The 107796-nt window shown below is 29.8% G+C and overlaps 14 protein-coding genes and 3 long non-coding RNA genes across 26 annotated transcripts; 13 read left to right on the forward strand and 4 right to left on the reverse strand.

Annotated features, from left to right (window-relative positions):
- Positions 1 to 4731: 4731 nt before the first annotated feature.
- LOC145977344 (uncharacterized) lies at positions 4732 to 5952 on the reverse strand. The gene is made up of 3 exons (XR_014440483.1): positions 5531 to 5952; positions 5035 to 5104; positions 4732 to 4801 (listed from the first exon to the last, which is right to left on the reverse strand). It is a non-coding gene; the product is annotated as an uncharacterized LOC145977344 (long non-coding RNA).
- Positions 5953 to 10767: 4815 nt separating this feature from the next.
- Positions 10768 to 20416, forward strand: LOC145977331 (thyrotropin-releasing hormone-degrading ectoenzyme-like). The gene is made up of 12 exons (XM_083109226.1): positions 10768 to 10834; positions 12168 to 12643; positions 13504 to 13956; positions 14952 to 15135; positions 15728 to 15866; positions 16026 to 16107; positions 16780 to 17168; positions 18201 to 18481; positions 18877 to 19061; positions 19241 to 19591; positions 19701 to 19770; positions 20256 to 20416. Exons 2-12 carry the CDS (start codon positions 12189 to 12191, stop codon positions 20394 to 20396), a joined length of 2730 nt encoding a protein of 909 aa, XP_082965352.1. The 5' UTR covers positions 10768 to 10834; positions 12168 to 12188; the 3' UTR covers positions 20397 to 20416.
- Positions 20417 to 21354: 938 nt separating this feature from the next.
- Positions 21355 to 25447, forward strand: LOC145977233 (uncharacterized). Its single transcript, XM_083109037.1, has 9 exons — positions 21355 to 21439; positions 21562 to 21638; positions 22108 to 22458; positions 22830 to 23151; positions 23480 to 23700; positions 23997 to 24149; positions 24471 to 24610; positions 24745 to 25072; positions 25256 to 25447. The coding sequence occupies exons 1-9, from the start codon at positions 21355 to 21357 to the stop codon at positions 25445 to 25447; spliced, it is 1869 nt and encodes a 622-aa protein (XP_082965163.1).
- Positions 25448 to 26624: 1177 nt separating this feature from the next.
- Rbbp5 (retinoblastoma binding protein 5) lies at positions 26625 to 29374 on the forward strand. Its single transcript, XM_083109227.1, has 7 exons — positions 26625 to 26887; positions 27194 to 27219; positions 27302 to 27474; positions 27652 to 27880; positions 27996 to 28451; positions 28547 to 28955; positions 29089 to 29374. Exons 1-7 carry the CDS (start codon positions 26869 to 26871, stop codon positions 29172 to 29174), a joined length of 1398 nt encoding a protein of 465 aa, XP_082965353.1. The 5' UTR covers positions 26625 to 26868; the 3' UTR covers positions 29175 to 29374.
- Positions 29375 to 29923: 549 nt separating this feature from the next.
- Wbl (endoplasmic reticulum protein 29-like protein wbl) lies at positions 29924 to 32686 on the forward strand. Its single transcript, XM_083109231.1, has 3 exons — positions 29924 to 30339; positions 31724 to 32122; positions 32375 to 32686. Exons 1-3 carry the CDS (start codon positions 30229 to 30231, stop codon positions 32612 to 32614), a joined length of 750 nt encoding a protein of 249 aa, XP_082965357.1. The 5' UTR covers positions 29924 to 30228; the 3' UTR covers positions 32615 to 32686.
- LOC145977334 (ran-specific GTPase-activating protein) lies at positions 32464 to 35292 on the reverse strand. Its single transcript, XM_083109230.1, has 4 exons — positions 35089 to 35292; positions 34608 to 34765; positions 34244 to 34530; positions 32464 to 34144 (listed from the first exon to the last, which is right to left on the reverse strand). Exons 1-4 carry the CDS (start codon positions 35101 to 35103, stop codon positions 33807 to 33809), a joined length of 798 nt encoding a protein of 265 aa, XP_082965356.1. The 5' UTR covers positions 35104 to 35292; the 3' UTR covers positions 32464 to 33806.
- Positions 35293 to 35448: 156 nt separating this feature from the next.
- On the forward strand, positions 35449 to 39596 carry LOC145977333 (serine/threonine-protein phosphatase PP1-gamma catalytic subunit B). Its single transcript, XM_083109228.1, has 5 exons — positions 35449 to 35719; positions 36857 to 36988; positions 37080 to 37310; positions 37401 to 37729; positions 37836 to 39596. Exons 1-5 carry the CDS (start codon positions 35665 to 35667, stop codon positions 38073 to 38075), a joined length of 987 nt encoding a protein of 328 aa, XP_082965354.1. The 5' UTR covers positions 35449 to 35664; the 3' UTR covers positions 38076 to 39596.
- Positions 39597 to 41836: 2240 nt separating this feature from the next.
- LOC145977337 (T-box transcription factor TBX10) lies at positions 41837 to 52309 on the forward strand. Of its 3 annotated transcripts, none has more exons than XM_083109235.1 (5): positions 41837 to 43036; positions 44789 to 45120; positions 45662 to 45735; positions 45805 to 45913; positions 50339 to 52309. In XM_083109235.1, exons 1-5 carry the CDS (start codon positions 42895 to 42897, stop codon positions 50882 to 50884), a joined length of 1203 nt encoding a protein of 400 aa, XP_082965361.1. In that variant the 5' UTR covers positions 41837 to 42894; the 3' UTR covers positions 50885 to 52309. The 3 variants fall into 3 exon arrangements, with proteins under 3 accessions (XP_082965361.1, XP_082965359.1, XP_082965360.1); XM_083109233.1 differs by having other exon boundaries at positions 41837 to 42467; positions 42786 to 43036; positions 45662 to 45913; XM_083109234.1 differs by having other exon boundaries at positions 41837 to 42383; positions 42786 to 43036; positions 45662 to 45913.
- Positions 45444 to 58366, reverse strand: LOC145977338 (uncharacterized). Of its 3 annotated transcripts, none has more exons than XR_014440482.1 (6): positions 58235 to 58366; positions 57412 to 57652; positions 56824 to 56875; positions 56320 to 56620; positions 55613 to 56011; positions 45444 to 45864 (listed from the first exon to the last, which is right to left on the reverse strand). It is a non-coding gene; the product is annotated as an uncharacterized LOC145977338 (long non-coding RNA). The 3 variants fall into 3 exon arrangements; XR_014440481.1 differs by having other exon boundaries at positions 57317 to 57652; XR_014440480.1 differs by lacking the exon at positions 45444 to 45864 and adding an exon at positions 54774 to 55197 and having other exon boundaries at positions 56824 to 57652.
- Positions 58367 to 58481: 115 nt separating this feature from the next.
- LOC145977336 (splicing factor ESS-2 homolog) lies at positions 58482 to 61107 on the forward strand. Its single transcript, XM_083109232.1, has 3 exons — positions 58482 to 58897; positions 59018 to 60179; positions 60703 to 61107. The coding sequence occupies exons 1-3, from the start codon at positions 58891 to 58893 to the stop codon at positions 60998 to 61000; spliced, it is 1467 nt and encodes a 488-aa protein (XP_082965358.1). The 5' UTR covers positions 58482 to 58890; the 3' UTR covers positions 61001 to 61107.
- Positions 61108 to 62028: 921 nt separating this feature from the next.
- Positions 62029 to 65504, forward strand: LOC145977081 (uncharacterized). Its single transcript, XM_083108746.1, has 5 exons — positions 62029 to 62143; positions 62861 to 63260; positions 63429 to 63982; positions 64297 to 64678; positions 65113 to 65504. Exons 1-5 carry the CDS (start codon positions 62029 to 62031, stop codon positions 65438 to 65440), a joined length of 1779 nt encoding a protein of 592 aa, XP_082964872.1. The 3' UTR covers positions 65441 to 65504.
- Positions 65505 to 67504: 2000 nt separating this feature from the next.
- Positions 67505 to 89731, reverse strand: LOC145976825 (uncharacterized). 2 transcript variants are annotated; one of them, XR_014440317.1, is made up of 5 exons: positions 89118 to 89503; positions 88566 to 88770; positions 68598 to 68741; positions 68255 to 68435; positions 67505 to 67767 (listed from the first exon to the last, which is right to left on the reverse strand). It is a non-coding gene; the product is annotated as an uncharacterized LOC145976825 (long non-coding RNA). The 2 variants fall into 2 exon arrangements; XR_014440318.1 differs by lacking the exons at positions 67505 to 67767; positions 68255 to 68435; positions 68598 to 68741 and adding exons at positions 84865 to 85318; positions 85520 to 85858 and having other exon boundaries at positions 89118 to 89731.
- On the forward strand, positions 67620 to 68735 carry LOC145976824 (uncharacterized). Its single transcript, XM_083108250.1, has 3 exons — positions 67620 to 67781; positions 68098 to 68426; positions 68609 to 68735. Exons 1-3 carry the CDS (start codon positions 67620 to 67622, stop codon positions 68733 to 68735), a joined length of 618 nt encoding a protein of 205 aa, XP_082964376.1.
- Positions 71541 to 75050, forward strand: LOC145976822 (uncharacterized). The gene is made up of 3 exons (XM_083108248.1): positions 71541 to 71985; positions 72083 to 72187; positions 72713 to 75050. Exons 1-3 carry the CDS (start codon positions 71605 to 71607, stop codon positions 74933 to 74935), a joined length of 2709 nt encoding a protein of 902 aa, XP_082964374.1. The 5' UTR covers positions 71541 to 71604; the 3' UTR covers positions 74936 to 75050.
- On the forward strand, positions 77708 to 80050 carry LOC145977012 (uncharacterized). The gene is made up of 2 exons (XM_083108626.1): positions 77708 to 77867; positions 78389 to 80050. Exons 1-2 carry the CDS (start codon positions 77811 to 77813, stop codon positions 79595 to 79597), a joined length of 1266 nt encoding a protein of 421 aa, XP_082964752.1. The 5' UTR covers positions 77708 to 77810; the 3' UTR covers positions 79598 to 80050.
- Positions 82767 to 84745, forward strand: A4 (apolipophorin-III-like protein). Its single transcript, XM_083108249.1, has 2 exons — positions 82767 to 83092; positions 84295 to 84745. The coding sequence occupies exons 1-2, from the start codon at positions 82820 to 82822 to the stop codon at positions 84598 to 84600; spliced, it is 579 nt and encodes a 192-aa protein (XP_082964375.1). The 5' UTR covers positions 82767 to 82819; the 3' UTR covers positions 84601 to 84745.
- Positions 89732 to 89954: 223 nt separating the features above from the next.
- On the forward strand, positions 89955 to 97272 carry LOC145976793 (uncharacterized). 5 transcript variants are annotated; one of them, XM_083108202.1, is made up of 9 exons: positions 89955 to 90964; positions 91038 to 91146; positions 91309 to 91626; positions 91696 to 91932; positions 92007 to 92325; positions 92781 to 93073; positions 93150 to 93665; positions 93738 to 93962; positions 94237 to 94375. In XM_083108202.1, exons 1-8 carry the CDS (start codon positions 90882 to 90884, stop codon positions 93924 to 93926), a joined length of 2064 nt encoding a protein of 687 aa, XP_082964328.1. In that variant the 5' UTR covers positions 89955 to 90881; the 3' UTR covers positions 93927 to 93962; positions 94237 to 94375. The 5 variants fall into 5 exon arrangements, with proteins under 5 accessions (XP_082964328.1, XP_082964325.1, XP_082964327.1 ...); XM_083108199.1 differs by having other exon boundaries at positions 89956 to 90964; positions 93738 to 93894; positions 94237 to 97272; XM_083108201.1 differs by having other exon boundaries at positions 89956 to 90919; positions 93738 to 93894; positions 94237 to 97272.
- The last annotated feature ends 10524 nt before the right edge of the window (positions 97273 to 107796 follow it).

Below are 107796 nucleotides of genomic sequence, written 5' to 3' on the forward strand. Positions count from 1 at the left end.
TCGCGCGCGATATAATTATTATCATAAATGCGAAGATATTTCGACAGACAATTTGATGTCTATAATGTTTGCCAATATAGTTCTCACTATCCGAGTCATTTGCGAATCTTTATAAGATAAATCGCGATTTGAATTTACGAGAAAACGCGACGAATAAAATAAATCGATAATATTCGGAATATCCGATTGCGACATGTATTAATTTTTATAATATGATAATCGAAGCGCCCTCAATAGACACGAATAAATAAATCTATAATATTCAAAATATACGATTGCGCATAATTCTTATAATATAATTCGACGTCATTTGATACGCGAATGACATACCGGTAATATCCAATAAAAGAGGAGCGATCTTAAAAATGGAGAACGATTAACATCTTGTTTCTCATCAGATTTCGCAAGATCAATCTGCGAAGAAAAGTTAAGTGATCCATTGAACGTCGGGAACTTCACTGTAGGAGGGAACGAATCCCGGATCTTCCGGACTATTCCCAATAGCAATGATTTCAGTAATAAATCAACGACAATTCCCTCGTCATTATCTTCTATTCACGAAATTGATATGCACGTCAGAAAACATGTTCTTTCATTATTAAGAAATATATTTCTTTATTGAAAATTAAATGGATATAACGATTTTTTTTATAGAAATGTGATTACGAACGATTATATTTATAAATAATAAAATCCATGCACCATTGAAGTTTGTGTTAAATGTGCGAACACAATAATTTTGGGGTACCGTTTGCGCGCGCGAGACGAATCGAACCCGATAACAGCAAGATTTAAAAAATTTCAATTCGAATAGTGTGCAAAATAAAATAAATAAAATAATTTTAAATATATAATTAATTCTAGATTAATTTTCTAAATTCTTATTCTTATAATGTTTAAATTAATAATTTTTTTTCTTTTAATCAATATCTTGCTGATATAAGGGTACCCATTCGATTCGTCTCAAAATTTTTAAGTATTCGCACATTTTATGTAACATTCATGTATAATTTCGCGTACATATAATATATAATATTAATAAAAATTATAAAAATATTTTGGATACGTTAATTTGTGCATGTATTTTATTATACATATATATAAAATGGTATATATCTAAAAACTAATATTCTAAAATGGCGATGGATGTCCAATACCTGCAAATAGTTTCTTAAAAGAAACTAAAAACTAATATTAATATCCCCAGTACCTAGAAATAATTAATAATTAATAATAAAATATATTCGTTCGTAATCATTTTTATCAAACAATTAATAAAAACTATTACAATATGAAATTACTTAAAAAATAAAAATTTATACACAACGCTATATCCATATTTAATCTACTATTAAATCTTTCTGGCATTAGACAATAATAATACCAATCCTAATAATGACAGAACATTTTTAACGAGAAGAAAAAAATAGATGCATTTTCTCTCACATCTAAATATATATTATTTAAATTAATTCGACTTTAAAGAAGCGTATGGCGTTCGTCGTTGAATGACTACCGAAATCATTGCTGTCGGAAATTGTCAGGAAAACCTGGGATTAGTTCCAATCTTACAATAAAAATTCCCAATTTTCAACGAGGCACCGAACTAGACGTCGCGAATGGATCTTACAAAAACCGATAAGAAATAATTCTCCATGATGAAAATCGTTTCGACTCCTCGGCGGTACGAGTCACGCAACTTTCATTAACGTTTACCTAACGAAAAAAACAACGATAAGACTCTTATATTACAACGACAATCTCGTCTAAGAACGCGAAAAGAACGAGGGAAAAACACGGTGTTTTCGCAACCGTAATTTATTAATTTATTTATAAATATTTTCCGATACGAAATTCGTAAATACACAAATATAACCGAAGAAACAAATTATTAAATTCATAATAATTAACTCGCGATTCTATAATATCGAAGGTGATCGTTTAATTTTATGAAGCTAATATTTAATCGTTGACTTAACATCGAATCTTCACACTCTTATTCCATATTTCTTTTATTTAATTAGCGCAATATTCAGGAATATTATTTCACGAAAGGGACAGCGATAAGATCCTTTATTAAAATGGCAATTTCGTCTAAGAACGCGAAAAGAACGAAGGAAAAACACGGTGTTTTCGCAACCGTAATTTATTAATTTATTAATGAATATTTTCCGGCACGAAATTCGTAAGTGTACCAATATAATAACTGAAAAAATAAATTATTAAATTCATAATAATTAACGTGCGATTCTATAATATTGAAGGCGATCGTTAAATTTTGTGATGCTAATACTTAATCGCTAACTTAACATCGACTCTTTATACTCTTATTCGATATTTTTTTATTTTTAATTAGCAATATTTAAGAATATTATTTGAGAGGGACGGCAATAAGATCCTTTATTAAAACGGCAATCTCGTCTAAAAACGCGAAAAGAACGCGGAAAGAGCACGGTATTTTCGCTATCATAATTTATTTAATGAATATTCAGTTCCGCGCGATATGGAATTCATAAATAGATAAATCTAACGAAAAGTGTATCATTAAATTTATAATTGAGCCGCGATTCTATAACGAAGACGTTCGTCAAATTTTGTGAAGCTTGTATTTAATCATTAATTTAACATCGTATTTTTACATTTTTACATTTTTTATATTTAATACCGACACGAAAATTAGCAATATTTGTAAAGTTTCTAATCAAATATTTATGAAATTTAAAATATATAAAATTATACATATATATCTAAAATTTATATATAAAAATTTTCCGAATTTATTAATGACTCTTTGATATGGAAATACAAACAGTTACTCTTTTATGATTATTTCAATAAATATATAGAATTAAATATGTTAATTTAATAAATTATTATTATATAATTATTATACGTATACTTTGGATAACTTTTCGTGTAATTTGCATAAGAATGTATTCATGATATTTTTTAAACACTAATAATTATGTACAATTTTCTTAATATTCCTGAAAAAAATAATTTAAATAATTTAGATTTTATTTTTAAAGCATTTTTAAAAATAAATTCAATTTCATTTTTTAAACTGAAATAAAGCCAAATTACAAATTTCTATATATTGTATTAGAGTGCTAACACGGCCATATTTCATATGGTAAAATATAAAACAAGAGCAACCGTTTATAATTGGGCAGAATTTATTCCGGGTATCACAGAATTTAACATAACACTGTCACTCTCGAAAGATGCAATTGTAATTTATATAATTATTGCTTGTATATTTATTTTAATACTATATTTTAATATTTTATAACTGCTTATATTTATTTTTATCTCGTTGCAGTTTATATTTATTTTAATAAATGCCGGCGAAATGAAATAATATGTATATATTAATCTAATCTGTATATGTATCCTGCCCAATTGTAAATGGTTATCCTGACTTTAGTTGTTAGCAGCCTAGTATAATATATAAAATTCTGATAATATAAAAACCTCTGTCCAGATTACCAATAAAGATTGATTGATATTATAATAATATATATAAATAATAAATTTTTATAGTAATACACAATTTATAATAAAATATAAAATTAATATGTGTATAACATTAATCATATTACATTTATCATATTACAAGTTATTTCATTAATGATTTATTTGGCTTTATATTAAGCTTAAAAACAATATCTACAACAAATTCTATAATGGATAAGCTATAAGATATTAGAAATAAGATAAGTGAATAAGATAAATGCGCGTTATAAAAATAAATTAGCATCAGATGTAATTGATAAAATTTTTAGTGTTCTTTTCAATAAATTAGGTAAAATTTATACAAAAATAATCTTTTCTCGATTTTCTTTCTTTATAGTTAAAATACTGCAATATATTTTCGTGATGCATTACATTTCGAACGAATCTATTAAAAATTATTTAATTTAAACTATCCTAGCTCATCCATTTTAAGGCAACGGATTTATCTACAATCTACATCTGCAATCTCTATGGATCCGTTACATTAAAATTAAATAAAAGTTTTTGTCACTCACCGGGCCATTGATGTGCAATAACGGAGTTGTCGTTATCGAAGTTACAGGGTTGTTATTGAAGTTACGGAGTTGTCTTTATCAAAACTATGTTGTCGTTATTGAAACTACGTCTGTAACATGCAAATATAAAATTCATTTATAACACAGCTCAAAATACAATCAATATTTCAAAAAATTATTATTGTGCGGAATTTCATATCCGGTGTGTAAAATAATAAGCAGATATAAACACGTATGGAAAGAATTTATAAAGTTTGAAATTATTTTTTAAATAGAAATTTTTAATATGATTTTTATAAAAATCTTTCTCTTTAATTTTTTCTTTAATTCCTTTACATTATAAGAACGAATTATTGTGCGATTTATAACAATCGATATACAAATAATAAATATTCACCATCAAGTTGCTTCGCCGATGCAAGATGCCTCTCCCAGGCCTCCTCCTCCTCTCACAATAGTTCATTGATCTGTAACATACAAAGAAGATTCCAATTGTAGTTACGGTCAAAAAATTAACATTTCAAAAAATTATTATTATATGTATTTAATTTTATATCCAACGCATATAACAATAAGCAGATAAACAATTTTATAAATGTTGAAAAAGATTCTACTATTATTGTGCGATTTATAACAATCGATATACAAATATTTTATTGTGCGATTTATAACAATCGATATACAAATAATAAATATTCACCATCAAGTTGCTTCGCCGATGCAAGATGCCTCTCCCAGGCCTCCTCCTCCTCTCACAATAGTTCATTGATCTGTAACATACAAAGAAGATTCCAATTGTAGTTACGGTCAAAAAATTAACATTTCAAAAAATTATTATTATATGTATTTAATTTTATATCCAACGCATATAACAATAAGCAGATAAACAATTTTATAAATTTTGAAAAAGATTCTACTATTATTGTGCGATTTATAACAATCGATATACAAATATTTTATTGTGCGATTTATAACAATCGATATACAAATAATAAATATTCACCATCAAGTTGCTTCGCCGATGCAAGATGCCTCTCCCAGGCCTCCTCCTCCTCTTACAATAGTTCATTGATCTGTAACATACAAAGAAGATTCCAATTGTAGTTACGGTCAAAAAATTAACATTTCAAAAAATTATTATTATATGTATTTAATTTTATATCCAACGCATATAACAATAAGCAGATAAACAATTCTATAAATTTTGAAAAAGATTCTACTATTAACTAATAATTTAATATTTCTATTAAGAAGTTTATAATTATAATTCTATTAATAAATTATAATTCTTTTTAATAAGTTTAATGATTTAATAATACTATTAAAAGCTATTCAAAAGTAAAAACTTTTAGATTACAGTTTTCATGTAAAAATTTCTCGCATTTTTTTTCTTGTTTAAGTCATGTAAATAAAAAGTTAAATTACGCGATTAATTACTTAATTTAAATCTCGCGTAGAAATTAATAAATAATTATATATAAGTAATATAATTTATTTACCATAGAGTTGCTTTACCGGTGCCTGATGTCTCTCCCAGACCTCCTCCTTCTCTGATGTTGTTAACGCGCGATACTTTCAACGACACTCCCGCACTCACGAGCGATATTTTTATATCGCTATTTCCGCTATTTTACGCGCGATACTTAACGATGTCCGCACTATTTCGATGCGATTAAAAATTGTATATTTGATCGCGCGTGTATATACTTAATATGTATATACTTTTAACGGCACCCGGTTTCGGTACGAGCGAAAATCCCATTTCACTTTTGAGAATCAGCTTCGAGCCAACCGGTCGGGAATGCAACGATACAACGAGCAAGGACTAGGCCCAAACCGGAAAGAAGACGAAACGATTGACGGAAATAGAGGAAAATGAAGTTCACCAGCTCTTTTTCGCGCATAATTATCCTATCTCATATCGAACCTGGACCCGCTAAGCACGATTTCAGGTGACCCGCACGGATGCTATATCACTAGCGCAGTACACAAGGCTAGTAGACGGTAAAAGAAGAGGATACCCACATTTTTTAAATGCTAACATTCAGCAATTTAGAAAATGGGGAGGCAACCCCTTTTACCGAGCGAAAATCGTGCCTAGGGGAATCCACTCGACTCCTCGACAGGGTTAACACACGCTGGGCGTGTGGCTGTAGACGAGCAAAGAGAAGGGACCCATTAACGACCATTCCGAACAATCGATCGAGTCCTAGACAATTCGGGCCGAATCACTTGACGAAGTAGAGCGTGACCATCACTAAGCCGATCGAGCGCGAAGCTCGAACCCGCGCGCCCATGTACATTTTGTACTGGACATACGTTCTGCGCGGCCGGCATCACCAAGTGCCGCGATGCACAAGGCGCGAGTGTACGTTGCATAGCAACGTGTGCAAACTCGGTGAAACATCCCAGTTAATTGGCATCTGAAGTAGAGACTCGTGACAATAAATGAAATTGGGATTTTATATGAAAAAGTCCAAAAGTTTCGCGAAAACGCGACGACGCGAGAATACTACAACGCGAAAACGCGGTAACGAAGCGCTTGCCGTCCGCGGCACGTTGACGGCACCGACGACGCGAAAGGGTACTTGGCTTCCTCTTCAGGCTCCTTAAGATTTATCATAAATAGAAAAATTTAAGATAAACCTCAAGGCACCATCCAAGTACTAAGCCCTCCCACCGCGACAAGGTGTACCCCATGGGAGGGTTATATTATATATAATTTTATATATAATATAATATATAATTTATTTTGTAACATACTATATAAATTTTAATTCGCAAATATAAACGATAAATAAAAATATAAAAGATAAGAGAAAATCTATTATATAAAGCAATGTTCAAAATAATTGATTTTAAAACTAATTATTGCGCGCAATTAATTTTTACATTTTTACTTTTAAATAGATATATTTTAATGTTATAAATTGCATATTACAAAATAATTTATATTTCGTAGATGTAAACTTTTAAAAATATGATAAATAAAAAAATTTCTATTTTTTTCTATTTTTTCTATATTACAATTTAAAATCACTATTGAATCACAATTAAAGAAATAAAACCAAACGAGAAATATATAAATTTTCAATATATTGTTACATCCGCGGCGGCGACTTCGAGATATCGAAGCGCGTTCAACACAGTGCGCGCGGGCACTCGCGTACCGCGTAAAATAACAAGACACTCTTAACGGAAATTAAGAATTTTAATTAGAAACACAGAATACACAAACAACAAATAATAACAGGGGAAATCTCGCGTTAACGACCCGTAATGTAAAACGCGTCCGGAAGAATAGCTTGACAGCTATCCTTCGACTCAGCTGACCGTCGTTGTTATACAACAATATATACTATTGATAAATAATTTATACATTGTTGCGTCCGCGAAACGATATATATCGAACGCGTGTGACACAATCGATCGACACACGCTTCAGAAAAATTCAGAATAATCGTAAAACGGATCAGAGATAGACGCGCGTCCGCACAGTTTGACAGCTGGGCTCAGACTCTCTGACAGTCGTTGTTTATAACATCTTGACAACGCGCGCGGAAACAATCTTGTTCCGTCGACGTACTTCCCGCCGAAAGAATTCAACGGGTGACGAATACATCCAAGGGGATGGGACGCGGGGACGCAACAATATAATAAATAATTAATGTAATAAATAATTAAAATATTAATGACTTACATCATATCTTATTGATCCATCCATTTCCAAGATCTCCTTTTTTCTTTTGCTTTCTTCGCTTTTTCCTCGTGGCACTTCAATCCTCGTTACACTCGATTGAACTCCTCGTTGCACTTACACTCACTCACGAAAAGTTTCTCGTTGCACTTGCAATTGTCGTTAGAGAAAGAATTTGATAATATATGGAACGTCTCACATCACTACCTCACTGCTCGAGAGCCACTGAGCGAATGATCGTAAGTCAGAAACATTACCGCGGTACTGTTTATATCGCCAAGGTTGACTATGGAAAGGAAGAATTTGATAATATATGAAACGTCACTACTTTATTGTTCAAGGATACTGTGCGAATGATCGTATCATAAACATTATCGCGATACTGTTTATATCGCCAAGGCCGACTTATACTATGTTATTGTTATAATTCGTCGTTGAAATATTCTATGAGTGATTGCCGATTAAGAAAATTTAAAATTGATCGAAATTTATTTAATTTTAATAAGTATCGTTAGAGAAATTATTATAATAAACATTAATAATCGAAAGATCATAACAAAATTAATTCTTTTATCCCCTTTTATGTATCCCCGTTTCAATTTTTATTCGCAATAATTAATGATTGCGATTCGATAAGGATTTATCGTTGCGATACAATTTTATCATAAGTTATCGTTCGTCGTTTATCATAAGTTAATTAATTTCTAATTATTAATAATTATATCAAATTATGTTTCGATATTAATCGTAATCGTGTTTAGAAAAAAATTCGACAATATGCGAAGCGTTTCGCACCACTACTTTATTGCTCGAGTGTCACCGTGCGAATGATAACAAAGCCGTAACATATTAATAATAGCACACTATTGTTTATATTGCCAAAGTCGAATACCGTGTTATTGATAATTCGTTGCCGAAATATTTTACGTACTATAACATATACATGAAAATATTAAATTGTAAAAGTTTTTCAATTTATAGATTAATTAAACGATTATTTATTAAACAATTAATTAACATACAAAGCATATATATATATATATTTCGCATCATTATTTTACTGCTCGAATGTCACCGAGCAAATGATAGCAAAACCATAACATACAAACAATAGCACGCTATTGTTTACGTTGTAAAAGTCGAACATTATGTTATTGATAATTCGTCGAAATATTTTATATATTATAAAATATACACGAGCGGAATATTAAATTATATAAGTATTTTAAATCTTAAAAAATAAAATATATCACACCCTGCCGGAAAATGTAGAAATTCTTAAGAATTCGTAACGCATGTGCGGAGATCACTTCTCTCATGATAAGTCGCGTGAAAGAAAATTTCATGCACAGAATTGCTTTATGTTTAGAAGAAGATGGTGGTTATATTGAACATTTATTATAATTTATTACATGTAAAGATCAAAAATATTTGTCATTATAAGTATATTTTATTATATTTGTTTATTATATGTTTTACTATATTTTTTCAAATTTATTTATTAAATTTACGTTCCCACACAGCACCAAGTCGTCTAAAAGTACTACCTAAACTGGACACTTTTTTGTTATAGACATCTTTTACTGACATCGTTAAGTCGACGGAAAGATAGCTAAAAGTCGTCTCATGACCCGAATTCAGTGACTTTTTAGTCTTGTCCATATGATAACTAAAAGATGACTTGATTCATTCTATATAGATTATCGACACTCGGTAGTAGGAATACTTCAATACACGCAATAAATGCTATTTCTCCCATTTATCCTCCTAATTTCTAATAATCTATTTAATATTCTGAATCCCAACAAGGAATTCAGATTATTAAATAAATTATTTTAAATTCAATTTTTCAGAAATTAAACTGATAAACAGTAATGTCAGGAAAAGGATGCGGCTCACACGCATACAATGATTCTCCGTAGCGCATGTATGTGGCTCTCTCTGATTGATGCGTGCGAGCAGTATCCTCTTTCTGGCATTACTGCTCGTAAAAGGCAAAAATATGCTTCAGATTTTATATTAATTACTAATTCTTTATATACATTTCGTGATAAATATTAAATACGAGATAAGTTAAGAGTGGCTCGCCGCGTAGCGGCAAGCGAAGAAACACGTGCCACATACTATTATATCTTTTTTATGTCATCTTTTTCGACAAAGCGAAAAGATGTCTTTATAGACATCTTTTCGTTTTGTCGAAAAGATAACTTAAAAAAGACATCTTTTCGTTATCTTTTAGTATAATGTGCTGTGTGGGATGTTATATATATATATTATTATTAATTATTTTATAATTATTATATAATTAATTATTAAGAATTACATAATCGTGATGTTTTATTAATAAAAGACGTTGAAATTTTTTAAAGAAATGTAGAGAATAATTTTATATTTTTTTTAAATTTTAAGTTTGAAGAAAAAATAAAAAGATGCCTATATATAATCAAATATAAAATTATGTATGTAATTATACATAGAATATGTAGTATAATTTAATATAATTAATAACATAAAAAGAAACAATAAAATTGCACTATTACATATAACGTGTATCTAAGTTCCATACATAATTATATGTATATTTAAATATAATTTTATATAATTATATTAGTTAATTATATATTAATCATATATGTACTTTTTCTCAGATTATATCACATAATAAAATGAATTAAATAGCGTGCGCATAGCGAAAAGAGCGATTAATTTTTAAGAAATAAAATTACGTTATATATATTATCAATAAATATATATTTTTTTAAATTCTTGAAAAATTTGAAATAAAAATTATTTTAAACTTTAAAGTGGTAGACATTTATTAATAGTTGCGATTATTGACTTCATGATAAGATGTTTTAACTAAGAAAGACGTTTATATGCGGCTATTTATTTATAATAAGGTCAGCTATGTGTATCGTCTTTTAAACACTTTTCAAATATCTTGTGACTCTTCTGTGCTATCTGGGTTAGTTTCGAACGGCCTTTCGAGATAATAAGATACACGTAAATCTATTTTCTATATTAACGATTTGTGAAGTACCAATAAGTTAATTGCAACGATTTGCATTAATTCTTACAAGGATAACACCTTAATAAGCTTCAACAAGTGAGTCATTATTATTAGAACACATATATCTCTTTTCAAAAATGCATCACACGAAAGTAAATCATTGAAATCAAATTGAAATAATATCGAAGTACAAGCATAACGGATATAATTTCATTTCCTTAACATTCTCTTTCATAATCATCTTTATTATTAATATGATTAATCTAATGATCTCTATATTATTAATGTAATGATCTCAATCTATTTTAATATAGATAAATTTCAAAATGTATCATACTTCATTATGTAAAAATTATTTTAACTCCAGAAACTTAAAACTCAAGCAAAGCGATTTAATAATATTAAAAATATTAATATTATAATATTAAGGAAGATGTGTGTGTGTGTGTGTGTGTGTGTGTGTGTGTGTGTGTGTGTGTGTGTGTGTGTACGTATATATATTACACATGTGTAATTTGTATACGTTAAGAATTGTGTCGTATGTACAATGTGTTATATGTATACGTAGAAATATTCAGTAATCTACATTCGTTTTGTTCTATACATTTCATGATAAATGTCTATAATCAATAGCTTTTCTAATTATATTAAGGCAAATATAAAGTGTGTAATAATAATAACGAACAAACATTATAGGCTGCGTTCCGTTTCACGCATATGCGCGCATTTATCTATAGTATACGTTACGCATACTATAAATAAATGCGCGCATATGCGTGAAACGGAACGCAGCCATAATGTATTCAACAAACATAAATTTTACTTTCAATTTGATTCACACACACACAATATATACTCATATATATTCATAAGATAAATTAGATAAATGAAATAAATTTTATTATATAAATAACGGCCGTGATTTGAAGGCATGTGTACAACAAAATAAATAAATATAACTATATCGAGCCATAAAAATAAAAGATCAAAAGGAGCAATAAACCAAGTACATAATATGTGACTTTCAAGGTGTATCAATAACGAATTTAGAACGATTGTGAGGAATATAAGATACAATAAGTTTTTCTGTCCTATGTTTTCTTTCTTTAACTGAAACGTTCTATTACATTTAAATTGATAATTAATTATTAATTTAATTTAAACTTACATTATCTTCCAATTTAAGCATCTTAAAACTTTTTATTTTATCTATAATAAAATAATTTTTTATTAAAAAAGTTTAATTTATATAGGGACAATATAATAAAAGGTGATTTCTGATTCAAATGATACTTATTATGATACACATTTTTTCACTATAAGAAAAATTTTTTGCTAAATTGTTTCTTCTTTCATAGTGAAAAAAATTCAATGTCGTTACACTATGTTCTTTTTATTTATATCTTTTTACAAATAAAATTTTTTACAGATAGATGAAGCAACAATTGACATGGCACGTTCAATATTGTTATTAAATGGTCTATTCACATTCATTATCGTGACGGTTTATTCTGTCGACAAAAATCCAGACGACATATTATACAACATAAAACCGCAGCATTATAATATCAAGATTAAACTACGTAGCGAAGAAAATATTTTCTTCGGTGAATGCGATATTAATATCCAAATTCTTAAAACTATGCAACAAATAATCATGCTTTCAGAAGAATTGGGTTTAATAACGGCAACATTGACTAACTATACTCGATACCTGCCTGATCAGAACAAAACTCGTACACATAAAATATTTAGTCATATATATGATTATGAAAATAATACTGTCAAGCTTTATTTTTATAATGCATTATCACCAGGACATTACATTCTAAATTTAAAATATAGCGGTGCTATATCTATTAAAGGAGGCTTTCAGAAATTTGACGATATAAATGATAATGCAATGTGAGTAATTATTAAAATACATAAATTATTAAATATGTATCGTTATAATATATAAGCATCATTCATTATTAACTTTAATTAACTAATAATTGTTATGAGATGTGCGGATTAATTTTAACTATATAAGACTTATGGCAGTTTCTATCAATGTCGCTCAACTTTAATCTTAGCTTAACTCATTCTTTGTCTTTTTCTAAAGGAACAGTTCTAAAAGAACAAAAGAAAACGAAGAGTGAGTTAAGCTAAGATTAAAATTAAACGACGTTGGTAGAAATAGGCATTAATAAAACACTATTTAAACATATAATTTTCACATATACAAGTTATCAAAATAGATATAATTACACTTACTTCCATGTAATTGTATACTTTTTTCATATAATATCATTTAATTATATGTTTTATTGTAAAATTTTTAAATATAAAAAATTAGAGATTTAGAGACATATTAATCAAATAAGAATTTTGAATATTAAAAGATAATACTATTGCATTTGTTGCATATTCTAAACTTTGCTCTGATATTATAAAAATATTTTTTTATATTATTCATATAACTTCCAATGTTTCTTTATACATTACAAAAATATAGTTATGTACATAAAAATGTAGTTAAAACATATATAATAATAATAATAATATAATAAAAAAATATGCGAACTAAATTTATTTTTTAAATATTATTATATTCCAAGAGAAATTGCACATCTGTGCAAACGTACATTTTTCAGCCTTTACATTTTATACTTCTACATATGCTATTATAATAGAAAATTTTTTTAGTATTATTTTTTGAATATTTTTTCGTCAAAATTTTTGTTATTTTTCGTTATTTAATACTAATCATTTAAATGCTTTAGATGGTTGTCCGCAACATATTTCCAGCCAGCATGGGCTCGACGAATCTTTCCATGTTGGCCGTTATCAGAGTCCACGTTCAATATTTCTGTACAACATTCTCAAGAATATAGAGTTTTGTCAAACATGCTGATACAAACAGTGGTTAAAAATAAAGATAACATGCAATGGACACATTTCAACAATAGCATTTTTGCAAAATCTTCTTATAAAATAACAATTTTTGTAACTAATTTCGTTCCCAATTTTATTGATAAATACGATAGTGTCAACATGTGGTGCAGAAAAGAATCAATAACTTCCCTGCAATTTGCACTGACAATTGTTAGAAATACTACGTTATACTTGAGAAACGAATGGAAGCACTTGCAATCTCAAACAGTAAATTATATCGTAATTCCGAATTTTCAAAAGCAAGACGATAGTGTAATGAATTTGAAAAGCATGATTTCTAAGTAAGTATATGCCGAAAAATATTTTAATTTATTGAAACAAAAAATATAGTATTTCACATTTAATATTGCAGGATTTACAGATATGCATGTTTTTGTGTACCTAAATTGAATTACTTAAAAATATGTATGTAAATATAATCCTATTTAATAATCCTATTGAAGAGATCAATGTTTATTTTTAATATTTAGTATTTAAAAGAATGCATATATTTTTATACTTTAAATATCAGGAAATAATAATAATACATAATGATAATAATTTATATAATATATCACATTTCTTATTATTTATATGCATTGAAGAGGATTTGTTCAATTAGATAAAATATGAGAATTATTGCAATGTATAAAATATTGTTTTCTTCTGAAAATAATTAAATTAACACATGCATTAAATTAAAGTCGTTAAAATTATTTTACAATATATAATATACATATTTCATATTCATTTTGCTCACATACACAATAATCTTACAACCATATTTTTACAAACAGATAATTGATTTAACAAAAAGATTATATATACATATATATATATATACATGTGTATGTGTGTGTGTGATTCCATTTAAAAAATTATATATAAATAATTCCACTTAAAAAATTAAAAATTCATATAAGAATATATAAGATATATCTTTTCCTTATTATAGCAATATATTTATATGTAATTTTAAAACGGAATCTATTATAACCTGTTAAAATATAATCTATTATAAATAGTATAAAATAATTTTTACATTAAAAAGAGTTATTTGTGTTTTTATTAAAGTTGAATTTCTTATTCATACTTATTGAAGATAAAAATTCTTCTATCTAACAATGTATTTGATGATATACGCACATACATTCTGTATAACATCCGAATTAATGTTACATTATTAAAATATAATTAATGTATTACATTAAACTTTCCTGTACGGCCTGTATGTGTATCTATATGTTTAGATAAAGATTTTTTGTACATAATTTTATTTTTTACAAATGATGTTTAGTGAAGCAGATATTATGTATAATGAGGAAAGAGACAATATTGGGACCAAATATAATGTAATATATTCAGTAGGAAATCAAGTAATACGAGAATGGCTCGGGAGTTTAGATAATCCATTTTACTGGCCTAATTCATCGTTGAGCGAAGGTTTTAATATGTTCTTTGCAACGCATTTCCTTAATCAGGTTGTTTTACCCGTTACATTTACACAATTAATTCATGAAATAGTCGTTGAAGTATTTACAGATATATAAAATATATCTGTATATATAATATATATATATATATATATATATATATATATATATACATATATATTATGTATATAATAAAGTATATATTCTTGTATATTTGTAAATTCTTATTATTCAATTTAAATCAGAATGATTGATTTTTTCAAATTTATATATCTAATAAGAAGAAACAAAGAGAATATCAGTCAAAAAAGTGCTCATGCATACACACACAACACACACAACACACACATACGCACGCACGCACGCACGCACACACGCGCGCGCGCGCGCACACACACACACACGCACACACATATATTTAAATAAAAATAATTTTGAAAGATTTTTTAACAATACATTTTAAATAATTTTAAATATGTTTAATTTGAAACTATTGCATGTTATTTTAAAAAAATACTTTATTATATATTTTAATTATATCATTAGAAAGAATAAGACTTCATTTAACAGTGTTGATATAGCAAATGCATTTTCTTTCAATTGAATATTTATTTAATCATATCAAAATTTTCTTTTCTAGACTTTTCCAAATTTCCGGATAAGAGATTTGTTCGTAGTTCAAATTCAACATGAGTGCCTTCAATTTGATGTTGATAATAATATGTTGCCTCGTACTCACCGAGCAAATGTTTCGGTTGAATTTGTTAATCACATGAGAAGTATGATTGATTAAGCATAATTAAATTATTATATATAAATTCTTATACTAATGTGTAATAAAAAAATGAAAACTAAAGAAATTTATTACATTTTAACGGACTAAAATTAAAATTTTTTTATCAATTGTATTTAATAGAAGTTGTAATAAATTATTCTAGCACCTGTTATATTGCGCATGTTACATCATGCATTTGGTGAAAAGACGTTTTGGAAGAGTATTCATACATATTTAGACACAAAGTGAGTAAGATATAAGAATATAATAATTATATATAGAGTTAATTACATAAAAAAAGATAACAAAAGATTGAATGTTTCAAAATGTTTCTTTCATTTTACTTTGTTAATCTTTCATTTTTTATTTATTTTCCAAACATTAATTTTAAGCCCATTTTTTTCAGCTTTTCTTCTACTTCTTTTACTCTTTTATTTCTTTCCTTTTTTATGATGGCTTCTACGAAAAGTATTTCTCAGAATCATTTACATTTTTGACTATCGCTTTCATTAAATGTTAGATTTTTAATTTTATTTAAATGTTTATTTTTCATTTATGTTAATTTTTTTATTTTTATTATTTTTACTTTTGTTTTGTCTCGTTCGATCTCTGACTAAAATCTTTATTTTTGTTCTTTATCTCCTATCTTATCACTTCTCTTACTTTCTTCATTCTTTTTTTCAACACATTTTTAAATATATTTAAAATCATATTTCTCTTTCTCTTCCGAGTGATATAATAAAAATGAAACATAAGTTTATAGTTTATAATATATAGTTAATATATAGTTTATATAATATATAGTTTATAATATATAGTTTATAATAAAAATGAAACATAAGTTTATAGTTTTATATTTTTTAATTCTATTTCTTATAGTTACCGGTAACGTTAAATTTTGTAAATTTTGTGTTTAGGAAGTATGATTACGATAGTTTTTGGAAAACTTTAGAAGATGCTTACGTTAAAGAGAATCCAACATCTGATGGTATAAATGAAATACTATATCCTTGGATAAAGCAAAAAGGATATGTGTTTAATGCATTCCGAGATCATAAATATGAGAATAATAAAATTGTATTTTCGAGTCACATAAATATATCGGTAAATCATCTCGATATACTGGATGAGAATGTATGGATACCTATGTCTTATGTCACACAGACATATCCCAATTTTAATCGAACTGCGCCAATTCTTTGGTTCGTTCCGCCAAAGAAGCCGATCAAATTGCCGCAAAAGTACAGTGCACAGTTTCTATCTTATAGAGAAGATGGTTGGATTATGTATAACATACAACAAATTGGTAAATCTTGATCAATAAATATATCATATACTTATGTGTGTACGTGTGTGTGCTTATTTTACATAGTTAATTAATTAAATTTTAATATAGTTACCTAGCAAACATGATGACATCTAAAGATATCTTAATAACGTTTTAATACATCATTAATATGTCAATAAGATGTCATCATGTTTGCTGGATAATTAGTTAATAAATTTTAATTAAGGTTTTGTATATATTACTTCACATTACTATATATATACTATTTTAATAATACAAGACATCTCACGTTATATAAATGTCTACATAAACGTATGGATATGGATAATACTATAAAATAATTTAATATATATACAATACTGTCTTTAATTTACAATACAATATTTTGTGTGTGTGTGTGTGAATAAAATATTTCACTCCACATATTACTATCTAAGATAACTATTATGTTAAGTATTATTATTCAATATTGCATAAAATATAAAAAAATCATATTTTTTTTTCAAGAAAAATTCTTTTCTTGAATTGTTGAATTTTCAACAATAATAATTTTCTGACAAAATGGACGAAAATTATTTTCAAATGTACATACGAATTAATTTATCTTATTTATGAAAACAACTTATTAATTAACTGAGTTATAATTAAACTATTTATTATCAATTAATCTTTTTAATTAACATAATAATATATGATAGATAATTTTTGTAATAATACGTAATATGTATAATATCCTTTTAAATACATTTAATTTCTACTACAAAAGATATCACGAAATTTCTTCCAATTATGCATTCATAGAAAAACATAAAATTGAAAGTGAAAAATATGTACAATAGTAAAACGTAAAATAGTAAAACGATTACATATGATAAAATCTTGTTTGTACAATATATATAATTTAGTTATTATTTATAATCAGAACTAATTTTTAAGTTACAAAACTTTTAAATAAAATTTCTCCTTTGCCAAACTTTTCTTTCACTCTTTTCTCTCTCTCATTCTCTAATTTAATAATACATAAAATCTATTTATTATATATATATATAGCATATTGTCGCGTCAACTACGATGATATGAATTGGCAAAAAATTGCTGAATATCTGAATAGCGAAGAATATTGGAAAATACATGTTCTGAATCGCGCTCAAGTTATCGATGATACGTTTCATTTTCTACTAGTGCATAAATTAAAATCTGATATATTCTGGCAACTTACTAGATACTTATCACATGAGAGAGATTTCATAGCATGGTATCCTATGCTCAAAGCTATTAAATACATGTCAAGTATCTTTCCATTTCAAGAAATTGGGGTTATTCATATTAAGGTAAATAATGACAGTTTTATTAATAAAAATATGTTATTACATTAAATTTTAGATTTTTGATGTCGGCTCTCAAATATAAATAAACTTGTGTGATATTAATATTCGGGTAATATACGCAATTACATCCGCGATAGGCTCTTATTACCCGAATATTAATATCACACAATGTTATTACATTGTTGTATAAAACAAATAAATACTTTAATTATATGTCGCACAAAAACTGAAAATATATGTCACTGAAGAAATTATGCTTTCTTATATAATCTCATTTAGATCAAAAATAGGAATTATAAAGAAACAAAATGTCTCTTATTTTTTAGATTTTAAATATTAAACGTTATAAAGTGTGATACCTAAATCAATTACAATTTATTATATTTAATGATTTTTAGAGAATATTACAGAGTATACTGAGTAAGCTCATGTGGAAAATAGATTACGAAGAAAAATCCATGGACGATGATTTTACTAAAGCTTTAAGAGAAGAAGCCCAACAATTGATATGCATGCTTGGAGAGTTGGAGTGCCTAGAAACGGCTAATAGTCTGTTAAAATCTCATCTCCGGCTATCTACAGAGTACATAAACATTTTTATATAATAACGTTATTTTATAAATATATTCTTTTCTTGCAAAAGTAAAGATATGTGATATATTATAAGAAAAAAAGAGATATATGTGTGTGAATTATTCGATCAAGATATAAAACTACAAACTTATAATCTTCTATAGTAATTTTTTTTTCTCAATATCGTAGACTTTTGCCACGAAGGAAGAAATGGACATATTGTTATGGTTTGGTTAAAACAGCCAATACTATTTTGTTTGAAATACTGAACAAAACAAAAGAAGATAATGATAAAATTTTGTATCTTCTAACTTGTCCAAATCATCTAGTTGAGCTAAACAAATATATATCAGCACTTTATACGGGAGATAAACTTTATAATATTTCGAAACAGGATATATATGACAATAAATTACATGAAATTCCCGGAAAAGTAACTCAAATCTTATTGAGGCATTTCCACTTTATTGTTACGAATAATACAAAGAGTTATGAAACGTCCAAGCATTTATTAAATGATTTTCAATATATAAAACCCAGGTATATACATATATATAATATCATGTATATTTTTCTTTATATATACACTGTTTGTAATAACATACATGTGGAAATCTAATGTATACGTGTTATTATTTTATTTTCATAGTCTAATCAATATACCTGCAGCATTACTCATTCTTATTAATAATATACATTCTGTGGAACTACTTAATGAGGTAAATTTTACGAACTTATATCCTTACTTGTTGAGATTATCTAATTTCATATGATATGTCATATATACATATATTGCATGTTATTATAATTATGAAAAATCTAATGCAACATAATTTCTCGTTTTTTTTTATGAAAACGAGAAATTATGTCGCATTAGATTCTCATAGTGCAAAATAAACTATTTACTGATAAATATCAAAATATAATTTATTATGGATAAATTAGTTTATGAATAGTATTCTGAAGAAAGAAAGCAGAACATTAAACTACGTTAAGCATGACTTAATTATTCAGAAGGAATAATCGCATAAGATATATTTTATCAATAGAAATATATTCTCTTATTATTAAACTTATTATTATTTGTATATATGATATATATGCACTATCTTATTTTAATTATGTGAGAAATTATGTCGTATCAGATTTTTATGATGAAAAAATAAGTTTTTTTTATTAAATGTTAAAAACTCTCTCTGTTTAGAAATATTTCAATTATCAACACTTAATGGACTATAAAATTTATATACAGGCTAAAATAATAGTACGTAAGTTTCAACTTAACCATCACATGCTCTTAATTAATAAAGTTAAACCAACTAATGAAACTTATGCAAAATTTTAACACATATGTACGCATATTAGTTATATTATATCTATATATATTAACAATTATATCTATATTAATAATTATATTATATTTATGTAAACAATTTATTAAGTTACAATCTTTTATATTATTATTTTTAATTTATTATTTTTAATTATGTATAGTCGATAATGTAATTATAGTTAACAATACTTCTATATACTTTATATTCCATTGTTAAAAATCAGATATGAAACAGACAAATGTAATTACTGCGATCAATTTATTCTTTCGTTTATTGTGATTTCGTAAATTATTGTATCACATATTGATAGATTTTAAAATTTACGATCAAACATGAAATGATTTGATTTACAATCAAATTGGTGGTATTTGAAAGAGAGAACTCTACATATTTTTCGCGATTGTTATCTGAAAGTTTTATCAGTAAAAATTATCGTAAGTATCTCTCGTAAAGCTTCGGACACATATATGTAACATATTTTATACATATTAGATATTACTATAAATGAATTGCATTAATAGCAATATTTTCCGACGAATTAGTAGACAAATTTTTTGCGAACTCCACGCTTAGATTGTAAATTCAAAAAAATAAATGAATGAATAAAAACATTGTGCTTCTAAATAACATGTTTTGAATTATTAAGAGCAATATTTTTGCTTTAAATTGCATATTTGCATATAATTTTACGTAATTATAGATCCTTCCAGTTCCAAAATATGATTAGTCAAAAGATGATGAAACGATTTTCATAGTCATTATTGCCTATAGAGGTTTTCTACAAGGGTTTACCCGTTTAATCGATACAGTATACAATATCACTTGGCAACGCGCCTCAGTTACGAGCCGTTAAATTTTAATATATTTTCATTTCAATAGTAAATATTTATTATTATTGTTGTTATAATATTCGATTGTGTATTATTATATTGTTTATTATACGGTGAACAAAAGAAATTAAAGAAGAAAATGAAGAAGACAGAAAAATCATCGAATGATCCTCATCGAGAATTCTTGGACATGGACTCGGATGAAGAAGAGTTTGGTCGACAAGGTTCTTTTTCCTGAACTCAATTTTTTAGATTTTTTGGCATGTTCACTAAATCGATGAATTAATTAATCATAAAAAAAATAAGAAATTAATCGCATACATATCTGTACTTTGCGATGTTTTAGAAAGTCCGGAAACCGAAGAGGAACTTCTTTCTGAACCAGTTAAGCCAGTCTTTGATGAACAGGATTTGAATAACTTGGTCTGTTACTTTTTTGAATTTATTAAGTGTTTTAATATTTTTTTGTGATTTAAACATAAATATAAATTTTAATATATCTAAATATATAACAATACTAAATATACAACAATTGTCGTTGTATTTTACTAAAAATATATTCCAAAATTTGTTTTATAACGTATGTAATATCCTTTGTTACTTTTAAATTTAATTTTTTAGTAATATATATATTTATATTCTTAAAAGATTAGATTTTCCAATTATTTTAAATTTACAATTTACATAAATTAAATTTACAATTAACATTTAAATTAAATAATAAATTAGATGTATTTCTTTTTTGCAATGTTTCTTGATTTACACAAAACATTTAAAAAATTGATAAAAATTAAATTTTAAAGTTTATTTATAATTAAATTCTTCTCATAAATGCTTATATTGTAGTGCTTTATTAATATTATATTCAACACAATATATATATATATTCTAGGTGCAATATGTAAAAGATCTTACGATATTTCCTTCGATTAAGGAATCCGATTGGAAAGATTGTTATACAGTTGTGCGCGAGTACTTCGAGAATCCAGTTTACGCATTATTAAGTATATATTTCGAGATGGATACGTTAAGAGCAGGCTTAAGTGTTCCAGAAGATGATCAAAGTGAATTTATGTATTTTTTGAGGACACCGTGGCATGTGTTCACCGTAGATAATTTTCACGCTACAGTCATCTACGGCAGTCTTAATCGTAATACGATGATGTGCGTGTTGAAAACGATGGAAAATATATATGCACCTATTGCACTCAATAGCGGCGAATGGCCAGAGAGTATCCTTTTACATATTATTTAATCCGATTATTATAATCGGAATTTGAAAATATCAATTTCGGTCATTTTAATTCTTTTAGGAAACTCGTACAATCCAATAAATAGTAAATAACACTAATATAATGAATAATAGTAATAGTAATAATAAAAAATTGTATAATAAGAAATTAATTGTTGAATTTAATGTTTTTAAATTTAACAATTAATTTTTTATTATACAAAAATTTAAATTTAATTATTATTATATATGAAATTATTAATTCTTTAAATTATTTGTAAACATACAGATCGTACTTTAAAATTATTTAATTGGTTGTTTCAATTAACGTTAATTCAAATAAAGCAACAAAAGTTTCTTTTTTAACAAATACAGTTATCAGAAATAATTTATTCTTCAATTTGCATAATTTTCTAATGGGTTTAACGGAATGGATTTACAAACCATTGGGTTTGACTAAGCTTTATGTCCCGCAAGAAATTCTACCTGATGTCACACTACCGCCGAGAAACGAAAAGTCGGATTTATCCGAGAAAGATGGACAATATATTTTTAATGAATTGCGAGAATCAGAAAAGGCACAGATAGATAGATTTGAAAGGATTGTACGATATTGGATCAAACAGATACGAGAAGCATTAACGAATATAACGAGTATAACTAGAGGAATCATTTTCGATGAGTTGCAACATTGGACAGCAATATGTTAGTTTATAAATATATATACATATATATAAATAAATAAATATGTGTGTGTGTGTGTGTGTGTGTGTGTGTGTGTGTGTGTGTGTGTGTGTGTATATGATGTATTGTTACATTTTACATACATTTTATATATTATTAAATCGTAAACGATTAATTGTTATTTTGAAAATTTTTAAGAAATTAGAAAAATAAAATTATTTCTATTTCAAACCTCTATCTCATGAAAGAGTCATTTTGTATTGTTCTCTTTCTTATTAAATATTATAAATTTGAAGTTTACTTGTTAAAATAACTCTCTGAGATAAGATCTAAAATGTTTTATTCACAGATTTTAATCTGTGCTGTTTGCATAATCAGCTCTTGAGTGAGGAAATTCAATCAATATTACGTCTGTTGGAGAATGTTCATTCGCCGAGCGTGGACTCTTTTCAACTTTTGACACTACAGCTTCATGAAAGATTAGAACAAGCTGGATCCAATGTGACATATTTAAATATCTTATCGGATGCCTGTAACGATTTGAAATGCCCGATTGAGATCGAAGAGCCTGTAACAAAAATATTGCTTTTGATACTGTTTATCTGGACGGAATCTCCGTTTTATAACATATCGTATGATTTTTTAGTGTATCACTTAATTATTTAATATTATTAGATATATTGTTAAAATATTTAGAATTATATTTAGACTACATTTAGACTATTAATTATTTCATTAGAAAATATCGTAATGTCTAATAATTATTAATTGAATTAGAAGAGAAATCTCTCTCTATATATCGTAATATATATAAAAAAATTGATCGATGAAAAAGAATTATATTTATATATAGGCACAACATACAGATACTTTGTGAAGCTATAAGCGCTCAAATAGTACAACAATGTAAAAATTATATCGATTTACAAGCAATATTAGAAGGCGAAGTGAAAAATGGAATAAATATACTTCAGAAATGTATCTCTTGTTGCGAAACATACAGAATCGTATACAATAAAGTATGCAAACTTTTAGTAAACAATTAGTATGTGTTAATGACCAATTCTATCAAGAGCTTCCAAATTTTTAATTATCAAAAATTGGAAATAGAGTATGAATTATATTTTTCCGCAATATTAGAATTGAAATTATCAATTAAATGCGAAATGCTTTAAAAGCTTAATACTATTTCAGAATTAGCTAAAATCAAAAGACTTGTTTAAAGAGAACTTTTGTAAATTTAATGGATTCTAAATTGTGGAAAGTTGATAAAATTGGTCATATAATTCTTGTAAATTTTTGTTAATAATTTATTTGTCATTTCGTAAAAATCGAAACAGGTCACGAGCATAACTGCGCACATTGAATCAAATAAGGATTGGCAAATGAATGAACAATTAGTATTTAAACGTATCGACACTTTCACTCAAAGATGTTATGATATCATTGAGATATGCAATGCTTTAATCGTATTTGGAAGGTAGGACATAAAAAATAGAGCATTCCATATATATATTACTAGTAAATCATAAATATCTTCAAAGAATATAAATAGTTTAATATATGTATACATATATGAATATAAATGTTAATATGTATAAATAATTTTTGTAGGTGTAATAAAGTGGGAATGATTGGTGGTACAAAGGGTACTGAACACGAAGAATATTGTCGCCGAATAGAGAATTTATTTTACGAAAATCTCGAGGAAATCAAACTAGTTCGCGATAACATTTTGGATGTTACGAATTCCACATGGCTAAAAAATATGCAAAAATTTAGAGAATCCGTGAAAGAATTGGAAAATATGATTGTAAATCTGATCGATAGAATATTTGAAGAAGTCCAAACAATCGAGGAGGGTATCGAAGCTATTTATGCTTTGCAACGCTTTAAATATAGAGAATCCTTGCGAGATACATTATCAACAAAATGGGTACAGGTGAGAAAAAACTTTCTCATATAAGAAAAAATAAAAATGCAAAACTTTTTTCTATTCTACAATTCTACAAAATTCAAATAAATATATAATAATATAATAAATATTTAATATATAAATAATAATAATGAAACATATAATGCAATTATAATATATTTAATGAATTAACACAGGTGCATTTTCTAGGTATGGAAGATATTTGGTAAAGAAATCGAAAGTTGCAACAATAGCATAACTTTAGGTGACGTGTATCATCCATTGCTTCAACATCACTCGGAAAACACAATTACACTGTGCATTAGTAAATATTTAGAACGATTATTCCACATGATGATCGATGCGTCTGACTGGATAGGAGAATGTGCAGCTCAAAAGTAAAAATCGATCTATAATCTGACATTTTTTAAATATCTTTTAAGTATTTTTTATATATTTTAAACATTTGTCTATATATTTAAAGCATTTTCTTTGTTTTAAGATTTTTTTTCATAATTTTCATTCTTATTTTATATTAATGACACATACATGAAATGAAAATGTTAAAATGCATATTTCTTTTCATTCGCTTTTTACTCTACTTTCGTCACGTAGCAAATTAAATATAATAATTTAAGAAAACAGTGGAAAAGGGAACATTTTAATTATTAAGAAATTTAAAAGTAATACGAAAATTCGACTGTGTATATATCTCATTTAGATTATAAAACTATTTACAATTCTTATGGTACAATTTTATGAAATGCAATATTGGAAAATAGAATTACCAGAACATTTTATCATCAATTATATAATAATAGAATTACTAAAACTAGAATTATTCATTTTATCATCAAAATTATATAATAATATTAGTTATTAAAAAATGTATATATTGTATGTATTTTTCAGGTATATATTGGAGCAATATAAGAAAGTAAAAAGTTCCATTGATAATAAGCTACAGCATAATTTAAACTAAAAAAATAATTACTGTTATTATATAAATATATTATTTAAAAAGAAAAAAATTTATATATATATATACTGAATGTTTTAGAAATATATCATAAAGTAATAATATGTGAAAGATATCAGAAATCTTTATTATACATTCTAAGATTGTATTATCATAAATTAAATTAGTATATTATATAATTATACGTATTATATGTTTATATACTGTTATTATATATATATATATGTATATATATATATATATATATATATATATATATATATATATATATATAGTAGTATATATATATATATATATATATATATATACTGTGATTATTTCTAGAGAAAAATATTAAAATAGCAAAATTCTGTTTATAGAAATATATATTACAAAAATAATAATAAAAAAGTTCATCAATTAAAATTGATGATATACGAAGAATACATTTTGTCAATTTATAGCTTATTAAGATTTATGTAAATTAAGTTAATAAATTACAAATTATAATTATAGTATAGTAAATTGTATAGTAAATATTTATATATAGACCGCATTCCAGTGGTTCCATATTCATTGCCAGTACTGAAAATCTATAATTTACGTCACGTACACTATAGATTTTCAGTACTGCGACCAAAGAGAAGACTGAGAAGTGACGACTTATGACTCGTGACACTTCTGTCTTCTCTAGTCTTCTCTCTGCTGGCAATATCAGTGAATATCGAAATACGACTATAGTATCATGAGTATCATCAGGAAGGTATTATTGAAGAGAAAAAAAAATAAGGATTCCGACTTTCCGACATTCTAAGTGTAGAAAGTGCAGTAATCATAGTAAACACGTAAATTTGATATTGTCAAAATGAATTTAGAACTATTAGGTAAATATTAAAGTTATTAAATTAAGTGGTTTTCTCGTAAAATACATGTGATAAATAATATATAATGTAATCAAACTATTATAGAGTTCACAATTATGTATGCAGTTAATTGCAAATATCTGGGAAACGATAAAGTTTCATTTGCAATATTGTATTTTTCATTCTTCTCAATATAAATTTTATTTGTACTTTTTAGCAAAAATAAAGACACAATAAAGCTTTAAATTTCATAGTATAGATTATACTTTTAGTAGATTATACTTTTAGTATAGGTTATAATATACTTTAACATTTATATTTTCACAGAATCATTTGGACAAAACTATCCAGAGGTATGAGTATATCACCTTAATTTTACTTTTATCAGTGAAATGATGAGTAATATTAAAGTATTTTTAATAATTATTTTTTTAGGAATTTGATGGCACGTTAGATTGTATATCTCTTGCTGTGACATGTACATTTAATAAGAGAGGTACACTACTTGCTGTCGGATGCAACGATGGAAGAATTGTAATCTGGGATTTTTTAACTCGTGGTATAGCTAAGATTATTAGTGCTCATGTACATCCTGTTTGTTCATTGAGGTAAGTTATATATAGTATATGAAAGGATAGAACAATTTTGTGTATATAAAATGATTGAGATTATTACTTGTGAAAATGTATGAAAATTTATTAATAAAAAAATAATTGGGTTCAAAGAAAACAAAGAAATTGAATATTTTGAGAGAAATTAAATATTAAATTTATTACATTTTTTAGTTGGTCTAGAAATGGTCATAAGTTGTTAAGTGCTTCTACAGATAATAATGTATGCATATGGGATGTTCTATCAGGAGAATGTGATCAAAAATACAGATTTCCTTCTCCAATACTGAAAGTACAATTTCATCCAAGAAATCTTAACAAATTTCTGGTATGCCCAATGCGCCATGCTGCTGTTATGGTTGATGTTGAAGGAACACATAGAGTTATACCACTTGATGAAGATGTATGTACAATATGATATGCATATATATTGTTCAATCTTAATATATCCTAATAATTCTTTTCTCAACACATATAGTTGAAAATTAAAATAACATTGATAAAAATATTAATTTCAGAGTGATTTAAACATAGTAGCATCATTTGATAGACGCGGGGATTATGTATACACAGGAAATGCTCGTGGTAGAGTCTTAGTTTTAGATGCTGAAACATTAAATGTGAAAGCTTCTTACAAAATAACACAGGGTACAGCTAGTAATACAGCAGTGAAGAGTATAGAATTTGCACGACGAGGCTCCTGTTTTTTAGTTAATACATCTGATAGAGTAATACGTGTATATGATAGTACTGAAATATTAGCATGTGGCAAGGATGGTGAACCTGAACCAATTCAAAAATTGCAAGATCTTGTAAATAAAACAATGTGGAAAAAATGTTGTTTTTCGGGTGATGGAGAATATGTGTGTGCTGGATCGGCGAGACAACATGCATTGTATGTATGGGAGAAAAGTATTGGAAATTTGGTGAAAATTTTACATGGAACTAAGGGCGAGCTTTTACTCGATGTAGTGGTAAGAAATTGAATTTACCTTTATTCTTTTTTGAGTCTTTAACTAAAATGTGATACAATAAATGTTCATAATGTGCCATTCTTTCTGTATAATAGTGGCATCCAGTGAGACCAATAATTGCATCCATATCATCAGGTGTAGTTTCTATTTGGGCACAAAACCAAGTGGAGAATTGGTCTGCATTTGCACCAGATTTCAAGGAATTGGATGAAAATGTTGAATATGAAGAAAGAGAAAGTGAATTTGATTTAAGTGATGAAGATAAGTCTGTGGTACAGGGAGAAGAGGCTCAGGATGAAGAAATAGATGTTGATGTTGCATCAATTGATAGAGTTGCTGCATTTTGCAGCTCTGATGAGGAAACTGAAGACATTGGTTCCCTTCAATTTTTACCTATATCTCCAGATGTCGAAGATTCTGAAGATAATCAAGCGACACCACACGAAGTACCAATAAAGAAACATCGTTCGCACGATATAGATTTACAGGGGGCACCAATTGATGGTAAGATATCGCTGATGTAAAATAATTATATTTAGAAGCAATCGTGAATAGTAATTTAATTTTATACTAATATTTAATACTAATATTCAACTACTAATACAATTTACTAATATAAAATTGACATAATTTACAGAAATTCATCCTTTGCTAAATAAAGGGAAGGATAAACCAACCACAAAGAAGGGAAGGCCAAGATTAGAACACAAAAAAGGAAAATGATTTAATATATAATAAGATGTATTGAAAGAGAGAAAGAGAGAGAAGAGAGACAACAAAACTTGAATATTTATAGTAAATAGTATATAGAAAACTATCTCTTTTGACAAATTAAAAAATTGTATAACAAATGTGAAATTGATTATAAATGAATGAATGAATGAATATGTGTGCAAATATAATTTGTATAATTTTTACAATAATTTTATGCATTACATATTACTTTCTCACAAAATGATAAAGTTATAAGTTATAAATAATTTTATCTTAGCTTACGTTTATTTAGAAAAATATATTATTTTGAAACATTATTTTAACAATATTTTTTTCTTGAATTTTTGAGAAATTTGATATATTTAAGTACATAATACTGGAGTAAGATATTTGTTTGGTCATCAATTCATAAGATGGGGAGGGCACTATGAAAAAAAAAGTAAAGGATAAATTTCCCCTATTCTAAAATTATCAGGCTCAAATATTTTCTGTATTCTAGGATCTCTCCTTTTGCGATTTCTTTTACTTATTTATATTAAAACTTATTCTACTAGTACATGCATAGAATAAAAATGTCGTAAGTTCTGTCATGTATTAATTTTTTTCTCACTCATGGTTGTCATGTAATCACGTGGCGAATGCAAGAAAACAATATAGAGGAGAAGCAAATTGTGAGGGAAAACAGCTGATTGAGAATAGAGAAAAATTTAGATTAGAGAATCTTAGAATATAGAGAAAGTCGACTGTATATGTTTTTGTCGGATCTTCTACTCTACTTGATTTACTCCTCTTTGATAAGCGCATGCAGGTAGATAATTAGACGAATTCGATCAGACGCGTTAACCGGGACCGGTACGCGACCGGTCATTGAACGGTTAACGTCGTCGCTGTGTTTTCCGCTTGCGTATTACGTGCGCGCGTTTCGCAAGTGTCATTTACAGCTGTGCGGACTGCGGAGAGGACAGTGCCGTTCGTTTCGGCAAAGTCGAAGGAACAGAGTAGTTAATCGACTGACTTCGAGCAGACACGTGAAGTCGCACGAACACCAAAATTCTCTCGGATCATGATTCGATCGAGCCTCGTGTTTATGCTCGTCATCGTCATCGCTTCACATGTTACTACCGGTGAAGATTGTAAGGGATGCGTGCCTTTGGACTCCTACTCGTTCGACAAGGTATGGAAAAAAAGCGTGGGAAGCACGATCGATAATTTTCGATGCCAAATAGTATAAATCGAGATTCGCCAGATTCTTTTAATTTAAAAACAATACGCAAAAATATACTAGATTAACATTTGTAAAATATATTTTATTTTTATTATACGAGCTGTTTATATCTGGTATGTAAAGCAAGGAAATTTTGTCTGTCAATGAAATTTGACTTAATTATGTTAATATAGTTGCGGAAACTACTTTTAATTTTATAAAATTCTGACATATAATTTTATCAAAAGAGAGAAAAATAGAAATATGTATGTATCTGTATTTTCTTTACAATTTTAAAGTGATGGAGATGAAATATTCGATCGATTTTTACTGCCTTAGCTTTAAAGTTACTATAGTTACGAGTAATCAGCCACGTTGGCAAGTTTCGTACTCTTTGATTCATAAATGTTATTTATTCATAGTAAATTGATTTATTCTATTAGAACAAATCGATTGAGACACGTTTCTTTGAAAAAATAGAATTTATATAGTTGTAATTAATTGTAAATACACAATTATACTCACGAATATATCACAGATATAATAAAGGAGCTAAAATTTTTCGGAAATAAGTTCAAGAATAAATTCAATTTATTTTATAGTTTTAAAACGAAATAATTTCATTAAATTAATTTTAATGAAGGCGCGTTAATTATTTTTTTAAATAAAACTTATATTTTTTAGCTAGGTGTATAGCTAAAAGTATGCTAAAAGTTTAATGAAATAATATAAGACAGAACATATAAAAAATTGATGTGTATATGATATCTTATTTAAATAATCGCTTGAAATGTTTATAATAGCGATGTTTTCATAGTTCAAAAGGCACTTTAATCCAACGACCATTGACTATTTAATTTATTTGATTTGATTAAAATCGATGAAAAAATTAACTTCTTCAAAATACAATATGATACAAATTTCAATAAAAATAGTTTCTATAGAACAATATGTTCATAATAATCGCTAAAATCGTGACTGACATTTGTATAACTATTAAAGCAAGAATAGGTGATAATGCTATCGTTGCATTTTTATGTGCATTTTTAAATGTACTATAAATATATTGGATATAGGAAGATATAATTCGATTATAAAAAAAAGAGAAAAGAAAAATATACATATAGCCAAATACATTGATGTCCACATTCAAAAGTATATCTCCAAAAAATATATAAATAGTCTTTCTCTTCGCAAGCGTGAAACAGTTTAACGGTTTCAATTATTAGCACTTGTTCGCAACTTTCTTAATACTTAGGGATTACTTAATACTTAGAAATACTTAAGGATTTTACAATTAAAGGTGTTCTCTGGAAATCTTTTATAGAAAACTTCTTTTTTTTTATCACCACAGGTGATCCCTAAATTCAAGGCAGTACTTGTTAAATTCGACGTTGCGTTTCCGTATGGTGGCAAGCACGAACAATACGCGACAGTAGCAGCCGATACCAAGGATTCGCAGGACCTCCTGATAGCTACAGTAGGAGTCAAGGACTTTGGCAATAAGGACAATTCGGATCTAGCGCAACGTTATAATATCAAGAAGGAGGACTTCCCAGTAGTCTTATTATTCATTCAAGGTAAATCGGGACCGATCAGATTTACCCCCGAGAGGGATTCCGATTTCACCGGTGAATACCTGAAGCGATTTGTCAGATCCAAGTCGAGAGTATATCTAGGCCTACCAGGATGCGTGGAACGGTTAGATAAGTTAGCTGAGGAATTCAAAGCCGCGAACGAAAAGGAGAGACAGGTAATTTAATTGTTAACAAAATGAGAAAGATATACTCTATTGAAATATTAGATGAATAGAACATCATTTTTCAAGAAGCAAAAATTTGGAAATAATTGTTTTAAATCAAGATCGGAGTAATTATAGATATTAAAAAGTATTCTTTTGTGTTTTATATTTTTTAATTTTTTTTGTATGTACCTATATTTATAAATTTAATATAAAACAATAGGACAAACAACAAGAGGATGTTTCATTTTTTTTTTTTTTTAGGAAATATTAAAGAAAGCAAGGATCTTTGAAGAGACTCTGCCAGAAGAGCAACGGGAAGCTGCAAAGATTTACGTAAAGACTATGGAGAAAATCTTGGAACGGGGAGATATATTTGTACAAACAGAAGAAACGCGAGTACAGGGGCTTCTTTATAGAGGAAAATTATCCAATCAAAAGAAACGTACGATGGAAGAAAGACGAAATATCTTACAATCTTTTTCAGCAAGGGATGAACTGTAGAAAACTATAATCAAATTTATTATTAATTATCCAAATGTCATTTAATAATTGAGTTTTAATTCGAATATCGATTATTTGCTTTTTTAATGGCTTCCTTAATACGTTTCACCAAATTATATATAAATGTCAATTGGAATACACATATTTGGATATTATTCAAAATATCACAATATTGTTTCATTCCTTACTGAACTTTTCTGTGATGAAGCATTTCTTAATTATACTTTATGCAATATGTAAAAGACTATTTGCTATTTATACAATTGGTTATTTGTTGTGCCTGCTTTGTTCTTTTATACAGATTCAAAATATAAATATAAGACAAACTAGGCGATAAATATTAAAAACAGGTTTTTTACATCCAGGAATATACCTATCTATCAAATTATTAAGTATTTAAGTAAATATAATAATTTGACTTCTCTGTTATATGTAAAAAAAAAACAGGAAAAATTAATATTTATTGACAAATATTACTTTCCAAAAAGAAAATATACTATTATCAGAAATTATAAATTAGATATTATGTCGTAAAATACACAACAAATTGACCAATTTTATATTATTATGTGATATACTTGCAATTCTTTCAACATATAACTTGATATTGTTGATGTGTAAGACAGACATGATATGCAATCATTAACTATTAATATAAAAATGTGATATAATGCATAAATCATCTTCCTGAATTAAAGAATAAATAAAATTTGGAAGATTTTCTGTTGATACAATTGTCGTTGTATTTATTAATTTTCTGTTCCTCCAACAGTTGACACACACACATTCTTTCATATACACTCTTTCCAGTACAAATGCAATTTTGTATTGATTTACTCTCAGTTTAAAAAAATCACAGATAATATGTAACATTCGTATAAATACAGTTTTATCGCGTAACTTGGAAATTTATTCAGTTTTTCTATAACATTGCTAAAAAATGTATCTATATATTTATCGATGCTTAAATAATAAAACTTTAATGGCATGTGATATGCACGTCTGTGTGCATAAAATCGGAATGTGATATTTGATAATAAAAACTCCTGTTATCTGTGTCTCTGAATACACACGCACACACACACACACACACACACATATATATATATATATATATATATATATATATATATATATATATATATTATGTATGTATGTATATATGTGTATATATGCATATATATGTAATTCATTACTTTTTCTCACCTTCATCTTTTACTTTTAACTTTGTTATTTCGTTGATTATTGTCTCCTCATTTGTTGTTACTACATCTTCCTTTTCTGCTGATGGTGTCTGTACTTTCTCAATTTCTCTTTGCTTAGAAATCACAGCAGATTCTCCAGTCTGTTTAAACAACTTTCCCTGGTCTTCGTTATCAGTGCTTTCATCATAACTTACATCACTGCTGGATTCACTATTGCTTTCAACATTTTGCTTCTGTTCTGGATTGTTTTTGCCGGCATATATCTCACACTCAGATCCTACAATCTTTTTAGCTTTTTCAAACGCTTCTTTAAACATTGACGCATCTAGAAAATAAATAAAATAATATGTGAATATATTTTTTTATTTATCATGTATTGTATTTTATAGAAACAAGATTTTTAATGCATTTATTCAAAATTTACTTTCGACATTCGCAAAACGTATTGCGAGTAATTCCGGTTTAAGTTGTTCATCTGCAAAATCAGCAAGTACACTCCAAACCCATGCCCTATCACTACCACAATTTGGTTTCAGTTCCATCCATGGAGTTACAAAATGATTAGCACAAATTTTAAGGGTTTTGTCTCTGCGCATAACTACTCTAACTGTGTTTTTTGTTTTGTGTCTTAACAATTTGACTTCTCCTGTGCCACGCTCCTTCCATTCTGCTGGAATATTCGATGTATCATAACGATATAATTTTGCTCGTCTGGGGGTAAAAAAATATTACATGTATATTATTCTGTAAATCTATTATATAAATATTCTTATAATTATTTAACTTACAGTTTTAACATCTCTGTCTCATCTTCTTCATTGCTGGACACTTCTATTAAAGGTAAAGAAACTATAGGTTCAAAATGTACATCATTTTCGACGTTCTCTTCATCATTGTCCTGAGTCTCGCAGTTGGCACCTTTCACATCAATATGATCGCCGTTAAGCTTAAAAAAAGAAAACAAAAAACAAAAAACTATTTTGAAAAATTACAAAATACAAGATTTAGAATATAAAGCAAGATAAACGTATATCTAAATATGCATGGAAGTTGAAAGCAAAATAAAACAGACCGAGCTATTAAAAAAAAGATGTTTCCGCCTTTTGTACTTTATCTCGAAAGAATGACGCAAACACATAACCTATCGCTCTTGTGATGTAATCTCAATCGGTAATAAATCAATCGAAATCGCAAAGTATTAATTTAATTAAATAAAGAAAAAAAAAATAAAAGAGGGAAGAAAATTTCCTCAAAATACAGTATAAGTACCACGTTCTCCGGCATCTCTTATCGGCGTTGGCCAGAAAATTACAGATTACAGAAGCTGACAATCCTCACAATTTACACCAGCGATAGTTTTGCGATGTATAAAAAAATCGTTGATCCCAAACTTCTCTCTCGTGAGATTTTTCCACGCGTGCGTAGTGCGTAGGGATCCTCTTCTATCCGGAATCACCGGGTGCGTACGATCATCTCGTTAGATTGGCAGCGCCGAATGGTACGCGTATCGCGTCGTTCGAGAAAGAAGGAAGAAAGAGAAAAAAAAAAGAACCACGGTTAGTGCGCATGCTCGAGTGATCGAGAAGCGGACGAGCGAGTTCTCGGCGTGGCTACGAAAGCAGTAGGAGGGAGGGACGGCGGAAGGGAAGGAAGAGAAAGAGGCGGAAGGGAGTGGAGTGCGCGGTTATCCGGGCGGCCATTGCGAGGTACCTTGTACGTTAAAGTCGCGAGCGCGATCCCGAGTGTCGTGCGACACGCAAGCGAAGAAATCCAGGCGGATCGACTGTCATCCTCGTGATAAGGTGCTCCGTGTGAGGCCCGGGACGCGCACTAGACTCCGGCCCGATGGCTGAGACCGACAAGTTGAACATCGACAACATCATAGCTCGGCTCTTGGAAGGTAAAACTGGTCGATGCGCTCTACTACAGCAAGCAAGAGAAAAAGGGGGGGATGGCGACGCATCGCGGCTAACGTCGTTGGCTTGGCTCGCTTTCGTATGTTGCGTCTCGTATGTCGTCATCCTCGCGATCCTCCTCGCTACGCTCCCTCGGCGATGCCACGACATCGCCCGCGATCCGATCTTTCCCTCGAAAGGGCACGAAAACGCCGCCCTGAATTACAGTCTTGTTACCCCTTGTCGTTACGCAATGTCCTCGAGACCGATGATCGCTTCTCAATAGATTCGCGTCCTCGCGTTAGTTTGTTTACGTAAAAAATGCGCGGTTGACAACCGCATATACATCTAACTTTCGCCGTGACTCTGGGCGAGGTCCATCTCTCCGTGATAAAGTCCTGTTGTTGCATATCGGGTCTCTACTTTGCTTTCACATCGATGACTGAACGAAGATTATTCATTTTATTTATGAGTACATTGAACTATCTGATGCCTAAACTGTTTCGTACCCTGGAAAATAAGGGAAAGAATATATTGAGTTGATGAGGCAAGTGTCTTTGCTGACAAAATTCTCATTTATATAATGACTTATGAGTAGCTCATCAATTTAAATGTTCAGTTGTATGGGAAGATTCTTTGCAACTTTATATGAAACATAGATTGACTATGATTTATTATTGTCAATCAGTTTATGATCAATTGTTTCATATTTTACAAAATGCTTGAAATATTTATTTCTTCTTTATATATATTTGAAGTTTTAATGGTGCTGAGAATGATAGCGAATTAATTATTATAATGGGTGTATTTAGCACAGTGTTGCTCATTGAACATTTATGATTGGTATAGTTTTAAAATTTTGAATAGATGTTATAATGTATATCAATCACCAACAGCTGCTTACTGAGCAATTGTACAAAATACACCTAATGTTTTGCACATGTGAATATGCATAATATTGATTTATTCTATGTTCTAGATTTCTTTTATTAGAAAAGTTGAGTAATTATATAGTAATCATATATTGAAAGATGTATAGAAAATATGTATTATAGGAATAATACAATTCACGATATACAATTGTAATATGTTTATAAATACTATTGTCATCAAACTATTATCTTTTCATATTTTTTTTCTAGTACGAGGAGCAAGACCAGGCAAAAATGTTCAGTTGACAGAAGTTGAGATTAGAGGATTATGTCTCAAGTCACGTGAGATCTTTCTATCACAACCCATTCTTTTAGAACTTGAAGCACCATTGAAGATATGTGGTAAGCAAATGTTATAAGTAAAAAAAAAGTTATTTTAATTCAAGCGAAAAAAATGTGTTTAATAATATTGATATAAAATTTTTTTTGCAAGGTGATATTCATGGGCAATACTACGATTTGTTGCGATTATTTGAATACGGTGGTTTTCCTCCCGAGAGCAACTATCTTTTTTTAGGAGACTATGTTGATAGAGGGAAACAATCTTTAGAAACTATTTGTCTCCTTCTTGCCTATAAAATCAAATATCCAGAAAATTTTTTTTTGTTGAGAGGAAATCATGAATGTGCATCCATCAATAGGATATATGGATTTTATGATGAGTGTAATTATTTCTTATGAATATGAAATATCTTCATAATCTTTTTTATATATTGTTCACTTGCCTATCTCTATAAATATAATTATATTTTAGGTAAACGTCGTTACAACATTAAACTATGGAAAACGTTCACCGATTGCTTCAATTGCCTGCCAGTTGCCGCGATAGTAGATGAAAAGATATTTTGCTGTCATGGAGGCCTGAGTCCAGATTTGCAGAGCATGGAGCAAATCAGACGTATCATGAGACCAACAGATGTACCTGATCAAGGATTGCTCTGTGATTTATTATGGTCTGATCCTGATAAAGACACTATGGGTTGGGGCGAAAACGATCGTGGTGTATCGTTCACATTTGGCGCAGAAGTCGTTGCCAAATTTTTACACAAACATGACTTTGATCTTATATGTCGTGCACATCAGGTAAAAATATTTTAAATATATAAATATATATTTTGATATATTCTTTTTATAATTTTGTAAAATTTGATATAATGCATTCACACAAAATCTAAATATTATTGCTCAGGTGGTGGAAGATGGTTATGAATTCTTTGCTAAACGGCAATTGGTGACATTATTCTCAGCTCCGAATTATTGCGGCGAATTTGACAATGCAGGTGCCATGATGTCAGTAGACGAAACTCTCATGTGCAGTTTTCAGATTTTAAAACCAGCCGATAAGAGAAAATTCACTTACGGTGGTTTGAATGCGGGACGGCCAGTGACACCACCGCGAGGCGCAAATAACAAAAATAAGAAGAAGTGAAATCCTTAGACTTGTCTTTTCAAATGGGATGCTTAGGATTTTGCAATTGCTATTCCCCGACCCACCATCTATTAAGACGTTACGTCCTTGTAAGAAAGAGTGAGAGAGAGAGAGAAAGAGTGAGCGAGAGGGAAAGAGAGAAGAATTATAATAATAATTATTATTATTATAATTATATTATTATTATTATTATTATTATTATTATTATTTTCAATTGACTATGAAGCCTGCAGAAATAGTAGTAATAATGAATCGGGACACAGTTATCAGAAAATCCGGAGAGGCGTTGCTTTTCACAGAGTTTGTCGAAAGTAGTAAATGATAGAGTATGTTTGTAGCTAAATGTGTTACTGTATAAAACAAAATTGTAGAAAACCTGATCTATCAACGATAAGATTAAAAAAGATTGTGTGCAAGATTGCCAATAACATTCTTAACAATTGCAAGGTTGAAAAATAAGCAAAATGGCACCAAAACTCACCACAATTCGTTCTTCACATTATCTCAATAATTAATCTCATATTATCTTGGGGTTCATTTTTCATTCATTCATCAGTGTTATCAGCATTAATTTGCCAAGAAGACCTCTTTCAATCATTTCGCGCTGTGACAAAAATCGACGTGATAATTATATTGCAAAGTCATATACATATATGCTGCTCTCACTTCATTTCATTATGTAAGTACGCTGTTAATGAAAATATCGATATACAAGTAATAACTAGAGCGATTGCCTAGACTTAATTCTTTAAAATATAATAGGTATTTATATAGCTCGATACTTCTGTAAGTTGCACAAATTTGTAAACGACTTCTATTACATCATACGTACTTTTATAAATATACATTTATATATGAATTGTGAAATACAGAAAGAAATAGATGGACGGAGAGAGAGAAAGAGAGACAAAGAAATAAGTTTCGCTTTAAAAACAAGTGTCAAAAACGTTTAATGAACTTCTAATGTATACATTATTGTCTTATGACGAAAATAAGTACTTGTATTGCGATTATTATGGCAGCAAGGCTTCTCTGGATTAATTAATATCAACGACACTATACAATATCTGTAAACGCGAGAGGATTAATCGTATGATTAATAAACACACGCGAGAGCGCACATTGGTATCACTTTATGATAGGCGTTTAATTATGAAATAATACGGAAACAAAGAAACGTGTTTTTTTTTTACGATCGTGAGTTTTCCATCTCTCGATCAAGACAGTCCTGTATGAATCGAATCATTACTATTGTTAACATTATCCATCCTCCTCGCTTTCCACACATTCATTTTATTTAGTTTCCCTACATGCATCTCTATCTTCAGCATTTCCATTAGCCAATGCACAGAGTACAGATTCATCCTCGATAATATAAAAAAAAAGAAAATACGATATCTACGTAAAAAAATCACGACGTGAGGATCTTATGGGATCTTGAGTCCGATCATGTTTAGCCTCCTCTCTTCATACATGTACACACATTAATTTCTTTTTATAAATAAAATTCACATAAAAGCATCCGTCATCTCTTCAATCGATACATACATATATATATCCATCATTCCGGTTGGCAATTTCCAATATGAGAGTTCATCCAGTCTATTTCTAAAGTGAATAAAGCGAATAGAACGTGATATATCTCAATTTTGTCTCGTGAATATCTCGTATGTATGTAAAATGTATAAGAAAAATGCGCGATATAGGCACTATATATGATACTTAGAATAACGTGAACGTCCGTAACGCATTCATAGTCTTCATATCTATGTAAATATCTGCTCATCTAAAAAACACATTTATTCGAAGTTTTTTCTCATTAATCGTATTGTATTTAGATAGATATACATGATCGTTCCGGCGGCTGTAATTTTATCTGCGTCGTATTAAGAGAGATACATATATGTGTACAAGAGGGCTAAGCCGATAACACCAATTATCATCTCGTCTTATTAAGCTCCTTGCGACGCACGTTCACTATCGCTCGTAATCTTCGAAAATTTAAATACAGTATGAACAATATTAATACGATTAAGTCTTGAATTAAATTTTTCATTTGTTGATAGGATCATCAATAAGTAAAAGATCTATTTTAGTTGTATCTTTGCGTTTAAAATATAATAAGTATATATTTTAAAGCAAAAGAAAAGAAAGTAGAACTTAGATGTAGACAGCACAATTAAAACAAACAAAAAATTATACATTGATTTATGATCAATAACGTATCAATCACTATCTTCTTCACATAACTTTCTGATATATTCAAAGCATAGATTAATTAAGAATCTTTCTTATACAAAGATTATTATAGATATAAATTACAAATATAGTCAAAATTATAATGAGATAGCCAAGAAAATATTTATATCATTTATTTTTTTTGAGTAATTGATAGGTTTATATTCATTTCTTCTCTCTTTTTCCTAACAATTCCATTAACATTATTGATAATTGATAATTAATAATTATATATATAATATTAATAATTGAAAATTTATTAATTACTGAAAGAGAAAGAAAGAGAATGGGATATTGATATGCGCCGCAGGAAGCCAAAGTACGCTCTAAAAACGCTTTTATTGGAAAGCTGTTATTTTTTTTCTTACTAAGTGAGATATTTCTTTAAGAGCGATGCGAAGCGATGGTAAAAATAAAATATCGCGAAAAAAATAATAGTGCATCAATAGCAATCTAAAAGTAAATTAATCGAACTCGCAAAAACCGTGAAAGAGATACCAAGAAGCATGAAAGAAGTGCGTTAAAATAAGAAAGAGTAAAGAATACTTATCTATGAAAAGTAGATGAATTAAAAGGAGTAATTAATAGAAATCCTTTCATAAAAAAATGAAACTTATGATTTTTTAAATCAAGGAGTCTCATAAAAATTGTTAGAGTTTGAAAATTATAATCTTTTTAAAGATTATATTTTTATTTCTATTTCATGTATTATAATATCGGAATAATATGATTATCGATATAAGTAAATAATCTTGCCAATGATATAATCCATCGATTTTTGAAAGCAAAGAATATAATTTATGCAAAATTCTGATTTATTTTAATTCGCTTATTTCACACATTTAAGGCTTTAATTTATTGCGATGCTCAAAATTCCATCAAGATTTTTCTCATAAAAATAAAAAAAATACAAGTGTTTTTTGCGCGCACGCCATCAATCGGTCAATCTAAAAAAAGTTTTACGATGAAAAGAAAGAGTGATTCCTTACACGCGCGTAAGAAATTTTACATCTTCGAATAGTGTATATATATGCGAATTTATCAAACATATATTGAATATATTAACGAAATTTGAGAATCTTATGAATGTGTCAGAATGAAATAAGTGTAAGTATAGTGAACCTAAGTGAAGTTAATTATACTCCATTCGGCACTATATATATATAATATGTACGTATAATATAATTATATTATTAAATAACTCTGTGAAAGGAAATGCTGTGATTGAATTGAAAGACTTAAAATCTTAACTTAATCCTTATATCTCCTCTCTCTTTCTCTCCTTTCTTTATTCCACGAATATAATTTATTTTCTTCAATATGTATAATTCGTACTTTAATAACGTTAAGTAAACTTTAAATTAAAAATTACTTAAACTTTAAAATTATTAATCTTCCAAAGATTTTCAGAGTTGAATTTTTAAAAATTAAAACCTTTACGCGTTTTTAACTTATCTTTTTATATAGAGTTTTTTTTCGCGATTGTATTATCATGCACATAATGAATTATTTTGTATATGGAATATATTTTGTATATAGGGTTGAAGGATGTATTCCCGGGCGGCAAGATGAAAAGGTCCATTCCTGAGTCCATTGCACCTACCCCTAACATTTCTGGCTCACCAAGACTCCGCCTTCCGACATCAAAGTAGAAGACAGAGGATCCATGCAGCATCCCATCGCCGATCAGCGTGGGTGCTCGTGTAGGAGGATCCTCAGAAAAGCCCTCCTTTCTTCCGCGTGCCTCCTTATGTTGTTCTCTCTCTTTCTTCTTCAGAACGGATCCGCTAAAGAGAAACTGAGAGAAAGAGAGAGAGAGAGAGAACGTTCTTTACTTTGAGAGAGAATAATGTCTCGATGATAAGTCGCGGGGTAGTAGCCACGAGCGAGTTCTTTCTGATTCATCCGGGATCCGTGCGGCTTTGAGCGTCCTTGTCAGCGTCCGGACACCGAGGTGAGGACAAGTCCTGTTGACGGCAGAGAACAGCCTCTCGACGATGTCGGAGCTCGTCGGGTACTCGGTCAGAATCGGGACACTGCTGAAACCACGGTCGGATCTTCTTTCAATAGGTAGTCGCGAGAGATGCTGAAGAAATCGCTCGTTTCACGTTACGTTGTCGACGACATTAATGAAGAGAGAGAAAGAGAGAGGAAGTGAGAAAGAGAGACGACTAGAAATTTTCCCGATGAAAACGCTATCTTGTAAAGCGCGAGTTGAGATAATAATTAATGAACGATTAGTGCACGCGATTATCGATTATGACACATAGTTATGTACATATAATTATTCGGATAATTTTCAGAGAGTGCGTGTTTTCTCAGTTAAAGGTGTATTGAACGTGTGTATCTTTGAATGAAAATTTATTGATGAATTAACGATGACGATGATGGAAATAATTCATTAGTGCGCAAAGTGTTGTTTTTCCGCAAACTTTTAATTAAGTTCAAAATGTCAACGAATTGTGATTACAGTGCAGACCAAATTGAAAATTTCATTACATGGATTACGAATCCACACGTGGATTGTGCGTATCTTTTATCGCAACAATTGGTATAATAATAATTGATATTGTCAACGAAGATGCAACCGCAACACGAACAACGACGCGAAATTACTGCTGATTGCTGTTACCAGCAATGGCAGACGCATCATCATCATCATCATCACCATCACCAGCATCCACATTTGTCTGCTATACCATCACCGATGCAACAAATGGAAGGTAAACCACACACAACACACGATACATACAGAACCAATAAGAACCAGACGCGAATTTACATCGTAATTAATCTATTTAATATAAACATAAATTAAAATAACGAAACGATCTTACTGAATGTTTCCCTTTTAAGATCATCTTTATAATAGCGAAATTCTGTTTAATGTTTGCGTTTTTATATTATATATTTTCAAAGCCATTTTCGCGTGATTAGTTTAGGTGGAATTTTAATCAACTTTTAATAAACTATATAGTATTTATATTTCAAAACCGGACTTTAGGACTTCTTAATTAAATATCACATTTATCTTATTTAGAAATATAGATGCGTTTTAAAATTATACTATTCTATCACTATTATTCACACATGATACATTTTTCTCTGTCTCTCTATTAAATTTTATTTAAATTATAGAACTCTATAATTTTTTTTACTTGTAATAATTGATTCTTTACTTCATATATCTTCACATTATTATAATAACATGTTTTTATATATACAAAATGATTGGTAGAAAGTCCGAATAACATACATTTATGTATGCGTCGAAACGGCGAGCGCATTAAAACGGCGACGTGATTCTCAGTTTTCACAACTGCTTCTTTTTAATTCGCACATCGAGCTTTCCGAGTTTTTTCATTGCATTCTGCGGTGCATGGTACTTATCGGTTTTTTTTAGAAGACAAAGAAAACACATTGGTTGATTCTACAATATAGTTCTTCAAATTTCGAGTTCGTAATTTAAAAAATGATGTAAATTAATTAATGTCGAGCAAGTATAAAATGACATTTCCTTGAGTTATTTTTCGTAAAAAAGAGAAAAAAAGAAGTGTTAGTGGATTGATAGAAAAATAATTACATGACATGATCCATCGTGGTAATAAAAATGTTGAATGAAATAGAAAAAAGTGTTGTAAACTCATCAAGCTTTTTGACATTATCAAATATCACATTAGAAAAAAACTTAAATTATTAATGTTGAAACCTTTTGATGTTTTCAATATTGAACGGTGCTACATAAAAATTTAATAATTTATATCACGATGGAAATAAAGTAAAAATGAGAAAACTCAACTGCGATTTAGAAAGGAAAACAAGTTAATTTTAATAAAATTGACTTGGCAAACAACCTGCTAAATATGTAATACGTTTTTGATAAGTCTAAATTCGTCAATTTCTCAATCATTTTTCATTAACTTTTTCGTCTGCAAATCAATTGATTAAAATTATATCTATGGAAGTATCTCTCACTAATAATAAGTCCACTAACAATACTCTTTAAATTATGAATTTTTCAGTCAATTTTGAGTTGATTTTTTTCTTTATAAAAAAAAATCGAAGATCATTTTTTGAGTTAAAAAATAAAATGAAAGACTTTGAAAACTAAGGAAACTTTTTCAAAAGAGGGAACAAATAGATAATGAAATCCTATGTTTTTTCATTTTAATTAAATTGTAATAGAAATGGTTCACTTTATATTGTAATAGAAAGAAAGAAGAAAAGAATTTTAATTTGCGGCTATTATAAAAATGTATATTTAATAATATAATATTTTGAAAATCATAAAGTCATGAGAAATAAGATGACTTTTCTTGATATTTTAGTTAAGGAAAGTCGCCTACGTAAAAAATCCGCAGTTAAAAAAAAGCACGCTTAATGCAAAGAAATCTAAATAAAACAATGTTATTTTTCATAAATTTTACCAAATATTGTACTTATGTTTACTGAATCGTTTTTCGTTGTCCTTTTAGCCTGCTTGCAGAGCGCCGGAAGAGTGAAGCGATCGCGCAGTCCGAATCCGATGAAGGTCGCCTTGCCGGTCCATGCGGCGAACCCAATCTCTCCGTCAGCCACAGAATCTCGCAATGACAGCAATAACAACAATCGTCACCACGGTGATCATCATCCGAGCGATGACGGTGCATCCTCCGTCGAGGAATTAGGTGCGAAACGGCCGCTTCATCCGGCGCTAGTTGGCGCCGGTGCAGCTTTGGAGGCGAAGCCACTATGGGAAGAATTTCATCAACTAGGCACTGAGATGATTGTTACGAAAGCAGGACGAAGAATGTTTCCCACGTTTCAGGTGAAGATAATATTCGTTTGAAACTTTAAAAACAAAACACCGAAATGACAATGTCCGTGAAGACTATTATCAATAATACAATCTGAAAGAAATTGATAGATTATTAGAATATGTATAAAAATATATACAATACTTGAGTAAGATTAAAAATGATCCGATTTTATAAATAAATCTCATTCGATAATTTAATAATATTTTTTTTTAAATATAATTTTATTTATATTTATGATTTGTTTAATTGTCGTTGGATGATGTAATTAAAAATTTAATTTTGACAAGTTATTCAACTTTAAATTTTCGAGATGCTCTTTTATATGGAATTATTGCCTTTCTCAAATTAATGTCAATATAATAATGGGATCTTTTTCAAATTAAATTACATCAATATTATAGGAAAGCTAAATGAAAATTTCATTCATGGATTTTTTCTTAATCTAGAATATCGTGATATCGATTTTATCGAGATAATCAGATTAAGAATATTTTATGCGAAATGGACGAAAAAAGTACGTGAAATGATAGAGATTTTGGTAATCGACAGTGTCGACTGTTCGGTTTGGATCCCAACACGGAATATCTGATGGTGATGGATTTCGTTCCGTGCGATGATAAAAGGTACCGATATGCGTTCCACAGCAGCGCTTGGGTTGTCGCGGGTCGTGCTGATCCTGTATCACCCCCCAGAATTCACGTGCATCCTGATAGTCCTGCAAGCGGCGCTCACTGGATGAAACAACCAATTTCCTTCGACAAATTAAAATTGACGAACAATCAACTTGATGATAACGGACATGTGAGTCGATCAAATCATTCACGATAGCAGAAAATATAATAATGCATTACAAAGAGTATTTTGAAATTATTTCTTTTATGTCATTAATAAATAGTCTTTTTCATTTAAACGATATAAAAAGATGCGTTATCAAAAATGTTTTAATACTTGGCAAATTTTAATTTTACAGCCTTTAATATCAATTTTCAATTAGATTTCTATTTTTTTCTATTAGGTTTTATTTAATATATTACAAAATCTTTTTTAAATAACTAATATCATCTTACATTCATCTGCAGAAGAAGAAAGGAATAAGATATTTAAACAATTAATTTAGAAAATTGATTCTTTTATAACATCAAGTATCAATTATTTGTGAGAAGTGTAATTGAAGCAGAGCTACATTTGCTAAATCGTAAAATTCGTTCGCTATTATATGATTTTACCATGACGTAACTTTCTTCGAATTTTTCAATCAGTCGTTTCGTAAAATACATCTACGTAATAAAGTAGAACGAGAAGACGAGGGTTTCCACGTGTTTGTCGTTTACGGACGAGTTCGCCTTAATTGACCTGAGATACGAGTCTGTCGCTTACGAGAGAAATTATGAAGAGAAACAGCGCAACGCGGCATTTTCACGAGGATTGTTCGCCGTTTAAAAGACGCCGGTCGTAGATTAATGTATCTCGCCGATCACACTTCTTTCTTTCTAAAGGAACACGCGTCACATGTGCCAGTTGTCTTAAAATAATTAGCTTTATAACTGAGACCGATGCGCGGTTAAAGACGATTTAAAGACACTTCACGGTTCTATTTTATCACACGAAATACGTCGACGATATGAAATATTACATCTACATAAAAATATAAAAGAGATCTCTAAAACAGTCTCATATCCGCGAAAATTCCGTTAAATATACATACTCTATTCCTTTAAAAAATTTCAATATTATGATTTCAATTATTATATATTATATGACTTTTGAGTTTTGTATTGTAAGCTTTTATTTTGTTATTTGTAATGTGAGTTTTTCAAAGATAGAAGAATTATTCGTGGGAAGAGATTGTAATAATTGTGCATTTTTAAGGGTTAATGCAATTTAAAAAGGCTCAAGTCCTGTCTGCAGCATATTAATCTCGCCTTCTTGTCGCCACGAGTAGAGCCAAGAGCATCGTATGTATATAAAGAGTAATGTAAACAGATGTAATATAAACTATGCACGCCATAGAGGCTCTGGGAAAGAGGCGTAGATTTTGTGTAACGTTCAGTGTATACTTCGAAAAAGAATTAGCAGTGATCAGCATATTGACTCATTTTTCGCTCGCATAACGTCAATCTTGATTCGAAATCGATTGTGAAATCTTTCGCAGAAGCGTAATGCTTACGAGGCGTAAAATAAAATTTACTTCTTACGAATTATTTTGGTGTAATATATAAGAATTAATTAAATGAATAATTCTATCTCGTCAAAAGATAAAAATCAACAAATTTTAAATAAGAGATTATTTCAGAATTTGAAATTGTGTTTGAATATTCTGATAAAATCGTGTCTGATAAGAGCGATATCAACTTGTATTAAATCTCAGATTAATCTCTTAGCAAAGATATTTTGATACTTTACGTGCAATAATCGCGTTACGGGCGATCGCTCACAGATTCTTCATTATTTTTCTTTGATTATAGTCTTCTTTTTAGATTGATATGTACTAATATCTACATTATTATACTGATTTATACAGATATTCAGATTAATATTTCATATGATATATATTTTGTGGATTGAAATTTTTGACTTTTGCAAGAGAATGTCAAAAACTTTCTCTCTAGAATTATTGATGATATAAATGATTTAGCAATTCTTATCGAATCGTTATCGAAACAGCAACGTATGTAAATGTTTATACACTGCGACCAACTGTCTTTTGGCTCTAATTAATATCGGTTTTTTCCCCTGCTTCTTTTAAGCGCGTTTTATCTGCGATTTTTATAAGAGAGAACCTTCTTTCTCTTATCTATATTAAACATACGAATTGTCAAGACTTTAAAAAACATCTCAAATGTCATACATTTGCTGTCGCAAAAGGTTTCGCTTCGATTCTCTCAATCGTGTGGCGTGGTGCACCTGCGGTGGTGCTTACGATGCTCAAAATAATTCCTCGTGGCCGCGTTCGTGCCAAATCCATCAAGCCGACCGCGAATGTAATCGCGAAACGGACTCAGTGTTGCGATGTATCGGCATACCAATGAACGACATGCGACATGCCGACATCGTACACGTGTGTTGGTTGCGAAGGAGGTCAGGTGCTCTCGATTATTATGTTACGCATAATTTTTTTGCGGTTGATTATTGTTTCGTTGATCCTACAACGAACGAGATTTAAGTCTAAGGATATTGAGCTTTTACCTCGGGTAGAAATAATTTAAATTATGGGCGAATTATTAGCGAGTAGAAAGTTTATCATATCATTCAGAGATGTAATATTATATCTTTATTTATATTCTGACCATACTTATTTATATTCTGGCCATACTTTACTGATGTATACATATTTGAAAATATATGTATAATATATATCTGAAATAGAGTTATGTAAGTTTAAGATAGAAAAAAATATTAATATTTTTTTTAATTTTTAAATTTAATTACCTCAGAAATGAATCTTGACGTAATCAAATTTTATTTAACATTTTCGATCGTAATTTTTTTTATAAAGAATCTTCTTTCCTTGATTGTGTATCACGATCGATCTATATATTCACTACGAAATCTGTATAGTATTTGAGTTGTAAAATCATAAAAGTCGACGTATTCTCGAGACGTGATTTATTTCTCGACACTCGAAACATCCTCGACAGAGAAGGAAACTTGTGCTCAGACTCTTCGCGCGCGTTTCTCTCAAGAATATATGTCGCTCTTTTCTTTCGCGGGAAGACCTCTGACCCGTGGCGAGAGGCAGTTCTTTTTCTCGCGCTACACACAGAGCAGTTTGTTCCTTTAATTGCGCATCGAAAAATGTGGCACCGGGCCCTATAAAAAATCCGTAGGCGGGTCAGGAATGTCCGCTGATGCTCGTCCTTAATTGACATACTCGCTATCGCGGGGTGTTTCCGAATATCTCCGAGATGGCTCTTTAAATATTATCCTAGATTTCATATTTTTAGGGTAAAAACACAATGGATTGATAGAAATAAAATTTTAATTTTAAAATAAGTGTAATGTTTTCGGAATAATTAATGTCTTAAAAATGATGGATTGTGTATACATGATACACATACCATAATGTTCCACATTTCATTTACTTCAAGTAGACTTTACGAGAGCAAAATTACAACTCCAGGCTGGTATAAACACAGAGCCAAGTTTTAAAAGACATAAAGAAATTGTGAAAAACATGACACGTCTAAAGTTTAGTTGAGAAAACTCAAGATAAGCCAAAGAATTGCCAGATTTAAAAAAATTGTAGGATACTCACGAAATGCGCGATGTATAAATGATAAAGAATTATTTCAGATTTTTGGGAGAATATTAGAGGGGCATACTAGAAGGAAGAATATCAGAGAACAGAAAAAAACTGATCGTGAAAAATACGCTTTCTAGAAAAGGCGTCCCAATTTTCGGGCCACACGCGCTTTTCCTCTCGTTGTAGAACACACACGTGTGCATGTGTGTATACGTGTGTGTATTTGGGCCTACTGACACATACATGCCATCGTGGAGCATATGCGCGTGAGTGCGCGGAGGGAAGGACGAGGGTGTCGGATTGCGGACCGGGGGTTAGTTTTTACACTAATTAGTCACCGACTCTCTTCTAGCTGTCAAACATTGCGACCGCCCCCCTGTGGCGCTCCTTCCTTCCACCAAATTCGAGCTTCACGTGTCCTCATTCCTCTTCTTCTTCCCTTCTGGACCCTTTTTTCTCCGTCAGTTTCTCATCTGATGATGACGACTTTACCAAATTGTGGCCATCGATCGAGCTACGTGAAAACATTTGTCGTCCTACATTTGTCACAATATTTGTAATACTGTGTTTTTTAATCACCAGTTTGTGTTGTAGCATCATAAAATTAAAAAAGAAGAAAATATTTTGGCTTTATAAATTTTAATGATTAAATTTAAATCAACTTTCTTTCTCTTTCTGTTTTAAAGTGCATGAAGCTGATCAATTTAAATAAATATCACAAAGTTTATCTTCCACGATTGAGTTTAAATAATGATATGCTTTCTTCTTAAAAATTCATAATAAACGCAGCTTGAAGCGACTGCTCCAAATCAATGATTCATATTCTGCGGTTTTATTTATTGGCGCGTCTGTCAAGAAGAGCGTGAAACCTGATTGAAAATTTGAATGATAAAAAATCCACAACAAAAAATACGGTAAAGTTGTTAATAGAATCACATTCTCTCCGCGCACGTTGAGACCGTTGATCCTTTCACACGTTGCAGATTATCTTGAACTCGATGCATCGTTATCAGCCGCGCTGCCACGTGGTAGTCGCACCCTCGCCGCCCGGTTCAGCACCGGATCCTCGCACGGAAAATTTCAAGACGTTCTCCTTTCCGGAGACCAGGTTCACCGCGGTGACCGCATACCAGAATCACCGGATAACCCAGCTGAAGATCGCCAGCAATCCGTTCGCCAAGGGCTTCCGAGACTGCGAATCCGACGAGTGCGAGTCCGTTGCTGTAGTCGGTGGGATGCAGAGTCCGGCCAAGAGGCCGGCTACGGCGGCCGGAAATGTCGCTGGTCCTGCCGTCCTGTCGTCCAGTTACAACGCGATGCCAGCACCGATGCAGATCCCGGTGGGTATCAGCACCGGGACCTCCCAAGAGCATCATCAGTTTTACGGTGCGACGAGTGCCTCTGGTCCTTGGACGCATTATCCGAGTCACCATGGACAACCGTCGGCGCACGTCAACGCGGTTCATTATCCGACGCATATGCAACCACATCCACATCATTCAGGAGCTTCTCTTTACGGACCACGATAACTGATCATTATCGTATCGCATTGTTACTTCTCATCGATTTCTACATCGGCAACTTGATGTTCGAAGAAAAGTGGGATTAAAACATACTTTTATATCGTTCGTTATATTATTTTTCGTGGATAGTGTGATAACCGAACTCATTGATTGAGAACTCAATGTATATTGAAGGAACAGTGGGAACGAAATATATCTTCGTGTATCCTGGTGCCTTTCCTTATAGATCGCGACAATCAATCATTGTGTAACTTCTTATCGCTGAAGATTTAATATGTTCTAAAGATAAAGAATGGAGTTTCAGTGTCTTTCTCAAGGCTTCCTTTGTGGATCGTGAAAATTGGCGATTGTTAATATGATTTCTCTTTTTTATATACAGAAATTTGCGTCTATTTTGGATGGAAAAATGTGATCTTTCGTGAAAAAAACTATCCTGGTGCCTCCTTAATATTTAGAAAAAAAGTGGAATATCAAAGTATTTGCACATTATTCTCGTCCTGATTCTTTTTTCGAGCATGAGAATCGCTTTACGTGAAGTTATGTAAATTAAAATATTGTAGTGTTTAGATATATCTATATTTTTATTTATAATAATAGTTTTCTGAGTTTATTTAAAATTGAGAGTAAGATATAAAATAATTAATAGAGATGCCTTATTAAATGCTAATACTCGGTAATGTAATTTGTACCAAAGATTGTACCAATATTTGATATATAAATTATGATGATTCTATATATATTCAAGTTACGTGCAATAAAAATTTTCTAGTGGTTCATATATTTATATTGTAAGCAATAATATTAAGCGACTAATATTCATTACTTAATCACATGGATAATATTCGCAATATATTTTTGCAAAATGCTGAGCGGGTCTACATAAATAAAATTACAATAGATCTAGAAACTTACATTCAAACTCTTTCTTTCATGTGTAACGTCCGTACAAGTAAAATTTCATTTTACGTTAAAACGAGATTAATTAAAAATATCAATAAAAAAATAACAAAACATAATGAGTAATATAAATTAAGATTTTATTCGCTAATTAATTTTAATATCATTCATTTTCATACAAATTTTTCTAAGTTCTTCGAGTTAATTCGCGCGTAAGAGATGAATCGACCGATCGAAGTCGCTAGTAAAGTCGCGGAAGACCAGGGCAAGTAAGTGCCTTTTGTAGGAGCAAAGTGCGTCTATTTATACTAGGTATCTCAAATGCCGAACGAGCTTAAAACGTTCTCGAGCCAAGACGGGAAAGTAAACGCGCCGTGACACTTCGTGAGAATAACGTGGCTACTAAGTGCCTTAATAAATTATGCCGCCCGGGTATCGTGCCATTGTGCCTCTTTTTAAAGACCCTCATCTGTTATATAATAGATATTCTTTTCTATGGCCAAACAAGGAATAAACATAAGAAATATAATGAAATATGTGCACTTATTTCTCTCGAACCTGCTCCTCTTTCTTTATAGAAAACGCGAATGTGGATTTAATATCCTACTTTACAAGCAAAATTTTGCACTTCTTCTTTAACTTCTGAATTCATAAATTCTTAATTAGAAACTTTTAATAGATATTCAATACCAGTTTTATACAATATCTATATCGTGACATGAAAGTGTATATTTCTTTTCTATAATTTTGCAAGGATAAATAGTAGAGAGCCAGATTAAAATATACGACACACACGCATATATCTTATATTAAAAAACGCGTATAACATTCGTTATATAAAATACCTCACAATTTCATTCAATTTGAAAAAAGTCTTAAATTTATCAAAATTTCTCCTTTGACGTTTGTCTATGAAAGAATTGATTTGAATTGAAAGAATCGTATTGATTTCACATGATAATTTAAATTACCAATTGGAATTATAACCCGAGGATACATCTTCGCCGATCATCGCGAAAACCGTACCTTGACATCGCGACTGTCGGAAATGACGAACTAACGGCGACGAAGCGAAATGAGAAGGAACTCGAGCGTCTGAAGCCTTCGTGGACCGACCACGACGTACACCGTGATTGATGGCTGCGCAAGGAACTGCGCTGTGTAAACATATTACAAGCGTATGCTTAATGACTGTCGGTAGCTACAGTCTCAGTCAGTTCAGCTAAACGTTTTGCACTCGTTCGTATTTTCAAAAATGTCCCCGCTCTTTATTAAAAGAGAAAAAGGAAGAAGAAAAAATGTGAAACGGCTCTTTTGTTGCACAACATTTAAAAGACACTTAATAAAAAGATGTTCATCATTTTTCCTGTTTAAAAGATTACATATGTATGAATTACATCTTACAAGATATGTGTGTGTATGCGTAAATATTAGGAAAGTAAACGATCAATATATATTCATACCTCATTCAAATTTAGCATATGCAAGTTCGATATGCAAGTATAAAGGAAGAATTAAAAAATAATTAATTTGTATTATTAAATTAAAAAATCACGAATTTCAAACGAACTCTTACGCGACAAAATTAATTTAGTTCGCGAAAGGGGAACTTATTAACTTGTTCTGCGAAAAGACTTACGTTCAACGCAAAAGTATCATACACTGTATGTCGGCACAAAGGGGGGTCTTGCGCGTCCGTTTACTTTTGACACTTTAACCCTAGAAGTAATATAAGACCGCGAAACTCTTGGTCCACAGAGAAGCGCTTATCGACGGCGCGTGACGGCGCCGGCAGTAAAAAGCCGCCCCCCTGCCCTGCATATTCTTTCATCTTCGTCGTAGGTGTTGCGGCTAACCAGAGTTAATCCCCGAAAGGTCACCTGACACTGTATCGCCGTTGGTGATACCCTTTTTGAGTTTATGCTTGCAAGTCAAAGGCAACAGACCCCTTGGTTAACTTAAGAAAAAGATAGCACTGCGCAAAAAATCTTTACCACCAACGTTGTTCGAAAGGAATGTGTCCACGTCTTTCGTCGAAAGAATAACGTTTTTATCACATTATAAAGAAATTGATTATAAAGTAGATTAAGAGACCGATTGTCATTTGATTAAAACCGATATTGCAAAATTAATCTAAAGTAACTGCCACAATTTGATTGGAATTGACAATAAAATATTAAAATAGTATTTATACATATAGCTGTAGATTGTTGATAGTTATGAATAATTAATAGTAAGTTATAAAAGCAAATACATTCGAGTTTTCTATTTTTGCCGGACTTAAAGACATGCGAAGTATTCCTTCTTTTACTAGTTTTTTTTTCATATATCTCTATTAGCTCTTGTAAACTCACTTTATTGCAGAGGCGTAACCATTGACCTCTAAAAAGGAAATGTCTGGAATCTTTCACCCTCTTCTCATCGTAGCATCTTTCTGACCACCCAATTTCTAGTATTCCCGAATGAAATTGGAACTTGGAATTTGGAAACATGTTGTTGTTTTACGAGTGTGAGAATTTTAAATATTACATTCATATATATTAAAGAATGATCGTTGGAAGGATCGCATAAATGTTTGAGATATGATGATTTAAAAAGTATATTTTGTCAATTTATCTATTTTAAATACTACTTTAATTAATTCTTGTTTTTTTTATTTTATTGCTATTAATATTTTATCATCAACTCCAATAAAGAAAATATTTGAAGAAATTTCTAGCGTTCAAACTCAAGCAATTTGTAATTCTCTCTAATTTTTAACCGATTATCCATTATTGGATTACTTCGTTGCATCTTGATAATATTCTTGAGACAACAAATTGAATTATATATTATTCTGTTACTTTTTAAAGCAAGAAAATTATAGACGATTAGACGATAACTATTATATAATCATCCTATGATTTAAGATAAATTCTCTATAGCAAATTTGTTCTCATTAAAATTATAGGAAAATATTATATTATATAAGAATATTATATAAAGATAGAGTTTGCAAAAATTGCACAAAATTGCGTCTAAAATTTGCGTATTTTGTGTAGATTTGTATTTTCTTATACATATATATTACTATTGAGATAATTCTTAATTGGATAATTTTATCCTGAAAGTTTTAGATCTCTCGTTATCGCTATTTCCTTCATCGATATCGATTTAGAATACGCGTGCTGTCAATTACCGAACGTAACTCGAATATAACGAGAAGCGATGGGGCATGAAGACGCAGCACGAAAGAGCTTAATAAATCTCCCTAATTTTCCGGAGGTTGCTCGTTGGTCGCGGATCAAAGACCAACAAATGAATCGCTCGCTAGATGAAGGGAAAAAGGAGGTAAGAGGAAACGCGGGCGCGCATCCACGTCTCCAAGAGGAAGGCGCTATATCCCATGGACCATGAATCCGTCATCGCAAGCTACCACGGCCCTACAATTCGTGCGTGCATATTATGGCAGGGCTTTTATAGTTTCCACGTCGTCAACATAGCGAAACGCTCTTTGAATTTTCGAAGAAGATCTTGAGAAGTTTTGTTTCATACATATATACACATATAAAATAGTCACGCACAACTCTCATGCGCGCGACCTTAATCAAAGAAACTAATTCTATTTATTGATTTCAAATAAACTTTAAAAGAAAATTTCAATTTTAAGCGTTTATAAAGATGTATAATATGATAAAATTGAAAATTGTGATAAATGATGATTTTCCTCAAAATATGCATATAATCTTGGTTTGATTATAATAAATTAAATACGTAGCTTTTTATACATGTCTACGCAGAGATTCGTCTTTCTTTAGATAATAGATATTACATATAAATAAATATCGATAATATTACCTCAATCTGATATCTCGATTGTTATGTACACCACATGTACTTTCGAAAGATCGAAAACTCTTGCCGCGACCCTCTGAAGAAGTCAACCGGCCAGATCTGAGGAAGCGTCGCGGCGCGGCGCGGTGATGTGCGACGCGACCAAGAAGTTCATATCCTGCGCACGAATACGGCCGTAATGACAGATTTACAGATTCCAGCCATCGTCCTCTTCCACGGGGCGATTCTTAAAGCGGAAGGCGCGCCTTGTACATACGGCCCAGGCCGAGTGCGCGTCAAATCGCACCTCGGCTGTTTACGCTTTACGTCTGCAACCTTTTCCTCATCCCTCTCGTTGTCCCACTGCTCTCTTCTACTTTTACTGCCGCCATCCTCGCCGTATTTTGACTTTCCATCGCAGTCCTGCGTGTTTTATGTAGTTATTTATGTCCGCGTGAAGTGTCGCGCGCGCGTTCTCCACGATATACGTAAAAATTAAAATATTCGCACAAAGTGTATAAATGTATCATAGAATGGAGAAATTATATATGAAGAAATTATAACTATAATATACATTTTTTTCGTTACATATGATTTACTTCTTTATATATAAAATCACTCTTTTTCTAAATACATTATTAATAATTGATTAATAACAAAAAATATAAAAATACGGGAAAATGTAAGAGAAAAATATAACAAGTCTTATAAAGTCTTAGAAAATCACTTACTTGATTACTTTTGAATGTTTTATGCGCCATGTAGTAGAGAAAATTTTAGAAATGCGGCATAAACGCGACAAATATATGCTACGGTTGATTTGGCCCGATGTTGCAATGACAGAAGATCGTCCCCTCTATTTACATAAAGTAAACCTCTTCTAGGCATCCATAGGAGTCACGGTCAGTGTCTGTCTACGCGTGCTTCGCTCGCTTGCTTGGACAGTTTTCACCCACGCCGATAGGCATGTCCGTTTCCTTCCTTTTTTGTATCTTTGCTTCCGTAAAGGCTTCACATGTCTCACATATTTCTCTGAAAAATAAATAAATATCTCTCTTAATAGAATAAAATATTTAATATTATTCCCTTACTTCCCTATATTTTAAATGTTTAAAATGTTGATTTACTTTTTGACTCTTTCATTATCAAATTCTAATTTTAATTTTTTTATTGAAATATAGACTAATTATTGTTTATATATCAAATTTTAATAATAATATCTTATAATATCTTACTACAAAGTAACATATTGTAATGATCTAGAAGAAATTCCGTGAGTGGGCGGAACTGAAAGAAGAAACGACGTTAGCTTTCGGTGTTGGCACAAAGTGCAATTTACGACAGATTTAAATCATAAGTGTTGGCAGTCATCGGTCATGCAATTATGAGAAACAAGTTCACGCAAAATAGTCGTGTCTATTCATTATTATTAATAAATCTGCAGTGCAAAATAACGATGACGCTTATTAACGCAATCAAGATACTAATTTCTAAAGATTAATTACATTAAAATTTACCGATATTGAAACCAGATTATTTAGACGCGATTACATCGGTTTTACAAAGACAAAACATTTTTGAGATCTCTATCATATTTCCGTTTCGATTTGATCGATAAAAGAAAATGAAAGATCGATAAAAGAAAATGAAAGAGTGCATGAAACTTTTAAAATAAATTAAGAATTTATGCATATGTCTGTGTAATAAAAGAATTCTCTTATAGGTCACTCATTCGTTGCGATTTGACGAGAAAGAAGGGAGGAAATGGAAACTAGGTGATGCGCATTTTGATGCGATTCTCTCGCGTTTTCGGTCGCGCATACAGTCGGCACGCATATCCTATCTCGCCGCTGGAATCCTCATATGTCTGTCAACATGATTCTCCAACACCTCGGGGCCTCGGATCACTTTGCTCGCGCGGATGCTCACGCGAGCGTGCGAGCGCGCCAGCAATACGAGACGCTGCAAACGATATCTCGTGTCCCATCCCACTGTCCCAGCTGGACCAAAATATCACTGGCGACTAGTGGCCAGAGGCTCAGGGCCGTATGTTCACCGCGGCGCCTGTAAACAAGAGATATTAATTCGGGAACGTTTATGTATAATATATATATATGAGGCGATTGCAATTTAATCCTCCCTTTCTCTGATACGTCATTTTTATCTTAAATCTATTTTAAATGATCTATGACTCGAAACAGGGAGATAATTTTATTTGTGATTTCATATGTCAAAAATATGAATATATCCTAATACACAAAATTTATATAAAGTTTTTAATTATTGAGCTAAATAAAAGCTAAATATAATTCTGGCTGAGAAGGAAAAAATATCTTTACAACAATATATAATGTGATAATTTTGCAAAACTTGATATTTGATATTGAATTAAAAATACGTATATATTATAATATCTAACATGTAATTTACCAATATCTGAGAGCTGATGCCATACTTTAATATATATTAATAAATTACATGCACAGTAATTTAATGACGATATGTTGTAAATGAAAATAATTTAATTTTTACATTTCGTTAACGCGCATATTACCTATGTTCTCGGAAGCCATTGCGATTTCAAATTCATATAGAATTAAAGTTCTCAAATCATGAATTATGATTATTAAATCAGTTTACACATACCTCTCTATTGCGTATTCTCCGTCCAGATAAAAATAAAATATACTCGACTTTATAAATACATTTTTAATGTTGTACAAGTTTCGAATAATGCATAAAATTTTGGGAATTGGGAATTCTGTCGCGAATTGAACTTCCAGAATCTACTGCCAAACGATACACAACCTTGGCGCGAGATGACGCCAAGTCGCACATCAGATGTTGCGTTATCATATGTCGGTAATGTCGCACACTACCCATGCACTAACATTGTGACATTAGATTTGGTTTTTCTATTCTCAGCTGTTCTCAGCTATACTATTTACTCTATTATATTTTTTGCATTCTATTACATTTAAAATGAGATATAATTGAAAGAAAAAAAAGGCAAAACAACAAGTGAAAATCGAAAGAATACACTAAAAGTGCAATTAAACTAACAAATCTAACACGTGTGAGTGTATCATAGTAGATGCGAAGTATGTTCATGTGACTCAAAATATATTCTGTATGTTTATGAAGAAACATATGATTTAATACGTATAGATATGTATTTATAAAAGAGATTTGCAAAGAAAGAAGATTTTCTGTATTATTAAATGTGTATGTCCTCTGTAACAATAACAGTGAACACGAATTCTGTTACATAACCTGTATTTGTACTTACAGTGTTATTCAAAATGAGTAGTAAGTATTAAGTGTCAATATAAACGTAATTAAACTACTTCTTTATGTTACGAAATAAGAAAATTTCCATTCTTTTATTATTTATTTAAATTCTTATTAATATTAATTTCAATCTTCTAGATTCCATCATGGATAGCCCAGGCTCTAAAGCTCTCGAAGCTGCTAAGAATATAAAAGATTTGGCTATATTTAAGAAACCTATTGGATCTGCGAAAAAAAGCAAAAGTACTCAACCAAAGATCTTAGATGAAGACACATATATTGAGAAGATGAGTGAAATCATACAAAGAGATTTTTTTCCACATCTAGAAAAATTACAAGCACAGAATGAATATCTGGATGCTTTAGAGCAGAACGATATAAAGAGAATGAGAGAGTTATATGCGAAATATAGCTCTGGTCGACCTGTCACAGAAAGACCAGTTAGTCCAGCAACTTTCGAAACTCCGCAACGTAGAGCTGAATCAGATGAATTGCCATGCACCTCTGAAGCATCATCCCAGGAAACACCGGTCGAATATGTAAAAAAAGATGGTAAAGAAGAAAATAAAACCGGCCTCGATGATTATTTGAGTTCTCACACAAGCGAAGATAACGCTAGTTTCGAAGAAATGATGGTCGAGGCGGAAAATAAACGTAAATTGAAGTATGCCTGGCTTTATGAAGCAGAAGAAAAGTCAAAAGCGTGGCTCGCTATCGACAAACCTACGACTGATGTTCTAGCAATCGAAGGATCAAACTCCAGGCCTAAACAAGTTGATAGTTGGACTTATAAGAATAAAAATTACATTATGTATATTCCTGATGGAGTGGAACTTACAGCTGAAGAGAAAATAGAATTAGCTAAAAACAAGCAAAGTGTAACACATGAAAACACGAGATTGAGGATAAATCCATTTAATGAGCAACAAAATAAAGAAACTATCAATGAATTAGCCAAGTCACAATCCAGAGCTAACGATGGTAAGATCGGTGTGGATGGCAAAGAAGTAGTTAGGAATGCGACGCCGCGGGTAAATGGCTTCAGTTTTGTGGCGACGCCAAGTCCAAGACCGGGAGAGTGTGAAAGTCCATTGATGACATGGGGCCAGATTGAAGGGACACCTTTCCGATTAGATGGTGGTGATACTCCATTACTGAGAACAAGTCAAGGTCCATCTTTTAGAATAGCAGAACCACCAAAAAGGGAGCAATTGGCATTGCAATTGGCTGAAAAAGCTGGTGAAAGACACAGAGATCGGAAGAATAAAGCCTTAGAAGCAGCTAGAAAATCATTAGCCACGTAAGTAATATTTAAATAATATCAACGTTAAAAAGAGCAGTTTTAACACATTGATATTTGTGAAATTAAATTTTTATAAAATTAATAAAGTAATTGTATTTGAAAATATAAATTTTTTTTTATGGAAAGATACTTTAGTTCATGACATGCTATTAAATATTTCTTTCTAAATCTTCAAATTCTTATTAAATTTGATTTCGGAAATTTTTAATAATCTTATTGATAAAATTTTCAGTAGAAAAAAAGTAACAAAGTTACACTTTGAGTTACACTTTGAGTAATTTTGTAGTATGAAAAGCATTTAAAATAAATTAATTTGAATAAAGAAATATTTGTGCTTATTATAATATAAAATATCTCGTAACTGAAATAACTCCAAGAAAAATTTTTAATTTTTAATTTTTTTTCTACATGTAGAATTATCGTCTTTTCGGTTATCGTACACATAATGTATGATATATTTTCGTAAAAAAGCTAATAATATAAAAACAAAATAATAATAATAAAAAATCTATTTTTTCAGTCCATCACCGAGATCGACTATAGATCGCTTGAGCACAATGTCTCCTGCAGCGAGAAGATTAGCGACACAAAAACTTCGAATATCGAGCACACCATCGCCTCGACGAATACTATCGTCGAGGACTCCGTCTGTAGGTATCAGGACACCTAACACACCACGTGCAATCACGTCAGCTAAAGACGCTATCTCCCAAAAATTGGAAACGAATACTACGCGAATACAAGGGCCCGTACTTACTGATAATTTACTTAATCTACCTCTGCAACGGCAACGAGCGTCGGATTTTTTTAATAAATGAAGATATTATGTTCAAAGATGTGTGGAAGAATTTTCATGTAGAACTCAAACAATGTATAAATATTAAGTTTGTTTGTATATATTAATATTAAAGAGAGATAATTCATATATGATATAATATGATTAATTATAATGTTCTTACAATATGTACAAAGCTTTAAATTTATATTTTATTGAATATTATCTACAATTATATATTTTGCTTCATATTTGATATTATAGTTTTCTAACTAATGTATTTCTGTATAAATTAATGTTATATTTTTTTCTTTTTTACATATAATTATAGATTTATTAAAGAAAAGTTGGAAAAAGAAAAATTTTTCTATCTGGAAATGTAATTAATATTTGAATATTGATTAATTTTTAAAATATCTTAATTCGTATACGATACTTTCGAAGTGTCATGTAAAAAATGTATCTTATTCTACATTAAAATTTTTACAATCTATAATTAATTTTTATTCTTTCATATCCTTTTCCGCACAATATAACTTATTAATATCGTCTTTATGTAATAACTTTTATCTCATTTATATAATTTTTTGATAATGTATATAATGTAAAAAACTATGAAAAAAGTTGAATTATGCGATTAATGACCTTGACGTAACTCTTTCATCATTCATTGAAATCCGCGTACCCTCTATTTCCATTCTGCTATATTTTTGCACACATTTCGTTTATTGTTACACATGCAAATACGGAAATCAAGTAACCGATTGTCAATCGGACGAGATTCGTTTCCTCTACAAGATGATTATATTTCTCGAAGAATGTAAATGCCGTGAAACTATAAAATGCAGTTTTTCGTATTTAACGGAACATGCGAATTCAGGAAGCGGCGGTAAAGTCATAACAAATTCATCGCGTAAACGTTACAACAGGAAATATTCGGATCCGCGCAAACAGTCATTGTTTATCAATTGCAAAATCAAATCAGTCGCCGAAAATCCGGCAATTTTTCATATAAATGTAACGCCGGGAAAAAGAGGAGAAGAAAGAAAGAGTATTGTTATTGAGACAGATATGAGGTCTTCTTTGATCTTGGGAATTGCCATCCTGACGATAGCGGCCACGTCTATCGTCCAGGCACATCCATCCAAAACCAGGTCAGAACACACCTGCGGAAGTTTAGGTCCAGGTATGTGTGAAATACATTCCGCATACAAATTATTAATTTTAATTTTATTCTAATTTATCTTTGCGACATGCAATTTTAAAGTGATCAGAATTTTTTTCATTCAAAATGATTCGAATTTTTTGAGATACCTAAAATGTATTGTTATAAGAAAACTTTGCTATTTTATGTGATAAATTGAAATATTATAATTATAAAATATGAATTTTCACAAGACAGTTAAAAGAGAAACAAAATTAAAAAATTTAATTTTTTATTTATCTTTAAACGAATCTTATATATACCCAACACATAAAATTTGTAAATTTATAAGCTAAAAAAATAATTGCTTATAGCATTTTTTTCTTTATTACATTTCTTATATTTTTGCATTATAATCGATGCTATTTATTTAATCTGTCACGTATTGTACAAAGATATCTCTGTTTATGTACCTTTAGAAGTTAATTAAATATTTTTTGTTACAATCTATCTTATTATATTAATATATCTTCTTATTATTATTCAAAACTTTTTTCTTAAAAGAATGGAATATTTTATTTACAATATTAATTTTGCTTTTATTTTCAATTTTTTAGTGCAACACATATTAATATTTTTTGTACAAAGAATTTCCTTTAGGACATGATCAATAAGATTATGTAATAATAATCATAATCATAATCATAATCATAAAAAGTAAATGACACGGGTCCAGGTATTTGTATTTTCAATTTTCAGGTATCAATGCCTGCAAATGCGGGGAAGTAGTAGTGAAAGCAGCAAAGGTGCAAAAACCACTGGTATACGCGTCGCCACAAGCAATCAATGAAGCTGCAATAGCGCGCGAAGCGATTGGAAGATTTTCCGCAGGAACGGGATCCGGAAGCATAGCATCTAATGTCATTTCCAATCCCTATTCTAGCGGAATGGTTAGCACTAGCAGTAGCAGCAGCAGCAGCAGCAGTCATAGCAGATCTTCAAGTTCCTTATCTTCCGTCAGTGTTCTTGGAGGAAGCTCTCCCTTCAATACTTTCTTGAATGATGCGAGCTCCAATTCTGGTTGCGGATGCGGAAAGAAATCCGAACCTATGACGGTTCCCGATCTCCTCTCCGATACTAATAAACAAATCGTGCCCAGGTATTTCATGTGTGCATTAATTTATCCATTCATTAACATGTATCACGTATTGCGATTTAAAAAACTTGAAGTTATAATGATCTATAGATGACACGGATTAATCTGCTACTTTATATATTTAACATGTTAACCATTTTTGAATGATAATCTATAATTGTTTATCGATAGCTTCCCACCGATCGGTGACTTGTGTTATCCAAGCAAAGTTCAAAACGGCAAAATCCAAGCAATTACTACAACTAAAACTAAAGTGACACCGGCGTATCCCAGCAAAATCACATGTTCCTCTCCCACTCCTGAGCAAATAGAAGTTTGCGTACAGACACTCAATGGAAAGGTCGATGAAGCTGGAATGAGAAAACTCGGCTTGACATCCGCATATAGCGTAGCGTCCGATGGATTGTTCCGCAGATTAAGCAGTGGAAATGCATTTGGTAGCGCAAGTAGTCTGGGTAAATACATTTCCAATAATGCAGGCAGTACTCACGGCAGTCTTGGAGGGTACAGTAGCTCAGGCAGTGTAGGATATAGTGGTGCTAGCAGTGTTGGAGGATACAGTTCAACTGGATACAGTAAGTACGGATCAGGATATGCAGATACCAGCGTAGGCAGCCTAGGACAATTTAATTCCAAACTCAGCAGTTATGGAAATGAATTTGGAAGCGACGTTGAAGTTGCTGGAAGCTACAGATCTAATTGTGATGACTTTGGTAATGAAGCGGGTATGTTTCTAAAAATACATAATTTTAGATAAAGCTAAAATAGAGATGAAAACAGAACAAGATTTTCTATTTTTATTTACATGGATGAATCAAGAAGTTACAATTGTATAAAATTAATAATAATCATATTTGTTTCTTTTCAAATTCGATAAAATTATAATTATTCATAGACAAAATTAATTGATTAACTTATATACTTATTCGTATGAATATATATTCGATCGATTATAATTATGCACATTAAATACATAATATATTCACTTTATGTATTATGAAAGACTACAAGAATAAAATGATACATTCGTTTATTTCAGAACTTCCTAAAGACTATTCGTATCCTCGATTACCTGCGGATCCGGTTTCGCTCACCTTGGCATACAGAAATATCTTCTCGCCCATAAATGTGGCATACAATAAAAAAGTGAGATTCGTGCCGGAAGATAAACTGTCATTTGGTCATAGAACGATACCAAACGAAACACCGTCGAGTAAGAAGAAATTAGATGTTCCTGAAGAAAAACTTCAGATTCTCGATAAACCCGTCGTAGAATTAAAACCAATACCAGCGGTTCCTATCACCATCACTTATAATGAACAGGAAGAAGCTAAGTTAGCCGAGCTTGAGGCCATTGAACGTGAAAGAATACATCAGGAAGAAGTCGCTGAACAACAGCAAGAACACTTTATTACATACGGGTGAGTCGAGAAAAATAATTCAGGAGCAAGTGTTTATCAAATGATCCGTCAATATTTTCGCGATTAATTAATTGGTTCGTGGTGTTTAAATATTTATGCGTTTTAGAGATCTTTTTATATAAACATATTTTTAAAAAGTCACTTTTAAAATTCACAATATGTATATTATATGTATACATTTCTAAATTTATTCCTAAAATCAGAATTTCGTCATTTTTATAATTGTGTAATTAATAATTTATTTTTAAAATTACATTTCCATTTAAGAAACGAGAAATCTTAGAAGATGCAATATAATTAAAATGTTAGTTAGATTATTACATACGAAGTACTGTAATACTTAAAAAAATGATTAATTTGCGAAATATGATTAATTCGTTAAATAAGTAAACTGCTTCAAACATTCATATATTTGGATGTATAACTCGTTTTAGGGACCTAGGATATACGCCAATCAATGGAGCGCTACCAGGAAAGTTGTCAAGCCCTGTATCAACGGGTGCTATCGACACGCTTAATGCAGAAGACGATGACAGAGGTTGCGGTCCGGTAGGTCCACCAGCCTTTGACTATGTTCCTGGCACTGTCGTGATCAATCAAGAAATCGTGAATGATGACGAACTCGAGGATGGCATCCAGACAGATGAGGATTACGAACACAGCGATGACGATGAAGAAGACTACGACGAGTACTCGTCCGGGATATTCGCTAGGCTCAGAAGTTCCGCGCAGAAATACGGTCTTCCATGTGGGGTTGTATGATCTCTTATATAAAAAATATGAAATGTGAGAAGCATTCGTTTCAATGACGATTCACACCCATCGAGTTGAGTCTTAGTTGTTTTGAAACGAAGACGTAGACATCCTCTCAAATATTATACTAGTCCTAGTCCTACGTCTTTGTGATGTCACTAATGTTAAGATAATATAGCGATTATAAAGAAAAGAGAATCAGAAATCGTTGAATTTATTACAGAATCCCTTCTTCTCATCCTTGACCTTTTACTGATTGGCAAAATATGCTTACTCAAATAAAAAATGAAGTAAAAGAAAACTTATAAAAATATTTTAATTATTAAATTAAGTTAAATGATCTACTTTTTAACAAACATTATAGAAAATCGACAATCATACAACAAGCAAAATCTTAAGAATTAGTATTTTCATTCTATTACAAAATTTAAATAAGAATTGTACTTGTAGAGAAATTATTCTAACAAATCATTGTAATAAACTTCAAATTATTAAATATATACATATATGCACAAATATATTTTCCACTTTGCTCTATTTTGCCATTATATCTTTAACTTATTTTATGATATAAATTCAAAAATAAATATATCTCTCCTGTTATAAAAATGTGACATTTTTATAACACTAGAAGATCTTTATCGAAATAAATGCGATAAAAGGATTCTTATAATAATCTTATATAAGAATTTATAATGATATAAATAGAATATCTTTATAGTCATAAAGGGTTCGTCGAAATGATTTGTTAAAAGCTGGATGATTTTCTATCTATCGTCTACGAAATGCGCATGGCAACATCGCCAATAAGATTTATGATCTCCCTTCAGCTTTCCTGGCTAAAACATGACTGTCAGCACGTCATAAAGTGTTTCGGCCGGGAAAAGGGAAGCACCACATGGTGATGCACGATGATGGTTGCGAAGGAAACATAATGTATCTCCGAGAGTATAAGAACGAAGCCCGCACGCGGTCGCTATTTAAAGATACGCTACGGATTCTCTCTTGTACTCCTCTCAAACCGTCTTTCCTTTTTCTCTTCTTTCCTCGCGAACGCACACGTAAAATTTACGATGCGTATGCACGCATCGGGCTGTGATTTATTTCATTTACATATACGCGACATAAATTACAAGCAGCGAGATGAACGAAATGAAAAAATCCGTGAAATGACTGCGAATGAGATATTAATTTACGATATAATGATGGCATAGCAACATTTAAGTATGCGAACTTTATTTTGATGCACAATATATATACAGGAAGCATTTTCTGTGATCGTTTTTTAATATCTCTTCTAATTTTGATGATACAAAAATAAATGAAAAAAATCTATTTATTTTAAAAAAAAGACATCTTTAAAAACCTTTTTTAGAAATATTTCAGTATTGATTTTTTTTATGAGATTGCATTAATTTTTTACATAAATAAATTCTTTCTATCATTCAGTTTAATAAAAATATTAAGCTAAAGTTATCAAAAAGTAAATACTTTACAATTACAGTTATATAATAAATATAACTATAAAATACATATCTTGATACATACACACACACACACATATATAATATATATAATATATTTAGTAAAGTATATTTTTATTTTCCAGTAACATTATTTTCCAATTCTTTAATAGTTTTATAAACAGGATAATAAAAAAATTTATTTATGCAAAAAAACATATAAATCTAATAAAAAAATAAACGTTGATTTGATATGTTAAAAAAAAATGAAATAAAACTTCTTAAAAATTTTTTATTTCAAGTGTGTTTGGAAAGAAGAATAGCATGTATTTTAAGTAAATCATTTTATATATTAAGATTTAATATTAAATTTTCTAATAGAAATTGAGACAGGTAACATCCATATCGTTTTATCGTTTATAAAAAATTTTTTGATGAACAAGATAAATTTGATGATCAGGATAAAACAGGAAACAAGAAATTTCGCATGTGAAACACGCACAAAGAAAAGTACGTGCCTGCTCTACCTTTTAATCAAAAAATAAGTTCCGGTCGTGACACGTAATAAAGAAATATTATTATTTTATTATTATTTAAAGATTTATTGCGTTTACATTTTATCAAAACAGGAAGTATTTTTTATACCTGTCTTTGATGAATCCATGTCTATATGAACAGTGCGATAGGTTGGAAACCAGTTTATATCTTGTAAAATCTTTGCGATGATGGTGACGATGTACAAATTACAATATCTCCTCATTATTGGAATCTGTTTACGATTGAGGTTCTCTTATGGATTTCCTCATGAGTTGCCATATAATGGAGTTAAAATAGTTACGTATGGTGAGCCATGTTATCCATCAAATTATCTGCCTGTTACAATCGAGGTATACATATATTATATAATATTTTATCATATATTGTAACTTGAACTATAACTTCAATTGCATTTAATTAAAGAAATATAATTTTCATGTCTTATAATAAATAACATTATATTAAAGCAATGGTAGCAGTTAAAAAATCCAAAATTTAATTATTTTAACTGTATTATTGTCGCCCAAAAAAACAAAAATGATTTCTAATTTCTTTCTTTTTTTATAATAGTTCAAAAATAGAAGTGTTAAAATATATTTTTGCTTATTTTTTTATCACGCGTGACTTCATAATGAATAGCTCGCGTATCTGTAAAATAATTTACAGGAACCTGTTCTGAGGCCTGTAAGTGAGGATTATACCTTGCCTACAACCACTCAACCTTGTACCTATCAACCACTCAAATTAAACTATCAAGTTATCGTCGATAAACCTCTTATACCCTATCAATCGCAAGCAAAGTATCCAGTTTCTATACAAATACCTGAAGTACCTGAAGTGCCCGTTGAATCCTCAGAGATAGTCAAATTGGATCCTTATCGAGGAAAATCCTACATGTATAATACCCAGAGTTTATCATCTCCGTCCGTGCCAATCTCAACGAGTTACAATTTTGATCTTCATGTACCTTCACCACCTTCACCATCTTCAACTTCGTAAGCATTCTAAAATTTTTGTTTCATATTAGTTACAAAAATTACGCTTGGAGAGATTATCGGAATTTATTTATAAAAAATGCTTATATCATTAATTTAATAATTTTTTAAATTAATAACAATATATGTTTAATAGGAGTATATTTTTATAAAATATGTGATAACATTTACTTTTATTTCAGAGATGCCAGTGGGATACCAACACAATCACAGCCCGTTAAACTTTTAACAGGTCTTACCAGTAGAATTGATAGAGTTCTAATTCCCGCCTGTGAATCACCTACGAAGTGCGCCTGTCAAGTGAGCTAGCAAAACCTATAAAACATGAAAGAACATCTGATAAAGTTGTATCTTTCACAGAAATGTGAAAAGTACATAATATTCAGAGACAAATAAAAAATAAAAAGACTTAAACGATATATAATTTTGAGTTTTAATATGCCTTTATTTCCATATTTCCTATCTTCGTATCTTTATATTGAACGTATTTTTCTATCATAATTTTTAATTTCAACACACACTTTCACTTTCTTCATTTTCTTTGATATATTTATAAAAATATTCATTTCAATTTTTATTTAATATTATTACAAATAATTGCAACATTTCATATATATATTTTTTATAAACTTAATGTTATACTTAATAAAATAGTAGTAAAAGAACCGAATCAAAATAAAATGCAATGATTGCAAGTAATATGAGTTTATCCTTATTCATGAGAAAGAATTAGAATTTGCTTACATGTACGAATTTTTTAATCATACATCATTTGCCTGCAATGTATGCGATATATATAACAACAAATGTATAAATCGAATATTAAATCATGTTCATAACGTAAGTTAATAACGTAAACAATATATAATATTTAAATATAAATAGAAGAATATATAATATTTTTAAATAGAAATTTTTTTAATATTATACACACAGAAAAAAAAAATATATATAAAGAACAATTTTAGACAACATTAATATTTGGATAAATAAATCGTAATATAGGTATATAGAAATAATGTTCATTCCATTTCAATCATTTTTTGTTGTATAAAATTAATATTTAATTTATATAATTATTATAAAAATATAATTAATTTGTTTTATTTTTTGTTAGATAGAATTAATATATTTTAGGTAACAGATTTATAATAAACAAAAATTAAAATAAAAAAAAAATAAAAATATTTATTATGCAATTTTCAATTTTTACATATAATCTTATACACAATATTTATCAAAATTTGCAATATAATATTTTAAAATTTATCTTTTCTTTTCTGTATAATATTTCTATAAATTACTACAAATTATTACAAATTATTACTTTTTATAAATAACATTTATATAAATTATTATATTTTATAAAAAATTTATAATTTCTCTATATACATATAAAATTTAAATATTATTGTTTAAATGATGTATGCATTTCTATAAAAAGTATAAGAAATAAATGTATCAAAAATATATATTTCTATTTTGTAATAAAAATTAAAATATATCAAAACATTTTACATAAGATAGTATAGCGTAGAGCTTATACTCTCGAAAAGTGAATCAGTGTATTATCAGTGTATTATCACTGAAAAACAGTCACTGATTACAGCAGTTATAAGTACAGCACTGTAAATCAGTGATATTTTATTGAAAGAATTAGTTAATAATATTGACTGTTTCAAAAGTAATATTAAACTACAATTCATCTTTCTATCTATTTCATATAAAATTAAAAATTTTATTTATATTTACTAAATATTTTATTTATATTTATTATGTCAAAAATTTTATTTTATTTATATTACATATTGAACTTGTTATTTTAAATAGATAACAAACAAATTACTAATTTAAACAGTAAAATAAGATTTTACTGAGCATCAGTAGAGTATTTTACTGATCTTCAGTGGAAATGCTTATTTTTTGTTATTTTATCTTATATCTCACTAATTATTTAAAGATTAGTTAAAGTAAAACCAGTAAATTTTACTGTAAAACTAGTAACCGCTAGTTCGTTCGTTTATCACTATGATCGTTATCTCTCTCGTATTTAAGTTTTAATCATAAGAATTATATAAAATTTGCAAAGTGCGACAGATAAAATTAGAAATATTACGATTTAATTTTTGATACAATCTTAATAGAGAGGCTTCAGATATTAAATCGATTTTATAAGTCAGACAAATAAATGTCTGGCGATTTAATAAAAATTATTTGTTTGTTATCTATTTAAAATAACAAGTTCAATATGTAATATAAATAAAATAAAATTTTTGACATAATAAATATAAATAAAATATTTAGTAAATATAAATAAAATTTTTAATTTTATATGAAATAGATAGAGATATGAATTGTAGTTTAATATTACTGATACAATATTACAGATACTGAAATAGATAGAGATATGAATTGTAGTTTAATATTACTGATTAAAATAGTCAATATTATTAACTAATTCTTTCAATAAAATATCACTGATTTACAGTGCTGTACTTATAAGTGTTGTAATCAGTGACTATTTACTGCTTTTCAGTGATAATACACTAACTAATTCACTTTTAGAGAGTAAGTATCTCCAATAAAACTCTAAAATACTTTCTTTATATTCTAAATAGTGTAAAACGTAAATTTTATTATTAACAGTATTATTATTTGTTAAAAAAAAAAAATTTTAATTAAAAATTAATTTATGAAATAATACCTGTTATTATGCGAAGAATAAGCACTATTCTTTTCCATATGTGAATGGTATAAATTAATTAAATTATTTCTCCGTTTTATATAGAAAATATTCAAGTTTTCGCTGATTAATTAATCAAGAATTTAAAAAATATCAATTTATCATATAATATTTTGCAATTTTTCTTTTGGTCATGTTGTATACGTATTTTCGCACGTATGAAATATCAATATATATTTTATTTTATCAGAAAAAAAGAAGTGATTTTTATGATTATTCACGAATGCAAAAAGATTATCGCATTAATAATCTTTCAAATCATAATATTATAAATCGTGCTCGAGGTAAGTTGCAGATGAAATCATGGATAATCTCACGCGCATCAGCACATATCTGAGTTGTCGATCATTGTCGGCTAACAATCTCCAATGTTGTTTGATTCCGTCACGATCTGCGTGCCAAATCTGAATATGATGATAACAATCTTCGGGGTATATGAAGCAGCCTATTGCTGTTAGAATCATCGAGTTCCAATTGAAACTCACCATGGCTAATACGTGCAACATATTTGCGGCTTTTGCCGTTGCCTTCCTGACATTCTTGTCTTTGAGTTCGGCTTTCGTTAATCAAGACTTCGATATATCTAAAGGCTTTCAAAAGAATTTGGATCTGGAACTACAACCACTTCTTCGAGAAAAAAGAGAAGAGGATGTTTATCTCGTGAACAATCCTTTGGAGTTGGAAGAATTATCATCAGAATCTCAAACCATCCAAGATAGAAGGGCAATCCCGGAAGAAACAAAGAAATTAAATCACAAGAATGACAGGAAAAACGAAGAGCCAAATACGAATGACGATACTGAAGAAGATGTTACGGTAAAAGTTGAAATATATTATTATTATTAATTGGAAATCCTAGAACGAGAAAATCGAAACAAGAATGAATCTAATATCTTTTTTTCTCTTTCCTCAGGATGACGTATTTTCGTACAAGAGTATGCACGATCTCATCCAAGCATTCATTCTCGCAGATGAACAAGATATTGCTATGAGACTGCAACAATTACGGGAAATAGAGGTAATTGATCATTAAAATATATAACATAATATATAACTTTAATGTGGAATTCATTAAATTCAGCAAACTATTTAGAAAATATAATTACATTATAATTATATATGTATATAGTGAATATATAAACATATAACTACATAAACAGGAAAGTTATTTTGCTCTAAATCAGTCTCAGTTCTCCTCTAAAATCTATTTGTATAAAAATTCTTTCAAAATTCAGTAATGCAAATAAAAAAGAATTAACTTAAAAATATAATTTTTCGGATAAAATATTTTAAAAGAATAATAAAATTATAATAAAATTAATAATAAAAATTAAAAAATAACAAATTATTTTATAGTGATGATAAACTAAAAAGAAAAATTTTTTTCTGACATACAATAATTGATTTGTGACATAATTAGATGTAACATGCCTAATTTAAATTTCTACAATAGAAATTTAATTAAAAAATCCAAAACAATACTCCTTTTTTCTATATAATTACGATTGATCGAAAGTAAAACATGCCGCGATATTTTTTGCAGAATGCCACGGAAAAACTTAGCAATTTACCAAAACGGCATGTATCCGCATCCGCATCCGCAGCTGCAGCCGCAGCCGCAGGCGGTCTTCTAGGATTGAATTTGTGGGACCCTGTTCCTCTCACTGATCTGGATGCTCATTCTTGTGAAGGTGAAGCCGTCGAATATGGTCACGTGCATTTCTCAGGTCTGGTTGTGCACGAATTCTTCTGCGAATTGAGAAAGATGTGGCACTATTTTCTAATTGTTGCACGAAATTTAAGAGAAGGGTTTAGCTTAGGACCACTGATCGCTGAAAATGTCATCGGTGGTGGCAAAGGCATCTTGGGTATCTTGTTCCATATCCCGCGACTTTTCCACACCGTCCTTAGAGAACCTCATCATCTGCTGATTCTGCCCGACATAATCCGAGATTCCGTACCATTCCCTAGTATTATCGGCGCTTTTCGACGACTTGTACACACTGTCTTCAAGGTAGTGCACTTTGTGCACGAGCTGCACTTGAACCATATTCGGCACATTTTCGGACATTTCTTCCATTTACATCGCTTAAGTCTGCATTTACGGGAGAGATTGTTCGAGCGTCGACTAGCAAGATTGCATCATCTGCACGGATTCAGTTCGATACTTCCACTGGGAGAGGAGATTGTTGGTGAATCGGTTGTACCCACAATCGGTGACGGCGGTGCGATAGTTGCTCCAGACTATCACACATCGCTGGCGGAAGTGCTATCTTCTCTTCGTGGCGTCTACGATGGCTATCATGCATCTGGAATACCCCATCTGATTAGAACTGGCGTGAAGAGCATCTCCACGTCTACGGTGTATTCTAAAGTGATTTCGTATTTAACTAACATGCCATCTTACTTAAGTAACATACCATCTTACTTAACTAACATACATTCATATCTACCCAGAATACCTTCCTTTAGCGGTTATACACCTCTCCAACAGGGTCCCACGGTGACCGCAACTAGCACGGCCAGTGCATCGAGCTCCGTCAGCACACCAGTAAGTCCAGTAGTAAGCCCAGTAGTAAATCCAATAATAAACCCAGTAGTAAATCCAATAGTAAGCCCAGTAGTACAGCCAATAATAAATCCGACAATAGCATCCATAGCACCTGTTGCCCCTGTTGAAACCGTAAGTTCTTCGGCATCTGCCAGTGCTACTGTTGCTGAAATACAACCAGTGATTTCCAGTGCACCTCTGATTTCTACGGTACCAAATATAATCTCCTCAGTGCCGGTTGTTCCATCTTCCAATGCCGCAAGCGCGGCAGCCACAGCCACAGCGGCAGCGACATCGGCTGCAGCAGCAGCATCGGCAGCTTCAGCATCGGCAGCTTCAGCATCACCGGTAGTATCGAGCTACCGAACCGCCCCAAGAGTTTATGCACCGATCGGCAATACCATAGTCGAGGAATCCGCTGTACCTTGCGCTCCTCTCATCGAACCAGTACCCACCGTAACATCGGAAGTCGTTTCGGAGACTGTTGAAAACACGGTGTCCGAAAGTAGCTCTTCGAGCGTAGCTGTGGCCTCGCCAGAAGTTGTACCAGGTATCTCAGGGAATACCGCAGCAGCTGCTTCCGCTTCCGCGTCCGCATCCGCCTCTTCATCTTCGGATGTCGGCCCAGCGATCAGTACTAATTCGGTGCCATTCAGGCTGCCATACTCACTAAACGGATACAGGTCCAGGCCTATTTTGTCCGGTGTCAGACCTGCGGTCTCTTCGATCGATGGCTTGATCGAACCGGGTCAATATAGAGGACTCGACTTGAACCTTGGCGGCAGAATTCCGCTGAGCCGTTCGCACATTTTCCCTGCAACTCTTCCTTCTGTAGCCCCTGCATCAGCCGCGGCAGCCGCGGCAGCCGCCGCATCGTCGGCTCCTGGAAGCGCCGCCGCGGCTAGTTCAGCCAGCACTGTCTCCTCGGGTGGCCTCAATTTCGTCTTGCCTAGGGAACAGATCGTTCACGCACTAGGTCACAACTATATGACACCGGGCGACATTATATCGGTTAACTTGAAGAACAGAGCAACCCTGGTAGGTCGCGTACTAGACGCTGTTAGCCCGATCAGTTTCAACTTCCTCAGACCGAAGTTGCGCGCTTCCCTTCTCCATCACGGTGGACGTGTCTGGAATCTCTCACCCTGGGACTTCAAAGATCCCGAATGCGTTCGTAGACTTAATAGTCCTCATCTATTGCGTTATGCCTTTTAAATTTCATACGTTATATATCTCATAACTAGTCCTAAATCACTATCAACTATCGACATGTATATACCAAATAACTGTAATCAATCGATTCTGAATAAAGATGTGTTCTGAAATTGAATTACGTTAGTAATTTTCATACCTTATCTTAATATTATTATATTTTCTTCGTCTTAATATTACGTTTAATATTTCACGGTTTGCAAATTTGCATTGTGCGCAACACAGCTGATTTTCAATTACTTACTTTACTTTTTTTATTTGCATTGAGACACTTGCGAAAATTTTTAGTTAAATCAGATGGAAACATACTTTACATGTAACTTGTAAAAAACATAAAAAAGCGTGCGTGACGTATATTTGCACAAATGTGAAGAAACCCTATAACAGATATGTAAAAAATTGTGCCCAATCATTTTAGATCAAAAACTTTAGTCGCAGTTATTTTAAAAAATAGCACATATAGAGCAAATTAAAATACATCTATCATAATTCGATTTATATGATATTAAAACATCGTGATTCACTTTGTACTTAGAATTGACTGATAATGAGTTCTATTGAGATCTATTAGAAATAGAGCATTCGAATAGTTTTCTTTGATTTAAAATTAGAAAAGAAAGCTCACATTATAATTCATATAATTCATAAAATTCATATAGATAGGCAGTTATGATACAAAGAAAGCATTTTTCAAAATTATATATTTAAACTGTTTTCTGTTCTTATATAATGTTTAAAAATATATTTAATAATTAGGGATTGTGTTCAAATAATTAAAAATTAAATCGAAATTGGCATAAAAGAGTCACAACGCGGTAGTTGGAGCGCAGAGAAGAAACAACACTTCCTTCTTTTTTATTATTAGTTTATTACAAAACTCAAATTACAATAATAAAAAGCGAACGTTTCATATTTAATCCTTCTTCAGCGCAATATTAACAGATTATATTACATTAAACGCAACGCATTAAATTACGCAAAAATATCTATTATTGGCGCGCAGATGACATCGAATTGTATCACTTGGGGATCCGACAAGCACATTATTTCTGGTAATTCATCAAATTATACGGGGATAGTACAGTGCCAATGTGTCAATACCATGGTCAATGTGTACCAAGTCAATGTGTACCATCACGGTAATTTGATGAATTACCGGAAACAATGTGCTTGCCAGATCTCCACTTGATACAATTCGACGTCATCTGCGCGCCAATAATAGATATTTTTGCGTAATTTAATGCGTCGCATTTAATGTAATATAATCTGTTAACATTGCGCTGAAGAAGGATCAAATGTGATCCGAAACGTTCACTTTTTATTATTGTAATTTAAGTTTTGTAATAAACTAATAATAAAAAAGAAGGAAATGTTATTTCTTCTCTGCGCTCCAACTACTGCGCTCTTATATATACAATTTCGATTTAATTTTTAAAAATCTAGTTTATCCCTCCTTCATTTTACATTAAGTATAGCTGATCTTACTATAAGATAGATTTATTATATTATAATATGATCATATTATAATATATTATATTATAATATAATCTCAAAAGAAATCCTTTTTAATTTAAAATATGAATAAAGAGAAATTTTAAATATATATATATATATATATATATATAATATGTTTATATATAATATGTTTTTATTATATATATATAATAAAAACAATTTAAAATTTCTTTTTATTCATATTTTAAATTAAAAAGGATTTCTTTCGAGATTATATTATAATATAATATATTATAATATATAGGTTATATAGGTTTTAAAAAGTAATAAATAATATAATACATTATTTCAAAATATTATTTATAATAAAACATTTCTGATTATTTCTCTCTCTCTCTCTCTCTTTCTCTCGTTTCATTATAATAATTAACGATACAAAAAAAAATTTTATATTTTCTGCTTTTTTACTGGATACTTTTTATTTGAGCTAAAGCTAAAATCAACTTGAAGCAGATATCATCGTAACAACAAAAGAGACAATATCGAAGAAATCTATAGTCTATCAAAAATATGTCAGAAATTAATTGCGGTTGCATAAATACACATGAAATTTATCATGTGTATTACAAGTATTGCTCTTGTTTTTCTCTGCAAATGATGAGAAAACACAAAAAAGATAAGAAAAATTGATTAAAATAACAAACCATATACTTCATAATATAAATTGATGTATGGTATACTATTAAGAATAAAAAAAATATATATTTGATATTTAATTAATCATAATTTATAAAATTTATATTCATATTGTAACGTAAGAGCTCAATTTATTGATTAAATAAAATAACACATAACAATAATAAATTTATACTCACAATTTTTATACAAATTTGTTTTTAAATTTTGCATAAACGCTAAAAAATTTATTAATATAACGATATAATAATTAAAATTAGAACAAATATACATTATCAATTATAAAGAATAATTAAAGTAAGTTATTGACAATGTATTTCTTTATTTGCTCTTCTTTTCATACATAATTCGAAAGTTAAAAATATTTTCATCATATTTTTTTATCAGTATAAAGAAATGTTGTTATGTCAAACATTATGACATCTGGTATGACTTTGTCGAATTAATAATTAATGATTTTAATTTATCATGTACCGTTATCGCATAAGAATACATAAGAATGTTATTTAACAAAGTTAGCACAAGTGTGCTATATCAAATAATGCGTCAATGAGAGCTAGAATAAAGCCTTAGGTATTCTGCAACAGACACAGTAAATAAATTTTGACTAATATATAAGCGTATTCGTTTCAGAGATCGTTACTGTGGATCAGTCTGGATCTCTCTGTTCTAAAACGGAGCTGGACCTTCTATCTCTTTGAATCACACAAATTTTTTCCAAATTACGATGGCGCGCGTTGCTCTTCTAGTAACCGTGCTGGCGGCTGTGGCCTACATAAGCCAGGTAAGCTATTACTCAAAGGCAATTATTCAAGGGATATTTTAAAAAATAGTAAAATTCATAGTTGATTAAATAATAATTGCTAAATATAGTAAAAATTGTAAAATGTTAAAAGGAAACTAAGATATATTGATCGCTCTTTCATTATAATATATATGTGAAAATAATATAATTTAAAACAATAATTGATTAAATTAATAAATGAACTTTACAAATTTTGAATCTATATACGCGATTAACGTATCTTCATAATATAAAATGTAATTTTAATATTTTAAATAATATTTAATATATAATATTTAATATACTTTATTTAATATACTTTATATTTAATATATAATATTTAATATACTTTATTTATAACATTTAATATATTATTTTCTTCCTTACTATATGATGCCTCATATTTTATAATATATAACTTATATAATAACTTGTAATGCAATATTTGTCTCTATACATAATGTTTTATTTTATATCATAAAATATAAATAATTGCTGTTATTTTATTAATTGCATGTTAGGCCATCCCAGTGCCAGAAAATGTGGAAGATGAGCAACTCAAATCTAAGGAAATCTTTGAGCAAATCCAACCCGAATCTAAGGAAATTCTTGACCAAGTCCGACCTGAATCTAAGGAAATCCTTGATCAAAATCAACCCAAATTTGAGGAAATTCTTGATCAAATTCAATCCAAATCTGAGGAGAATCTTGACCAGTCTGACGACACATCGAAAAATGAACTTGAAGATTCTAAAAATAAAGACTGGCGCGATCATAAGGAACACAACCTCCAGAAGAAACTTGAAATATTAAAAAACAAAAACCAAATATGGGGAAATAAAGGAATCGAGAGACAAATCGAAAGAATACAACAAAAAATACAACCAAGAACCAGGCGAAATTCCCAATATGTCCTAACTGATATTCCAAATGTCAATGATATCGAAGAGACCTTTAAAGACCAACTATTTAATCTAATAAAGATTTTTAGTTCAATCGTACAGAAAAAGATCAGCGAAGGAATTGAAGAATTCAATGGAATTAAAGATATCTATCCAATAATAGAAAAACTCATTACACAAAGAGGCGAGAAGGATGAGATAAAAGAGGAAGTTCAAGAAAAGATAAAAGAGAAATTTGAGGAAATAAAAGAGAAATTTAAGGACTATGAAAAAGATATAAAAGACGTGGCGAAAAATTTTCTAAAGAATGCTGTCAACTTCGAAAATCTAGAGAAGATCAAGAAAGGCATATTCAATAAACTAAAGGAAGTAACGTATTTCCCTGAAATAGCTGAAGATTTCTTAAAGATCTTAAAGATCGGTTTTGATTCATTAATAAAGGAATTTCACTACACTTTTGAGAATGTTAAGAAGGAACTAATAAAATTCCCTTTAACTATTATCAAGGCCAAGATAAATAAGTTCGAAGATGTTAAACAAATAATCACGGATATAGGAACAACCGCTTTCGAGAAAGCGAAAGACTATGCTAAAAATGGCATAAAAGCCATCGAGAGCGAAGAAAGCAGAATTGGCAACTTGTTAAAAGCAGAAGCAGAACGTTTTAATGATAAGGTGAAACCTAAAATAGAGGAAGTATTTGAGGAGGGCAAAGATAAAGTAGGGAAGAGCATTGGTAACATATTGAAACAGTTCGAAGACTCAATAACGCTCAACGGTTTCAGAGATTTGAGTAAAGGCTTTCTACCGAAAATCGAAAGAGATTGATGAAATATTGAAAAATATAACGGAAGGATACTCTGCCAAGGACACTCAACGATTTATCAGATAATTAATCTTAGTATAGGAAATATAATTTAAATCATATTCAATCGAAATTCAAAGTTAATGTATTCAGAAGACGGTATATACTTTTTCAAATATTGTTCGGGTAATTTCTTATAGTTAGATATTTTACCAAGCCAAAATTAAGACTAATAAATAAATATATATCACACATACACACATGTCGTTCAGGTTTTAAATTTTCAAATATATTGATTATTAAATCTTTTACATGGCGTTCTTTTTAATGACATCCTCGTTCATAAAATTATGTAATGTTTATTAAAATTAGCATTTATCGAAAATGAGAAACATGTATGCATTAATATTGTAATGAAATTGATTTTGATGTGTATTGCAAGAAGTTTAATAAAATAATAAAAATACTATTATATATATGTTATAAAACGTTATAAATAAAATTATTTTACACTCCACATTATATTAGATAATATAATATTAAAAACTGTAAGCATTTACAGTTTTAAACTAACTTATGAGTCGCACATCGCTATTAGATATTTACATAAGAGAAAAGAAACACGAAAAAAGTATTAATCGCAGTAATATTTAGTGATTATTTCATGAAAATCATGTCAATTAAGTCAAATTGAAGCTTTCAATAATCGACACAATTATGTAAAGAACTTGCTATCACTAAAAGGTTACACAAGCACTGTTTTACTTAGAATATGCAAGTGTGTTCACATATTATATGAATCGTGAATGAAGTAAATATTTTTGCAATAAATTAAGAAATGAAAAAGTGCTTATTTTTGCATATATTTTTCCTCAAATATATCTTTAATATAATATATCTTATTCAAATATATTTATGAATATTATATTTTTTATCGAATATATTAGCACAATTTTGTAAATACTTCTTATGAGGAAATCAGTTACCTTTTTGATACTAATGATAAAAGGAAACTAAAATAAAATTTAAATATCTGTTTATGATTATTTGAAGAGTTCGATGTTATATTAAATAGAATTGATATTTCTTTTAATTCAATTAATTTTTAGATAAGTAATTTTTTAAATAAGTAATTTACAGTATAAATGCAATTATTATAAAATCTAATATTCAAATCTATATATATATATATATATATATATATATATATATACACATATAGGAGAAATTAAATATAAGATATCGGATAAATAACGTTTGAGAAAAATGTACAATCTCTGCCCTGTGCATTCAAAAAGTGTGAGTCGTCATTGCGAAATCAGCAATTCATATGTTTATATCATATGTACATACGCGTATGTATATATGATATAACGTATATGTATACATACGTATATGTATATATTATATGTATACATATACACATATATACATATACATGTGCATTTGCTAGAACATCTTTATCTGACTGATGTAATGTCTCACGGAGGAATGAATACCAATTAAAACTGATAATGATTTTGATAATGATTTTCCCCTTGAACCTTGACCTATCTATAGCACCATTTCAGTCATCGATTTGTTTCAAATTGCGTTAGGTACATTTAGGTACTATAAATTCTATTTAAATAACTACGTTTAAAAAATATCTGCTTGCCGTAACAAAAAAAAATAGATAACTAAAATTAGACAATTAAAATTAAAAAAACCTTTGTTTCATTTATTGCACAAAGTTAATTTTAATTAACAAGTTTAAAGATATGAGAATAAAAAATATAAAAAGCGTAATGAGAACGTTAATTGTAAACATAATCTCGCATTAGAAAAATGAAATATTTTTCTCAAATAGAGAATTTTTTCAAGACAGTTTTTTCTATACACAAGGCTTTCTTTTAGCTTTAAATTGTGTAAATTCTTGTGTAAGCATTCCATCGATAAAGTATTCTTTATCGCGTAAACTCACAGGAACGACTCCAGATTAGAAGAAACATTTAAAAATTGACCGAATAGCTGACCTGAGATTTCCGTTAGTAATTGAGACTCACATCTTTAAATTATACTGTGTTAATAATGTCTCACTGTATCAATTCTGATATTATTCTATACTTTCTGTATTTCTTGATTCATTTATACGTAATCGTTTCACATGCTAAAATATAAGAAGGATTTAACACTTTTATTTGCAAACATATAATCGCCTATCGAAATTAATCTATTATTTTTAATATGGAAACTAATAAAAATTTAAATATGTCATGACTTATTAAATATTAATTATTAAAAAATTATTAAATATTAAAATGACAAACTAAAATTATCAAGATATAACGAATATTTACGATACAGACAAACATAACTATATATATATATATATATATATATATATATATAAGATATTTTTTAATTATTATTCTATTCTAGCACTACGTTTTGATATTTTATAGGCATTTTTATAGATTTTTCTAAGTTCTATAAAAATGTTTGTAAAAAATATTGCTTATTATATAATATTAAATTATTAAAAAGTTTCTTTCAAATAATAGCATTAATAAAAATTTGCTGTTACATATACATTTTTACTAAAGAAATTATTATTATTTATAGTTGTTTATTTTTTGGGAACTATCGTTGAATGTACGATAATAATTTAATTAAGCTAATAATACTCGTGATTGTAATACGTGTGATTTTTTCGAAATATACTTTATATATTATAAAAATAAAATTAAAAATGTTTAATATTATTTATAATTAGAAGATTATTTTTTATAATTGTATATGGACATATAATATTATTTATAATTATGCACAACATTATCTTTTAATTAAATATAATACATTATCTTTTAATTAAAATTCTCAGAATTTATAAAAAAGTAATCTAGTCATAATAAATAACAAAATAATGTGTGCGCTGCAATAAACACATTTTCTTTTATTTATTTGTTTTTAAGCAATAGTTATAAGAATATAATTATAAATAATTATAAAATATCAAAATATTCAGGTTGACCATCATCTTTTTGTTCCAGCAATGTTGGATATCTTAAAGCAAACGTAAATTTAGACAGAAAGTGTCCTTTTACAAAAATGTAGCTTGGAAATGTAAAGAAAAATGCAGGTCGTTGTCGTCGAAATGAGATAAGCACTTTGCCCTCTTCGATAAGAAACGTCTATAAAAGGGAATGCGACGTCCATCCTATACATTAGTCGTTTTCCGATCAAGAAGAAAACATCAACGCGAGATGAAGTGCTTAGTCCCATTTATCCTAACCGTCGTTCTGGTCGCAGCTGAGGGCAAGGTTTTACCAGCTAGCGATGTCGAAAATCAGCACACCAATACTCAAGAATCGTCCACAGATGGTCCGTTGAAGCAAGTTCAAGATATGTTCAATAATTGGGGCACTCAAATGCAGCAGCATCTACCTAACCAGGACGAATTTCTTAACACACTTAAAGAGCATAGTACTGGTTTAGTTAATAATATGAATGAATTCATCAAGAACGTGACCGAAGAGGTGAGCAATAAATATTAAATAAATGTATCATATAAATATATTTTACATGCTTCTCATGTTGAATATGTAACATTGTGATATCGTAATATCGTGATTGTAAAGATTTAAACACTTAAAGCAATTTTGTGAGATATGATTAAAATCGACTTGATTAAAATTGTTCGTTTGATAGATATACATATATTACGCTTGTTCTTTACTTACGCATTTGCAATATACATAAAGAATTAACTTATTTGTTTGCAGTATCGACGCGCAACCTCGTCTACCTAGAGACACATTTTTCAAAATTAAAAACAAAAAAAGTCAACGCATCGTCTAATTCTGCGCGTAGAAGATTATATATAAGAAAATTAACAAGAGAAAATATCCGATTCTAATCAATCCATAAAAAATAATTAACATAAATGGACGTATTAAAATAGATAATCAATAAAATACATATAATTTTGTAATAAAAAAGTAATTGTATAATATAAAATTTATGTATCTATATTTACAGTATATTCATGTCAAAATGTTTTTCGGTGCGTTAGACTATTAGAAAATCATGATATTATTATAATGAATTGTAAACAAAAACAAGTAAATAATTAATTACTGACATGTTTCTTATTATTCTTCTTCTTATTATTTCTTTTCCTATTATTTTTCTACTTGCATAAACTTGTGCAGATCTTAAATATGCAACATTATTTTTTTCTTTTCTTCTCTTTAGACAATTATATCAATTGAAAATTATATAACAATATTATTCGTTATATTGATGCTGTTAAAAAAATATCTAAAGTCACGTACAGTTTACACTTGATAAAAATATTGACGTACGCATTTCGCTACAGTCGATTATGCATATTTAAAATTGCTTAAATGATATCACGGTCGAAGGTCGACGAATCAAGTAATTTAGACAACAAAAGTAACGAAAACAGGAAGTTTAACATATTATTATCTCGATTTTCTTTCGCATATTTTGTTTGTATTAGAATTCTGCTAGAAACACACACACTCTAAATGAATTATTATATAAAATTAAATTTGCATTTTTGCATTATTTGTTTATATTTGCTTATCTTTATCAAGGTTTATTTTGTCAAAATTTTCAAAAATTTTTTAATATTATTAATCATTTTTTTAAACTTTGGTCTTTATAATCTGATTGTGAGATATGTCTTGCTACACGTATGACGAATCGTTTTTAGGTAAAGGCCAAAAGTCCGGAGTTGGAAAGTCTCTGGACGAATTTTAAGACCAAATTGTCTGAAGCTACCAACAAACTAAACATTGATGCCGAGACCACGGAGCAGCTTAATCAATTAAATACCAAGTTCCAAGAGGGTGTTCAAACTATTTTAACAGAGTCTGAAAATACTGCTAAGGCTATCAACGAGAACTCTGCAAAAGTGCAAGAGGGTATCTCCAAGTTGACTAAGCAAGCGATAGACATCGCCGTGCAGGCTTCTCAGAACTTGAGCAATCATTTGCAGGCAACAACACCGCACCCATAAAATAAAATAGATGACACAGTGTGAATTACTTGTGTGCTAACATTTTAAATAAATATATGCGGAAAAATCGAATTTTCATTCAACCAACATAATTTCACACATATCATAAATAACTAATGATTATGAATAAAAACATTTGAAATTATTTATCTTTTCATCTGCTTCTTTAAAATCTATACCGTTATTATGCATTACTGATATAAGAAATACTATTTAGTTGTATGATATAATCCGTCTTATCTTGTAAATTTTTACGATTTCCATGTTAAAGTTATTTGACCACTTTGCTTTTATTTTTTATTCTATAAATCATATTGTATTCCATAAATGTATATAAATAATATAATATTAAAATTAATATCAGTTAATAATATATTTTTTTAGTATCAAAATTATCCAATTACGTATTTAATTAACATACAGCAAACAAATCAGCTGAATTTTATACTATTTAGTTTGAGAAAAAACATTAACAATCTTATTCTTCAGAAGAGAAATCGTCAACATCTCGATGATAAGTGTTGATTGGCCGTACGACTGTTAACTTCGATTTGATTGGTTTCGTCCACGAGATACGCGGGAGCCATTGATCAATGGATGAAATAGTTTTGATGACTGCACTCATAATTTTTGAAGTCACATAGCTTATAGGTTTAAAGTTGCTCCTTTCTGACAAATTGATTGGTATAGCGTAAGTACTCGTAGATGCAAATGACGACTGGGAAAAATATAGAGAAAAAATATAATAAGTTATAATAAATAGATATCATATTAAATAATATATAAATAGAATAGAGAGACATGAAATTATTATTATAGTATATCACCATAAGAAAATTTATGTTGGAAATTACAATTACATTGCAAATAATAAATTTACTAATATATTGCAATATATATATTAAATTTACATACTTACTGCATGAATCGTTAACAACAATAAAATAGCATAAATATAAAATGAAAATTGATGGCCATGTATTGTGTGAAGACTCATAATTCACTGCACGAACTTTATTAACGCGAAGAAACGGTAACATAAAAATGATCCATCAGAAAAATTCATTTCCTGAATAACCGTCGCGATGTGTCGTGATGTTTATTGAATTTTATACGAACATGTATATATTTGAAAATTCTCAGGAATTATATATATTATTTTATTGATGTGTTGAGAAATAAAGTTTCCGCATTCAAACAATATCACTGAAAGTATGTATCGCGTCAATATTATACTTCAAAAATCATTTTATGTGATCTAAAATTAACAAATTAATAAAGTTTAAATATATATTATGAATAAATTAATTTATTAATAGTTAATATTAATAGTTAATATTATAATAATTAATATTAATTTTCTTACAGAATAGATATATATTTTATAAATAAAGATATTTTTTAATAATGAAAATGTTATAAATGAAGATATTTTAATAATGAAAGAAATAATCTTCCACTAAAAACTTGTTAGTTAAAATATTTCCGTTATTTAAATAATATTTCCAAACATTTAATTTTAATTAATTATTTAACAATTGTAATATTAATCTGAAATATTTTAAAAAAATAAAACAATTTTTTTAAATTTGTATATAAAAATGATATATATATATATATATATATATATATATATATATATAATGAAATTTTAAAGATTAATGAATAAAAAAATAAGTATGAATTAAAGATGAGAAGTCGTATCTCTGTCGTATAATACACTCCATTATTATTGTTTAATTATGTCATTAAATTTAGTAATAGGAGACAACAAGGCAATATGATGATTATACACAATCAGCGGATTCCGCTTTCATTTCAAACTGCTAACGTAAAAGTTGACGAAATTTACTTACGACAAGAAAAATTCCCCAACTCGATATGACCTAAATCCGTATATTATCAGATACTTATTAATTTCAACTAACAAAACATTTTACAAAATTAATATATAGAATTTATTATTCATTGTATTAAGATATTATTCTAATAAAATTAAATATTTTGCAGTATATACATTTAAATTTTAAAATACAAAATATTAATGGAATGGAAAATATTTTGTCCTCCTACGCAATATTGCTGGGTAATATATGCGCACACATATGCTCTTATAAAAGGATGGAAATTGTCAAATCGTTCCATTGTTGGTTAAAGACTCAATATTGAATCAATAAGAGTGCGTAAATTTTGTTTTTATCAATTTTTGTTTTTGTAAAGTACGAAAATTTGAAAAATATGAAAATTAGACAGATGAGTGCATGTGTGATTAAAATAAATATATTTTTTTTAATTTTTGTTATATGCACGGTAAGACTAAGTAAAGTGAAAAAATATAAACATACATACAACATACACATACACTTACACACGTACACATCCATATATATATATATATATATATATATATATATATATATATATATATATATATATATATATATATATATATATAAGTCCTTTAAAATAATAGAGGAAATTATTTGACAAAATTATATTTGAAAATTATTCAGATTATATATAATAGTATATTATTTCTCTAATGAAAACTTTGCCAAACAGATATTTGCAAACTCAATTGCAAGTGCTACTGCAATTTCAACAGAAAATAAAGCCGAAAAACTATTTGCAAGATCATCGAAAAAGGAATCTCAATTTCGAAGAGCTACATCGGATGTTGAAAGATCAGAAAGAATAAATCGTGGATTTGAAAAGATTATTGAATTCGTCAATGTTTTGAGCCAAATGGACAATTTTGTTTATGACAGGACAAAGAACATTATTCGCAAGCTTAATGCGATTTACGATGTGGATGAAAATGAAAGATATCGTAGATCTCGCTCTAAAAATCATTCCAAAAAATAATTTCTTCATAATGAAAATAAAAGTTATAAAATTTTGTATTATTTTTTAAAATACAAATCATAGAACATTAATCATATTGTTATAATTATTTATATCAACACATCTAATCAGATTGATATTATATTATTTTAATTATTAATTGTAAACAATATATTGATCTTTTATTTACATCATTTTTCTTGTTAATTTCTAGTTTCCTTACCATAAAGTATTACTAATACTCTTACTTATATATGTGTATAAAGACTTTTTAATAAATTTTATATTTTAGATTCATTATTAATAAAGTATGTTTTGAGTGTGAATTTAAATTTATGTACAAGTTCTTATTGCAATAAAAAATTGTCAAATTTTAATAATAATTATATGTTATTTATTCGCACATACATGAATCGAAATAATTCCATTTTGTAGAACATATATCGCCATCTAGCGATAAATTATTAAATGATGTCAATTAAATTGTTACACTATTCTATTGATGCATTCGTTATATTGCTTTCTATATATATTAATATTATACATTGATGTTCGATTAATTTATCTCTTTTTTATTAATCGTTATTATTAATTTCATTTTCAAATTTATTAATTCTAATATTTTCTCCAAGCTTAACTCCTAATGAAAGTTTTTTATCCAATATTACTAACAATAAATTTTATTGGATGTTTATTGGCAGAGTATATATATATATATATATATATACACATATATATATATGTTGCACCAATTTTGTGATATTTTATGGTATTTTTAGATTATACACACATTACATATTTATCTAGATTTCATTTAAATATTTGTTAAGATTTTATCAAGATTACTGATTATTTTTGAGAAAGCTTTAAATAAAGGAATTTGATTGCAACTTGATATTAAATAATTACAATACAATAATCAAAATTAGTTAATTACAAATTTTCAAAATTGTGGAAAATCTTTATTTTTTATACTTAATTATTAAATCATTAATTTTTTTCTATATTGCCTTTATATATGTATATATATTTTTTTATTAATTACTAATTATAAATATTAATTCGTCCTAATGCATGTCACTTTTGACAATTTAAAATTGATTAAAAATACAAGTACATACCTGAAAGTTTTCAAAAATTTCATCTTATTAGAAATTATCTTTGCAATTTAGAATTCTAGAAATCTTCAAATTAATTACACTCAACCGTTTTATTTTCATATGCTTTTGACATATAGAAACAATGAAGATTAGAAAGACCAGCTTCGGACATGTGGGGCACAAAGGCAATAAAGAGTTATTCTGTCTTCCTATGTCCGATTTTGTTCTACAAAAAAAAATAATAGAAATGTGAAACTTTTCTTTTTGTTCAATATATTATATTGCATACATGTGTGTATATGTATATGTGTGAATAATTGCAAATCTATCACATAACAATATATTATTTATGTGTTTAACGCATCCTTCCACATTTGCCTTCCAAAATTTTCTATAACCAATTCTTTTACTGAATGAAAGCCCCGTTAAATATTTTATATATAAGTATATAAATTATACATACGACAAACTTGCGTTATCTGAATTTATATTAATCTTTTATTAGAGAATTTCTCGAGTTAAAGATACACACATAACATATACATATCAATTGAGATAAATTCAATTACTCACGCATTGATATAAAGAATATCATAACTAGGTTATATGTCTTTTGTAATATATATTTCTTTATTATATATTTCCTTTATATTATATACGTGATTAGTAAATTTTTCTGTGCATTATGTATTATATACGTAAAAATTGCCATTTAATATTTCATACATGTTTACTGCTTAAATTTAAAGCGATGAACGATACCTGACTTACGCGATGACCAAATTTGTCTTTTCCGGAAGTAATACTTTATTCATAGAGAGCACCATTTTGAAAGAATAAAATACGGACTTTTTTTAAATATTTGATTACTCTTTTATAAGGAAATTTGCGTGTATCACTTAGTTAGCTGAGAATAAAAAAAAAATAATCACGCTTTTCTCTTTAAAGTTAATATAATCAAATCTGTCTTCTAAAAGTCGATCATAGAACTTCAATGTGACGTATTTCCGTTTGCTTTACCCGCGCAAAAAACAACCGTTGGTTGGCGAAACTGTTTTTTCAATAAATATCCAATAATAAAAGATTCATCTCATTAATTTGTTTACTATACATTATATAAGTACTATAATAACACATTAAAAATTAAAGTAGGCAAGGGCGACAATGTCTTCGAGCATATTCGAACAATTTTCCACAATTGCAAATATCTAAAAATACGAATTTCGAAAACAAACTCGAGATAGCCTCTACGTTTCTTTATTCTGATTGGTCAATCAAACGGCGTTTGCAACTCCAAGTGGACTGCACACCCGAATATTATTTTCGTTGCAGCGTCGATAGTCGAATCTCTAAAGACAGAAATCGACTCGCGCAAACGTTCACCAGGTGGCGACTACATCTAAATCTAAATAAGAGTCAGCACGATCCGACTGAACATAGGCGACATATAGATACATATGTTGCGAGGTTGCAAACCAGCCTGTCGTATAGTTCTCTACCACATGTTGATTAATTAAAAAACAAGGAGAGATAAAAACGCGTATTTTCGCGGACACCACCGCCGGTGCTTGGCACGCGTTTCTCGCGCGGATCGTCAATCGTCAAACGTCCGTTTCTACTCGGAGCGTCCAAGTCCGTGTCGGATTCGCGAACGGCCGATCTCCACACGCAACTTCTCACGTTCCCTCGAGAGGCACCCGTCGTCGTTGTGTTACGTCACGTATAGTGCCGTCGACAGTGGTCGAGAGTGTCGAGACTACGATTGCGATCGTGATAATCGGTCGCGAGGAGCCAGCTCGTTCACTGTCACGTACGTATATACGTGCGCGTCCGTTGTTTTTCTAGCGCGGGATTATTCCTCGCCGTCGAGTAATCTCAACGGCGATAAGCGTGTGACAGCGTCCCGCGCCTGTCAAACTGCGATCCAAGTTCGCGCAGCGGATCGAGTCCGATCGCCACTGCGCGTTGCATTTTGCACGCCTTGCGTTTACGTCTTCGCACTCGAATCCGTGTTTGCGTATAACCTAAAAGTCGTCGTGAATGTTGAGAGTCTTTGCGATCCTCACGGCTTCTTCCTCGGTCCCCGCTCATCAGACGTTTCCGCGGATCCGCTCGAGATCACGCGTTACCGAAGACGACGTCGCGTAAAAGCGTCGCGAGTAAGCGAGTAGACGGCAGCTGCGATTTGTCGTCTACGGGCGAGAAAACGGATTTTTTCGACGTCGAGCGGTCATCGGGAAAGTAGTCAAAATTCCGGTCCCTACTAAGAAACGAGAGGGCCTCCAACAAACCGGCGGCAGAAATCCACCAACGACTGGTGAGGAACCGTCAGGCAAAATGAACAGCAAGAGGAAGAATCGTACAAACAATAACAGGTACTGCCAATCTCTTGGCTCTCCTCGTCAAGATCATAATAGCAGGTATAATATTTATGACGTAGCGAACATATCGGCGATAAAAATAACGTTTTCTTTGATCGACATGTTCTTCCAGGTCTCCGCGGGCACGTGTGCCGCAGGAGAGAAACGTTGTAGCAGAAGGAGTCTATAACAATGCTCATTTTATGCATGCAATCACTGGCCATGTTGGGAATGTAGTACAGGTATTACAAACATATGTGTTTGTATGTGTGAGAGTGTACATATACATACATACATACATATATATATATATATGTATGTATATGTATATGTACAACACATTTGTATATATCAATTATTAAAAGTTGTTAAATTACAATAATACTTTTTTGTTTGAATCACAGATTCAAACGCAAAATGGCTCAATATATGAGGGTATATTTAGAACATTCTCAAGTAATTTTGACGTAGTATTAGAAATGGCTCATCGGGTAGAGGAAAAGATTAGTGCAGATAATATAGTAGAGAAATTAATTTTTAAATCACATGATGTTGTCACTATATCTGCTAAGGATGCTGATTTGGAATATGCTATAAGAGATACCTTCCAAACGGATACAGCCATTAGTAAGTTTAATGGTTTAGTTGGTGAGAAAGAGCTTGAGCCTTGGGATCCACCAACTGCTATGAATGGAACTGATTTAGAATTAGATGGTGCCTCTGTGAGTTTGTAAATTTATTGCAAAACGATCAATTAAACAATAAATTATATAAAATTGTTTGATTTTCAGAATGGCTGGGATGTTAATGAAATGTTTCGTAAAAATGAACAAGAGTATGGAGTTCAAACAACATTTGAGCCTTCGTTAGTTGGTTATACTTTACAGCTTCAACGTAAAGATACAAAAGATTATAAAGAGCAAGAACAGAAGGCTGCTGAAATAGCAAATGAGATTGAATCTCAACCAAATCATAAGGCTAGATTAGAATTGGAGAATGGCGATGAAGAAGAGAGATTTGCAGCTGTGGTAAATTTTAGAAATATTTTTAAATGTTTATTTTTATTTATTGAATATTTTACTTAACAATTATTCATCTTTAGACAAGGCCCGCCGAAGGAAAATATATTCCACCGCCATTAAAGAAGAAAAATGGTAACACTAGCAAACTAATGAGATCTAATGAACCTCCGTCTTCGCCAGGAACCACAAATAATAAGAATGTCTACAGCCAACCATCTCCGTCCACAGTCAATGTAAATGTTCCACAACCAAATATATCGGTTGGAGTACAGCCTACTCATGCTTCGGTGCAACATCCAGTATCTTTAAATATGGGCATGCCACCCAATGGAGTGGTTGTCACATATAATAATCCACCGCCGCCATTCGTGCCTCCACCTACAACACAATCGCAACAAGGTAATTAATCAATTTACTTGCAATTTTTACTTAAAACTCTTTGCAAGAAATTAAATGAAAAGGCGCTATTGCAACAAGCTATACTATGAGAATACTGTAAGTTCGTTTCTATTGAATTGGTATGCATAACATTGTTGCATTACATAAATACTTTTATAATCATAAATTCTGGATAAGGAACTACCAACGTGTGCACATAGTGATTTAACAAAGAGTACAATATACTACATACACAATAAAAATTTTCAGTTGTATGATTTTTTGCATGCAGTAAATATTTTTTAGAAGACTATAGTAATGTTTAGTGACACTCTAGACTCTTTATGTGTAATAAACATTTAAAAATCACTGTAATAACTTTTTATAGTTAAAACTTTTTATAACTAAATTGTTCCTTTCAAACCAAGACTTCGCAAGGATAATGTATGATATTGAATTGTATGTTTTTGATTCAGTAATCCAACAGAATCAACCACAATCTCAAGTTACTTCCTCAATACCGCAAGTAGGTTTTCCTCCACAACAGCAACAACAAGCACCTTCGAATAAAATAAATACGGAGAAACGAGAACGACCCGGTAGACAACAAGTTTATCAAGCTGATAAAGCGCCACCAGCACCCTTTCCTCAATCAAATGCTGCATCTTCTCATCAGCAGCAACAGTCTTCACATCAACAACATACATCATTGCCCCAGCAGAATTCTGTGGAAGGACAAATAGTCATCCACAAATCAGATCATCGAAAGGTACAGTGCATATATATTCTCTCCTTTAAAATAATTTTTTCTTTTAAAAGAAAGACAACTCATTTACGATTATAAGTTTTACTTCAAGGTCTCACGTAGCAGAGATGAACAGGAGCTGAGACAGTTTGCTACAGAATTCAAATTAGCAGACTCGCCAGATACTTCTCAAATTTCCCGAAAACAACAACATCAACATCAACAAGATGTGCATTCTGCTACTCCAATGAATCAGCCACATCATCAAGCTCCTCATCAACATACAAGTACACAACAGCAACCGCAACAACAGCCGCCGACGCAGCAGCATACCAGTCCTCACCAGCAACATCAAACTGTACAAGAAGAACCTGTCATTACTAGTAAGCCACCACCTGGTCCATCACTAGCAGTAAGATCTACAAGTCCGCCTCAACAGCAGCAGCAACAGCAGCAACCACAACAACAACAACCGCAACAACCGCAAACTAATACTCCAACAGTACAACAATCACCACCGGAACCCGCAGTTGATAAAATAACTACTGCTTTTAAGAAATCAACATTAAATCCAAACGCTAAAGAATTTAATCCAAATGCCAAACCGTTTACACCAGTAAGTAATGTATATCACTAATGAATCGAGCTTGAATAGAAATAATGAAATATATACTTGTATAATTTATAGCGCTCTCCTAGTACACCAACACCTAGTCGGCCGCATACACCTCAGACTCCTCAATATACAGGAGTGACTATGCCCGCAACTGTTGTTATGCCCGCGTATGTAACACCAACGGCATTTAGTCAACCACCAGCTCAACAAGTGACAAGGTTCCGAAAGGGTTTGTATTCAAATAGTCATAATTATTTCTGATTATGGCTGCTAAACTCGGATGAAACGTTAATATATGTATGTATATATTTCTTTAGCTAATACAAATTTGAAAAATTTCTTTACAGAAAATTTATTTTGAAAGCCTATATAACAATCTAAATTCCAATTCAAAGTTATTCGTTTCTTAGATATTTCAAATCGATTGTGGATTTATTTATCTTTACTGCATAATTACATTAATGCTGAAAATAAAATATATAATATTATATAAAACATTATAATAAAATAAATTATTATATAATAAGATATTACATATAAAATATTACGTATCTTGTTGTGATTTTTACAGTGCCAATGATGCAACATCGTGCACCAGATATAGCGTCCCAGATGCAAGTCGCCGCAGCAACGGGACAGCCATTATTAGCACCAGCCATACATCCACCATTCCAGGTGCCTTATCCAGGACAACCAGCGTACCAGCAAATGGTACGCATGGTCCAGGCACCGCCGCCACCGCCACACATGGCTACTCCTTACCATCATCATCATGATTCGCAAGGACCGCAGGCCCCTGGTATACAATATATGGGCCCGCACACACATCCACACCCTCATGTAACTCAACAACCACCTAGCCAAACGCCATCTCCGGCCAATCCAAATCAACCGCACACACCGGGCGCTTATAATCCACCCGGTACTCCACAGCCTACGTATCCGCAACCTCCGCCTCAGGGTCATGCCCCGAGTTATCCAATTATGTGTCCAATAATTCCACCTCATATACCAATTCCTCCACAGCACATGCAATACCTACCACCGCAGCCACCTCCGGGTGCGCAGCAAACTATACCTGTTATTTTACCACACAATCAGTAGCTGGTAACATGAAGTAAGAGAAGAAAAAGAAGAGTGTTAGTATTCTGAAAAGGTAGAATAAGACTTTCAAAATTGAATTACTTTCACGATGGTATGATTGCTTGCTTTGATTGATTATTTGAAAAACTGCTCGCTTTTATGCATTTTCAATTTATCCAATCAATTCATTATTTGTTAACAGTATAAATTAAACATTTACTATCAAATTTCTATATTGATGAGCAGTATAAAATTACCTTGCATTTCGTAGTAAGAAAAAGGAAGGATAATCAATATAAAGCGATATTATCCTAAATAATGTTTTAAACAATTTTAACCAATCAAAGAGTATTAACCATCTTGAAAGTAACTTTTCTCCTTTAAATGTAGGTCGATCGTCGAATAATGACCTATATCTGTATTATGGACTCTTTATAAATTTCATCACGTTGATTATTTTAATCAAGTTTTAAAATTATATTATTTCGTAAAATTTTCACGGATTTACTTTTATCAGATTAATGTGTCAGATACAAAAGATGAGTTTATCAAAGATTTCTTTGATAACGTGCATTTTTATTGAGTAGTGCTTTAATATATCGGAGAGAATACGAGGGATCGCTCACTTAATATGCGCATTTTGAATTTGGAAGTTCTAATCTTCTTTCATACAGATATAGCTTGCACTACTTTGTAAAGTAATTGAAGTAAGATTTTCAACCGAAAAGCGAAAAATATTATATATTGCGCGAGCGAATTTATCTCCCTCCTCTCTCCTCTTTTCTGTTTTTAATCAAGATGATTATCGAAATTGTGAGAATAAGGTATATGAAAATACATGGCATATTTTTCTGCCCATGTGGCTGGATGTTAATTCCATTCATAAAGAAGAGCAAGAAGAGCTCGCGAAAGAGAAGATAGAACGGTTACGACTTCTCCTTTAAATCTGATTTGAACGAAGCGAGTGATAATTAATGAAGCTGGCGTACGGCTTGCAGGGTAAAACACTAGCGAAATATACGATTCTGCGGTTTGTTGATGAGTTTTGTTACAAGATGTTGATACATATACGATTTTCAAACGCGAAAGATTACACCGAAAATGCGAATAGATACAACATCTGCACACCGACAAATCGCGCTAACGTTAGCGGGTGCGAATAGCAGGTACTAGAGAGGTACATAATTTACATATCGACCTATATAGGCTTCAATCAAGTTTATTATCAAAACTTCAATAATTAATTTCAACACACTGTTATTATACTTTACGCCAGTAGTTTAATATAATCTTTGTATTTTCATATTTTATCAAAAATTGATCAATAACTGCATAATAAAAAGCACGAAATAATATAATTTAAAATTTAAAATATTTATTCAAATAAAAATATAAACTAAGTAAAATTATTAAACTAAAAAAAATTAGATATTACTGATTTTATTATAAATATGAATTATATATATCAAAATTCACACATATATATTATTAATATAGAGCCCCAATTTATTTTATAATTGTCATATGAAATAATTGTTAAGCGGTAACAAATATCAAACAATGTGTAACAATTGTTCATATATCATTTTTTAAATTTCAAAATTATTATGTAGCATTTGTTGTGAAACATTATATACATCTATGTATAATTTTTTTGTTAAAAATAATATTATTTAAGAGATATTAGAGATGAAGCATATAATTGACTTGTATATGAGTCGTTTGTTAATTATGTACTTCTCATTTAATGAGCAAAAAAGTAGATGCTTGAATAGATAGATAAGTTGTATGAATTTAAGAATATATCTGAATATAGCACTATTAATTACAGGATAAAGAGTGAGATTAGCGGTAAAGAGAAAGAGATATTGAGAAACAGACCTTTTCGATTCAATTCACATATATAATTAAATCCTTTTATTTTATAAATTTTTTTCTATGTTGGAGTAATTTCTCTTTAAACTGGAATTTTCTTGCACTGCTCTCTTGTCATACATTTGTTACATGACCATATAAGAAGAATTACAGCTATACATAATGTTTTGTCCTTTTTTTTCTTATCTATACTAAATTGTAACATTTGATTGTAACAATTTTTATTTTGATTCATATATCATTAGAATAAGAGCAGGGACCAAGAAAAAAGATGGTTTTTCTCAATGTGCTAAAAAGACATACTTGACTGTATAATGCTAAACAGTATCTATTTAAATTTTTTGATACTATTGAATTGAAAAGGGCCAACGTATTCCATTTTTTCAATGATTATTGCTAATCTCAGCTTTTCCTTGTAGAAAGCTCTGTCCAGATGAATTTTTAATCCATGCTCGATACCGATTGGGAAAAGAATGTTCAACAACTACGGCCTTAGACCTAATCGTGTATATAAACAGAAGGAAGCAAAAACAACATTTGCCTGAGAGAGATAGTAGAATGTGTGGCATCGTTAAACAGATTTTATATTGAAGAGATTTAAAAAGAAGAAAAACATCAAAATAAAAAAAATCAATACGTTAAAAACCAACTTCTTGTATATATTTTATTTTCTCCTTACCCTTTAATTTACCCCATAATTTTTTTCGTGTAATGTATGTAAATATCATCTTGAATATTTTTTAATTTATATTTGAGGCGTATAACAAACTTATATTTAATAAATTTTTTGTTAAACTATATTTGTGCTAGTATTTTAATTTAAATTAAATTACCTATATATATATTATATATATATATATATATATGTGTGTGTGTGTGTGTGTGTGTAAATAACATTATTGTTTTCTTTCTATATTCTTTATATTAATGTTATTTACATGACTATTATATGATTTCTTTTTCGCAAACTAATGCGTTATAATTAAAAGTTAAACTGGTTTGTGTTTAAATACACCGCCATATTGAACTGCACCGCTGCACTACCTCAAGACCTAGGCAGAGAGAAAACTGAGAGGTGTCATGGTCTGCTTTTAGGTGATCCCTCTATGGACATTGAAAACGTGGACATGAACTACAAAGCCAATGTCCATGAATGTTCTCAGAGGGTAATATATAATGTGCACAATTTCTGATTTTGTTCCGTGCTATGTGCACGAAATGCCGGTAGCACCAGTGCTGTATAACAAGATACTTATGTATGTAAATTTATAGTAAATAAATTATTCAATCGCGAAAGATACTGTAATATTCAAAGATGAAATAAATATATTTCTATATTCATTGTCATATTTATATTTTTTTATTTACAAAACACAAAATGCCTGCTGTGGGATAAAAACAATCTTAACCGTATTTCTATAAATCTTCTTAATTAGCAGTAAACTGATCTTTGATATTTATCAATCATTTTTTTAATTATTTAAAAATTTAATTATTAATAAAATAATTTAATTATTAATAAAATTTAATTATTAATTATTTAAAAATTTAATTATTAATGTATAGAATTTGTCAAATTAATCACTGATTCTTCTGAAGGTTTTTATAATTAAGACTCGAAAAATATAGATGTTGCAAAATATTTTAAGTCTCTTCCTTTATAAAATATAAAGAATTCATATGTTCCATTTTAATATAGCTAACATTATTTTTATATATTTTTATTATAATTTTCATACCAACATAATATTTTTATGCTTAATATAATATTTTATGCATATATGACAAAATATAATACAATTTTAATATAAAATATAATTCGAAATTTAATACAAAATAATTTATTACATGGAATAATTTATTACACGAAAATGTCCAAAATATACGTATAATATAAAATTTACTCAAAATTTTTACATAGTCCAGACGCGACTGCTCAGCGAAGATTAATTACGCGACATTTATTATTAATAATAGATATGCAATAATAGAATTTAATAAGTTTTATATAACGTAAATAATCGTGATCAAAAGAGTCATTAATAAAATTATTGATCGTTTCTTCGATTGTAAAAGAAAGTATTTGCATTACTGGCGCATTTTGTATAGATTATCAAAGGAAATATTCAAAATGAAAAGATAGAATAAACTTCGAAATCAACAATTAAATTACTAAATAAATTGCGATTTAAAATTCGCGAGAAAACGCGACGAATAAATAAATCGACAATAATCGGAATATTCGATTGCGAGATACGCATAATTTTTATAATATGATAATCGAAACTATCAATAGACACGCGTGCGATATAATTATTATCACATAAATGATGACAGACGAAGATATTTTGGCTAACATTTGTGATCTGTATTGTTTATGAACATAAAATTCACTGTCCGATTTATTTGCGATTAATACGCGACTTTATACGAATTTCACGATTGAGAATAAAATATATATCCTATTTCGCGCATGATTAGCTGAATAAGATGAAATGAGCTCTATAAGCTTTAAAATATAATTGAATATCGCGTTGTGGCCACGTTTAATAGAAAATAACGGAACGAATGATTTTCAAAGTCCCTCTAATAATTGATGTAATTGTAGAGTTTAATAAGATTTAAATAATGTAAAGAATCACGTTTAAAACAGTCATTAATGAAGTTATCTATCGTCTTTTAAATTATAGAAGAAAATATTTGCACTATCAGCATTTTGCACGAACTATTAAAAACAATATTCAAAGACGTGGAAAGATAAACAAAGCTTCAATGTATAAGTCAACGATTAAATTATAAGATAAATCGCGATTTAAAATTCCCAAGAAAACTCAACGAATAAATAAATCGATAATATTCGGAATATCCGATTGTGATATGTATACCTTTTATAATATAATAATCGAAGCGCCTCAATAGACATTATAATCGCGCGCGATATAATTATCACATAAATGCGAAGATATTTTGACAGACAATTTGATGACTGTAATATTTACGAATACAGTACTCACTATCCGAATCAATTGCGAATCTTTATAAGATAAATCGCGACTCGAATTCACGAGAAAACGCGACGAATAAGTCGATAATATGCGGAATATTTGATCGCGATACGTATAATTTTTATAATATAATAATCGAAGCTCTCAATAGACACGTGCGCGATATAATTATTATCACGCAAATATAGAAAATCGAAAATATTTCGACAAACATTTGAGGTCTATAATGTTTGTGAATATCCAATTCACCGACCGATTTACTTGTGAATTTTTATAAGATAAATCGCGATTTAAAATTCGTGATAAAACGCGACGAATAAATAAATCGATAATATTCAGAATATTCAATTGCAAATACACGAATGACATACCGGTAATCCGATAAAAAGAGGAGCGATCTTAAAAATGGAGAACGATTAACATCTTGTTTCTACATCAGATTTCGCAAGATCAATCTGCGAAGAAAAGTTAAGTGATCCATTGAACGTCGGGAACTTCACTGTAGGAGGGAACGAATCCTGGATCTTCCGGACTATTCCCGATAGCAATGATTTCAATAATAAATCAACGACAATTATCCCTCGTCATTATCTTCAATTCACGAAATTGATATGCACATCAGAAAACATGTTCTTCCATTATTAAGAAATATATTTCTTTATTGAAAATTAAATGGATATAACGACCTTTTTTATTGAAATGTGATTACGAACGATTATATTTATAAATAATAAAATACATGCATTATTGGAGTTTGTGTTAAATGTGCGAACACATAATTTGGGATACCGTTCGCGCGCGCGAGACGAATCAAACCCGATATCAGCAAGATTTAAAAAATTTCAATTCGAACAGTGTGCAAAATAAAATAAATCAAATAATTTTAAACAATTAATTCTAGATTAATTCTCTAGATTCTTATTCTTATAACGTTTAAATTAATAATTTCTTTTCTTTTAATCAATATCTTACTGATATAGGGGTACCCGTTCGATTTGTCTCGAAATTTTTAAGTATTCGCACATTTTATGTAACATTCATGTATAATTTCGCTTATATATAATATATAATATTATTAAAAATTATAAAAATATTTTGGATACGTGAATTTGTGCATGTATTTTATTATACATATAAAATGTTATATACCTAAAAACTAATATTTCAAAATGGCGATGGATGTCCAATACCTGCAAATAGTTTCTTAAAAGAAACTAAAAACTAATGTTAATATCCCCAACACCTAGAAATAATTTTTCAAAAGAGACAAATTATATTAATTAAAAATATATTCGTTCGTAATCATTTTTATCAAAAAATTTATACAAATTAATTACAATATGAAATTACTTGAAAAATTAAAATTTATACACAACGCTATATCCATATTTAATCTACTATTAAATCTTTCTGGCATTATATATATAAACAATAATAATACCAATCCTAATAATGATAGAACATTTTTAACGACGAAAAGAAAAGATACATTTCTCTCATCTAAATATATATTATTTAAATTAATTTGACTTTAAAGAAGCGTATGGCGTATTCGTCGTTGAATTACTATCAAAATCATTGCTTTCGGAAATTGCCAGGAAAACCTGGGATTAGTTCCTTCAATCTTACAATAAAAATTCCCAATTTTCAACAGGGCACCGAACTAGACGTCGCGAATGGATCTCACAAGAACCGGTGAGAAATAATTCTCCATGATGAAAATCGACTCCTCGGCGGTACGAGCCACGCAACTTTCAATAACGTTTATTTAACGGAAGGAACAATAATAACTCTTTTATTAAAACGACAATCTCGTCTAAGAACGCGAAAAAGAACGCGAGAAAAATACGGTGTTTTCGCAACAGTAATTTATTAATTTATTTATGAATATTTTCCGATACGAAAAAAAAAATTCGTAAATACAAATATAACTGAAAAAACAAATTATTAAATTCATAATAATTAACTCGCGATTCTATAATATCGGAGGTGATCGTTAAATTTTGTAAAGTTAATATTTAATCGTTGACTTATCACATCGAATCTTCACTCTCTTATTCGACATTTCTTTATATTTAATTAGCAATATTTAGGAATATTATCTGACGAGAGAGACAGCGATAAAATTCTTTTGTTAAAATGATAATCTTGTATAAGGACGCGAAGAGAACGCGGAAAGAACACGGTATTTTCGCAATCATAATTTAATAATTTATTTTAAGAATATTCAGTTCCGCGCGATATGGAATTCATAAATAATAAAGCTAACGGAAAGCATATCATTAAATTTATAATAATTGACTAGCGATTCTGTAACAAAGGCGTCCGTCAAATTTTATAATGCTTATATTTAATCATTAATTTAGCATCGAATTTTTACATTTTATATAAAAATTTTCCGAATTTATTAATGACTCTTTGACATGAAAATACAAACAGTTACTTTTTTATGAATATTCCAAAAATATATACTTCAGAAATAAATACTTTAATTTAATGAATTACTATTATGTTAATTATTATTATGTAATCATTATACGTATACTTTCGATAATTTTTCGTGTAATTTACATAAGAATTTACAATCGTAAATACAATTTCATATAATATAATTATAGTCATAATTGTATTGTATTTTACAATTAAAATATCAATGTTAGATTATAATTAAAATACAATTATAACTATTTATAATTTACAATTTACAATTTACAAATTTATGATGCTATCAATATCAAATAATAATATTCGATTTATTCAAATATTTAATAACATCTACATAATAATTAGATATTGATAGCATTAACATTTGGATTTAATATTATATTTGATTTAATACACATATATTTTTAAGTTAAAATAAAATGTAATATGTTAAGATTTTTTAAACGTTAATAATTATGCAGTTTCTTTAATATTTCTGAAGATAATTTTGATAATTTAAATTTCACTTTTAAAACATTTTTATTTTTAAAACATGTTATATTTATTTTTACAACGTTTTTAAAAATAAATTCAACTTAATGAAAATAATTTTAATTTACCCCTAGGATTATTGGAATATTAAAAGAAAGAATGAATCTTACTTAATAGCCCTAACAACCCTACTATTAAAGGATTCTAATAATTTTAATAGCTCTAACAATCCTACTATTACAGAATACTAGTGATCTTAAGAGCCCTAACAACCCTAATATTAATAGAAGAATTCTAATGATTTTACTTAATAGCCTTAACAACCCTACTTCCTGATTAACTAAAATTATTCGAGATTTGAGGAACCTATCTCTAATCATCACCTCACCTAATCACGTATATATTTTAGTCACGTGCCCTAACCGCGTGCCCTAACCGCGTACCCTAATCGTACTCTTCAGGCCAGTTGAACCTACCTTTCGTTGATCCTGGCCACTTTCTTTCTCGATCTCTAATCAGAGATCGAAGAAGGAGATAATTACTCCTTCTTTTGCCGGATAATTACCGGCAAAAGAGCGTGAAATATTTACGCTCATTTAGTAACGATCATTCGATTTCATGATCGTTCGTTAAATATTGAATATAACTTTATTTTAACTGAAATAAAGCCAAATTACTACAAATTTCTATAAATTATGTTTTATAATAAAATATAAAATTAATGTGTGTATTTATCATATTACAAATTATTTAATTAATTAATCATTTGGCTTTATATTAAGTTAAAGTAAAGTTTAAAAACAATATCTACAAACAAATTCTACGATGGATGAGCAATTAAAAGATAAGTGCGTATTATAAGAATAAATTAGCATCAAAAATTGATAAAATTGATAATTGTTAATGCGTGTCCTTTATTTAATAAATTAGACAAAATCTTTACAAAAAAATCTTTTCTTGATCTCTTCTTTTTTTAATTAATATTTCAATATATTTTCGCAATAGATGTAAACCATAAGTTCGAAAGAACTTATTAAAATTATTTAATTTAATTTAGTTAATTTAATTTAATTATTTAATTTAATTTATTTAATTTAATCCATCCTAGCTCATCCATTTTAAGGCAATGGATTTATCTACAATCTACAATCTACATCTACATCTGCAATCTCTACGAATCCGTTACCTTAAAGTTAAATAAAAGTTTTTTTCACTCACCGGCACTGACGCGCAACAGCGGAGTTGTTGTTATCGAAGCTAGTTGTCTGTAACATACAAATATAAAATTCGTTTATAATAATGCTCACAAAATGCAATTAATATTTAAAAAAATTTTTATCGCGCGGAATTTTATATCCGATGTGTAAAATAATAAGCAGATAAACACGTATGGAAAAATTTTATAAATTTTTGAAACTGTTCTTTAAATAGAAAATTTTATATGACTTTTATAAAAACTTTATATGACTTTTATAAAAATCTTTCTCTTTAATTCATTTAAATAATAAGATCGAATTATTGTTCGTTTATAACAAGTTAACGATTTATATATAACAATTAATATATAAATAATAGATATTCACCATCAGGTTGCTCCGCCGATGTAAGATGCCTCTCCCAGGCCTCCTCCTCCTCTCATGTTGTTGGCGCGCGATACTTTTAACGACACTCCCGCACTCGCGAGCGATATTTTTATATCGCTATTTCCGCTATTTTACGCACGATACTTAACGGTGTCCGCACTATTTCGGTACGATAAAAAATTTTCTATTTGATCGCGCGATGTATATACTTAATATGTATATACTTTGAACGGCACTCCCGGTTTCGGTACGAGCGAAAATCCCATTTCACTTACGAGAATCAGCTTCGAGTCAACAAGTCGGGAATGCAACGATACAACGAGCAAGGACTAAGCCCAAACCGGAAAGAAGACGAAACGATTGACGGAAATAGAGGAAAATGAAGTTCACCAACTCTTTTTCGCGCATAATTATCCTATCTCGTATCGAACCTGGACCCGCTAAGCACGATTTCAGGTGCTTCGCCCGGAACACGAAGTTTCCCGCGATTGCAGGACATGGCTACACCAGGCTGGTAGACGGCAAAAGAAGAGGATACCCACATTTTTTAAATGCTAACATTGAGCAATTTAGAAAATGGGGAGGCAACCCCTTTTACCGAGCGAAAATCGTGCCTAGGGGAATCCATTCGACTCCTCGACAGGGTTAACACACGCAGTGCGTGTGGCTGTAGACGAGCAAAGAGAAGGGACCCATTGACGACCATTCCGAGCAATCGATCAAGTTCTAACTAATTCGGGCCGAATCACTTGACGAAGCACGAAGTACGAAGCGCGAGTGTACGTTGCATAGCCACGTGTACAAACTCGAAACATCCCAGTTAGTTGGCATCGGAAGTAGAGACTCGTAACAATAAATGAAACTGGGATTTTATATGAAAAAGTCCAAAAGTTCCGCGAAAACGCGACGACGCGAGAATACTATAACGCGAAAACGCGGTAACGAAGCGCTTGCCGTCCGCGGCACGTTGACGGCACCGACGACGCGAAAGGGTACTTAGCTTCCCATTCAGGCACCTTAAGATTTATCATAAATAGAAAAATTTAAGATAAACCTCAAGGCACCATCCAAGTACTAAGCCCTCCCACCGCGACAAGGTGTACCCCATAGGAGGGTTATATTATATATAATTTTATATATAATATAATATATAATTTGAAATTTATTTTGTAATATAGTACATAAATTTAAATTTGCATAACAAGAGACCGTAAAACAAAATTATTAGCGCGGCACTATTTATGTCGGATACTATGTTGTTGTTAATTCATTGTTGAAATATTTTAACATATTAATGTATCCCATATATCTAACGTATTAATATATCGTAAGATTAAAATAATTACATGTTGTGATACATAACTATTGTTTAATTAACAAGGAGAATATTTAAAGCATTGGTCGAAATATATTTAATTCTAATATTGTTAAGGAAATATCATTATAATAAGCATTAAGGATCGAAAGATCATAACATAATTAAATCTATGTCCTTTTACGTATCCCCTGTTTCAGTTTTTATTCGCAGTAATGAATGATTGCGATTCGATAAAGATTTATCGTTACGATACAGTTTCATATTGTTAATTATTTCTTAATTAATTAATTTTTATTAATATTTATAGCAAATTATGTTTCGATACTAGTCGTAATCGTATTTAGTAAAAAAAATTACAATATACGAAGCGTTTCTCACCACTACCTTACTACTCGAGAGTCACCGCGCGAATGATAACAAAACCATAACACAGCGCGCTACTGTTTATATTTTATATTGCCAAAGTCGAACCGTGTTATCGATAATTCGTTGCCGAAATATTTTATATATTATAAAATATACACTAACGGAATATTAAATTAATGAAATATTTTAATTTATTGATTAAAATTGATTATTTATTAAAAAATTTATCACGGAGCCTTTCGTTATGCTAATTATTTGCATCTATAATTCGATTGTTTTACTTTTTGTGTTCTCTCATAATCCAAATTATTTTTAGATTTTCAAGTAGAACGATAAAGTAACACGGATGAAATATATTTGTGACTCTAGGTATTGAAATAATAATTATTGTCTGGAAAGATCGCAACGATCGAAGCGATTATTTAACATTTTGGATTTCTATCATTTAATCGATTCTCGATACAGTTTCATGTCGTTAATTAATTTTTAATTAATTAATATTTATTAATATTTATAGCAAATTATGTATCGTACATGTTTATGTACAATATACGAAACGTTTCTCATCACTACCTTATTACTCGAGAGTCACCGTGCGAATGATGACAAAGCGGTAACGTATAAGGCACTACTGTTTATATTTTATATTGCCAAAGTCGAACGCCGTGTATCGAGAATTCGTTACCGAAATATTTTCTGTAATATAAAATATTTGCGCGAGGAATATTAAATTATAGAAGTATTTTAATTTATTGATTAAGATTAATTGATTATTTATTAAACTATTCATCATGAAGTCTTTCGTTATGCTAATTATTTGCATCTATAATTCGATTGTTTTACTTCGTGTTCTCTCACAATCCCCCCTCTCAAATTATATTTAGATTGTCAAGTAGTACGATAAAGTAATATGGGTGAAATATATTTGACTCTAAGTATTAAAATAATAATTATTGTCCGTAAAGATCACAATGATCGAAGTGATTATTTAATATTTTGTATTCCTATCATTTTATCGATTCTCGATTAAATTGTATATTGTTTAATTAACAAGGATTGAGAATATTTAAAGCATTGGTCGAAATATATTTAATTCTAATATTGTTAAGGAAATATCATTATAATAAGCATCAATATGATTGAAAGGTCATAACATAATTAATTCTCTTATGTCCTTTTATGTATCCCCTGTTTCAATTTTTATTCGCACTAGTGAATGAATGCGATTCGATAAAGATTTATCGTTGCGATACAGTTTTATGTCGTTAATTAATTTTTAATTAATTAATACTTATTAATATTTATAGCAAATTATGTTTCGATATTAATCGTAATCGTGTTTAGTACAAAAATTACAATATACGAAGCGTTTCTCACCACTACCTTACTACTCGAGAGTCACCGCGCGAATGATAACAAAACCATAACACAGCGCGCTACTGTTTATATTTTATATTGCCAAAGTCGAACCGTGTTATCGATAATTCATTGCCGAAATATTTTATATATTATAAAATATACACTAACGGAATATTAAATTAATGAAATATTTTAATTTATTGATTAAAATTGATTATTTATTAAAAAATTTATCACGGAGCCTTTCGTTATGCTAATTATTTGCATCTATAATTCGATTGTTTTACTTTTTGTGTTCTCTCATAATCCAAATTATTTTTAGATTTTCAAGTAGAACGATAAAGTAACACGGATGAAATATATTTGTGACTCTAGGTATTGAAATAATAATTATTGTCTGGAAAGATCGCAACGATCGAAGCGATTATTTAACATTTTGGATTTCTATCATTTAATCGATTCTCGATACAGTTTCATGTCGTTAATTAATTTTTAATTAATTAATATTTATTAATATTTATAGCAAATTATGTTTCGTACATGTTTATGTACAATATACGAATCGTTTCTCACCACTACCTTATTACTCGAGAGTCACCGTGCGAATGATGACAAAGCGGTAACGT

This window comes from Camponotus vicinus, unplaced genomic scaffold (genome assembly GCF_025532165.1).
Source record: "Camponotus vicinus isolate PSW18456_S1 unplaced genomic scaffold, iyCamVici1.0 SCAF_9, whole genome shotgun sequence".
Lineage (NCBI taxonomy): Eukaryota > Metazoa > Arthropoda > Insecta > Hymenoptera > Formicidae > Camponotus > Camponotus vicinus.

Excerpts from the sequence above, each read along its gene's own strand:
- A4 (XM_083108249.1), top strand. The coding sequence starts at position 82,820 with ATGAAGTGCTTAGTCCCATTTATCCTAACCGTCGTTCTGGTCGCAGCT. Across the intron at positions 83,093-84,294 it reads TCAAGAACGTGACCGAAGAG|GTAAAGGCCAAAAGTCCGGA; the intron begins GTGAGCAATAAA and ends AATCGTTTTTAG.
- LOC145977012 (XM_083108626.1), top strand. The coding sequence starts at position 77,811 with ATGGCGCGCGTTGCTCTTCTAGTAACCGTGCTGGCGGCTGTGGCCTAC. Across the intron at positions 77,868-78,388 it reads CTGTGGCCTACATAAGCCAG|GCCATCCCAGTGCCAGAAAA; the intron begins GTAAGCTATTAC and ends ATTGCATGTTAG.
- LOC145977081 (XM_083108746.1), top strand. The coding sequence starts at position 62,029 with ATGAGGTCTTCTTTGATCTTGGGAATTGCCATCCTGACGATAGCGGCC. Across the intron at positions 63,983-64,296 it reads TGACTTTGGTAATGAAGCGG|AACTTCCTAAAGACTATTCG; the intron begins GTATGTTTCTAA and ends CGTTTATTTCAG. Across the intron at positions 64,679-65,112 it reads GAACACTTTATTACATACGG|GGACCTAGGATATACGCCAA; the intron begins GTGAGTCGAGAA and ends AACTCGTTTTAG.
- LOC145976793 (XM_083108199.1), top strand. The coding sequence starts at position 90,882 with ATGAACAGCAAGAGGAAGAATCGTACAAACAATAACAGGTACTGCCAA. Across the intron at positions 91,627-91,695 it reads TAGAATTAGATGGTGCCTCT|AATGGCTGGGATGTTAATGA; the intron begins GTGAGTTTGTAA and ends TTTGATTTTCAG. Across the intron at positions 93,895-94,236 it reads AGTGACAAGGTTCCGAAAGG|TGCCAATGATGCAACATCGT; the intron begins GTTTGTATTCAA and ends TGATTTTTACAG.
- LOC145976824 (XM_083108250.1), top strand. The coding sequence starts at position 67,620 with ATGGTGACGATGTACAAATTACAATATCTCCTCATTATTGGAATCTGT. Across the intron at positions 67,782-68,097 it reads ATCTGCCTGTTACAATCGAG|GAACCTGTTCTGAGGCCTGT; the intron begins GTATACATATAT and ends AATAATTTACAG. Across the intron at positions 68,427-68,608 it reads CCTTCACCATCTTCAACTTC|AGATGCCAGTGGGATACCAA; the intron begins GTAAGCATTCTA and ends CTTTTATTTCAG.
- LOC145977336 (XM_083109232.1), top strand. Across the intron at positions 60,180-60,702 it reads GCTAGAAAATCATTAGCCAC|TCCATCACCGAGATCGACTA; the intron begins GTAAGTAATATT and ends CTATTTTTTCAG.
- LOC145976822 (XM_083108248.1), top strand. The coding sequence starts at position 71,605 with ATGAAGCAGCCTATTGCTGTTAGAATCATCGAGTTCCAATTGAAACTC. Across the intron at positions 71,986-72,082 it reads ATACTGAAGAAGATGTTACG|GATGACGTATTTTCGTACAA; the intron begins GTAAAAGTTGAA and ends CTCTTTCCTCAG. Across the intron at positions 72,188-72,712 it reads AACAATTACGGGAAATAGAG|AATGCCACGGAAAAACTTAG; the intron begins GTAATTGATCAT and ends TATTTTTTGCAG.
- LOC145977233 (XM_083109037.1), top strand. The coding sequence starts at position 21,355 with ATGAAGAAGACAGAAAAATCATCGAATGATCCTCATCGAGAATTCTTG. Across the intron at positions 24,150-24,470 it reads ACAGAATCGTATACAATAAA|GTCACGAGCATAACTGCGCA; the intron begins GTATGCAAACTT and ends AAATCGAAACAG. Across the intron at positions 24,611-24,744 it reads GCTTTAATCGTATTTGGAAG|GTGTAATAAAGTGGGAATGA; the intron begins GTAGGACATAAA and ends TAATTTTTGTAG.
- LOC145977337 (XM_083109233.1), top strand. The coding sequence starts at position 42,895 with ATGCAACCGCAACACGAACAACGACGCGAAATTACTGCTGATTGCTGT. Across the intron at positions 43,037-44,788 it reads ACCGATGCAACAAATGGAAG|CCTGCTTGCAGAGCGCCGGA; the intron begins GTAAACCACACA and ends TTGTCCTTTTAG. Across the intron at positions 45,121-45,661 it reads GAATGTTTCCCACGTTTCAG|TGTCGACTGTTCGGTTTGGA; the intron begins GTGAAGATAATA and ends GGTAATCGACAG.
- Wbl (XM_083109231.1), top strand. The coding sequence starts at position 30,229 with ATGATTCGATCGAGCCTCGTGTTTATGCTCGTCATCGTCATCGCTTCA. Across the intron at positions 30,340-31,723 it reads ACTCCTACTCGTTCGACAAG|GTGATCCCTAAATTCAAGGC; the intron begins GTATGGAAAAAA and ends TTATCACCACAG. Across the intron at positions 32,123-32,374 it reads CGAACGAAAAGGAGAGACAG|GAAATATTAAAGAAAGCAAG; the intron begins GTAATTTAATTG and ends TTTTTTTTTTAG.
- LOC145977331 (XM_083109226.1), top strand. The coding sequence starts at position 12,189 with ATGGCACGTTCAATATTGTTATTAAATGGTCTATTCACATTCATTATC. Across the intron at positions 13,957-14,951 it reads TTGAAAAGCATGATTTCTAA|TGAAGCAGATATTATGTATA; the intron begins GTAAGTATATGC and ends AATGATGTTTAG. Across the intron at positions 16,108-16,779 it reads CATACATATTTAGACACAAA|GAAGTATGATTACGATAGTT; the intron begins GTGAGTAAGATA and ends TTTTGTGTTTAG.
- LOC145977333 (XM_083109228.1), top strand. The coding sequence starts at position 35,665 with ATGGCTGAGACCGACAAGTTGAACATCGACAACATCATAGCTCGGCTC. Across the intron at positions 36,989-37,079 it reads AGCACCATTGAAGATATGTG|GTGATATTCATGGGCAATAC; the intron begins GTAAGCAAATGT and ends TTTTTTTGCAAG. Across the intron at positions 37,730-37,835 it reads TTATATGTCGTGCACATCAG|GTGGTGGAAGATGGTTATGA; the intron begins GTAAAAATATTT and ends ATTATTGCTCAG.
- LOC145977334 (XM_083109230.1), bottom strand. Across the intron at positions 34,531-34,607 it reads GAGACAGAGATGTTAAAACT|ACGAGCAAAATTATATCGTT; the intron begins GTAAGTTAAATA and ends TTTTACCCCCAG. Across the intron at positions 34,145-34,243 it reads ACGTTTTGCGAATGTCGAAA|ATGCGTCAATGTTTAAAGAA; the intron begins GTAAATTTTGAA and ends TTTATTTTCTAG.
- Rbbp5 (XM_083109227.1), top strand. Across the intron at positions 27,220-27,301 it reads TTGGACAAAACTATCCAGAG|GAATTTGATGGCACGTTAGA; the intron begins GTATGAGTATAT and ends TTATTTTTTTAG. Across the intron at positions 28,956-29,088 it reads ACAGGGGGCACCAATTGATG|AAATTCATCCTTTGCTAAAT; the intron begins GTAAGATATCGC and ends CATAATTTACAG.